The sequence below is a fragment of the Diceros bicornis genome, chromosome 4 (genome assembly GCF_020826845.1).
Source record: "Diceros bicornis minor isolate mBicDic1 chromosome 4, mDicBic1.mat.cur, whole genome shotgun sequence".
Taxonomy (NCBI): domain Eukaryota; kingdom Metazoa; phylum Chordata; class Mammalia; order Perissodactyla; family Rhinocerotidae; genus Diceros; species Diceros bicornis.
In genome coordinates this window covers 101,100,627-101,243,520 of record NC_080743.1, presented here as the reverse complement: position 1 = coordinate 101,243,520, position 142,894 = coordinate 101,100,627, and the positions used below count along the sequence as shown (strand labels likewise).

Below are 142,894 nucleotides of genomic sequence, written 5' to 3'. Positions count from 1 at the left end.
ATATAACTGCCTTGCTATGGTCTTGACATACAAAAATTCTCTTTCTACGTGCACTTGAGTAGATGGCGTAAAATGTACTGTCAGTATACAGAAAACGTAACGTATCTGATCGGGAGCAGCAAGTATGGTTTCATAAGGTGGGAAGAAAAAGGCAATTTAAAATAACTTTTTGAATAGTGGCCAGCTCACTTAATAAGGAAAGGAGACATTTTCGTGTGTTCTTGCCTAGTCTTGATAAGCACCACTAAGTTAACAGCTCTGTATCTTTTGGTATTTGCACTATGTAATGCTTTTAATACCTGTTGATTCTGTTGTGCTTTTTTGTGTATTAAATATTTTCATTTTGCCATTTTGTGGTGTCATTATTGGGGAAATACGTAATTTTCTTTGTATACAGCAAAATCTCATTTTCTATTTTTATATACTATCTTTGGTCTGATTTAGGGACAAAGAGAATAGCTTTTGCAATAGAAGTTATTGGACTTAAAATCAACAGCAACACTTGATGTTTTCCCCATTACCTATTAGAGTAATTGTTGTATTTAATTTTTAGGTTCCCAATCCTGAAAGAAAGCTCGAAATTTTACAGAGTATTTTTCAACATGAGCTAGTTAGGCAGTGAGTTGTGGAGTTTCCCCTACTAGAGCCCTTGAGAGTGAGAGAACGTATATGACCTGCATGTCTAGAGTGAGTTAAGGCAAGCCCTCTCTCTAGGCACAAGTCTGTGCTTAACTCTTCTGAGCCCATGACTGTATCAGCTTGCCCACCCTCATTGCTGTGAAAGAGATTTCATATGGCAAGATGACAGATGTGCCTCTTCATTGAGTTTATATAGCCGTGCCCGGTGCAGGGTTCTAGCGCCAGAGGTACTAAGGGTTTGTCACAAAGTACACGTTCTTCACCTATATGCCAAGCATCTGCTATGGTCTCTAGCAGTGATGCTTAAACTTTTGGGGATTATAGCTCTCCCTGAAAAGCTAGTGAAACTTACGAAACCTCTTCTTATGAAAAAGCACAACATTTTACATTCACTTTCAGGAGCTTCATTGAAGCCACTGGCCCATGGCCCTCAGGTTCTGTTCCTTGGAGGGATATCAAAGAAAAGTGAACCTGCTCACAAAGAGCTGCTAGCCCACATGCTTTTCAAGAGGTCCTTCCCTCATAGCTAAGTCCATTGAGGTGAGGGAAATGTCCGGTCAGTTGTCCTGAGCTTAGGGCCACCACATAGTTGGCGCAGATTGGTGCATACTGCACAGCTTTTGGGGGCACCCTTCATAGGCTGCCATATAAATGATATCCCCTAGACACATGTAGTGTCCACCTCTGTGTAGAGGCCCAGGGGGTGGGATGGGGATGATACTGGAAATCCCAGGGATAGCATTTTAAAAATGAAAACCAAAAAAAGCAAGAGGAGCGTTAGAGACAAGAATGAGGCCAGCTTCTGTGTCCACACAACCTTTTCCACATTTTGTGAGCTCTTGAAGGTACTTTTCAATGATGCCAACTGCATAACCTGTTTTGTTTTCTGGGTTTTTGCATCCTACTCATCTTGAATCCTGGTGCTGGAGATTGATCATCTGTGTTGAACGTGGTCTTGAGGCTAGAGGAAGGCAAGCTGCAACTATTAGCTGAGCTGAACTGTCGGTAGCAGAAGCCTCGCCAGTGCTTGTTGCTTGAATTTGCACAAATTCTGTCGCTAAAGGTATGAAAAGAATTAGTGCCATTAGAAATATTTCAGGTCAATACAGGTTGGGGAATACAGCGATACTCTTGCTATGTACATGAACTCATTTGATTAATGTTTTCCTTTTGCTTTCTTTCCTCTTCAAAATAAAGGATAGGAGTTAAATTCGTTCAATAAATACTTACCAATTGTTAATATGAGCCAGAGCCTGCTTAGTGCTGGGCATTCCATAGTGAACAAGGAAGCTCCCTCAAGTTGCCTATGGTCTAGCAATGGAGTTAGGGACATAAGACAGTCTCTACATGAGGAATCAGCAAATGAAAGATCTGAAGGGGAGAGAATGGCTTGTCTGGGGAGTAACTGGAGCCAGGGATGTGACTGGAGAAGTGACAAGAGATGGGGCTGAGCGCTGAAGGGGGCTGATGAGGGAGGTGTGATGGGCTAAGCTAATAATGACCTCATCCTGAAAGCAGTGGAGAGCCATTGAAGGCTTTTAGGCAGGAGTGTGACATGATCTCATTTGCATTTTTGAAAGACATTTTGGCTGCATTGTTGACAATAGAGTGGAGTGCTGGCTAGATCAGAAGCATGGAGAACAATTAGGCTGTGGCAGCAGTCTGGGCTGGAAATGATGGTACTCCTAAGGTAATGGCAGTGGGCCTGGAAAGAAGAATAATAGATAACATTTACTAACACTAGTAGATGCTGACTGGCATCTATTATCCCATGAGGTATTTAAGGCTTAGAGAAATTAAACAGCCTGTCCAAGGTAACTAAGAATTGCAGAGTCAGTCAGTGGTTAAAATGATCGTGTCTAAGACAAAAGTCCAAAAGACGTGCATGGATTTTAGAGAAACCAAGGTGAAGTGACAGACTTCATGAATGAATGAATGTGGGTGTGAGGGAAAAGGAGGAGTCAAGGATGGCTTGGGCACCATTCCTTGATGGATGGTGGTGCCATTCATTGAGATAAAGAATGTAGGTGAGGGCCGGCCCCGTGGCTTAGCGGTTAAGTGCGCGCACTCCGCTGCTGGCGGCCCGGGTTCGGATCCCGGGCGCGCACCGACACACCGCTTCTCTGGCCATGCTGAGGCCGCGTCCCACATACAGCAACTAGAAGGATGTGCAACTGTGACATACAACTATCTACTGGGGCTTTGGGGGAAAAAAAAAAGGAGGAGGATTGGCAATAGATGTTAGCTCAGAGCTGGTCTTCCTCAGCAAAAAGAGGAGGATTAGCATGGAAGTTAGCGCAGGGCTGGTCTTCCTCACAAAAAAAAAAAAAAAGAATGTAGGTGAAAGTATAGATTTTGGTGGTGGTGAGGGAGGGAAAAATGGTGAGTTTAGTTTTGGATGTGTTGAATTTATGCGTATGAGGAGATGCAAATGGAAATGGAGCTCAGGAGAGAACTGGGCTGTGAATATTAAGTACCCGTTATGTATCTTGTACTTTCTAGGTGCTGGAGATACAGTGTGAAGATGATGAACATGGCCCCCACTCTCATGGCTTAGTGAAACTAACTAGTTAAACGTATGATATTAGTGTAGTAAATGTGATGTTGGGAGAATACATGCTGCTATGAGAATTACAGAGAGGGCTTAATTCAGTCAAGAGTTTAGGGACAGCCTAAACTGTCGAGAAGAGAGCCTGAACTCGAAGGATAGGAGCTAGAAGAGGAGGGGCAGGTGCCACAGAGAAGAGGAGACATGCAGAGGCTTTAGGTGAGGAGACAGAGGCATCTGGGAAGACTGAGAGGGTCCGTGTAGCTGAAAGCATGGAAGAAGAGTTGAGTACAATAGAGGGGGTTGGGATGAGTTGGAAGAGAGGGGAGAAAGTCTGAAACGGGTTCTCTGCAGAACTGAAGAGAGAGCAGACTAGGGCAACTTTGGCAAGACGATTGCCTGAGACTACCCCATCTCTAGACCAGGGTTTCTCAACCTCAGCACTATTGACATTTTGGGTTGGGAAATTCTTTGTTGGGGGGAGGGGCATCCTGTGCATCGTAGGACACTTAACAGCATCCCTGGCCTCTACTCACTAGATATCAGTAGGACCCCCTCCCCAAACCTGTCCAATTATGACAAAATGTCTCCAGACATTGGCAAATGTCACTTAAGGAGAGAATCGCTCTGATTGAGAGGCGCTATGCCCAGCACTGAGTGCTCCAAGAGAAGAATTACACAACTTGGCTGGTTGTTGTTACTACAGTCATGTCCCCAGCCTGGGCTCTCAGACCTACCTGGTTCTGCTCTTTCCCTAATAGTTGAAGTGATGGTTCTAACCTAGAGGACAAGAAGAAGAAGAAAGTGAAGACAGGTCGTTTAACTTCTTTAACCCTCAAATACCTCACGGGGTAATGGAATGTTAAGTCAGCACCTACTAAGTGGTCAGTAAATGTTATCTATTGTTGTTTCGGGGAGGAGCTGGTAGGGAGCGGAGAGCCTCCAGGAAATGAAAAGAATCGTATAATAGGAGTGGACTAAGAGCAGAAAGGACAGGTCTCTATGTTCTGAGAGAGACTGATGTGCTTATAAAAGTCTTCGAAGATTGTGGTAGATTGTGTTGTCAAAACATCTGCCACTTTTCTCTTCCAGGCCTGGAGAGGGTTGGGCTTTCTGCCCCACTGGCAGCAGGCTTGTCAATGAAATGTGAATGGAAATGAAGTGTGCTATTTCTAAGCAGAGGTTTAAGGACCTTTGCTGGGATCATTCAGTGCTCCTTTCCCTCTGCATGAGGCTAGTGCACCCCAAAATGGGGCTGCTCCTTCAGTCTGGCTCCAAGATTGACGAGAGCAGGGAGCAGAGCTGCAGTTGTCCAGCACTGGACAGAGAACAGACATTGTATTGGAAGCCACTGAGATTTGGAGCTTTGGTACTACACCGCAGCTTAGTCTAAGCTGACTGGTACAGAGGTGGAGCAGTCCCAGGTGAGGGCAAGACCCAGGGATGGCATAGAGTGAATGGTTGAAGTGTCATGGAGGTAAAATTGATGTTGAGGTGGTCAAGGTCCGGTGAGGCCGCAGTGTAAGATGGGTCATTCATGTGATGTTAATATCCCCCAGGGTGACTGTAGGACTCAAGCTCTGTAATGAGTGAGTGAAAGTGGGAGGTCAGCAGATGACATGATATAGGAGTAAAGAGAAGTCTAGGTCTAAGTCTGAAAAGAGCAGAGACGTACGTGTGGAGGGATAATGGCCTGGGTGCAGTACAGGGGCAGCCCTATCTTCTGTACTGAGTGAGGGTACATGAGTTGCGGGAAAATGGCCACCAAGATTCTTTGAGGGAAAGCCAGGTATCTATTAAGGCACAGAAGTGGAGAAAAGAGAAGAGTTTGTGGATGCAGGCAGGGGGATGTTTATCATGAAACAGAATTATAGAGTAGTAAGTAGTTCATAACTTGTTTGGGGTCAAGAGGTGGCTGCTCTGGACCCTCTCTACAGAGAAAGGGTATAGACACGTGTAAAATTTTATATGCAAACGCAAGCAACTTTTAGACCCCTAAACCCATGTGTGGACCCAGGTTAAGAACCCTGTCCTGGAGCAGTAGCTCTCAAGCCTTAGCATTCACCTGGGGGACTTTGGGGGTGGATTGCTGGGCCTGCTTCTGGGGTCCATCCAGCAGGTCTGGGTGGGGCCCACACATCTGCATTTCCATCAGATTCCCAGGTGATGCTGGTGTTGCTGGTCTAGGAGCCACACTCAGAATCACTGCTGTCAGTAGTCTGAGACTACGAGGGACAGTTTCTGGAGGGAGAGGAGCAGTGGGGAATGGTTAGGGACAAGATCAGGAACGTAGCATGGAGCTGAGCATGGATTTTGTTTGTTCTACTGGACTCACAGATCTTTGTTAGGCAGATACTCAAATGTTTCTGCTACACACGTGTGCAGAAAACCTGTCAGGGACGGAGAAAAGAAGGGATTGAGGAGGGAGCACTCATTTCAGGTTTAGGGCAAGGAGTGCAAAAAAAAATATCTCTTAGGTTAATATGTCCTTAAAGACCCTTTTTTTCAACATCTGTCTTTTACAAAGAGGAGAAGGGGTATCAAGCATTGCTTGGCTGATTAACACATGTGGTCTGGGTAACCCAGTCTCACCTCCTCTCACTCTGGGGCTCTTTCCCCTTCATCACGGATCTTTTTTTTTTTTTTTTTTTTGGTGAGGAAGATCAGCCCTGAGCTAACATCCGATGCCAATCCTCCTCTTTTTGCCGAGGAAGATTGGCCCAGGGCTAACATCTGTGCTCATCTTCCTCTACTTTATATGGGACGCCACCACAGCATGGCTTGACAAGCTGTGCATCAGTGCGTGCCTGGGATCCGAACCTGTGAACCCCGGGCCGCCGAAGCGGAGTGCGCACACTTAACCGCTGTACCACTGGGCCAGCCCCTCGTCATTAATCTTTAAAAGAATGACTGGTGGGAAATAAGCCATGCATTTGAGTCAAGTTAAAGAGACTTGAAACTTCTGGTGCCCTAAATTGGGAAATCTTAACTTGAACTCCAGCAAAGTACACTGCTCAAAACTGGGTAAAGCTGCTACCTGAATATGGGGCACATTTTGGGGATAATTGCATCTGCTTTCTTCTTTTTTCCTTTCTGGGTGTGTGTGTGTGTGTGTGTGTGTGTGTTTAAAACCCTGTGACCATTAGTATTTCTGGAATCCTTGGCAATGAGTTTGGATTGCCAGCTAACTACTCTCTGGGTGACTTCAGGCAGTTCACTTAGTGTCTCTAAGCTTCGGCTCCTTGATCTGTAAAACAGAGTGTGAGACCGAGAGAAGTCAAGATGGCGGCGTAGGCAGACTCTGAACTCACCTCCTCGCGCGGACACAGCCAATTTACAACTACTCGTGGAAAAATTACCCCTGAGAGAGAAAAGAGAAGACCACAAATAGGAAAAATTATCTATTTCCATGACAAGAGGGTAATGGATACAAAGGCACAAAAAAGAGGTCAGATATGATATCAAAAACATAAAATGAGGGAGGAGGGGAGTTAAAGAGTAGAGCTTTCAGACAGATAACAACAACAAACAAACACATAGGGACAGAGATTGGATTGGTGGTTACCAGAGGGGAAGGGGGGAGGGAGGAGGGAGAAAGGGATAATTTGGCACATGTGTGTGGTGATGGGTTGTAATTAGTATTTTGGTGGTGAACATGATGTCATCTATGCAGAAATAGAAGTATAATGATGTACACCTGAAATTTATACAATGCTATAAACCAATGTTACTGCAATTAAAAAAAAAAAGTCAAATTCGAAAAACAAAAAACAGAGTGTGAGGGACAAAGGAGGTAAAGCACACGAGGTGCTTAGCACCTGGTATTTCCTCCGGCTCCTGCTTGCATCCGAGCTGGGGCTGCAGCTTCCTCACACAGGAGAGACCAGTCCGATTGCTGGCCTCTAACCACCAGTAACCTGTGTCTTCCACCAGAGGGCACCAGTAACCTGGAACATCTCAGAGGAAGGTCCCTTTGCCCTTAAAACAACATTGTTGAGTCTGCCGGAGGATACACCCCTAGCTTCAAGTCTTTGTTTAAATGTTCTTACTCCTGCTGCTTGGAGGAATCATTTGTAAGATCCTCTGAAATCCAGGAGGGAAATCTGGGGAAGATGATTAGAGTAAATGGTACTTTAACTCCACACAGCCACCGGGAGAATTAGGTTTCCGTTGCTGATTTTGTCCATTTCTACCATCCATTCTCCATCTCTTCAGACTATCTGTAACCTAGTTACAAATTATTCTCTCAACAATAACCTATTGCAGTTCCTTTCTTCCTGGTTTATTCAAATGAACTGAACTGCTGTTTTTCCCTTTGATATACAGCCTCCCCACTCCCGTCTTCCTTCTGGCAGGCAGGGGATGTGAGGAGGGGATCTATTTCTGCTCCTCTGCCTTATTGCTGAGCCTCCAAAGCTGTTCCCTGAATCCCTTTCTAGTTAGAGTCTGGTGATAGACAGGTACCAATCCCAAGGGGCCATATCCTGTGGCCTCAGAAAGAGCCACCTGAGGAACGTTTCCCCACCTGAGGAAACGTTGAGGGCACCAGCCACCACAGCTCCCTCCAAACATGACAGACTTCAGGGGAGCAATGATGTCCAGTGTCTGTCTGTCCTGTACATACTGTTTATTCTTTACTGTCTTCTTTGTTCTTTAATCTGATGGGGGAGGAAATACAGCCTCAGGTCAGCTTTCAATACTGTACCTGGGAATGCCAGCCCAGACAGGAAAACCCTGAAAGAAAATCAAAAGGGTAAGTCATACATCTTGTTAGGAACACAGAACCACAGAATATTTGGGATGGACAGGACTCCAGAAGCCTGTCAAGCTGTCATTGTTCGGGGAGGAGAAATGACACGGTCAAGGTCACATGGTTGGTTGACGGCAGACTAGCTGTTTTAGCAGGACTAGAATTCAGATCTTTGGCCAGACATACTAGTTCTTGTCACACCATTCCATTTTCTAAATAGCCATCATCACTAACTTTTATTGTGTGCACAGTATGTGTCAGCTATCTGTTTTGTTTGATCTCCTGTAATCGTCACAACAACCCTGTGGAAGAAATGTAGTGTTACATGAATGAAATATGGTATGCCCATTTTACAGAGGCATAGAGAAGTTAAATAAAAGCACAGACAAAATTAGCCAGTGTTCCATTTCAATCAGTGTTTCTCCATAGGTGTTAAGCGGGATTTTGAATGGGACAAGTTTTTTGTTTATTTGTTTTAAATGGGACTGTCCCTTGCATAGCAGGGTATTTAGCATCTCTGGTCCCCAAGCACTAATTGCCCCAGTTGTTATGATTACACCAAAATTTGATTACACCAAAAACTCCAGAAGTTAGGGTAGAGTTGGTCCTGCTGCTGGTTGGAACCACTGACTTAAATGTATGGGCCCAGGAAAAGGAGTATTAAACAAAATTGCTTTGCTGGTTTGGTTATTTTGATATTAATGAAGGTCACAAGGTGGAGAAAGGAGTAGGTAGGGCAAGAGGAAGGAAGTGCCCGGGGTGAACCCTGCTCTGGGACGAAGGAGGCCACGTGGTCAAGGAAGGGAATGAGCACTGACCAAGGAGAGTCTTCGTGTATGGTCACTGCTGAAACCTGGAGCGTGGGCAAGGTCTGGCCTCACAAACTCACGCCTTTGGAGACCAGTCGGGTTTCATAGACAAGGAGAACAGCTGGCTCAGGAGGACAACGGGGGGTGCTGGGGCGAGAGTCAGCCGGAGATCCAGGCCCACTCCAACCAGATGTGTTCAGGTGGCAACGTGCGTCATTGGTGCCAGCCTTTCTAATATTTCAAGAGAATCTACAAGGCCAGATTGTTATAGGAAATCTCTCTATTGTAAATGTTGAGTAAAAAAAAATAGTTTTAAATGTTAGGTAGACCGAGAAAAAAATGCCTGCAGGAGCATTAGGGTAGTCCGTGACCTGTGAGGCAGGGTGTCTCTGGGGGGCCATTCCCATCTAAGGTGCCACAGCATATGCCCACCGTGCTGGTTGATGGGAGGGATGCAGGTTTCGGCACAAACAGGAAGGAATTCAATCCCTGTCTGAGCTAGCAAAGCCGGGCAGGCAGGGCAGAGAAGCAGTGAGCATTCCCTGGGCGCTGGGCTCCTCAGAGGCCTGGGGACCATCTGGCAGGGGAGCCGAAGCCAGGATTCCCGTGTAACCTCCTGTCCCTCTGGATCTGAGATTCTGGAATTCTGGGGCTATGATTCCTTGAAGGCAGAGCTAGGAACACGAAAACTCTAGAGCCCGGCCCATGCCTATAGTGCTACCAGCTCAGGCCATTGGCAGTGGTTTCTTAGCTCAGTCCTATCATTCCCACTGATGTGCAGAACTGGGGAAAAGAACTCACTTGAGTCCCTGCTCCCTGGAGGCCCTTTGCCTTGGTTCACAGTACTAGCAGTTTACAAACTCAAGCTGCTTTTATTCTCTCTCAGCCAGAGGGTCCTGGACACCAACTGCAGAGCTAAACAACCAATTTTCCACCCCAGCTGTTCAGCTACACTATGAGTTTAAATGCACTTTTCTTTAAAAACCATTGGGAGCTATCTCCTTCCCCTGTGCTCTTTCTCTCTGGTTAATCCAGCAGAAAGTAGGTAGTCAGGATGGCAGTACTTAACATGTGGAACGCTGGAGCCCATAGATCCTTCATTGGCCTCAACCCGCCTTCCGCTTTGGGGCTGTGACGGGATGTGCAACTTGCTTAGAATGAAACCCCAGCCCCCGTGCGCATGCTCTCCCTGTTCTCTGGGGAGGTGCCTGTGGGGCCTCTTGCTCTCTGGTCAGGCAGCACTGTGCCTTTAAAAGCAGAGGGTTTGCTGAGGTTCCCACTTGTAGCTGTGGGACAGTAGGATGTGGGGGGCAGCAGGGCTTTGCCAACCAAGCTCCTAGTGTGGAGGGCTTGGAAAACCAGGCTGCAAATGTGAGTATCTAATGTGCTAGGAAATCTCCATTCCAATTCTCCAGATCTAGTCAGTCTTTGGCTTCTGAAGTCTGTAACCCCCTCCTTCCTGGCTCTGCGTACATCCCTACACCCAGGCCCTGGGGCAGGATCTCAAGAAGGGTGGTGGTCCCGAACCCTGCTGCCTGTCTTCTGGCCTGTGTGCTAGCATAGGCCAGGTTTTATTGAGCCTCAGAAACTTCACTGCTACAGACAAGGAGGATGGTGTAGGTGAAGGCTGTCGCCAAGCCATACAGCACGATTCGCACAGGGAATCTGAGGCCAGCACCAGAGAAGGTGGTTTGCCATCTCTACTCCAGCTCCACCTCCCTCTGGAGTCCCCAGGAGTCAGTCCATAAGTCCTCATCTTCTTCTCTATTCAGCCCTAGTATCTGGATGCCCTCCCTGTCCCAGTCGGCTTCCCATCCTCCACGAGGACAAGGGGAACTCTGACAGTCCTGGTTACCTAGAAGTATTGCTCAGGACTCGTCTTTTAGCTGACTTACAGCACAAGATTCCAGAGTTGTGGACAGGATCAGTGTTTCCAGACTTTTGGCTATCACAGATGAATAAAATGAAAAATAACAAAACACAACAGCAAAAACCATATATGTATATATATATTTTTAAGATGGGGACTTACATAGGGTTGCCAGCCTTTATTTCGTCAAATAAATACATTAAAAAAAAGAAAACTACTACCATGTATTACTACCATCCTTTCATAAAAGAGAGGACATTTTAATGCCACAAATGTGTGAAGGATATAATCTCCAATGAAAGACAGCCCTTTGAAATTATGTAGCTCTGTAGAGAAGCTTCCCTCATTCTTATTTACTAGTTTCATCCCAGACGTGACACCGCTGTTGCAGACGCCCTCGGGGTTGGCGCTGGAGGACTTGCCCTTTCCATTTTCTGTGCTCCTCTCTGTCTTTCCTGCTTTGTCACGAAAGGAGGATGATCAGAATGTTAGGAAAAGTTGTAAAAGACTTTGAAAGGTCAAAAAAGATTATTATTGGGTGCCCTGTCTTGTTTCTCTTTGAATTTTCTTTGCCTTTCTTGTCTTTGAGCTGTTTTACAACTCTGTAAATTGTAGAAAGCTGATAATAATGCAAATGATTTTGCCCATAGAAATGCAAATTGTGTCCAGTGGAGATGCAGCTGATTATTGCCCTGTGGATATTGGCCAGTTTCGCATCTATTAAGTTAATTGCTGCATTCCTGACAGCTTATGTACGTCTGCTCTCTGGATTCTCCTCTGAGCAGTTACAACATCTTACTGGTTCCCTCAGCAATCAAGGAGTTAAGTTAAATCAGTGACGTGTTAATTTTATATTTGTACAAGGGTCTTTATTTTACCTTTAAAAAATTATCCTTTTACAATAACTACCTCTGTGGGTTGTGGTGAAGGTAGAATGAGGTCATGGATCAGTGAGCACCTGGCTTGGGATCTGGCATCCATAGCTGGGACAATCCTTGTTTCCTCTTGGTTTCTGAGCCCCAGGGCTCCCCGGGCCACCGAAGCGGAGTGCGCGCACTTAACTGCTACGCCACCGGGCCGGCCCCATAAACAAAGTCTTTTGATTAAACTTTTCACATTACAGTAGTAGTGACTTTGACTCCCAAGGATTTTCACATTTCAAAGGAGGATGGACTGTAATGGTGGAGATCCAGAGCGATGCGGTACACAGGGGCTGTAGATGTTTGGGGCCATGTGCCTGTAAAATAAACTGTTCTGCTGGTATTCAGCTGCAGAGGACGGTTGGATTCCCCTCCCCTCACCCTCTCCCCAAAGCTGAAGCACCACCCTTACCCTTCCAAGAATAGCTTCAACCCTGCACCAGGGTCTTAAAATATATACTTATTAAATCCTCTCCTCAGATCTGAAGGGTGGATATGTCTATTCCTGTTATTGACAAGGAACTAAGAGGTTAAATGACCTGCCCAAAGTTATGTCAATGCAAATAATCCCTAATCAATCTATAAATCAAAATTGGGGTGAGTTTATTATGAGCCAGATCTGAGGACTATAGCCCAGGGCCTTCCTTCCCCAAGGAAGGAAGGGCACCAAAGAAGTGGGGTGTACAGAGTGGTTATATACTGTCTTGGAACAAAGAGCACACATCACATATGACAGGAATATCTCTTTTACTACTGTCATGAGATGCTTGGCTGGTATGGCAGGTCAGTGGTCAGCAGGTCAGTGGTCACAAGGTGAGCACAGCACGTCAGTAATTAATCCTTAGTTCCCAGGAAGAGATGCTTATCCTTAAAGAAATGCCAATGTGGGGGGAACCTACATCCCTATCTTTAAGGGCATCATTCTTGTCTTTGGGACATCGTAAATGTTTAAAGCAGATATACAATGCATGCTGGGTGGCCACATCAGGCCCTTTTGGAAAAACAAGGTCAGGCAGAATTAGTTTACACTAAATGTCTTCCTCATATGCTCCAATATATCCATTGCTTCTCATTTATTTATCAGTCATACAGCTAGGAAGTTGTTGTGCCAGGACTTACATCCAGGGTCTAAATCCAGAGCTATGGATCTGAGCCATGAACTACTCCTTCTAGTCAACATTCTTCTGCCCCTAAACCTATCACCACTGCTAAAATCCACTGCCAAGTGGTACACCTGGGCACAGACATTTCTCCCCGTTAAAGTGGAAATGACCTGGAAGGCACAATACACTTGCCAAGAAAATAATGTCAGGAACAAATTGATCTGAACCTGGGAACATGTTTTGATCCAAGGATTAGGGCACAGGCAGAGGGGAGCAGTGGAAGGTAAGAAGGAAGCTCCCTCCAGCAGCACCCCCCTGTGCTCCCTCCGGCAGGGTCCTCTCCTCTCAGTGGGACTGAAGGCTTGAATGGATCTGACAAGAGAGGGAAGAAGCTGGGGAGGGTCAGAGGAGTCAGTTGGTGGGAGAGCAGTGAGCACTTTGGCCTCTTTCCTTGGATGGTGAGGGGGAAGCTACAGGGCATAGGAAGAGGAGCATGCAGGCCTCAGGAACTGAGGAAGGCCAAACCAGGCAGACGGCTTCCTAAAGGTTAACCAGCCATAGCCACGCCCTCCTCTGCACTGTGCCAGGCCGAGGAGACTCGTGGCCCTGGCCAGGTGTGGCAGGGCAGATGGATGCTGGGATGGCCTGGGGATCAGGGACAATGAGCCGGAATGCAGGAGGCCCAGGCACATGGAAGTCAGGTAATGGGTGTCTCGGTGATGGATGGGAGTTCCCTGGCAAGTGTGACCTTTCCCTCCACGGACCCAGTGGCTCCAGTGCCCCTTGTCAACCACTGATTGCTGTGTGATTAATGCACAAGTCACTTCTTCCCACCTCCTGTCCCTGCTCCATGCCCCCCAGCTCCCGTGGTGGACCCCTCTGCACTTAGGTAATTTACCTGGGAATTATTATCCCTAGAATCTCTCAGTATGCTCGGTGTAGAGGTAGTGACCAGGGTCTGTGTGTGATTCCTCTGTGGAACTCTGACCAAGGACAGACAGACGAGTCACAGGACGAGGGAGAGACTGAAGTCTCTGCAGGGAGTGAAGCAGGGCCTGACTGAGCCCAGGCCCAGCCTGCAGGACCCGCCCCTTCCTTCCTGCACACTTATGGGCTCAGCAGAACAGTGAGTTCCCACATGGTGGTCCCTGACTGGGGCTGCCTGTGGCCCAACGCATTCCATGTGGGACAGGCAGCCTAACCCTGCTTCGTCCAGGAACTAGAGAACTGTACTTGCAGGAGGGGGAGGCCACTCTCCAGGCCCCACCACCAACACCCTACCAAATATAGGAAGCGGACGGTCCCAAATGAACATTCTCACTTCTTTTCAACAAATACTTTCTTTACCTGGGCCTGGGGTCCCAAAACAAAGGCTGCGTATAAAAAAGGTTGAATGCTGATTTGGCTGCATGGACTTTATGACTTACAAGAGCAGGAAAGACAAAATCACATGCTGTTAACAGTCATTCATTCAACAAACACTCATTGAGTACCAGACAGGAGAGAGGAATTCTTTGTGTTAATTCATTGGGAAGAGCATGACATCAATAATGCTTTATGCCGTTCATGCTTTCATGCTGTAGCAGAATTTATTTAATTATCTCCCACCCAACCCCCGACTTGCCTCCCTACCATGCTGTGTAGGGCAGATGAAGAAGTTTTTGCTCAATCTGAGGAAGCTTTGTAAGGTAAAGGGTGGAACAAATAGAGTACACAGCAGCTGCAAAGGCTGGAGGCGCAGAAGAGAAGGCGTGTGGTCAGTGAGGGTTGTAGCTTTGTAAGGTAAAGGGTAGAACAAATGTTCTATTTGCAAAATAAGGCCGGGATTCTGAGTTCTTGAGAGAGTCAAGTTGTGATGGTTGGAGGAATGTGAATTCCTCCAGTAGACCAAATGGGAGCTTTGAGAAGAAATTAGTCTTCTGGTGGCAAGGTGTATCTGACTTAAGACTTTTTAGGAGGTAGCCAGCTGCTGTGAGGATAGGAAGCATGCATTCAGAGGGCTAGAGATCCCCTCCTGCAAGGAGCGCTGAGGCCAGAGCTCAGCCCTGCCCTCTGCAGAGCCTGCAGGCGTCTCTCTCCTGGTTCCACAGAGGCTTCCCACGATGCCCAGGTGCGTACTCCCTCATTGCCCAGGTCTCCCCATTCTCTCCCTCCACGCTCCTCCCTGACTTAACCTCCCCCTCACTGATGGCCCAGTCCTCCCCACTCTCAGATGTGGCCTTGTAGGACAACGCACAGGGCATGATCCTGGGGAGCAGCACCAGGCATGGCCCATCTGGCAGGATGAGGGACTCACACCACTGCTTTGGAGCCCTTGCCGGCCGGCCCAGTGGGCTGTGGTCATGACAGTGACATCATGAGCTCTTCTCGTCAGATGTTTACAGATATTGGCTCATCACAACAGCCCTGTGAGTCAGGTACTGTTACCACCCAATTTGACAGATGAGTAAACTGAGGCACAGATAAGTAATGACTTGCCCAGGGTCACACAGCTAGCAAATGGTGGCACAGGGTCTTGAATCTGGGCAATTTGCCTCCAAAGTCCACACACTTAACAACTATCTATTCTGCCCTGCTAGATGAGCAGTCTCTTCTGTTAGACTCTTTGGATTGCAAGTGACAGAAACCCAGCCCAAGGATACTCTGGGCCGAGGACACAGAAGAGAAGGCGTGTGGTCAGTGAGGGTTGTAGGTTACTGGAAACAGAGGCGGAGGGAAGTCACAGGACGGATCTTCAGTTGGGTCAGGTGCACGGAGGCAGGGGGCTCACTGCAACGACGCTGAGCTAAGGACACCAATTGTCTTGTCACTGATACTGGGGGTGAGGACAGACATGAGGAAGCCAAGCGTGGCCTGGAACCCAGGGCTCTCCTTGGCCTGCATTCCTCATATGCCCTTCTAGTCACTGCTCTCCTCTCATTCCTCATTTATTTTCTGTGGTTTTCCAAATCTTCTGTTGCTTCTGGCTCCCCTGGAGAACTGAAGAGAGCGTTGAACTGTCTGATCTGTCCCCCTTTCCAAGAGGGGCTGTCTCTGCTGTAGATAAGTGTGCAACTTGACACCCATCCCCACGCAAGGCCAGGCCGGTTCCTTCAATTAAATGTTCAGTAGGCGGGGTTGCTAAGCCAGGCATTGGGAGGGGTGAGGCAGGAGGCAGCAGAGGTGGCAGCCTCCTTTCCTCAGGGGTGTGGCCCTTGATGTGTCTTTGTCCCCTTTGCATTCCCCGTCCCACCTGCCAGCCTGGAAGTCTGAGTTCTGAATGCACACAGTGAACTGACTTAGAAGATGGAGCCCCTCCCCTACATCTACCCACCACCTTGCTGGATGTGGATATGGAGGGGGACAGGGCAGCCTGGTGACCTGGCCAAGAGCCTATCGGAACTTGAGTGAGTGGCTTCGCCTCCTGCTCCTGGTGTGAACTTGAGCAAGCCATTGAACCTTCCTGGGCTTCTGCAATAGCCTTAATGTGACGGGCAAGGTGACTGCTGACTGCTCCTCCCAGCCTTGTGCACAGGGGGCAGCTAAAGGACAAATGGAACAGAGAGGAGACCCAGCAAGCAGAGGCCCACGTCGTCTGCCCCTGAGACGCCCAAGTCAGAGCGCACCCCTGCCCCCAGCAAAGGGTCCAGCTTCAAGAAGCTTCCAGATGTTTACCTCGAATCTGTTAGACTCCTGCGGCTGAGCAGGGGGTGCAGGGAGGAGAGGGGAGACTGGAGATGACACAGTGGCAGAGCAAGTGGGGGGGGGTGGCGGTGAAGACTGTGGGTCAACACACTTGCTAGATATGGGCAAGGCTGCTATGCATACAGCCTCTTCCTTCCCTCCCCTCCAGCTAGCTGCAGTGCTGGCGACCAGGAGTGGATGGACAGGAGACAGATCCGCCTAGAAGGCAGGAGGCAGAGTGGTGGGGGGCAGGGCAGAGAGCACTACTACCAGCTGGTATCCCTGGGGCCTTTGTGTAAGAAAACGGGGTCCTGGCTGGAGATTTGGCCTTACCCCACCCCTGCTGAGTGCCTGGGGACACCTGAGAGTCAGGGGAGAAGGGATTTTGGGGACCTCAGGGACAACTGCTTCATTCCACAAGTGAGCAGTGGAGACCAGGAAAGGGACGGGGGTCAAAGTCTCAGAGCTTGTCAGTTGTGGAGCTAAGAACCAGGTCTACTCCCCAAGGGTTTTAGACGTTTCTGATCATCTCCCAGAAGCATCGCCCTCAAACCTAACCAATACCGGAATTAGGGAGGGTGGCTCTAGGTATGACTTCTGATCACTGGCGCCTGCAACCCTTGTCTATTAGAGGTAACTGTACACGGTAGAGGCCAGAGTGGACCTGGTCTGGGCTCTGCTGCTCGCTCGCTGTGTGACCTTGGCCAAATCATCTCCCTTCTCTGGGCCTGGTTTCCTTGTCTGGTGTCATTACACCTGCCTTCTTGTGCTTTACAGGGTCAGAGGCTAAAATGGGACCATTCTTTCTTTTCAGACATCTACAATTTAATTACAGACAAATTCATGACCCAGCCCGATGGGAGAGATTCCTAAACATACCCATAAAATCTAGGTGGTCTGGGCTTCACTAACCCACAGCCTTTTTCTAGGATCCTGGGAAGGGCCTGAAGACCAGCTGGAGGCGCGGGGCCTGTGAGAGGTCTGAGTGATGCACCCTGAGCGCACCCACCTGGCAGAGAAGCACTACAGTTTTATGGCTCCTAGAGGGAAAAATATTAGCACACAAAATTGGGGTTCTCTGCCGCAGGTGCATAAACAAGCTAGTTACTGACGGCATCAGCTCTTGGGAAAAGAGATCAGCTTTATTTTGCGAGATCGATCTGCAGGGAGAACAGGGGGCATGTGCCCTCAGATCTGTCTCCCCGATTCAGGATTTGGGGTGAAATTTAGGAGGTTAGGGAGAACAGGTTGGGATGTGGAAATGCTGGCGGGACAGGTTTTGATTGGTGGGCTTCAAGCATTTATAGTAAGGTTTTAAACATTTATGACAGGGTTCTAAACATTTATGATGGGGTGGGGAAGGAATTTTAACACTGGCTCTTCCTGAATGAGGGACCCCTCGCTTCTGATAAGATTCTGACTTTCAGATTCCGATCGTGTCCCAGTCCTTGGGTTCCGTGGGAGGGAGGATCTTTGTTCGTTTCAGATCACGATTTCTTCTTTTGCACATGCCCTGGCTATGTGCAAATTTTGCAGATTTTCTGAAAGGCAATTCTTTTTTTTTTTTTTTTTTTGAGAAAGTTTGACCCTGTGCTAACATCTGTTGCCTATCTTCGTCTTTTTCTTTTTTCTACTCAAAGCCCTAGTACATTGTTGTGTATCATAGTTATAGAGTCGTAGCTCTTCTATGTGGGACGCTGCCTCAACATGGCTTGATGAGTGGTGCGTAGGTCCGTGCCCAGGACCTGAACCGGCAGACCCAGGGCCCCGAAGCAGGAACGCATGAACCTAACCGCTACACCACCGGGCCGGCCCCTAAAAGGCAATTCTTACTTCTCTGTTGATAAGAGATGGGGTCAGTTGAACTGGTCCTGGAGGGCCTGCGGTTACAAAAAGAATTCACATTTATGGAGAGGTTTTTTTGTTTGTTTGTTCTAGGTTCTCCAATGTGTTATTTAGGTGTTACCCTCTCACCAGTTACCACTGTTGTCCCCCTTTTATGCAAGAGGAAACTGAGGCTTGGATAAAGTAAATACAGCAAGTCACACAGCCGGTAAGTGGCAGAGCAGGACTCAGACAGGGTTTGGTGGGCTCCAGAGAGCCTTGCTGCACACAGCTTCACCACCCTGTGCCTCTCCTGGCCCCGAGGCCGGGGCTAGAGGGAAGCGCTGCAGAGGCCTCAGGGATCCCTGTGGACCTGGAATGGCTGCTGCCCTCAGGGAGCCAGGGCAGGCTGGGAACTCTCTTCCCAGAAGGAAGAGACTGAATGGGCCAGGGCTGGGGGGAGGGCTGGGGCCTGCCACAGGCTTTGCCAAGGCTCCTTAATGAGGCAGCGCTCAAACCACCCCCTCCTTCAGGAAGCCTTCCTGGTTGCACTTCCACAGCGTGTCGCCCAGGCCCCTCTTATGGCACATCTTTATGTTAATATGTTTATGTTATTGTAGTTTGTAGGAAGTAAAGTTATGCTAGGGCTTCTCACTCCTTCCCCTGCAAACTCCTTGAGGGCAGGGACTCCAGTATGGATTGCGTAAGTCACCTAGTAGAGGCCTTGCAAAGAATAGCAGGTGATCAGTGAATATTTGTGGAATGAACTATTAATAATGATCATTCCTAAGACTGGCAAAAGTGATTTCAGGGACATTATCTTATTCACCCATTCTGTCAAATCCGTCCACATTTACTGGGTCTACGATAATGTGCCTAGCCGGCACTAGGTTCCAGGGACACAAAGACACGTTAGACACCCTGTCTGTGCACAGGGAGCTCATGGTGGGGTGGGGGTTGACAAGGGTCAGAGACTAAAAAAAGCACAGAATGAAACAAAAACTGAAAACGCAGAAAATTGCAGTATTTGCAGCTAATAGGGGTCAGCACAGGTGCTAGCGGAGCCCAGAGGAGAAGCCCCCAGCCCAGTCTGTGTGTGCGCATATGTGTGTGTGTGTGTGTGTGTGTGTGTGTGTGTGTGTGTGTCAAGGAAGGCTTCCAGGGCAGAGGAAGCAGGTGCAGCTTTGTGGGCCAGGCAGGAGCGAGTGTGCCAGGGGAAGGGGGTTCACATCTGGGAGAGTGTGGGGTGGGGAGGGGGTGCTGGGAGCCCGTTTGGGGTGACTGCAGGACGCTCAGTAGTTCAGACAGCAGCTGCCTGGTGTGGGGAGGGGAGTTTTGAGGAAGGACGAGGCGGAAAGCAGGAAAAAGGACAATAACACCTTTGGTTTGAACGTCCCTGTCTGTTCTCTCAGATTAGCCCACAAACAGCAGCAGCGGCGGCAGCAGCAACGTTGCGCATTTGCTCTGCTCCAGGCTTCTTCTCAGGGCATCTGTGTGTGTTACCTTGTTGGCCTCTGTCCGCAGCCCGAGTAGTGGGCACGGTTACCAGCCCTGTAAGGGAAATGATACTGAGGCACTGAGAGAAATGACCTCTCCAGGAGGGAGGAGTGGGCTCTGTAGCTCTCCACTCTACAACTGAGGACATGGAGGCTGGGGGCATCACGTGGCGTGCGTCTGGTCCTGTGACGTTTGGTAGACTGGGGACTTGCACTCAGGCCTCTGGGCTCCCGGCCTGGTGCTTCGCCTGAGGTTTCTCCGCCCCTCAGGACAAGATGTCTGAACCAGAGCAAACACCAGGCTGTGAGTGGAAATCAGCTGCCCTGGTGTTTCTCCACTAGTGAGCTTCTGCCTCCACACTGAAGGGGCCGGACGGCCCACCAGGAGCAGGGGCCTGGGCCTGGGCCTGAGCCGGCACTTTACCCGGTCAGCCAGCTGTTTGGGGTGCAGAAGCCGTTCCCTTGCTCCTCGGTACACACTGCCCCACTCTGGGCGTCCGGTCTTGTTCCTTCATTCTGTTTGCAAAGTTGATCCAGCTATCCCAAATCCTGAGAGACTAGAGTTCCACTTCTGGGACTTCCATTCCCTCCACACCCTCTTGTCCCCGGCTTCTCGGTCACCAAGGAAGCAGGAGACTTTGTGCTGGTTTCCTTGGGCCAGGATGTGAACAGGATGCGACTCAGCCCTGCACCCCCCTGACTTCCTGCTCTCCTCCACGTCCCCTGGCTGTGGTCTGCAGCTCAAACAGTCCCCTCTGTACTTGCCTCTCGCTGTTTCGAACCTTCTCTAATGGACTTTCCTCTGGGGAGCAATGTGCTCCTTCCTGGCCGTAGCTGCAGCTGTTCCAGCCTGCATCAAAGTACTCTGCTCTCTAATCCCCAGTTTCTTAGCTGGTTTTTGCTTTTCCCTCCCTTCCTTCCTTCCCATGGGGAGCACCACGGTGACAGTGCCCCTGGCCCTGCCATCTTCCCTGACACTACAAAGAACTAACGCTGGCCTTCCAACAGGATGCCCGGTCTGTGGCCAACCTTGCCCCTGCACGTCCCTTTCTACTCTCTGGCTCTCTCAACCCTAAAATCTTCCTTGGTGATCCCGTTTGCCACCTTACGTGGTTCTGGAATGACCCCTGTCTGCCTGCTCCTCACACTCACCAATCCTCAGCCACTGAGACAGGGAGCAGAGTAGACAGGTAACTGGTTCTCAGGGTCATGGATCTGGTTTGAATCCCGGCCACTGCCGACAGCCATGTGACCCTGACTTTATTTCTTTGGGGTGTTGTGCAGAGATCATGAGGTCCAAATTGTAAGGCATCTAGTACTCACACAGCAAGCTTTCAACAAACGGTAGCTATTTAGCTATTCATAACGAAGTCTTTTCAAAGGGTTTCTATGATGGTGAATTTGGAATTGGTTGGAAACCGCATGAGGACAGGGCCTTGTCTATTGTTCACAACATCTGGTACATGGAAGGCCCTTGATGTAAAGACTTATTTTTGGATGAATGAATAAATCTATCCTGTCCTCAATTCTGATTTTAGGATTCATTTTTAGTACTAATTTTTCTTAATTATAAAAGTAATACATATTTCATGTAGAAAAATTGGGAAATATTTTTAAAAACTAGGGAAATAAAAACTAGCTGTAATCCTACCCTCTAGAGACAGCCATGGTTAATGTTTTGATATATTTCCCTGCAGCCTTTTTTCTGTGCTTATATATATTTCAAAATTTTTATATTCTTGTTTTTCAGTTAAAATAATGAGCATTTCCCTGTGTTATTAAATAATCTTCACAAACATAATTTAAAGTGCTACATATATTATTCTGTGATATGAACATATCATAATTTATGTAACCAATATGCAATGGTTGGATATTTAAGTTATTTCAACTTTTCACTGTTATAAATAAAGCTGAAATGAACATCCTTCTGCATAAATCTTTGTGTATATCTCTGAATTAAGATTTTCTACCAAGAATAAATTCTGCAAAGTCAGTTACCAGGTCTAGGAGTGATTGTTTTAAGGGCCCTGATATACATGTTGTTAAATGACTCTCAGAGAGGCTGCACAAATTCCTGGTCCTCCCACTCTCTGGGGATGAGGATTCTCCACCAGAATATTCGCATCCAATATAAAAGTCTTTGCTGATGGAGAAGTGAGACATGGAACCTGCTTTATGTGCTGACGCTCCTGCCTGAGACACGGGTGGTACAGGCAGCCCACGCCAGCGTGTCTCCACTGAGGCACTGTCGACATGCGGACTGGAAAATTCTCTGTTGAGGTGGCTGTCCCGGGAATTGTAGGATGTATAGCAGCACTCATGGGCTCTACCCACTAAATGCCAGTAGCACTCCCAGCCCCCTAGTGTCTCCAGATATTGCAGAATGTCCCCTGGGGAACAAAATCACCCCTGGTGGAGAACCACTGAGTTACGCTGTATTAACCCTGTTGGTTGCAAGTAACAGAAACCAACACTAAGCAAAAATGGGGACTTTGTTAGAAGTCCAAGGACAGTCATCTGTCTGCCCCTGGGATCGGGACCCCTCTGATGCTTCCCCTGGGGCTTCAGGGAGATGGGTCTGGTAAGGCAGGCAAACGCCGTTATCTTCAGGCTCTCCACAGAGCAGACAGTTTAGGACTTAACTGTCTCCAGGATGGACAGGAATGCACTCCTCCTCATCTCTCAGACTCACAGGGAACACTTTCAGGGGGAAAAAGTCCTCCCTTTTTTTAAGAAAAGTAATTGTCCCACGTTTTGACCCCAGGCAATGGCCATGTAGAGGACATCTTGTAGATGGGATAATGCAGTCAGTAAAACTGACACCACACAGAGCGCATGTGACGTGGGAAAGCACTTATGTGGGGCGTTGTAGAGCTGTGGCCCCTGCTCCGCCAGCCCCTTGGATCAAGAGGGACTGGCAGGGATTGCTCAGGAACTCTTAGCTGTGTGAAAACCTGCCGCCACCTGGGACCGAGGACCGTGGGGTGGGGGCCTCTTCTTAGGGAAGGCAGAGACGCTGCGGTGCCAGAGGGAGTGGGAGACTGGAGCAGGAGGCACAGCGAGGCACGAAGGGGTGGCAACTCGAAGCAGAGGAGAGGACAGAGGCAGCGCTGGGCCCAGGGGGGGGGCGGGGCGAGGGAGAAGGGGGAGGGGAATATGGGGAGGAATTGGCTGTCTTTGGTCCAGGACTATTCCGGGTGAGGCACAGCTTCGCCTCCCTCAGCTGGTAATGGACCCTAATGAGTTAGAGTCTGAAATATTCGTTCTCCCTCTTCTTGCTGAGGCAGCCGAGTACGGGACCTTGCCTCTCAAGTGTTCGTGGGAGCAGAATATAGAATTCCGTCTTCACCAAGATTACAGTGAGTAAAACCACACGCACATGGATGCGGACAGGGAGGGCGCATAGGAAGTGGACACGGGCTTGCTGGGGCGGTGGAAGGGCGTCTGCTTATTTTCAGATCTTTTCCCCATTTCTCTTTCCGTATCAAGATGTGTACTCCATCTGCACGTCTCCATCTCCATCTCCACCACATCCACACCCACTTCCACGCCCCTGTCGCTGTCCATTTCATCCCTCCACTTACACTCACACCTGTATTTATGGACTGGTTGACAAGCTCCCTTCCTGCCCCAGGTAAATGCTAGCTTCCAGGAGTTAATGAAGTCAGCAGTATTCACGCTGGGCCTCGTCTCTCCTCCCTCCTGCCCTCCCCTCTCTTCTCCCTTCCCTCACCTTCTCTTTCCCTCCCTACTGTCCTCCCCTCACCTCACAGCTCCTCTGTATCCCTTGTCCCTCAAGCTACTCCCCTCTCTCTGTCCCACTCTCCGTCTGCCAAACCCACTGCCACCTAAACTTTGGGCCCTGAAGTCTGACCAAGATTTCTTTCTCCGAGAGGCGGAGCCCTCACTGCCTGCCTTTTTGTGTGTGTGTGTGTGTGTGAGGCAGATCAGCCCTGAGCTAACATCCGTGTCAATCCTCCTCTTTTTGCTGAGGAAGACTGGCCCTGAGCTAACATCTATTGCCAATCCTCCTCCTTTTTTTTTTCCCCTTTTTCTCCCCAACGCCCCAGTAGATAGTTGTATGTTATAGTTGCACATCCTGCTAGTTGCTGTATGTGGGACGCCACCTCAGCATGGCCCAGCAAGCTGTGGGTCAGTGCACGCCCGGGATCCAAATCCGGGCCACTAGCAGCGGAGCGCACACACTTAACCGCTAAGCCATGGGGCCAGCCCTACTGCCTGCGTTTTGATGGGAATTGGGTAGAGGGCACAACTTCAGGTTTCAGAGGGTGGGTGGAGGGGGTGGCTGGGGCCCACAGGAGGGCATTCGTAACCCTCACAGAGACCCAGCCGACTGTGTTTCTGTCTCTTCGTGTTGTCCCAGGCAGTGTCTCCACTCTCCTGGCTTAAACCATCTTCTGCATGTGTGCCTCCCAGACCTACACTTCATCTCTGAACTTTAGATGTGAATGCCTGCTGGACACCCCGTCTGCACACGCTCCCCAAACCCGGTGTGTCTAAGGGAGGAATGATCTCATCACACTCCCAGGCCAGTTCCTCCTCCTGCTGACCCTCAGTGAGTCACCTCACCAGACCCCAGGGCCTGGGGCCAAACAAGGGAGTCACCCTCAACCCCCCTCTCTCCCTTACCCCCAGCTCATCGTTTGTCACATATGTAACTTATCTCCCTCCCCTTCCCCATGGTTGCTGCCCTGGTCGATCTTGTTTTTCTTTTTAGTAGACTTTATTTTTTAGAGCAGCTTAGGTTCATGGCAATATTGAGCAGAGGGTACAGAGTTCCCATATCCCCCTACCCCCACACATGCACAGCCTCTCCCATTATCAGCATCCCCACCAGAAGGTACATTTGCTACAACTGATGAAACTACATTCACACTTCATAATCACCCCAAATCCTTCATTTACATTAGAGTTCACTCTTGGTGGTGTACATTCTATGGGTTTAGATAAATGTTTAATGACATGTACCCATCACTGTAGTATCATACAGAGTAGTTTCACTGCCCTAAACAGCCTCTGTGCTCTGCCTATTCACCCCCTACCCCTAGCAACTACCGATCTTTTTATCGTCTTCACAGTTTTGCCTTTTACAGAATGTCATATAGTTGGAATCATACAGTATGTAGCCTTCTCAGATTGGCTTCTTTCACTTAGTAATATGCATTTAAGGTTCCTCCATGTCTTTTCATGGCTTGATAGCTCATTTCTTTATAGCACTGAATAATATTCCATTGTCTGGATGTACCACAGTTTATTTATCCATTCACCTACTGAAGGACATCTTGGTTGCTTCCAAGTTTTGGCAATTATGAATAAGATGCTGCAAACATCCGTGTGCAGGTTTTTGTGTGGACTGTAAGTTTCCAGCTCCTTTGGGCAAAGACCAAGGAGTGCGATTGCTGGATGGTATGGTCAGAGTACGTTTAGTTTTGTAAGAAACTGCCAAACTATCTTCCAAAGTGGCTGTACCATTTTGCATTCCCAGCAGCAATGTATGAGCGCTCCTGTTGCCCCACAGCCTCGCCAGCATTTGGTGTTGTCAGCTTTCTGGATTTTGGCCATTCTGATAGGTGTGGTATCTCTTGTTTTAATTTTCATTTCCCTGATGACATATGATGTGGAGCATCTTTCCATATGCTTATTCACCATCTGTATATCTTTTTTAGTGAGCTGTCTGTTAAGGTCCTTTGCCCATTTTTAAATCAAGTTGTTTGTTTTCTTATTGTTGAGTTTTAAGAGTTCTTTGTATATTTTGGATAACAGTCCTTTATCAGATATGTCTTTGGCAAATAGTTCCTTCCAGTCTGTGTGTTGTCTTCTCATCCTCTTGACAGTGTCTTTCACAGAGCAGAAGTTTTTGATTTTAATTAAGTCCAGCTTCTCAATTGTTTTTTTCATGGATCGTGCCTTTGGTGTTGCATCTACACCGGTGGTCTCCCGACTCCTGACTCCCTCAGGTCCTTTATGTCCTGCCCTTCCTGCCCTCACTTTGAGGATCCCTGTGAACTCCGTTAACACAGGCCTTTCACTGCCTAAGATGCTGTGCTCCTCCTCACCTCCGGCCTCCCCTGCTGTTCCCATCCCCCCTAAATGTTTGCCCAGCCAACTCCCACCTGTCCTCTGGAGCTCAACTCAACACTGCTTCCTCAGGGGCACCTTCCCTGGCATCTCAGTGCAGCTCAGGTGTCCCTCTCCCCCCATCATATCTCTCCCAGCCCTGTACTTCTACTTCCTTCCACTCGTCACAATTGTCACAACGGTGAGATGCTGCTCCCTGCTAAGATGTAAAGTCCAGGACAGTGGTGGAATTTCTTTGTTGGTCACTATTTACCTCCAGAGTCTAGCACTGTGCTTTGCACATAGTAATAATTTTTATTTTAATAGCAAATACATTGACAGTGCTATGTGCCAGAAACTCTCCAAAGTAGTGATTAATAAATGACCAGCAATAGGATATTGGAGTATATAAAGAAGCCATTTGGTGTAAAACTAATTTGGCCTGAACTTGTTTTTTCCAAAGGGGCCTGACATGGCCACTGAGCATGCATTATACATCTGCTTTAAGTATTTACTATGTCCCAAAGACAAGAACAATGCCCTTGAAGATAAGGATGTAACTTTCCCCCCATCAGCATTTCCTTCAGGATAAGCATCTCTCCCTAAACTAAGGATTGATTGCTGATCTGCTGCGCTCACCCTGTGACCACCCACCTGGAGACCACCAACCTGCTGTGTTCATTGTATTGCTGTGCCAGCAAAGCAATCTCATGACGATTGTAAAAGGGACATTCCAATCATATGTGATACACGCTCTTTGATGGTATATGACCACTCTGGAAACCCCGACTTCTTTGAAGTGCTCCCTTCCTTTGTGAAAGGACTCTCCTGGACTATATGGTGTTCAGGTATGGCTCATAATAAACTCACCCCAATTTTGATTTATAGATTGGTTATGGATTATTTGTGTCAACAGTAGGTATATATTTAACTCATCTGCTCTCTGCTGTTACAAATATGAGTATTTTTTTTTAATTATATCAATCTTTTTTTTTTTTTTGTGAGGAAGATCAGCCCTGAGCTAACATCCATGCTAATCCTTCTCTTTTTGCTGAGGAAGACTGGCTCTGAGCTAACATCTATTGCCAATCCTCCTCCTTTTTTTCCCCAAAGCCCCAGTAGATAGTTGTATGTCATAGTTGCACATCCTTCTAGTTGCCATATGTGGGACGTGGCCTCAGCATGGCCGGAGAAGTGGTGTGTCAGTGCGTGTCTGGGATCCGAACCTGGGCCGCCAGTAGCGGAGCACGCGCACTTAACCGCTGAGCCATGGGGCTGGCCCTGAGTGAGTATTTGATTATTTCCAGTTCACAGACAAGGTATCTGGGTGCAGTTTGCCCAGGATCACAGAGCTAGTAAGTGGAGGAACCGGGGTTCAAACCCAGAAAACTCGGCTCCAGAGTTGGTATTCCTTATCATACTGGATGGCCTCTCAAGTTCATTACATTGTGGGGATAAGAATGCCACCCCAAAATGTGTCTCTTTGCCTTGATTATTTTTAAGGATAAAAGACTCTGAAAGAAACTTTGACCTTCCCCTTAACTGCCTAAAAGAATTTAAGAAAGAAGGCCTGTTCCAGGAAGGAGATAATACCATAAGATAACACTGTCTACAAGTGGCCCAGCAAACACTTGTTTAACAAACATTTGCATTTTCATCTCCATGTAAATTGCCTTCCTACCCTTTGTCTTTGGCTGAAGATGGTATTTAAGGGGGCAGCATCTGCCATTCTGCGAGTTGCTCAGTTTTCCTGGGTTTCTCCCATGTATACATGTTATAAAGCTTTGTTTGATTTTCTCCTGTCTCTGCCATGTCTTTGTCTCATGTCGATTTAATTCGTAGCCTAGCCAGAAGGGCCCAGAAGGTAGAGGATTTGTCTTCCTCGCCTACAATTTGGAGACTTGGATGGGATAAAACTTCACTGGCTGGATGCTGCTCGCTCCTGGACCACGGCGGCTGAGAGATCCGGGACCCCTGACAAGAGCCAGCAGGAGGTAAGAGTTCTCACCACGTCAGTCTCCTGGATCTCTGCCTGCAGAGTCCAGTGGAAGCAAGAGTGGTGAGTTTTGTTTCCTTGTCTAAATTTAGATTAGCAGGAGAAAATATTGGTGAAGTCAGCTTCTTGGACTCAGCGACTCTAGGAATTTGGTTTGAGTACTCATTGGTTAAGATCCTTTTCCTCCCAGAGATAGTCACTATTTTTCTTTGTTGCTTGTCATAAAAAGGAAAAACCATAGGGCAAATAAGCCTGTTGTCTGGGAATATGCACACGAGGTTAAAGCTGTTGCTAACGGCATCTCGGAAGCCAAAAATATGGCAGATTTGGTGAGTATGGGTTGAGCAGGTAAGAGCCATTAGGGCACTCGCCACCTCAAGAAGTCTCCCATGGAAGGATAAGTTGGGTCACAGAATGGGGTAGATGACACAGGTCCCCCGCCAACTTCCATAAAATGTCTGTACAGCGATGAGGTACTCTGTAAAACCATGCACATTCCCCAAACCCCGTGGCACCACCCTCCTAGGTATTAATCTGGCTCCAAGAGACTCAAGGCTTAGCTAAAGCTGTTTTGTGCACATCAGATGAGGTTTTTCTTTTGTCTTATTCTATGTCTTGAGAGCTTGGCTTTGTGACCTTTCTTGTCTCCACCATCTGGAGGATGCACGTACTGGCATACATCTTGGCGATCAGTGGAACAGACTGGGGTTCCAGGATGCACTCTCTTTGTCTGGCTGTGTCAGCAATCAGGGGAGTTTGTCATAAGAGGTTCCAGTTACTTTCATAAGAGGCCTTTGTTGTCTCAACCTTCATTGCTTGTTGTTGCTTTCTTAGACTACTTTTGGGAGTGAAATTTCTGGATCTCTCATGGAGATGCCTCTTGCATCCATGGTTAAACTTATTGGTTTGAGTTGCTATTAAGATCCTACTCATCAATGTGGCCAGAAGATGGATCATTTAAATTGGAAAAACTTCTAAATTGGGGAAAATTTTTTTTTTGAGAGCTCTTATCATAATTGTTTTATTGGTACCTATGAAAAATTAAATTAAAGAAATACAAAAAAAAATAATAATGACTAGCTTAAGACCCTGACTCAAGTTACAATTAAATTGAGAAGATATAAAAGTATAAGTGTTGATAAGATTATAAAAGTTGGAATGTTCAAGGTAATTTTATATAAAGAGGTTATATCCACTTTGCCTGAATGTGTTTTAAAAATGGACATTATGTCTGGCTGGGAATGCTTCCCCTATCCAAAATTATAAAACCAAGACCCACTGATAACATCCTAATGAAAACTATGATTAGAGGTATAAGAGTTGATGGAATTCAGACGAAATTTTGTAGAAAAACTGATATATTTATGGGCTTTATGTGAAGTGATTGCATCTCTTTTTGCCTGATTGTGTTATAGATGGTATTGTGGGGATAGACATTATCTATCAGGCAGGGGGGAACATTTCCCCTGCCTGATTGTAAGACAGCATATAAATCTGCCCTTCAGACAATGGTAATTAAACATACTAAAGGGAAGTCAATAGGGTTGCCTTAGCCCACACAGTATGAGATTAAAGCTAGAGGCTAATATCAGGTGCTAATAAAAAAGATGATAAAAACTCCTCCTTCACCAAGGTAAACTGGTCTAGGGTTAAATTGTACACTTAGGAAAAAAAAGGGCCTGTGTTATTAAATAGTTTGTGCAGACTTTTTAAAGATGTGGTACATTGTCCTGAAGTTTTATTTTTTTAATTTTTTTTTATAATTTTATTTATTTATTTATTTCCCCCCCAAAGCCCCAGTAGATAGTTGTATGTCATAGTTGCACATCCTTCTAGTTGCTGTATATGGGACTTGGCCTCAGCATGGCTGGAGAAGTGGTGCGTCGGTGCGCACCCCGGGCCGAACCCAGGCCGCCAGCAGCAGAGCGCACGAACTTAACCGCTAAGCCACGGGGCCGGGCCCCTGAAGTTTTAAAACATAAAAATATTTTGATCCACCTCTTAAGTTAAAAATTTCCCTGATATAAAGAAACAATTGGAAAAATGTAGCTAGAAGGGTGAATCAACCTCTTTTGTCATTTATACTGTAATCCAGTTCTTCAGGGGATCTGGAAGCAATCATCTTTGTCTTGCAAATCTCTGCAAGGCCGGAGATGTGGCTCTAGAAAGCAATTCAAAGTTCACATGGCCTTTTGCCTATTCTAAAGCCTCCCCTGCTCCTCTCACAATGCTATGTAAATTTTCTGCTCCCATCTTCTCTAGGACCTGAAGAGAAATGCAAATATTTCCTTGAAATGCAAATATTTCTCATAAACTAGTGAGTTTTGAGTCACTAGTTTGAATTAGGTGCGAACTATGAGTTTTGCACCTAATTCATAACAAAAATTTAACGGAAGCTATAAGGTCTCTGTCTGTGTCTACCTGTGTGTTCATGTATATCTATATGTATATGTTGTAAATGTGAGATATTTTTTACCTCTGGATGGTATGGCCAAAATTAGAGCTCTATTTAATTGGCTTAAAGTAAGCGCTCACATAAATTATTATTATTATTATTATTATTTTTTATAATTTTTATTTATTTTTTTCCCCCAAAGCCCCAGTAGATAGTTGTATGTCATAACTGCACATCCCTCCAGTTGCTGCATGTGGGACACGGCCTCAGTGTGGCCGGAGAAGCGGTGCATCGGTGCACGCCCGGGATCCGAACCTGGGCCACCAGCAGCAGAGCGCACGCACTTAACCACTAAGCCATGGGGCCGGCCCACATAAATTATTTCTAAATGTAAAAGAAACTAACCCAAATGTCTTTCAAGTTAATGTGATATAAAATAATCTTTGGTGAATGCAAGCTTGTTTAAGTTTGTTGGTTTGATTAGAATAGTTGTGTCCTTGGGGCCGGCCCTGGGGCATAGTGGTTAAGTTCACACACTCTGCTTCGGCAGCCTGGGGTTTGCAGTTTTGGACTTTGGGGTGCGGACCTATGCACTGCTTATCAAGCGATGCTGTGGCAGGCATCCCACATATAAAAAAGTAGAAGAAGATGGGCACGGATGTTAGCCCAGGGCCCATATTCCTCAGCAAAAAAAAAAAAATTAGGCGTGTCCTCAGAATTATCAGCATTAGATGTGATGCAGACAAGCAGTCTGGGCTTACTAGTCAAATAAGTTCATATTATCCCTGTTACAAATTTGTCAGCAAAATAATAACTTAGAATGACATCCAATTTTGTCTAATGTCTCATGAAGCTTTTATGGGTAATCTAAACATAATTGTTGGGAGCAAATAATTTAGATGTAAGTGAGATAAGTGTTTATAGATAAACCTTTAGCTCTCTAATTATAGTTTATGGCATGAATATTTAAAATAACTTCCAAAATCTCTTTGATAACTGGAAACTTTGAAGTTTTGCTAGGTTAAATTAAATGATAAAAAAATTCATTGAATATCTAGATCATTTCTAAATAAGATAAAATATTACACATTAATTATTAAATATAATTTTCTCTACTTTTGGCTTCTTATTACAGAGAAACTAAAAAGTGTTTGGATCTATTAGAAAACATGTCTTGTATTTTATTAAAAGATTATACTATGAAGTAGCATGTTTCTAGAAATTATAAAAAGTATTTATAAATTTTCCAAGCCACAGAATGCTAATGTAAGACAGTTTATAATTGCTTACTTAGTTTTTACTTAAAAATTAAGGTTTCTGAGGGTTAAAAATTCTAATATGTGATTAAAGCTACTAAAAATTAATAAGGGAAACATCTTTGTATTCAAGGAAAGTAAAATGTATGTTTTCAGTAAAGAAGGTATAAACAATGAAAATATTTTTGTTTTGTTAAGAAAGATAAATTTGTCCTAAAGAACTAAGAGGAAAAAAAGAAGACATGGGACAAATTCTGAATGTAAAAAGAAAGCTATAGAAGGTTTGTGGAAGAGGAACCCTAGGGAAAAAGTTTTATGCATGGTCAAGTTGGCTAAGATTAAAGTAAATCTAATTAAGTAAATGAGTTTTAATATCAAAACTAAGTTGATGCAAGGTTAGAATTTGGGTTTTTTCCTCTCTTAGAAGGATAATTTTCTTGAACTTTTAGTCTGCTTTTGGTAAAGCCATTATGAAAGTTTTTTTTTTTTTTTTTGAGTAGTCTACCTGAAGGGTAGGGATTTTATGTTTTATCAAAATAAATTTCCTGTATTGTTTTTATCAGGTCTTGAATCACAGGTGCTAAGGTTTTTCTTACAGCTGTTAATCTTCTGCATTCACCTAAAAATCTTTAACTGTCACTATAGTTAAATGGATAACTAAGCATTTTTACATAGGGACTTATGATATTATGTGGGTAAATATTATTGACGTAATAAGTGTTTTAAAAATTATATAACATTCCTAAAATTCTGATCTGTCCTGGTTATCAGTCATAATTCTAGTTATTATCTTAAAGTGTTCTACATTACAGAAATACGAGTTTCTTTGTCAATTGTCATTTTTAAGTCTTTTGTCATTTACAAGCAGTTATTGTCTTACTCTGATGCTTTTGCAAATATGTTTCAACTTCAGAGAGATTCATTGAAAGAACTCTGACACTTACTCTAAAATAAAGGTTTCTGATAAACTTTCAGATCATAAAGTTGAACTGGGTAAGAAATTACAGAAGTCTAATGGAGAAACTGATGACTTCATGAAACTGCTAACAAAAGATCAAGATAACAAGTTGATTACACGGGGCTGAATGAACTGATGAGGATGATTTTAATTTTTATAACTTTTTGTTTAAAATATTGCTGATTTTTCAAAAATGTTTTGTTTTTTCAGATTTAGGGAAAACTTTTTCTCGTAAGCTAACTATGACTTATAGCAATTTGGTAAATTATACTTTTTTTTTTTTTTTTTTTTTTTGTGAGGCGATCAGCCCTGTGCTAACATCCGCCAAGCCTCCTCTTTTTTTGCTGAGGAAGACAGCCCTGGGCTAACATCTGTGCCCATCTTCCTCCACTTTATATGGGACGCCGCCACAGCATGGCTTGCCAAGCAGTGCGTCGGTGCGCACCCGAGATCCGAACCAGCGAACCCCGGGCCGCCGCAGCGGAGCGCGCGCACCCAACCGCTTGCGCCACCGGGCTGGCCCCTGGTAAATTATACTTTTGTAAGGAGAATTGAAACATTTATCTTTTTCTCTCTACTTGATCTCTCCAGAATTTGAAAACTCTTAGTGACTAAGTATTCTTATTTTCATGGCAATATAGTTATTTGCATAAGTTCAATAAAAATCTGTTCTCCTTATAACAGGACAAAATTGGAAACACTGGTTATAATTACTAAAGCTTTGACTGGAATGCTATATTTGAGAGAAACATGCATAGACTCAGACATGACCAGACAGCTTTTGAGGAACAAAAATTGGACTTTATGAAATAAAGTGACTTGGAAATATTGGCCTGGTTCCTTGTTTATAGGGTTCCCAGTAACCTTACCAGGTGAGTAAAGAAAGTCACTTCTCTGGCAGATGCCTGGAACCTCAAAATATTTTGGGGACCTCGAAAAGAGAGGCATTCGCCCAAATCTATAGATATTGCAGGTAGAGTCTGACTAGTCCTTGGCTTTCCTGGCCTCGAGAAGCCTTTAAACTTCAATCTGAGACTCCTTATAAAAAATTCCACAAAGCAGATTTAAAGGGGCCTATATCATCAATTGCTATTCTTGCTGTACTTATGTAAATAATTGGGCCACATTTATTGAAACTAGACTTATTTTACAAACCAGTTAGCCTTAATTTGGCTATCTTTGGTAAAAATGAGGGTGATTTTAGAAAGAAAAATTATATTTCAGTAGAAACTATAGTTTACATTTGTGGATATTAGATTCTAGTTCTGCTAATTATCTTTGAGGTTTTTGTTTTCTACCTGTAAACTGGACTGGATCCTGAATTCTATTTGTGTGTGTGTGTGTGTGAGGAAGGTCATCCCTGAGCTAATATCCGATGCCAATCCTCCTCTTTTTTGCTGAGGAAGACTGGCCCTGGGCTAACATCCATGCCCATCTTCCTCCACTTTATATGGGAGGCCACCACAGCATGGCTTGACAAGCAGTGCGTCAGTGCGTGCCCGGGATCTGAACCTGTGAACCCTGGGCCGCCACAGTGGAGGGCACACACTTAACCGCTACATCACCAGGCTGGCCCCTGGATCCTGAATTCTTCTACTCTCCTGAAATATCTGGCTACAAATCTCCAAACTAACATTTTCAATTTTTTCCATTGTTTTCATTTGAAATCATTGAGAACTGAAACTACTCTTTTTCCTGAAGCCCTGCAAACTGAAGCTGGACAACTTGATATAAATTTTGTAAAGATCACCACAATAGCATGCCTGTTGCTCTGTAAGCCACTCAAAAGATACCTGAACACCCAATGACATCATCAGAGACATTTCAAACTGCAAATGATGCTTCGACCCTGATATCTAGAAATCTTCTTGACTGGCTGTCCCCTGGACTCAAAAACTGGTTTATAATTTATTCCAACCATTAACCTTGTTTTTCTTTTTGTTTCCATAGAAATAATTTTTATTAAATACCTGATTGCTTGCTTCCACAATATAGGCCTAGCTTTGGGAGCCCACCTGCATCACTGTCTCCTGAAGTGAATTTAACTGGACTGACCTATTAAGACTAAGAAACATGTTCAGTGAGATAGAACAATCTAGCAACTCAGCTTTTGGACTATGAAACTTAAAATTTCAAAGGCAGGACTGTTAGGGATCAGAATTGGCCACCCCAAAGTGTGTCTTTCTGTCTTGAATATTTTTAAGAACAAAAGACTCTGAAAGAAACTTTGGTGTTCCCCTGAACTGCCTAAAAGAATTTAAGATAGAAGGCCTGTTCCAGGAAGGAGTTACTACCAGAAGATAACATTGTCTATAGACGGCCCAGCAAACCCTTGTTTAACAAACCTCTTTTTCCATCTCCAGGTAAATTGTCTTCCTGTCCTTTGAAGCCCCAAACCACTACCCCCAACATCATCCTTTGTCTTTAGCTGAAGATGGTATTTAAGGTGACAATCTCGGCCATTCTTCGAGTTGCTCAGTTTTCCTGGGTTTCTCCCATGTATACATGTTATAAAGCTTTGTTTGATTTTCTCCTGTTATTCTGTCTCATGTCAATTTAATTCACAGACCAGCCAGAAGGACCTAGAGGGTAGAGGAATTGTCTTCCTCCCCTACAACATCTTTGTTGAATGAGTGACTATGTCAGAGAGAAAGAGATGGAGACAATTGGGAAACAGTATGAGAGAGCAGGTGGTTAAAGATCAGAGTGAATGAAATAGGCATTTGCCTCAGAAGGCTCCTTAATGGTTGTTGACCGAATGATGGACAGAAGGACTCTAGGACAGAGATATCCTGCCCCAGCGCCTCCCTCCTTCTGGGATGAGCAGCAGGAGGCAGATAATTGGCAGGACAAAGCCTGCATCCACTGTGAGGGGCATGTTGGAAGGATGCCACGGGGCACATTAGTACTGAGCCGCCTGGGGTAGAGACAGCCTGAGCCACACATAATTACTGCTGAGAGGTCTAGGACATCAATCAGAAAGATTCAATCAGTCATCCCCAGCATTTCTGGCCCAGCCACAGCCCTTTCTAGGGGAAGACACTGGAGCATCCAGGGGGCTCCAAGGTCATTGCCCCCATTGCTGCATGTGACCCAGACCCTGGCCACATTGGAGGTCTCTGTTGTTGCGGACACTTGGGGAATCCCCCCACCTCCCCAGTCACCCTGTGTCAGGAAATTTTGCCGTCTAGTTGTCACATAAAGTAATTTTCCCAGGAGGTGAAAATAGAATTGCACAGCCTTGGGGAATGTTGTGCCCTCCCTGGGGAACACCTGGGTGTCACATCCTCAACTGGCAGGGCTGGTTCCCTGGGCTAACCTGTTCATTCTGTGAGTCAAGCCATTTTAGTTGCTCCTGCTCCTTAAAGGAGAAAAGAAGCACTTTTTGTGTGGGAAGCAAGAACTTGGTGGGCCTCTAGAACGAGGACATGGCTTTGACAGAGACAAGAGGACAGGACAGGGCTGAGCCACAGAGAAGCTGCCGTGAAGCCAGGCCCCCCTGAAAAGATGGCGTCCACCGCAGAGGCTGCCAAGCTCCTGGAAAGCCAGAACCAAGGAGGCAGCCAGGACCTTGAGGGAGAGGGTGGGCCTCCCTGAGCCAGTTTAGATTCCTGCTTCCTGGAGACACGAGGAAGGTGTGCCAGGCGAGTACAAGACGTGCAGAATTGCAGGGGAGGAATTTGGAAGCCAGATAGGAATGAGGCTTCCTTACACAGGAGGCTGGGGTAACTCCTGAGGCCCTGGGCAGGAGGGGAGCAGATGGCTGGCGCAGCCCTAGTATGCCCTGGGGCTTACCCCTTGAGAAGCGGTAAGGGGACAGGCCCCGGAGGGTGAGGTTCCCCAGACCCAGCATGTTGGAGGCCCGACCCCTGAGCTTCTGTGGTTACACTTACCCCCTGGAGGGCTGGGGCAAGCCCATGGAACTAGGGATTTGGGTGGCCTGGGCAGGGCCAACCATTCTAGCCTTTTCTGTGGTTCAGTCAGGACTTGGTGATATGTCACCTCATTGTGTTGGATATTTCTGAGGGACTGCTCTTCACTTCTTACAAAAGTCCATTTTTAAAACTTGCTCTTGTTATGTTAAGGGAAAGAAGCCATTTATACATTTAAGTCCATTTACATGAAGTACAAGAACTGAAGAAACCAGTCTTGGTGACAGAAATTAGAACAGTGGTGGCCTCTGGGGTGATGGGAATATTCTCTATCTTGATTTAGATGTTGGTTACACCGATACATGTGTTTGTCTAAGCTTAGTGAACTGTACACTTAAGATCTGTTCATCTACTGAATGTAAATTATATCTCAAATAAAGAAACACAATAACCTTGTCTGGCTGTTCTGAGGGGGTAGGCATTTATTTTCCCACTCTTCTTCACTGTAGATGGGGGCTGGCGGCCCCGGGGAGCAGAGAGTGTAGTGGGAAGCACACTGGCTTTGGATTCAGTCTGTGGTTCTAATTCTATTCTGCTGCTACTATTGTGACCTTGGACAAGCTGATCTCTGATTTCCTAATCTTTAAAATGGACTGGGGGATTGTTATGATAAGTAAACGAGCAACACAGCAAATTTCCTGGCGTATAGATGGTGTCCAAGCATCACCTCCTACAGGAAGCCTTCCCTGTCTTCTCCAGACAGAGTCAGGTGCTTTCTTCATCCCTACACATCAGCCTCGGTGCACATGTGGTTCAAATCTATGTCTCAGCAACAGTGCACATCTCTGACAGGCACAGACCTTTGTGGCTGGTTATTGAATAGTCAAACTGCAAATATGGAATCTGCAGATGCCACGAGTCTACCAGATGGTAATGTTTTTATCTTTCTGGTCCCCATCCCGGCTAGGTGCTCAGATCTTGAAGGCGGGGGCTGGGTCTGGCTGAGCTTTGGCTCTCCCCAGCTATAGCAAGTGCTCAGTAAACGTTCCACCAGTGAGTGAGTAACTAATCAGTAAATTAGTACAAGCATAAGCACTTGAATAAAGGCGTGAAGGAATGCTAATGTTAGTGAATGTGTGAGTAAATGGATGCGTCCATTAGGGCATAGGTGGAGGAATAGGTGAATGGTGAATCAATGAATGCGTAGAGGATTAAATGGGTGGAGGAATGCTGGATTCCTTCCTTCCTAAGTGTGGTGTGGTGGTGGCAGCCCAAACGGCTGAGTCCCAAGCCTTGGGAAGAGTCAGGGCTGGGCAGGCTAAGGGCAGCTCTGAGGAAGAGCTCGGCTGCTGGAGTCCTCCAAATACAACCATTCCAGAGACTTCTCTTGCCTTCCCTCAGCCACCACCCACCACCCCTCCGTGGACACAGTGGTGCTGAGGGAGTGTGAGGCAGGGTGTGTCTCCCAGAGGCAGGGAGCTGAGTCCAGGGCTGGCCTCTCCCCTGACACCCTCCACAGGCAGTGAGGGCCGCTCCGTCCCCTGACGCCCTGTCCGTGAGCAGATGTCTCTCCTGTCTTGTCAGCAACAGAGCGACTGTCAGGAGTTTGCATTACTTACCTGCCCTGTAACATTTACGGGGATTTAGCGTTTAATAATTGTCACTCCAATATATCTTTTCTTAATCCTTTCAGATCTGCTGCTGTAGCAACTTTAAATATTTATCAACACTGTTCACGTATTCACTGGCTGGGTTGCAATTGTCTTGTAATTAAAGATTTACAAGACCCTGCTCAAGATTTACGGAGGGTTGGTAGGGATGGAGGGGGGAGGAGAGCTCTGGGCCTGGAGCCTGTGCTTGGAATCCAAAGCTGGAGTCGGCCCTCCCGCAGGAGAGGAGGCCGCTCCCTCACCGGTTCCCGCAGCCCCTCCTTCCGGCTTTGCACTGCTGAGTTCCCGGTATGCAGACCTCGCACGGAGACACAGGCCAGTGTGGTCCTGCCTCCCTTTGGAGTCCCTGCTACAGGCCGGCCTTGGGCTAGGTGCTGGGGGACAGCAGGAGCAAGACAGAACAGGTCCCTTCTGACATGGAGCTGACATTCTAGTGTGGAGACAGACAATAAACGTATCAACACATTTTAAAAAATCATTTTGAATTTTGAAAAATGCTATAAAAGGAATAAATAGATAATGACTGAGGATGGGACACTAGTGTCAGCGTTCTTTATTGCAAGCAATAGAAACTGACTCAGCAAAAGGAAATTTCTGGAAGGATAAAGGGAGTTCATAGGATCAAAGGAAAGAATAAAAGAGAAAATAGGGAAGGCACAGGAACCAAGGATATTTTATGGCAGGCACCAGCAGACAGTCTCCTCAGGAGGTGGCCTTTCAGACAAATGTCTCCTGACAGTGTTCTGTTTTGGGGACACTCTACTCAGGAGTCATAATCCAGGAACAGAAGGTCCTCACTCTTTGGCCAGGAGAGACCAGGACACCTTGACTGACAGCTTCACCGGGATGGGATCCATTGGGGGAGGGGTAGCTATACAAAGCCAACTCTGAGTGATGATACCAGCAGAAGGGGTTATAGGTGCAGGTGTGAAACAGCAGGCCTACGTTGTATCACAGACGGCCTTTCTGGGGATATGAGCTGAAACCAAAATGATGAGAAGGAGCCAGACAAGAGCTGCGGCAAGAGGGATAGCAAGAGCAACAGCTCTGTGGTGGGGCTTGTCAAGGGTGAGGGTAGCTGGCTCTGTCTTCCCTCACAGATTAGGCTTGGGAATGGGCCCACCTCCAGTCCTGAGTCTCCCTGGGCCATGTTATGGGGCCAGAATTTTGTTTACTCCAGATAGAACAAAATGGAAGGCCAGGTCCAGAGGCATTCTCCTGGCTCCTGTAACGGGGAAACCAGCGAGACTGGGATTTTGGCCAAGTGGTGTTTCCAGACGCCTGTGGTAGACCAGGCATTGTACCAGGTTCGGTGGACTAAGGACGGATCAGGTATGCACACAGTCCTCAGCGTACCTCACTCTTATGGGGGAGATGCACACAGATCGTCACAGTGGGGCAGCCACAGAGGTAAGCATGGAGAGCTGATTTGAGCCCTCTCTTCTTTTCTAAGCTCTGCATTTTAGTGCTATGCATTCTCCCCTAAGTACTGTGTTAGCAGCACATCTGTGATTTGATATGTCATGTTTTTATCTTCATTGAATTCAAAATACTTCCTAATTTCCTATTTCTTTGGTCCATGGATTGTTTAGCAGTGTGTTTAGTTTCCAAATATTTAGGGATTTTCAAGTTATCTTTCTGCATTGATTTCTAATTTTTTTCCATTGTGGTCAGAGAACATACTTGGTACGACTTAAATCATTTTAAATGTATTGAGTTTTATTTATGGCCCAGAAGATGATCTCTCTTGATAAAAGCTTCATGTTTATGTGAAAAGAATGTGCACTCTGCTGTTGTTGGGTAGAGTGTTCTGTAAACATTGATTAGGTCAAGTCGGTTGACAGTGTTGTTCAAACTTTCTATATCTTTGCTAATTCGGACTACTTGTTCTATCAGTTATTGAGGGGGGTATGAAAATCTCTGACTATAGCTGTGGATTTGTCAATTTCTCCTTACAGTTCTATCAGTTTTTGCTTCATGTATTTTGAAGCTCATTATAAGGCATATAAATGTTTAGAATTGTTATGCAGTAAAGAACTATCCGGCCCCAAATGTCATTGAGAAAGTTGAGAAACCATCATCTAGAGCTAATTATTACCCACTACTGAGGCGAGACTCTTCTGTGCTTTCTTCAATGCCCCATGAACCAGGGGTTTGCAGTCTGGCCTGTAGGAACAGGTCCTATTCCCAGCCTGTGTGACTTTTGGGCACTAATCCTGTTAATCCTTCCAGATTATTCTCCCTGCAGCCTCACATAGATTCCTCATGTGTGTGTGCTGATCAGTACTCAGCTGATTACTTGAGGGGGATTCGCTTTAGATCTCCAGAGTTCTCCTCTGTGCAAGTCTTTCCTCTCCAGTTTTCTTTCCTGTGAATTCTGCCTGCCTGCACTCTCAGCATGGTCTCCTTAACTCAGGGAGTCACCCGGGTTACCTAGCTCCACCTGGGATCCCCCTCTCTACCTATGCCCTGGAAAGTCTCTTAAGGTAGTGAGCTGGGGCAATCATAGGGATGACCTTATTTATTGCCCATTTCAAGGGGATCTCTGCCCTTCATTGCCTGGCATACCATGTCTTATAAATAGTTGTTTCATATATTTTGTCTGGTTTTTGGTTGTTTTAGGTGGGAGGATAAATCCTGTCTCTGTTACTTTATCTTGGCTGGAAGCTGGTCCCTTTGGATTTTGGAGAGCAGTTTTGAGATGCTGCGTGGAACATGAGGCCAATCCAACAGGAGATCCCAGTGGAGGTCCTGAGGCTTTGGGAGCAAACACACACTCTCTTTGTCAGGTCACTATTCTTTTGAGAAATAGTTTTGGCTTGTTGCTGGTGCTCATAGACCCCTGACCACTAGATACTACATGAGTTTGCGACCAAAGCTGCTCATCATGACTGATCAAGTCATGAATTCAGGCATGCCCAGCAGCACTCCATAATCAAGTGCAAGTGATACCAGTGGGACTGGGCCGAGCAGATACCAATGGCTCATGTAAGTTGTAGGAGCAAGTCACTCAAGCTCCGAGTGTACCCACTCCTGCTGCTCTGCCCCCTCTTCCTCTGTCTACACCTATGGCTTCGTGGAGAGCTGACTGAGGGGGAGAACAACCAAGACTGCTCTGCAAAACTCTTCATGATACGTTGAACCCACCCACGGTAAACTACTCTAGCATTACAGGTCGTGCAGGAGTGCCCCTGAAGCAGAGGACAGACATCCTCCAGTGGGAGCACTTTGAGTCCTACAACATGTTGACTACTTGCTTGGAAGGAGAGATGGCTGAGGTAAGGCTCTCACTAATTCATGTCTTCACTAATTGTTAAGCAAGATGGTCAAGAACTTGGAAGGGGTAAGAGTCAAGAATTGGTGACAAGGAAGTTTAGGAAAAAGATATGTGGTCAGGCCTCTTGGAATGGGCACAGAATATGAGAATATTTGTGTCCCATGTGGATATTTACCAAGCTCCAATTGGTAATCAGGTAGACAAGATGGTCCACTTTGCCGATATTAGAATTTTCCCTCAGCAACGCCAGGGTTTGCTCAGTAGGCTTATGAACAGAGCGGCCATGGTGCCAAGTTGAGGGCTTGGCATAGGCTCAACCACATAGTCTCACCAAGACTAACCTGGTTACTGACATTATTAATTGCCCAACATTCCAAAAACAGAAACCGACCCTGAGCTCCTGACTTGATACCACAACCTGGGGGACCAGTCAGCTGCTTTAGGCCAGGACAGTTGTTTCAGATGCCGTCCATGGAGAGGTTATGATTTGTTCTCGTGGAACAGACACTTATTCCTAGTGGAATGAGGGTCCCTTCCGACTAGGATCACTTTTGTAATGATGGGGGTCTGCAGACCTTCATTTATTTGTTGGTTTGCCCAAGGGACAGATTTCTGGAATAGAACTACACTGTGGCAGACACATCTTGCTGCCATAGATGGATCATCAGGGGGGTCCAGAGACAGCCTGTGAGGTGGTACAGTGGCTCCAGGAACGAGTGAATAGCCAAGTCTCGAAACGTCTATGCTTTGCTCAGGGCTCGGTGATTGTCATGTTGATGAGGGCAGGGCCGTGTGGCAGTGTGTGTGTGCACGCGTGTGTGCTGCATGTGTCTTTCTGATCAGCAGGAGTGGGCTTCAAGACAAGTAATGATTAAAGAGGTCTCAGAGGGAAGGGAAGAGTGTGAGGTAGGCTCTGATCTCTATTTATTCAGGGTCTAGCATAGTTCCTGTCACAGAGGAGTTTCATTTGTTGAATGAGAAAAAAGAAAAGAAAAAAATGAATGAATTAATCTGCATATCCTTTGAGTTGGAAGGAATTTCTGAGATTATCTAGTCCCACCCCCAGCCATTCGGAGACTGTCTTTGTTGGCATCCCCCGACCGGTGGCTGCCCAGCTTCTGCTTGTTATTATTTATAATCATAGTTCCAGCTAAAATTTGTCAAGTGCTTACCATTGTGAGGTGCTCGACTTTATAGGCATTAACCTCACATAGGTAGTTATTGCACTTATGTACTAATGAAGAAACAGTTTCAAGTAACTTCCTCAAAGTCACATAGTTAGCAAACGACAATCAGGCACTGAAGCCAGAGCTGACAGAGCTGCCCCACAGTTCAGTTTGGTAAACACCATGCTGCCCTGTTTGAACCTGTACTGTGACGGAGCTCTCGCCACCTCACAAGATAACTCATATGCTATCGTTCGCCAGCTTTGGCTGTTAGAACCTTTTCTGATGTCGCGTGGAAACCTTACCTCCCTGTAAGTCACGTGCACTGTTCTGGTGTCCACTGCAGCTCCTGAGAGCCCCCTCCTCCTGATTCTACACGCCCACCCTCCAGCTGTCTGAGGATGGCTCTCACAGGCTGCAAGTGTGGGAAGGTCTCCCCAGACTCCCTCCTGGTGCCCTTGCTGAAGGGCCCAGTTAATCACTGCTCTTAGCACGGGGGGGGGCTCTGGGTAAACGAGTCAAGGTCTGATCAGTGCAGAGAGTTTCCGGACCATTGCCTCCTGTCTAGACACTATACTGTTATTAATGCCATTTCACCTCACATTAGCTTTTTTGGCAAGAGAAATTCTTCCACTGCTCTGGCCTTCTTGGCTGAATTACTGTGGAACTTCACTCAAAGCAGGAAATAATATGAGAGGGCAAGAACAGCCAGCTCCCCTGGGTCTGGCCTGAGTCACCTGTGATTCTGGTCTCTGTGACTAAGAACTGGGCAGATGGGGGAGGGGTTGCACATAAGCTGGAGTGCCACTCCTGGCTTGTGGGGTGATGTTGCGGCGGGTGTGTGTGCACACGTGTGCACGTGAATGTGTATGTGTGTGTGGTGTGGCAGAGTGATCTGCTAGAACAGCTCTTGAGCACTGTCTCAGCCTCGTCTATCTGGGCCTTTCCGTTCTCACTTTGGATGTGACTGAACCTCATTTCACTGGAACAGCCGTCTTCTAGGCTGAGCTGAGCGCTGCACATGAGATGGCCTCCAGACCTCTCACCCCTCCAGCCCCCAGTGCAAAGAGATAACTAAGGGGGCTGCACTTGTGTGGAAACCCGGGAGTCCAAAGGCCCAGTTCTGGCAACCAGTGTGTGCCAGGGCTGCGAGGACTTGCAAGTGCAGCCCCCTGGAGCTGGCAGGGTCCCCGGGCCTCTGCGAGTCAGGTGGTTGCTCTCCATGAATGTGCTCCTTCATGTGGCCCCACGCTGATAGCCTCGGACTTCCTCCTGGTTCAGACGTACTGTGGTTCCTGATGGCAGGAGAGGAGGAGGGTAGGAGGTCTTGGATGCTCTATCTGACCCTCCCAAGTTGCGAAGTGGGTAAGGGCTGGGGAGCCAAATGTGCCCAGGGGATTGGGAAGGGCCATGTGGCGCTCTGCTCCCCAGCGGCCGCCGCGTGGCTGCGGAGGAAGAACAGGTGTCTAGGGCTTCCACCCCGCATTGCCCTGGCGAGCTGTGTGAGGAAGGACACCATTTCACCACCTGCCATGTGAGGGGACGGCACCGGACAGCAGAGAGGGTGTGCTGTGGCCTCAGACACACTCTGGTTTGAATCCAGGACCTGACACTGGGTAAGTCACCTAAACTTTCCAGACTTTTGTCTATAAAATGAGGTAAAACTCTCCGCCTCCTGGGACTGTCAGGAGAACTGAAGAGAACGTGTACAAAGCACTTGCCTCACAGGGTCATTTGATAAAGAACAGGAGCCATCACTGTGAGGGGAGCCTGCCTGCCCCTCGCACGCAGCATCTCGGGGACGGCCTGGGAGGGGAAGCACTGGCAGATGCGGAGGTCCTTTGGGGCTCTGCATGCTGTTGTTAGTTAGAGGGATAATGAGGTAGTGTTGAGCAGAATCCCCTACACTTTGCGCTCCCAGATGCGCAGCTTGGGGGCCCTGGGAGAGCCCTGGCTCTTTGGGATGGATCCCTTTCCGCACCCCTCTCCCCGAATCGTGGCTCTTCCCTTCTGCGCGGCCCCACTCAGGGGCTTGCTGTTTGTTAGCTGCGGGAAAAAGATTCAGGATGCTGTAGGGGAGATTCTTGTCTTGCTAAGTCTCTACACTCCGCAAAAAATGGCCAATTAGAGCCCAGCTCCCAGAGATGCATCACTGTCACACCTGGCTCCTTGGGCCCATAGTCCAGGCTGGCTCCCCAGGCTAGGGGTCATAGATCACAGCCGTCTCCAGTAATGAAGGGGAGGGCCAAAGGGGCAGGACGTGATCACGGGCGGAAGCTGGGAAGCCAGAGATAGCTGGAAGAAACCATAAACTCTTCATTACTCGGGGCAGGGGACAGCCAGGAAAATTCAAAGATGCCAATAATTCAGAGCTTTGGAACAGCTTCTGAAAGAATTCCAGGGTTTGTGTTTCGTTTGCATGGTCCTCACCACCTTTTTTCCTACCCTCAATTCCCCATCACTTTGGGGAGGCACTGAATGCCAGAAGACAAGAAAGAAGCCAAAAGGTCTGGCTAATTTTTAACTTGACGTTAGTGGTTGCCTGTTAGAGCACTTCATGGTTATGTGGGTGGGAGGAAGGTGGAAGTGAACCAGCCCCCACACCCCCCATGTCTCATCAGTGTCATGATTCGGGCCTTCATGCATTCACTTACACACTCATTCACACATCAGAAAACTCGTAATGGACACTTACACTGAGCCGGGCTGTGTTTAGGTGCTGGTGATACAAAGTGAACAAAACTCCTCTCAGCTCACAGACCTAGTGTCTGAGGAACACAGGCGAGTCACCAGGGAACACACCCGGTGGGACAGTCTCGTGATGATCCCCATGGTAATCCTGAGGAAGAGGCCCTAACTCAGAATCGGGGAGGCCACAGAAGGCTCCCTAGAGGAAGCCACATCTAGGCTGAGACCCACAGGAAGACTACAGCAGGTTAGATGAAGAGAGGAAGGAGGGTGTTGTGAGGGAGAATGTTCCAAACTGAGAGAACATTGTGTACAAAGGCCCAACAGACAGTGAGGGTGGTATGTTCTGGCAATTGAAACACACTTATGTGGCTGGATCTCAGAGTAGGAGGGAGCAACACAGCTGATGTACCCTGAGGTGCGAGGCAGCAGGGCCAGGCTGCGAGGGCTGTGATTCTGTGTCGTGGAGTTTAGTCTAGGGCAGTGTGGGGCCCTGAAGCATTTTATGCAGGGACGTGATGGGACCTGCTCTGAATTTTAGAATGAGCCCTTCGGCTGCCCATTCCCCACCACAAAGGGAGCAGCAGGAAGGCCAGGCTGGAAGCTGTCATGGTGGTTCCGGGAGAGTTGGCATGGCCTGTTCTCCCCAGCCAGCCTCTCCCCCGTCGTCCCCGCCCCGTGCTATGCCTGCTTGGCCCACGAGCCAGCGCAGGGGGTGATGGCCACTGTTCTCCTTGCCCCGAGTCTGTCTCATTGCTGAGTGCTCTGCAGTGGGAGCTGTTATCTGAGGACCCTTGCTCTTGGGTGTTTCTTTTACTCATGGCTTTGGAAGTCCTTGTTTTCTTTGTTCCTCCCAGGCCTGCTAGAGGGCAGGGCTTCTCAGGGGCTGAGTACTGGCCATGAGATGCCACCAGAAAGGGACAGAGGGAGAGGCGCTGAGGAGAAGGCCGGGAAGGGCAGCCCGCAGTCATCTGAGCTGCACTGAGTCCTGGGTTCTCATTTCAAGTCTAGAGGTGCTGGGGAGCCCCTCGTTCTCAATGACTCCTTAAAAGCAAAGCAGGGTGGAGACACTGGTATGTAAAATGGTGCAGCCACCGTGGAAAACAGTATGGAAGTTCCTCAGAAAAATTAAAAATAGAATTACAATATGATCCAGTAAGTCCACTTCTGGGTATTTATAGAAAAGAACTGACAGCAGAGTCTTGAAGAGACCCATGTTCACACACCCATTTTCATAGCAGCATTACTGACAGTAGCCAAGAGGTGGAAGCAACGCAAGCATCCGTCGACAGATGAGTGGATAAGCAAAATGTGGTCTTATTATTCAGCCTTAAAAAGGAAGGAAATTCTGACACTTGCTACACATGGATGAACCTTGAGGACATTATGCTAAGTGAAATGAGCCAGTCACAAAAAGACTGGATGATTCTACTTTTTTGAGGTATCTAGACAGTCACATTCATAGAAACAGAAAGTAGAATGGTGGTTGCCAGGGGTTGGGGGAGAGGGAAATGGGGAGTTGTTTAATGGGCATTGAGTTTCAGTTCTGCAAGATGAAAAAATTCTGGAGATTGGTTGCACAACAATGTGAATCTTAACACTACTGAACTGCACGCTTAAAAATGGTTAAGATGGTACATTTTCTGTTATGTGTTTTTAACCATAATTAAAAATAAAAATTAAAAAGTCAGATGATTTAGATTAAAACAAAGCAAAGCTGGGGCCAGGGTGGGGGTGGGTATTGGTAGCGCCCCCTGTCTGAGGCAGTAGGAAGTGAGAGAAGGTCAACACAGACTCCACTCCCTGCCCCTGCGCTGCCCCAGGTGAGGACATTTGCTCCCCCGGCCGCCCCTTGCCCTCACCAGGGACTGGTGAGGACAAGAGACAGCTGGCGGGCAGAAGGAGGAGGAGAGCTGAGCATTTAGCTGGTACCCAAATGGCCAAAGATCACAGCTGCCATGTCCCCTCACTGCACCTCCTCCACACACACCTCTCTCCCCTCTGAGCACGTACTTACAACTTACTTTCCCCTTGATATTCATCTCAGCCTGTTTCTTCCCTGTACACATAGCGGGGAGGCTGAGAGGTGTGAAATAGGATATTGCTTTTGGTCTGACACTCATCCAGGGGTGTCTCTGCCTTCCTATTTCTCCTACGTGCTCTGTCTCTCCAGGAAACTGAGGCTGAGGGCCAGCTGGAGGCAGGGATGGTTGGGATGGTGGGTGGGAAGCCTCTTCTGCCCACATGGGGAAAAGTCAGCATGGAGGGGAAGGCTGCCCCTGATTTCCCTTTTGCTCAACTGTGAAGTCGCCCTTCCTCATGCCCCCTCTGGTAAAGCAGCCAGACCCACTGGGGGCCTAGGCATGGGCCAGCTAGTAGCACACCCAGATGGGCTGGACTGAGTCTCCCAGGCGCTCAAATGGTTTCTCAGACGTGCCCTGCTCCACCACCTCAGGGGTTCCTCCCACCCTGGGCCTTCCTCTGCTGTTTGGCAGGGTCCATTCATGTCCATGTTCCTGGGAGGTTGACCATAAACGCTGCAGTTGAATTCCTCAGTGTGCTGAGTAGGTTAGGTGCCCACAGTTCCTAAGCTTTGGGGCCACTCTTGACTAGGATGTGGTGGGTCAGAGAGGAGTCAGGAAAGAAGACAGGTGGTAATGATGGTGTGTGTATGTCCTTCTTAAAAACAAGCTCCTTCTGGGCAAAGCCTCCACTAACCTTTCTAGTCTTCCTCTTCTGAACTCTTAATCTGCGTCCCCCTTGTTCTAATTCTTGATCATCACTCTCCTGTATTATGGGCATAATATAGAAATTCTTTTATTGGGTAGAACTTGACTCCTTAACCAAATGGTAGACTCCTAGAGGGAAACACTCTTCACTTCTTGTTTGACTTCTGCAGCAGATCTTTTTTTTTGGTGAGGAAGACTGGCCCTGAGCTAAGACTGTTGCCAATCTTCCTCTTTTTGCTTGAGGAAGATTGTCCCTGAGCTAACATCTGTGCCAGTCTTCCTCCATTTTGTATATGGGATGCCATGACAGCATGGCTTGATGAACGGTGTGTAGGTCTGTGCCTGGGACCCAAACCTGTGAACCCCGGGCTGCAGAAGCGGAGTGTGCGAACTTAACCACTACTCCACTGGGCTGGCCCTGCAGCAGGGTCTTTTAAAGAGGCTCTTTGCTTTGCAAAAATATTGTAGTGCTTCATCCATGTCCCCTGGGCCTCTCTTAATTCTTGATGTCCAGTCGTGTACTTTTTCAGTGATTGCGTGTCACGACCCTTGTGCATTTTCTCTTCTCCAGTTGTTCATTGGTCTCCCCTGGAGCCTTATTTTTCCAGTGGCTTTGTGGTGATTTAAAGTGATTTAAACACCTCTCTAACATTGATATCCTCAGCCTCATGCAAATCTGCATTTTGGGGGGCAAAACATGCAATTTCATTTTGTAGTGGGTACGGATTACGTTTGTTTTGTGTGGTGGTGCCCCCTACCATCAGCAGAGACTGACGAAGACTTTGGACCTGTGGGTTGGGTCAGGCTGAGGCTGCGGTTAACAGGAAAGAACGCTGAATGGGGCTGAAGGTGAGTGTGGTGGGTTCATTAGTGAGTGTGTTTGTGCTATGTTGACTCGTGTGTCCCGGCACAGCCTGGGAGAGCTGGGGAGTTAACAGCCAGATAACAAGGACTCTGTGCTACCCTCCCAACGCGTGGGCGGCCATCACGACTTTGCAGGTTGTCCCTCCTCCTCCAGGGAAGGAGTCTCTACACAGTTGCCGTCCTGTCGTGCGGGAGGGAAGCCCGGAGGAGCTGGTGAGTGGGAGTCATGGGGCCGTGGTTTCAGTTCAGTCTGAGGAAGAGGTCTTTAACGAGCAGAACTGTTCAACTGGATGGGCTGCCTTGTGAGGTAATGAGCTCTCTGTCACCTTCTTAAAGCTGGGGCGAGAGGATGGGGTGGTTGTAGAGAGAACTTCTACGGTGGGTGGGAGATGGGGCTGGAGGACTTCCAAATCCGAGTCTGTTACTCTATGTCTGTTGTGCTGAGTGACAAACTCCTGAGGACAGGACGAGGTTTTACTCAACCCTGCGTGCCCCCAGCACCTCATACGTACAGTGATAGCAGCCTGGTTGGTGACGCGTAAGTGCACGAGGGTCTGATGGGGAGGACGAGCCGCAGAGTGAATGAACCTGCTCTCGTCTTCCACATGTCCTCAGCACCTGGCCACTCCAGAGGCCAAAGCCAAAGTTAAGCTGCCCCACAGGCCTTCCCCCGGGGGAACCAGAGTGGGAGACGGGGCCCTGGGGAAAGACGAGGAGAGTGAGCTCTGAAGGGCAACTGGGGAGCTTATAAAGGGTGTTTCAAAGGTACTAAACTCTTACTACAGTGGCTCTCAGCCTTGACTGTACATTTAAGTCACCCAGGGAACTTTTAAAAAAGTAGTAATGTCTGCGTCTCAGCCCTAGAGACTCGGAGTTAATTGGTCTGCGGTGCTGGGCATCTGGAGTTCGTAAATCTCCCCAGGTGATTCTAGTGCACAGCCACAGCTGAAAACCACGACCTCACTAAGTGCCACATGCTTTACATGTTCTCATGGAATCCTCACAACAACTCCTGAGTTAGGGCACTCTTTCTCGGAGCGTGTCGCCAAGCAGCAGCACCACCTGGGGACTTGTGTTAGAAACGCAGACTTTCAAGCCTCAACTCAGACTCACAGATGGGACCTCTGGATAGAGCCCAGCAATCTGTGTTTTGACCACCCTCCAGGTGATGGTGCGTGCTGCGGGCTGAGAACCACAGAGTTGGGTACTAGCAACCCTCGTTCACAGACGGACAGGTGTCTGTCTCAGGGACAGTGAGGACCACAGCAGGGATTTGAATCAGGTGTGTGCTTCTTGCAGCCCTGAACGCCCTCTCTTTTTACTTACGGTCGCTGTGGTCAAGGCTGAGACGCACCACACTGCTGGCGGGGAGGTGACTGGGGGCTCTCGTTGGGCCTGGGTGGATTCTTTCTCCTTCTCTTCACTTGGTGCCGATATGTAGTTCCATCTGGAGCCCAGCTGCTCTTGCCCTGGGGAGGCAAAGGGCAGAACCCCCCAGGATCTGCTCTAAAACAGTTTTATTAGGTGCTTAAAACAGCTTCTGGCAGATGGCCTGTAGGACGGGGACTGGAGCAGAGCTGCAAACATTTATGAAGCGTGTGTTTGTGCAAGCACCTGTCGGTGCACGTGCGCACACAGCTCATGGGTGTGCGTGGGGGTGGTGTCAGAGAAGCTGAGGAATTGGGAAGGGGCATAAAGAAGAAACAGAACAGGATGGATGATTCTAATCTACCCCAGATTCAAGAGGAGAAGGGCTTGAGACTGGGTTTCCCAGGGCACGTGGGGGACTTCTGGCCCCCCAGCCCATGGTGGTCAGACAGATGTTGTTGACTGGCTGAGTGAGCTTGAATGTGGGCCTCAGGGTTGGGGGACCCATGGAGCTGACATGGGGGTGTGCAGTGGACTTCTAGGAAGCTTGTAGGTTTTGATGAGCTGGAAGCTTGAAGCTTTGATTGAAGGTTAGGGGCAGACGTAGGAGCCCTTGCTTTGCAAATGAAAACACCGGGAATTCGCTTCATTTTCCTCATTGTAAAGGAAATGTCTATGTATGTAAATCTGAATCCCATTTAGGTGCAGAGATGATGGATGCTCATCACTCTCATCCTCCCCGACAGACCCTCAGGTTCTCGTGGGTGGCTCTGTTCCCTTGGCAACTCCCAACTGTAGTCTCGAGTTCTGCAGCTGCAAGTGTGATTCTTGGACCCTCTAATGTGGTAATTCTTGATCTTCCTGGGTTTTGGACCCATTTCAGAATCTTATTAAATCCAAAGTGCCCTCTCTTCAGAAAATTTCACATATGCATATCAGCAGAAAAATTTGCCAGCAATTCACGGAGATCCATGGACTCCCCGAGTCCATCTCTGAACCAATGGTTCTCGTGGAGGGCCCTGAGGAGAATGGCCGTCCATCTTCCAGTGAGTCTCTGTCCAGCCCTGCCCCGAGCCAAGAGACTGTGGTGCTAGTTCCCCTCTACCCCTCACGGTAAAATGATGGAGATAGTGACATTGAGGCCATTAGGAGGCACGGGCCTGCACCAGACGACCTTTGAGGCTGGTTCAGCTGCGGGAGCTGGGGCTTCACCAAGCAGGGGCCTCTGGGGCCACGCACCCACCACAGCTCACACTGCTCAGCCGTGGCTTCTCTGCCTTGGCCAGCTCCACTGCCCGGTCCTGGGATCCATGTGTGGCCACCTGCTCCTGCGCACCACACGCCTAGCTCCTACAACCCTCGTCAGTAGGATGACACCATCTCCTCCTCATCCTCGGTGGTTAGTGCCCAGTTACTTCCGGCCAGCATCACACAGCCATGAGAGGAGTGCTCTGCTGACTTCCGTTTTCTGTGTAGAAGGGAGTGGGGGGGAGTTGACAGAGCAAGGGAATTAGAAGACCTGGGTTCACATCCCAGCTCTACACTTATTGGTTCATGTGACCTTGGGTAAGTTACTGAAATCTTCCCAGCCTCAATCTCCTTACCTGTGAAATGACAGTAATGATCATGGCTGTGCTGCCTAACTCATGGAGTCATTACTCAGAGCAAATGAGAAAGAAGATGTGGATGAGCTTAATAACGAGCCACAACACACAGCACGTGATTCTCAGCGCGCAGTGGAGCTGGGCTCCTCCCCTCCTCACAGGCTGACAGGCAGCCGTCTCTGATCCCTGAGGGCCGCAGCAAGGGTGGAGGAACAGCTCCTCAGCACTCCCTCGACCTACTCGTGTCCTCTTGTTGCCACGGGAGCCGCCACTTCCCACAGCGGCTCTCAGGGCTCTAAGACATCCACAAGCAAGACAGCCAGGTCCTTTCTGCGCAGTGGCGCTGCAGGTGGGGGTGGGGACTATGGCGATTGGAAATTTCTACAAACAAGGCAGAGAGGACCTCTGGGTTCCTTGGCTGGGGACTGTAGAAAAGGGAACCTGGAGGGGCACAAAGATTCGGGGTGTGTGGTGGAGGCGGAGGGCGGGTACTGATTCATGACTGCAGCAGGGCAACGGAAGGTCACAAGATGCAGAAGCAGCTTTGGGATGAAGATGAAAGGAGAATGGCCCAGGAGGGCATTGTGCGGTATGAGAACAACACAGGCCACTTGGCCAGAAGGAGGCCACGGGGACTGTGTCTTCTCCTCGATGCTATAAAATGGACACAAAGGCCAGATGAAGCAGTGACAGGGACGCCTCCCTAGACACTTGCTTGGTGCATCACTCAGCTCACCGGGGAGCCTCTCATGAGCCCCTGACTTGCCCAGCTGACATCTGAGCTCAGAAGCAAAGGAAGACCATAGGCAAAGGCTGCTCTGGACAAAATTCTGACCAAGAGAGAAGAACTGATTGGTGAGGGCAGAGACCAGAATCTCCAGAAGAAGCCTCTGTGGAATTTTAGAGTTCATAGTATCTGGGAAGGAAAGGATGAGGCGGAAAACCAGACACACCCAGACTTCCAAAGAGCATGTTTCAAAAATTCAGAGAAAAGAATCATAAGCTGTGATTCCCAAGACAGTATAGTTCAAGAGGTTTTAAAACTGAAGTCCTGACAATAAAGTCACAAATTATCCTGAGTGTTAAAAAAAAAAAAAAGGTCAGCATCTAAAAATAAAAGTGGCTGTGCAGGGAGCTCTCTAATGCACACAGATTCTAGTTCTCGTGTTCTCGAAAAACTACTGACATACTTTTAAAGTATATGAATTTGAATATAGTAGAGCAGGCTGGTTAAGACAGAGCCCTTGGAATCAGACGGTGTGTGAATCCTAACTCTGCCACCTACTAGCTGTGTGACCTTGGAGAAGTCATTTAGCCTGTCTGAGCTCTGATATCTAAATCTGTAAAATGGGGATAATAGTAGCTGTGAATGAAAGGAAGTGGTGCCTGTGAAACCCCTCCAGAGCGGCTAGCACGCGCTTAATGCCCAGTGTTAACTAACCTCATTACCATTCCATACAAACACAGGAAGCTGCTCCTAACCAAAGGGCAACTGCTCGAGGACAGCGCCAATGGGAAGGTTCAAGACAGGCTCATCCGACACTTGTGAAACCTGTGAGGAACACACCAGGGATCTCTTGGTAAAATCATCGAGAAGGAAGGTAGAAACGTTCTCAACGGCCGACAGAGGACGGGCAGGACAGGCACTCCGCCGTCACTGCCGCGCTCCCTCGGAATGCCGTGCATGGACGACAAGCACAGCTCAGATGGACTTGAAGGCCAGTCCAGTCATCTCTCACCACCGATTGAGTTGCAGTCTCTGTCAGGAGGCAGGGCACTGACTGGCCTTGCTGACGTGATGGTGGAGCCTTGATCTCCGGGAGCTACTTCCAGGAATCACCGGGAAAGGCAGAGGGGTCAGGAGCCTACCAAAGAGTAGATGTGGCACTGTTTTTCACAAATGGGGGAAAGACAGACATAAAATACAGAGATGCACCCAGTGTCCATCCCCAGCAAAGCTCTAGAAGCAGTGATTCAACTCAGATGATCACTGTAGTGGCCTCCTAACCCGCCTCTCCGCCTCTGCCCCCAGTCGCCCACAGCCCCTGCTTGGTTCTCAGTCCAGTAACGAGAGGGAGCCCTTAAGTCAAATCATGCCATGTCTGCTCAGGACCTTCCAGTGGCTCCCCTCTTACTGGATGGAAAAGCCCCAGCCCTTCCCATGGCCTACAAGGCCCCACAGGACCTGGGTTACTTCTCTGCCCTCAGCTCTCATGGCCCTCTCCCCGCCCCCTCCTGCTCTGCCACACTGCCTCCTTGCTCTCGGCCTTTGCCCTTGCTCTTCTCTCTGCCTAGACCACTCTTCCCCAGACAACTGCTTGGTTTCCTCCTCCAAGTCTTCGCTGAAATGTTGGCTTCTCAACGGGGCCTTTCCAGAGCTCCCTACATGAGCCCCACACTCCCACTCACTCTCTTCCCTGACTGGTTTTTCTCTCCAGAGTACTCACTCCCATCCACAAACCACATATTCTCACTTATTGGTCTTGTTCAGCAACTTTCTCCCCTCACTAAAATGCAAGATCCATGGGCTCAGAGATGTTTATCTGCATCCCCAGTTCCTAGAACTGTGCCAACCACATAGTCATGTTCATTAAATATTTGTTGATTGGGAGGGAAGGAGGAGAAAGGGAAGAAGGAAGATGGTTTGGGATACTTATTGAGGGGTCTCTGCGCTAGCGTGCCCTGACCATCCTAGTTTGCCTAGGACTGAGAAAGTGCCTTCAGCGCAAGACCAGGACAGTGCCAGTTGGTCACCCTGCACTGGATCAGACAGCCCCATGCACTTCTGTGGCACGAGGACTAGACTGATGGCTCCCAGGACTGCCACAGACGCATTCACTCCTTGTTTCGGCACAGCCTCCCAGAGTCCAGGACAATGCAGAAATGTGGGCTGCAAGATTGTACACTGAAGTAGTTTGTGGTTGGCTGAGTGGCCACACCAGACATGTTGACGCTGGACCTGTGTCTGGCTGGTGGGAAGGCTGCGTGGTGAGCCACAGCGTGCGTCCTGGCCCTGGTCTGCTCCACAGTTGGTCTGAGCCGTGGATGAGGACAGAGAAGGCAGCATAGAATCCTGCAGAGGCACACACTAGGGAGGGAAAGCTAATACGCTCAGCATTGGGCTGGGTTTTGAAATCATCTCAATAGATGGAAATGATAGGCCTCATCTAACAACTTAAAATTTAAACAAAAATAAATATTGCTTTCTATTTAGGGTTAAAAAAAAGCAATCTTATATGTACAGAAGAAACCAGGCTTAATAGCTGTTTTGTTTGCTTTAAACCCAGCATGTTTAGTTTCCCACACGCTCAGTCCAGTGTGAAAGCTAAGACTCAAATGCCACTTAGGCGGTGTTAATAGACGTCCAGGGCTGGTCCCACTGTCCTCCCGCCCGGTGGGAGCACACCTGAGCCCCAAGCCCAGCCCCCAGCCCTGGGGGAGAGGCTGCTTGCTTTCATTTGCTCAGTTTCTATCTATTCTGGGACACAGCAACCCACCAAGTGCCTCCCCACCCCACAACTGGCTACATCTCTGAAGCATCATCTCTCTCCCATCCTCTCCCCAGCTCGCTAACTTCTCCCGGGTGGCCAACATGTTCAGGATTCTGTTGAGAGAGGTTAAATCACCCTCTTCCCCCCAGAAGAAGGGATTCATTTCCAAGGACTCCAGCAGCTGTCGGTTCCGTGGCACCTGGAGGAGCGGGTCAGTGAGGCACTGACCGGGGCCAGATGGGACCCCTGGCCCCTGGGGCTCATGGCTTACGTCACTCGCCCCGGGCCTCCTGCCTGTAACTGAGGAGTCTGAGGGAAAGCAGGGTAGCAAAAAGCTCTTCCTTTCCACCTTCCAGCCTCAGGCACGTTACAAGTATTCTGAGCTAGCTAAGGCCCTGGGCCCTCGAGCTGTGCTGGTGCTCAGTCTTTGGGCGCTGGGCTCCTAGGGAAGGTCTGGGGTGGCAGTAGAGGTGGGGATGGGAGGGTTGCAGGGCTCCGCAGCCTTGACAGGGCTCTGGGTGCTTATCTAAGGGAACGGCACCTTGAATCTCTGGCATGTTGGCTGTCAAGAAAGACAACTGCCGATTGTCTAGAGGGAAGGAGAGGCAATGACTTCTGACTTCAGTTTTCCCTGATCAGCACAGGCCCTGCCTTACCTCTTCTCCACAGAGATCTGGATCACGGAGGACAGATCCAACCCTCACCGATGGCAAACAGGGCTAAGTCCCACAGGCTAGCTCCAGCCACCTGGTGGGCTGCCCAGAATGTGGCTGTGATGATCCCAAAGCTCACAGGAAAGAACACTGTGAGGCATCAGGAGTGTCACCACAGGTGCAGGAAGGTAGAGAGTGTCACATCTCTGCTTTCCCAGCTTCTACCCTGAAGCACACACACTCACCCACACGAAAGAGCACGTGTGAATGGAGCCTGCTGACCTCAGGGTGATGGACAGCCCACAGGGTGGGGAGAGCGGAGGGGCCATCCTCTAGCCCCTTTCCCAACTCTGTCCCAGGGCCATAACCTATATCGCTCTGTAAAAAAATCCAGGGCCTGGAGCGGAAGGAGGGAAACATTCTAGGCACTGCAAGCGGAGCTCTGTGGTTCTCCAAGTGTGGTCCCCAGACCAGCACCATCACCATTACCTGAAAACTTGTCAGAAATGGAAACTCTCAGATCCCACCCAGATCTAGACCAGAAGCTCTGGGGGTGGGCCCAGTCAGCTGTGTTTAGCGAGCCCTCAGGTGATTCTGATGTAGGCTGACACGGTGAGATCCCTGGCCAACAGGAAGAAAGCTTCTAACCTGGCTGTTTGCTGAAGGCCTTCAGGGAGCCCTGCTCTCTCATGCGCTCACTGAGAGGAGCGTTACCCCTGCCTTGGGGTGAGTGTTCTCCTTCTAGGTTCCATGGGGCTGATGGTCTCGCTTCCACCTGTGTATACATTTGCAGTCTCGATGGCGGCTTAGAGCCGGCTTCCAACAAGTCTGCCAGATGTGTCTGTAGCACAGGGCTCCTCAGGTTCACGTGCTGCTCATTTCAGTCTCAGGAGACCCACGGCTTTCCCAGCCTATCTCAGAAACGAGAGGCGGCCCAGAGGGCTCTGCCCCGGAGCCACTCCCTTGACTGGACACAAAAGCCAGCTCCCCTTGGTTCTACTGTCTTTCCAACGATGTTCCTCTTCACATCTGGTCCTAGGAAGTCAATCCATGTCCTTAAAAAAAATACCAGGCTCACTGCAAATTATAGTGAAATGGATCAGAAAGATAAATGCACCAATTTTCTTGTCCCACAGCTCTCCCCTCCCCAAATCCTGTCGCCCCACAGCCCCTCCTGCCCAGGGAGCCAAAGTTCTTGCTGTCTCAATGATTTGCAATTCTCTGCATGACTCTGCCTCTTGCGTTTAATTAGAAATAGGCTGGGAAGTGTTTCCTATGCACTGGCATGTTAATTGCTTATCAGAGAAAGAAAAGGGTGATGATGTTTGGTGATGGAAATTTCCACCCTCTCCATCTCTGGTTTTCTCCATTTTCCTCTCCCACCCCTCTCCTTGCCTCCTGTGCTTCCTCCCTCTCTTGTCAGCCTCTCCTGCTCACAGTTACAGGGACTCTCCAGGGAGCAGGCCCAGAGGCACCCGGCAGGCCAGAGTTCAAACCTAAAGGGAAGAACTGTGTCCTCCTCCCTGACTTCCCTCTCCTCGGCCTCTCCCACCCAGTGGCTCCCTCTGTCGCCTCTGGGCTTTGAAGAGATTCCAGAGCTGAGAGCTCTTCAGTTATAGTCAGTACTCAAAGGACTATTTCATTTTGTTTCCTTTCCCCTCTTACTATTGTTGTTCTTATTTATTTTTATTTTTTACAAAATAGGAGAAAAGAGTGAATTGGGTTGGGGGGAGTGACACGTTTTTCCACAAAGGTACAAAACTGCCTATAGAAAGCCAACCTCGGAGTGCCCACTGGGCTGCCGACGCAAGGCCTTCCCGGTCATCCCTCTCCCCTGCTGTCCTTCAGATCCAGCGAGGGGTCACTCTGGGAGCAGTCCCACAAGGTGGGTGGGGAGGCCTCCTTCAGCCCTTGCCCAGAAGGGGGAAGAACAAGCAACTGAGACTGTACAAAGAAAGAGGAGAGGAGGGGCGCATCCTGGGGGCCAAGGGCCTGGGGACACAGGCAGGGGACAGCCAGGTGGAGCCCAGGAGCCCCTGGGCACGTAGACAGCTGGGGTGGGGGAAGTCTCGAGCCAGAGTCCTTCCAGTCCCTTGGAGATGCTCCTCAGAATGGCAGCAGTGGAGCCCCCAGAAGGTATGGGAAACTTTGAGGAGGCTGCTAGAGTACCCCTTGAGGCCACAAAGCCCCATCTGTCTTGGTCCAGCTGCCAGGCCTCAAGCACGTGGGTCCATGTCACTCTCCTGGCAGGGCGTCTGGCCCAGATTGCTTCCCTTTTGGTAAAAAGTAGTCCTAGTTATTTCTCTCCTGCTAAGAACAGGCTGAGCTTCAGGAATTTTGCAACAATGGTGATGACAGTGTCTTCCCTTCTGAGGACAGCTTCCTCCCCGGCTTCCAGGGCAGGACAAGGGGTGCAGACACCACCCGGACTGAGGGAGCACTCCAGCCCCAGAGAGCCCAGGCTGGAAGGAGAGGCCACCCCCCAACCCCCTGGCTGGGCTGGCTAGTGCCAAGGTGGGCTGCTAGCCCAGCTGCCAGCAGGAGGACAGCGATAGCCAGGATGGCTACGAGCCCAGGTCGGTCCCCTAAGGCTCTGTGGCAAGGAGTGGCCTCTTTAGTCCTGGTCCATACACATGCCAACTGGGTGTGGGCATCAGCAAAGGCCACTTGCAAGCAGGCCCAGTACTCGGTGGCCTGATGGAGGCGGGTGATGTTGTAGCTATGCGTGCCCCGCGGCAAGCGAGCCAGAGCAGCAGCCCCTTGGCCCCAGAGGGAGGAGGTGCTGGACCAGGTGAGGTTGGTGGAGACTGTGTTAGGTGGGGGCACCCAAGATAGTAGAATGTGAAATGGGTAGGTCTCCTGTACTCGGAGCTCCAGCCCCCATCCTTTGTCCCTGCCTGGCTGCAGGGGAGCCCGGCCAACAACTACACTGACCGTCTTAGTGTCAGCCCCCACCAGGTTCTGGGCCACACAGGTGTACAGCCCTGCTTCTTCCAGGGTCACCCTCCGCAGCTCCAGGGTCCCTTCCGGGTACACCCGGTACTTCCTGCCTGCACGGGCAGCCGTCAGTTGAACCCCCGCTGGAGTGACCCAGTAGATCTCGGGTTCCGGTTCAGCCAGCGCCCGGCAGTGCAGCACCAGGCTCTCTCCACTGGCCACCTGGAGGCTGGAGGGGAAGCTGTTGGGGGAGATGAGGGGCAGGCAGTGGTCTGTCATCTCCCGGAAGGGCACCTCGCGGACTGGGCGGCGCTGGAGATCTGGCGGCTCGGCACACACGGTGGACTGCGGCTCGATGAAGCGGACACGGGTGCCCGTGGCATTGGCCCAGCGGATGACACAGTCACAGCGGATGGGGTTGCCATGGAGACCCACCTCCTGCAGGCTGGGCAAGGACTCCACTGTCTGCTGGTGCAAGGCACTGAGAGCGTTGTTGTTGAGCATGAGGGTCTCCATCTGTGGCAGGTGGTGGAAGGCGCGGGGGTGGATGAAGGACAGCCGGGGGTTGTTGGTGATATCCAGCTTGGTCAGCTCAGGAAGGTTGACCAGGGCCAACTTGTCAATGGAAACCAGCTCCTGCATGTTGTTCAGCCCCAGCTCCTTGAGGTGCAGCATGTTGGCAAAGTCCCCGGGCCCTACCCGCTGGAGCGGGTTCTTGTTCAGGTCTAGGAACTTGAGCCCGGGCACCTGCTCCAGCGCCCGCCTGGGCACCCGGGCCAGCTGGTTGTCGTAGAACGAGAGGCTCTCCAGGCTCTGCAGCCCCTCCAGGGCATAGTCGGAGATCTCCTGCAGGTTCATGCCTGCCAGCACCAGGCTGCGCAGGTTGGCCAGGGGCCGGAAGTTCATGTCCACGATGGCATCCACCTTGTTGCCGCCAATCATGAGGATCTCCAGGTTGGGCAGCATCTCGAACCAGCGGCTGTCCACAGCCCTCAGCAGGTTGGAGTTGAGGTGCAGCCGCAGCAGGTTGCTGAGGCCGGCGAAGGCCCTGGGGGCAATGCGGTAGAGCTGGTTGTGGTTGAGATAGAGTTCCTGCAGGCTGGCCAGCCCTGCAAAGCTGTGGTCCTCCAGCCGAGTCAGCTGGTTCTCCTCCAGGTGCAGGCTCAGCAGCTGGGGCAGGGCACGGAAATCACAGTCCCGGGCGTCAGAAAAGCTGTTCTGGGACAGGTCCAGCTCTGTGAGGTTGGCCAGGTAGGCGAGCTCACTCTGGTCCACGTGGACAATGCTGTTGCTCTGCAGCAGTAGGGTCTGCGTGCCCGCGGGCAGTGCCGGGGGCACAGCCGTCAGAAACAGGTCATTGCAGTCCACGGTGGTGGCCTCACGGTAGGAAGAGCGGGGTGTATACCAGGGCCGGATCTGGCAGGCACACTGAGGGGGGCAGGGCACACGCCAGGGCACCACAGGCACAGCGGCGGTGGCACCAGTCACCCAAGCCAGCAAGAGGGGGGCCACGAGGAGCCTCATGGTGGAGCCGCAGGGCAGAGGACCATCCACAAGAGTCTGGAGTCCTGCTCTTAGCGGTTTGTAGGCTGAAGGTCAGCAGCCCGGCTGGGGTCTGGGGAACCCCCCTCCCAGGGCAGTCATTCTATGCGGGGATGGCTGGGCTTCTCTTCTTGCCCTCCTGGGTGCAGCTCTCCATCCTCATCCACTGGGCCTGCTCACTCATCGCCACGCCCCATCGGGGCAGCCCTGGAAGAAGAGGCAGAGTTAGGGAGGCGGCAGAGAAGCCCAGTCGACTCCCTCCTCCCATGTCTCCCTGTTTGACTCAAGAGGCCAAAGGAGCTGAGAGCGGTGGACGGGGCCAGGCTCCCGGGTTCCGTCCTAGTCCTTAGGCTTTACTGTCCTTTTCCACAAGCTGCTGGAGAGTGAGTGACTGAGTCTTCAGGGAAGGAGCAAGAGGCTGGGCCTTGGAAGTTTCCAGGATAACTTGGGAAAGGGGTGTGTGTGTGGTGGGGGGAGAGGGGATGGCTGCAATTACTGTCATCTCCAGAGTCTTTCTGCGCCCAGAGAGATGTGGAGTCGACGCTCAAAGCTTTCTTACATCTCGCCTCCCCACTGCGTGGCTCCCTCGGTAAACGGAAAATAAAACGATGGTTTTCAGACATCCCTCTGAGCAGGGTGGGGAGAGGGTAGTGGAAACAAGTGTAGCTTCTAAACTCCAGGTTGGGCTCGCAGGGCTTGGAAGCTGAAAGGCAGTGGACCCTGACCCCACACCCAGACGGGCTGGGGAAGGGGTTGTCCTGCCTGGGGTCTGCTTAGGCTCTCCTGGGGTAGAGGCCGGCTTTGGTTTTTTTGTCAACTTCCCTACCTGGAAGCAAGGGTTTTCCTTTTCCCAACAGCCTGGCCGAGCTGCCCAGAAGGAGGTGCTGAGGTTAAGAAGCCTGGGTCTGAGCTCGTCAGCCCTGCAGGTAAGACCTCATGTGACCTGGCCCTGGCCACTTCTCCTGGCTTCTCTTGCTGCCACCCACTTACCCAGTGTGCACAGCCCTTTCAGGTTGAAGTTACCCTGATATGCTCCCTTTCTCGTGTCTCCTTCTCCTTGTCTCCCAGACAGCTCCTACTTGTTCTTCACGACTCAACTTACAGTCAGTCACCTCCTACAGAAAGCTTCTCCCCAAACTCCCCACCCCCGGCTGGCTAAGAGGCCTGCTTCATGCTCTTACAGCACTCCACGCTTCCTGGGTCACAGCCCTGACCACACCAGGTGGAAATGTCTCCCCAGCTAGCGACCTGTCTTGCTCATCCTTGTGCTTGTAGCACAGAGCAGGAGCCCAATGAGTGTTTATTGTACGAATCAATCTCTGGGGCCCTAGGGCCCCTTCTCCCAGTAGGTCGGGCCTCCACGCCTACCACAATCTAGAATCCATCCCGGGTATGGGTAACCAATCCAGGTTCTCTCTCAAACCCCACGGCCAGGCCGCATCGCCCTGGAGGCAAGTCCAGCCATGGCCTAGAACCAAGATGAGGGAGAAGAGGGGGACTTCCTGGGCCTGGTGAGACTCCTGGGTGGAGGTCTGACTCAGGCAGTTTTCCAGCTGCAGGCATCAGGGAAGTGCACACTCATTGAACACGTGCGATCTGCTAGGACTCTTCAAAGACTCTGAATGTCTTATTTTATTTAACTCTTATAAGGAGTCTGCAAGATAAGCATTAATACCCCCAATTTGCAGATGAAGAAACTGAGGTTCAGAAGACGTTAAAGAATTTGGCTCAAGACACAAAGCTGGTAAGCGGCAGGAGACAGGAAGGCACCCCCGTCCAGAGGCTGTGTTATTTAGACCACGCTTCTCTGCCCCAGGTCTGGCCCGAGCTACCCTGGGCACCCTGGGGCTCACTGGCTGCTGCCGCAGCAGGCTGGGTGCCCATTCTTGGAGCTGCAGGAGGCTGTGTCTCCTACCACCTTCCAGGCAGGTGCCCTCAGCTGGCCACGGGGGCTCTTCGCCCCCCTCATCCCTCTTCCAGGATGCTGGGGCTGGGAAGGGGAGCAGTGGGAGGCGTGGTGCCCTCCCTGAGCAGGAGAGCGGTGTGCCTGTTTACATGTGACTACTTCCCACCTTCCTCTGGAGCTATTTCTGAAGGTGGGAAAAACACCTGTGACTTAAAATGCAGAGGTTTTGCATAGGGGTTTGTGTGCATTGACACGTAAAACTCAGGGCAAACAAACACACGTGTGCACACGCACGCGCACATGTGCAAGGGGAGCCCGGGAACCAGCCTTCCAAGCCAGTGCCTGGCGGTCAGGAAGGGGAGGGGACTCGGTGGTGTACTGTGTGGGTGGAGAGGCTGCAGGGACAGGCTGAGTCCCTGGATGGCCGTCACAGAACTGGATCTAAGGCCAGTAGTCCTGCCACTTAGATACCAGAGGCCCCTGCCTCCTTGCCTAGACCTGGCACGAGACAGCAGAACCTGCCAGCAGAGCGATCTTACTGTTACTTACCACTTCCGACCAGAGCACCCTGGGAAAAGTTACTGACTCCTCTGAGAGTCTGCTCCTTATGTATCAAATGAGGTTGTCATCAGGGTTACAGAGCTGAGTGCGGCGTACACACAAGAGCTCAGTAAACGCTAGTTCCCTTCAGCTCCACTCACACCCAGGGGTGGGGGGCTCTCCAGCTATAGGACTTCTTAGGAGGACTAGAAGTTGGATTCTAGGGCTCAGCAGGCCCCTATTAAGCTGGCCCACTGTGGGCTGGTGTGGCCCCCAGGTGGGGTGGGAGGTGTGAGCAGAAATAGAGAACACGTCGTACCTTTAAGGAGTGCCACTCTGGCAGGACCAACAATGCAAAATGATCAGGAGAGCCCAAGACCGTTGTTAAGCAGAGAGGAGGCTGGAGTGGGTGGAGAGGGGTCTTCAGCCAGGCCCCAAGCATCTCCCCGGCCTTCAGACCCTACCTGAGCCCCAGGTGTCTCCTCCTCCAACACTTTGTTCTAACACCTTTGTGACGGAGAATCCATTTAAAACTTAATCAGAGACCTCCCCAGACTGGCCTTTCCCTCCCCACCAGGCAGCACCCTCCTCCTTGCTCCCTGGGGCTGGGTGGGTGGGTGGGTGGGTGAGGCAGCAGCCAGGAGCCCATTCAGAGCGAGGCAGAGGCTTGATGAGTCACGTTCTTGCTCTGACTCCAAGGCTTGGCAAAGGCCTAGACAAGTCCTCCCCATTGCTGCGGAGCATGCAGCCCCTTCCAGGACGGACTCCACGCTGCCCACTCCCCTGCCATCACCTTTGAAGGTTGTCTTGCACGTGGCCCACTCATGTGGGCTGGTTAGCAATTTCTGCCAGGAGCGGCAGAGAAAGCTAATTGTCTTTTATCTATGATCTCCCGGGGTGAGCGGGAGTTCAGACCGTCACGTGAACATTTTCCCCAACTGGATTTCAAGCTCCTTGCGGCAGGGGCCGTGTGTCTTACATGCTTTTGTGCCCCGCACCAAGTGTAGGACTGAGCATGCAGAGGGTACCCTAGTGGATACAGTGAAACCTGTAGTCCCCCCATCAACCCTGTGTGTAGGCAGAGAACAGATTATTTAGTCTCATTTTGCAGGGGAAGCAACTGGGGCTCCGAGAGGTGAAGTGACTTTGAGGTGGCACAGCTTCCAGATGGCGGGTCCGGATTCAGACCCAGGTCCTTGACTCGGTGGAGTCACGTCTGGCAGGCCAATGCCTGCCTTCCAGGAACAGAGCCCACAGCTGACTCAGAGTGCCTGCCCCAGGTGCAAACCCCTTCAGAGATGACCCGGGTCCTCAGCTCCTCCTCCCCGTGGCTACCTGATGAGCCTCTCAGACCGCATTCCTTGATTGCCAGCTAGACTGACCCCTTTGGGGACAGCATGGGAAGACACTGTTCCTGTGTCAGTGTGGCTGGGCCTGGAACCACAGGGACCAGCAGAGCCAGCAGGCTGCCCACAGACCTCAGCCTGCCTTCTGACTGGGGACTGCTGGCCAGCCATGGCCTTCAGTGACAGGAGACAGAGAGCCCTGGGGCTGATACTGGCTCAATACAGGGTTGACATAACGGAAGCCATATTGTAGAGGGGAAACCATATTGTGACTTGGAATGACCTCCAACTAACTCTGGACTTTATGGCCCCTCCCAGCTGCAATAAGTTGATAACTTTGTTCTTTTGAGTTCCTTAGGAACTCAAAAGACTCTCCTGGGGCAGAGAGTCTATGCTGACAGCCATCATCATGACAACTGAAAGATCAGGGTAGAGGGCGTTGCTCCGGTCTCTGATGCATATCCAGTGAAAGAAAAGACTATCAGGAACTAAGATCAGATGGATGTCCCCATCCTGAGACCAGATGCCTCCCCCACTGGGAGACCAGCCCTCTATATAACTGGCCTGTAGTCTTTGTTCTGTAAGATGGTTCTTTTGGACATGAGTTGGCCATCTTCCCCCTTGCTAGCAAGCGGTAACAAACTGCCCTTTCTCTGCCACCATCTTGCCTCTTGACGATTGGCTTGTCTCGTGGCGAGCAGATTGTGCCATTTGTGCGGCAACAGGACCACATCAAGGAAGCAGGGTTGCCCACTCCAGGGGTAAAATTTCCCTTGGAAGGGCTGGCTCTGCAAGCCCAATCAGACCCACCTCCTCCAGGCAGCTGCTCAGGATTGAGCAGAAAGTGTGGAACTGATCCCTTACCCTCCATATTAAATTAAGACCCTTGGCAAAGCTCTAAGTGAAGAGTTTTGGAGAAGCTGTTGTCAGGGCCTGGGCTGCTCCTGCTCCCTTCCCTTCTTCTCCCTTGCCTCCCTCGGGCCCCGCCTCAAGCAAGTCCGGTCACTCCAGCCAGTATTGAGATCACTGGTCCTCCAGGCGGCTGGTGGATGAAGTCTCTCCCTCCACACCCCCACTCCTGCGCCCTCCCTGGCGGCCTCCGCCCAGCCCCTGGGAGCCGAGGGTCCAGAGGGAGGAGCAGGCGGCCGGTGATGGATGATCGATTGCCTGGTCTTCACTGCTTCAGTGCCAGGTCCCCCTGAGCTGCAGAGCTGGATGCACATCATAATTGAGTGTGGCGCTTATAAACTCCGGCCTGCTCACCAGCAGGTAACCGCTGGGTGGGAGAGATGCAGAGAGGGGCGAGGCCAGCCTTCCCTCTGTACACCTGGCCCTCAGCTCCTCCTGGGAGGTGAGTATGGCCCCTCACTCCCACCTCTCATTTAATCACAGACAACCAGGACCTCGGAGCTGGAGGGGACCTCAGCATTTATCTAGTCTTCCAGAGTCTGAATCCATAAATAACTTACGTAAAGGAGGAGTGGTGGAGGGGAAGAAGCCTGGGCTTTGCAATCAGAGTTGGAGCCTGGCTCTGCTTCTGCTGTGGACCTTGGGCAAGGTGGTAACCTGCACCTCAAACGCCTGAGCTGGGAACCAGGGACAACACACTGCCCGCAGAACTGCTGTGAGCGGCACAGGGTGAGAGGTACCTGAAGTGCCTCTCATTCCTCTCCTCCTCTCTCACCTTTTCTAACAAACATTTTTTTGTATTATTGAGGTATGACATATGTAGAGGAGAATGCATAAGTGGCACCAACCCCAAGTGTACAGCTCAACGAATTTCTACATTTGTAGACACCAGTACAACTACCACCCAGAACCAGATGTGAATACCTCCAGCAGTCGAGAAGTGTCCTTCCCAGTCAACAACCAGCCACCACTGGGGAATAGACACTGTCCTGACTTCTCTCACATCAATCAGCTTCATCTTTTAAACCCAGACTTCCCTTTCCTTCTCCATCACAATTTGGGATGAGCATCTTTTGAAACAGCTGACTTGGGCATCAGGGAACTCCAGAACTGCAGACTTGAAATTCGCTTAATTCCCCCTCTTGCTTCCAAGTGGGCTACAGCTTCTCAGGGTCTGACGCTTAATCAGTGATGTCCAGGAAGTGGGACCGATCCCTCTTTCTTGTTCTACAGTTCCCATATCTAGACATTGCTGTACGCCATAGGGCCCCAGTCTGGCCGGAATCCTTCTGGCCTGGGCCTGAAGGCCACGCTTCTAGGTCTTCTCACTACAGAGTCTGGGCCACCAGGCAAGAGGACAAACGGAGGAGTGGCCAGGAAGAAGGGGCCCAGACTCACTTCTGTCTGCCCCTGGACCTCTCAGCCTGGCCATCTCAGAGGCTCCTCACACCCGACTTGTCCCAAGTCCAGCGTCTTCTCCCACCAAATCTGCTCTTGCCTCTTCGGTCCCACCTCCACCAGTCAGCACCGCCGTCCACCAGTCTCCAAGACTGGCAGTCTCCCCGTCTCCCAGCTCCCACACACCCGCCATAGTGCATGCGCTTACTTGCCCTTTCCATCTCCTGTCTTGACCCTACAACAGCCTCTTTTGGTCTCTCCTTCTCACCCTGGAGTTAGCCTCTTATTCCCAGACACCCCGTGCTCCCACCAAACCAGACATGCTATTTCCTTCTACACCTTGGGCCTCTCACTCTGCCTGCAAAGCCCTTCCCCAACTTCAACCATCAACCTCCTCTTCAGCCATAAAAACACATCCCAAATGCCACCTCCTCTGGGGCGCTCTCCCTGACTCCCTCCAGGGAAGGTTACCCCCACGGCAGTCCCTGAGACTCTCTGAACAGAGCTGTACCCTAGCACCTTCCTTGCTGCCATGCTGCAAGTCTGTCTTCACAACCTGGCTGGGAGCTCCTCAGGAAAGGAGGGTTTGTTACAGATTTTTGTATCCCCAGAGCCTAGTGCAGTGCAGACTTTCCCTGTAGGAGTGGGGAGTGTTCTATTGCTGTGAACTGTGAATCGCAACCCATTAGTGGGTCATGACAACAATTTCAAGTGGGTCCCAATCTGCATTTTTTAAAAATGAAATAAAACAGAGAATATCAGAGTGCATTGTGTAGCTAGACTAGGCATTATTTTGAGAAGCATTTCCCCTCTATGTGATAGACACACACACAGGTGCAGGGACATGACGCAAAATCATGCATTCTTTGCTTTGGGTCCCAAACATAAAAGCTTGACAACCATTATTTTCCGAGCATCTCTCTTGATGAGTCCCTTTAACTCTAGTTGATGCCACTGGAAGGATGACATAAAGCAAAGCCCCAGAGGAAATATGTGACATTCCCAAGCGCCTTCTATGTGCCAGGATTTCTGTTTGCTGGCAACCTTATATACCTACTCCCACCCTTCCAACAACCCTGTGAGGGAGGTATTCTTTGGATGAGAAACCTCAAATTCAGTGAAGCTAAGGGATCAGACTGAAGTCTCACAGCTAGAATGCGGAAGAGCCAGTGTCTGACCCCTGGTGTACGTCTCATTCTCCAGAAAATCATTCTATTTCCATGATTCTGGTGCTAGATACTGACTTCCAAGAATGGACGATGGTGGGGGGCGGGCATCTCCTGGGAAGGATGAGGTATCTCACGTCCACCCTCGCCATCCCGTGCTGGAGTTAGAGGAGTCAGTATTCCAGTAAAAACCCCTTCCTGGGCCTGGGAAGGAAGGAACTTGTCCCCGGGCAGAAATATCTACATTCCCAGGTCTCCTGGCTGGCCTGGGCAGGGTGTTAGAGCTCTGCAGCCTGGAGGGGAGCCTGCTTGTTATGTCTTAAGTAGGAGTGGAGGGCGCCAGCAGGTAGCACACAGTCATGTCTGTCTGGTTGCACTGCACCCAAGAAGGCTGCAGTGAGTGGAGCCAGCGTGCCAGGGCACAGAGAGCAGCCAGGCTGCTGCTGACCACCTGCCCATCCTCAGGAAACCTCCTCTGACCCCTCCGCCCCTCTCCTGGGCTCCCACAGTGCCCCAGCATCCCCCCATCATACACTGGCTGTTTACCTGTCTGTCTCTCCCACAAGACTGTGAACCCCTCAGGGGAAGGAACTGTGTTCCAAGTGCCAGTTCCTCCAACAGTCTGGCACACAGTAGGAGCTCAGAAAACATCTGTGGAAGGAGGGAAAAAAGGCAAGACGGGCAGGGCGGGGAGAGGAAGGGGGCTGGCTGTGTCAGAGCTCCAGAAGACCAGGTGGATCAGAGTCTGGGCTCAGGCCCCTTCCACCTCCCTCCTGGCCAGCCGGAAGGAGACATGCATCACACAGGGCCCGGCTTCCTTAGGCACGCACCCTGGCTCTGGCCACTGCACGGCCACTTTATAGCCTTTCCCTCGTGGAGAAGACACTTCTTTCCGGCTCAGGCCTCTGCCTCTGGACGCGACAGGATCCCACGATGATCCTCACCCTTCTGAAGCACTCTCAGGCTCCCCCTCCAGAAACCTTGTGGACCCCACCCACCTCACTCAGGGCTTTCGAGTCAGCTCTGCACCCGAATCCTGGTGCTGGCTATGTGACCTTGAGTGTCCTCTTCATCAGGTTCTTCCCCTGTAACACGGCAGAAGGCCTACCTCATGGGGCGAAAGGGAAACGACGATGTCTGTGAAGTGCCTGGTGCTCAGTCGAGTCCCCTTCCCTGTTTATCCACCTCAGTGTGTCTGAGGCACAGACCCCAGCTTCTAGACCACCTTTGTACCAGGCCAGCACCAGACCGGCCCGCCGAGGGTCACGTGGCCTCTAAGGCAGGCACCCTCTCTCGGGAGCCCTCCCACCGCAGGCTGACACTCCTTCCCGATGGGGCTGCCCTCTCCCAGGTCAACCATAAGGCTTTCCCAGGGCCTCCAACTGGGGTCCTATTTCTAGTCTTCAGGACAGCTCTAGGACTCAGTTCGCTTACGGATCACTGATGTCTAACACAGCTCTCACCCATAACCAACCCAGCTCCTCCCGGCTCAGGCAAGCAGCTCCTGTTTCCCCAGGTACCCCTGGGAACGTTGAGAGGGCCCCTCCAAGCAGAGTTCTAAACGTCCTAGCTCGAAGGCAGCCCGCACATCCCATGTTGACCACAAGCCAGAGGGGCAGCCAAGCCCAGCCACTGACCTATGAGCCTCTCCCGCCTCCCTCCCTCTAATTCCCCCTGCCCTTCCTAGAAGGCAGACCCTGCAGCATTCTTGAAAGGCTCCCTCCTGCAGCCAGGGCCCCAGGACATCCCTTCAGACACAGTGGATCCCTGGGGGCTAGGTGTAGGGGAAAGGAGGGGAGAGACTCCAGAGAGATGCAAACAATGCTGTTTCCTGCCCCCGTGCCTTTGCACATGCAGGGGCCTTGCCCAGAAGTCCCTTTCAATAAAGTTGTTTAAAAAATTTCACAAGGAAGTGTTCCCTAGATCAGGAGGTCAGTAGATGCACAGATGTGGGAGGCATTCTACACACACGAGGACACCAGGAAGCGGATTCCAAGAACTGAGGGGTCCCTGCGTGGACGACGTGGTGAAGGGCTGCAGCAGTGAGCGGGAGACAGAGGGGTCTGGACACGATACTGCAGGCAGAGGCCGGTCAAAGGGGACACCGAAGGCCGTGACCACTATAGGCATTAATAGTAATAATCTATTAGGACTGGATGCACCTTCAATTTAAATTCTTCATATCCACGATCCTCTATGATCCTCACAACAGCCTTACAAGGTCATAGGTGCCGTTACCCCCATTTTAATGGAAGGGATATTAAGGGAATTGCCCAAGGTCACACAGCAAACAAGTAACGGAGCCAGGGCTAGAAGATAAGTGTGCTTCCAAGTCCAGCCCTTATTTTCCAAGCGGGACGGCAGTGCTGATAACAGTAGCCCTTGACGGAGGGCTGGTTATGAGCGGGGCCTTGGGCTAGGGGCCTGAGTGGGTGCACTGAACGTTCGTAACTACACTATGAGATGGGGATTACTAGCCCTATTTCACAGATGTGAGAGGGTAGATACCTTGCCCAAGAACATCCAGCTGGTGAAGCCAGGACTTAAGGTTCTGGCTGGTGCCAAAGCCTGTGCTCCAAACCCCGACCCCACATCACCCTCCTCCAGCCCCCACTGCCCGGCTCTCCTCGCGCCCAGGATGGAAGGGGGAGATTCCCAACGGACTTCTCCTTATTCAAACTCCCTTGAGCCTGGGCCAACCCAAGAGCAAGAAACTGGCCCCTGGCCTATGCTGTGCAGCCCTCCTTCAAGAGAAGGCCCTTTCTAATCTGGCAGGGGCTCCCTCTCCTCCACACCATCGACGCCTTCCAAGCCAAGCGTACCTACTGGGGGACCCGCAGCTCCCAGGGCCCCAGAGCCCGGTGGATGGAAACGCTCCCATCCGTGATCAATAACAGGCATAATTCAGTGACTGCGGCAAGTACAAAGGAGTGTAGGTTAAATCAATATTTAGAAGCTTCAAAATTAAACTAATTAAGAGCAAGCCTTAATGATTTTTACTGTCTAAGAATAAAAGACAAAAAACCCACCTATATTTCATGACTCTACGTTAGTAGCTTGTAATAATCTGGGAAGAGCGGGAGATGAAAAGTGCTCCCAGCCGGCCCCACTTTGTGCACTGCAGGAGAGGGGGCCACCTCATCCTTGGAGGGAGGAGACGCGGAGGAGAAAATGGATGGGATGGAGCCCAGGATGCAAACAGCATCTTGTGGAAGGCCACGCGCTTGGGTCAGGGACCGTTATGGGTTGAACTGTATCCCTTCAAAAGATACAGTGAAGTCCTAACTCCCAGTACCTCTGAATGGGCCCTTAATTTGGAAATACGGTCCTGGCAGATTAATCAAGTAAAGATGAGGTCACACTGGATCAGGGTGGGGTCTTATAACCTTATAACATTAAAACATCATTACACTAAACATTATCACATTAAATTTAATTACAATACTATAATCTTATAATGACTGGTGTCCTTATAAGAATAGGGACATTCAGACACAGAGACAAAGAGAATTCCACGTGATGACGGAGACAGTGACTGAAGCACTGTAGCTGCAAGCCGAGGAGCGCCAGCCGCTGACGGCCAGCACCGGAAGCTCACAAGAGGCGAGGAAGGCTTCTCCCCTGCAGGTTTCAGGGGGAGCACAGCCCTGCCGACACCTTGATTTCAGACTTCCAGCCTCCAGAACTGGAGACAGTAAGTTCCTGTTTTAAGCCACCCAGTTTGTTACGGCATCCCTAGGAGACGAATACTAGGACCCTGGATCCTAGTTCCCACCCTGCCACTTACTACCTGTGCAAGCTTGGCTAGATGCTGAACCTCTGTGAGCCTCAGTTTTCTCCTCTGTCTTTTGTACAGAGCTGTGGTACACATCAAATGAAAGGACGTGTGAACCAGGCACCACGAGCTGTAAGTGCTACGCAGACATCACCCAGGCTCCTCGCTGGTGGAAAGAATCTGGGAAGGGGCTCAGGGCTGTCCCTCAGGTGGGCAGGAGGTCCCCCACCTGCCCGCAGGTCTGGTCCAACCAGGTCCTGTGTGATGCCTCTTGGTGTCAGAGGAGACAGTATATACACGAGGGTATTTTACTGTCGTTCTCAACAGGGATTTTACATGTTGCCCACTTGTCCCTAGTTTTCTCATCTGTAAAACGAAAGGGTTGGATAACACTATTTTAAAGGTATTTTTCGGCATCATTCTCTGGGCTTATTTATATATTAGAGAAAAAAAAAAGTACAAAGTCTTAGCAGCCCAACCTCATTCTCATCCTTAGACCTCTCTCCGCAGCCCGGTGCCCAGGACAATTCAGATGCTGGCGAAGTCCCGTGAGAAGGGGTCAGGAGTGCTCGGCCTTCGCTCCTCTTTGCCCCTACTGCCTGCGTTAAGGGAGGGAGGAACCAGAGCACTTGTCCTCTGTCCTCCCTCGAGCTTACCAGGCATGAAAGGAACAGGAAACCACGTAGGCAGCAAATAAAATCTCTATTGATTCTGAGATGGCTGGCATCCCAGGTCCAGCTGGCTCCCACAACTGTCCATCTTAAATAAACGTTCCTAATGATCCACTCGTACTTAATCCTGGAGCTGTGTCTCGTTACAGTGCAATGGAACAGGGCACCCGAGCACGGAGCTGCTGCCGCTCTGTCAGGGCCTCACCCAGCGCTCCAAGGGGAGAAGGTTCTCAGGTGGTCTCTCAGAATTCTGGAAGGAGCTACACTTTGCAGCAGTGGGGTTCTCAAATGGGGGGACCAACCTTCCTGCCACGTGACAACCAACGCTCTTCCTGATGGGAATCAGTGTGGCGAACAAGCATCTGTTTGCACACACAGGGAAGGGTGACATCAGCAGCATCACCACCATCCCACCCTCGCAATGCCATCACTGAGATTTACACCACGCTATCATGTCATCGCCCACCATCTCTATCAGTATCACTGGCCCCAGCGTTGCCACTATCCTCAGCTGTGATCACCAGGACGCCCAGGCTCACTGCCATCACCACACATCACTTTGAACACCCTCCACTAGCATCAGCAGCTTCTCCATCCACCTCCACAATCTGGGTCATCATAAGTACCCTGATCATCATATGAAACCTTGTATGGCTTCATCACTGTGACATGTACAGAATCTGAAACAGATGTGGTTTCTGCCATTGGTAAATGTACATTAGAGGATGAGACCCCTATAATGCTCACATGAGAACAAGTAGATTCACATGTACACAGAGGTCCACTCTAAAAGAAGCATAAATATGGACGTATGATGCACACATGGAGAACACTGGAGGAACGGGAGGGGCTGGAAAGTAAGCAGGGGACAGGCCTGGGTGTGGCCAGGAGAGCTCCACATTCTGCTTAGGGGAAATAAAAATGACAATCCTTTGCCTCCTGATATCTGTGTTTTCCAACTCTGGCTGCACCATAGAATCATATGGGAATCTTTTAAAATATACCGATGCCTACGTTCCACTCCAGACCGATTCAATCTATCTGGGGGGGGTGGGGCTAGGATGCAGGTGTGGTATTAAAAAAGAAAAACTCTCCAGGATTTCTTTGTATGTAAATTTTACATCAATAGGAAAAAAACAACTGTAAACAAAAATTTAACTTCACAGTTGTTGATACTGGAGTATTTAGGGAGAAGTGTACCAATGTCTGCAATTTACTTTGAAATGCACCAAAAACAAGATGGATTGACGAAAAGATGTAGAGAGATGTGATAAAGCAAGTCTAGTAAAAGGTTAATGGTAGAATCTAGGTGGTGGGTATATGGTTGCTCACTGTAACATTCCTTCAACTTTTGCTCTATGTTTGAAATTTTTCATAATAAAGTATTGGGGGGAAAAGTTCCCAACTGGTTTTAAGGTGAATCCAGGACTGAGAACCACTGCACCTGAAGGGAAACTCCACAAGCAGGTGAGTTTCCTTTCCTCCACCCTCCGTGTGTGCAAGAACATACCCCTTTCTCATCAAACCAAGCAGCCTCTAGTCCACTGCTTCCCAAGCCTTCGCAAGCGGTGGTGCACGCAGACGAGTGGATTCGTATGGTTCACCTGGGGAAAGGGAGGCAGCTGCTCGCAGCAGGCGAGCACAGTGGGGAGACGCCCGCTGCCCTGATTGCCTAGGGCCATACTTGGACCACCGCAGCCATACTGGCCGGCCAGTTCTGCTCTGCTCAAATGCCCCCGAGCGCCCCCTTTCTAAGGTCCGGGCTCAGTATTCTTAGCAAGGATGAAATCCTTTCCCAGGAAAACCAGATCGGAGTCTGACTTGGCAGTACGTGCACGCACACACACGTGTGTGTGGGTGTGTGTGCGTGCATGTGTGGCAGGGAGGACATGCGGGCGGGACCCGACCCCATGCCTCATCTGCATGCTCCTCCACACCCGCTGGCCCTGTTGGGGGAATGCCATGGCAACACCGTGCTCCTTAAACACAAGAGTCTGTGCTGCCATCACAGACCACCATTAGGCAATTTAATTAAGGAGCTGGCAGCAGACAAACTTTGTGAGTTAAAGGCATTTTTATTAAATCCCATTGTATTATGCAGCTCAGTTCCCCCAGGAGCTGTGGAACTGGGGGAGGACAGAGGAGAATTTGCTGGAGTTTTCTTTTCTCTTCTTTGCTTTTCCTAGCCTCCCTTCTGCTTCATGAAAGCATTCACTGAGCACAGAGGGACCGCAACTGTGATTGTCTGCTCCCCCAACCCAGGCGTCAGGCCTTGGCAAGGTCTGCAGGCAGCAGCCTGGGGAATACAATCTCCAGCACTGATGCCATGTATCACGGTTCACAGAGCACGTCCACGCACATCTTCTCAGGGCCGCGCCTCCCGCCCAGCTTCAGTGTTCACAACAGCACGTTCCATGTTGCTGGCCTCCAGCTCAGAGCTTCCCATGCATCATCTCACTGAAGCCTCCCACACCCCTGGAGAAAGAACTCAACATTCCCATTTTGTAGATAAGGAAACTGAGGCTTACAGATGTTAAGTAGCTTGCCCAAGACCCTGTAAGTAGTATGCAGCAGAGAAACAAGCCCAGACAGGCCAAGTGCAGCGCCTGGTTCAGAACTACTCCTGCTGCCTCCTAGGGCTGGTGATCTTCTCCTATTTCATCCTGCAGAATGGGTTCCACTCAAGTCACCCGGCCAGAAAAACAATTCCAGGGTGAAGGTGGGGTGGGAGTGGGGCTACCCAGGACCCTGAACTCCTAACCTACCAGGCCTAAAACGTGTGAATGTGCCTCATGGAAGGTCGCACCTCGGCCCCGAGAACCGCCAACAAGCTCAGGGGCCCCAGCCTCTCTTCCTGGCCGACCCAGAGTGTCTGGCTGGGACTTGAAGCCAAGTCCACCTCCTCTGACGACCAGAGGTCAGGAAACCAGACAAAAGACCACAGGACGCTGTGGCTGTATGTGGGGAAGAACTTCCCAGGTAAGAGAAGTTGAAATAAAACAGGCATGACTTACCAAGAAACCACAGGACACCGCATCTGCTCTAACTGGAGAGGGCTTTGGGCCTGTCTATTGGAACCTCCCAGGGTCCTGCCCCTGGGCTGGGCCAGGGTCTCCACTCTGAGACTACCCCCATGGCGGGGACTTTGGGAGTCTCTCCTGTGTGAGCAAGCATAGGGAGTCCAGCAGCCCCTGGGCAGCTCTGCAGAGGCTTCCTGTCCTCTGGGGCTTGGTCGGCTCCTGGGTCACCCAGGTGGTCAGCCAGGCCTGACGAGAGAGCCCAGAGCTGTGCCAGCAAGGGGCGGAATGCCTCTCACTCTGTAAACATTCGCTGAGCCCTGCCCTGTGCATGGCATCTCGGAGATGAGGAAGAGAAGTGGCCTGCCCTCCTGACTCTCTTGGGCTCAGTTTCCCCAGTTCTAAAATGGAGGCAATGACGTGTGCGTTGTATAGCTAAAACAGATGCAAAAAACCCAATAACGGCTTATTCTCTGGCAGGCTCTTGCCACTCATTCTCTTTTACTCCTCATAACAACTCGATTATATTATCCCCATTGTGCAGATGAGGAAACTCAGGCCAAAAGAAGGTAAGCCTCTTGCCCAAGCTCATCCAGCTAGTAAGGGGCGAGAACCAGTGCTCTGTTAACAATCCCATTATATTTATATATATGTGTCTGTGTACATATATGTATAAATGTACATATATATTACGTATATGCATATGTATCTATACATGCACATATATGTATATATACTATTACATAATTGTATATATTAATAACAGCTTTGAGATATAATTCATAGACTATAAATTCACAATCACATTATATTTGAAAAGTAAATTTAATAGCTGGATTTGCCACCAAGCTTAAGGATGTGTTGTTATCTGATGGAAGAAACAGGTCTGGTGAATGCGGGGCTTCTCCTCTTGGGAGGGGCAGTCAGGGGCTGCAGCCAATGGAGCCAGCGGGGCCCAGCCATGCAGCTCCTGGTGGTGAGACCTGTGTCCCCCTCCCCGCACCTCGTTCTTCATCAGTCACCATCCTCTCCCTGCCCCCACCGGCCCCTGAGGCTTCTGGCTGGCTCCGGGGTCTCCGCCACCCGTCCCCACTCCCTCCCCGCACCTGCCAGAGACTGAGCCACGGCTGTGGGCGCCCTCCAGGTGACCCCTTTGAGAAGTCCCCAGAGGGGTGGCCATGAGTGTGGGCAGGCCAGGAAGGACACAGCTGGCTGCAGGGGAGGGCCGAAGTCCCTGTGGTCTCCCAGGGAAACAGCAGCCTTTGAAGGACTGGCAGGAAGAGAGCTGGTCTGGGTGGAAATCCAGGGTCTAATCCCAGCTCTATCACTTACCAACTACAAGACAGTCTCACTGAGCCCGAGTTTCTTCTCATCCGTGAAATGGGAATAAGAATATCTGTCTTGAATTTTAATAGGTATCCTTCACTGAACACTTACTATCTGCTGGGCCTTTCACAAAGCTCTTTTTCTTATTTAATCCACACAACAACTCTACGAGCATAGTAGTGTTATATTTACTGAAGGGGAAACGGAGACTCAGAGAAGTTAAGCAACTTGCCCAAGGTCACACAGCTAGCACATGTAGAAGCCACAATTCAAGTCCAGTGCTGTGTGATGCCGAAGATCTCACTCTTAACCACCACACCACCTGCCAGGCTGTGAGGGAGCCTGTGGAATGAGTGTGTGTGTAAACAGAAAGCTCCAGAACAACTAAAGATGGGGTTTAAAACCCCCCAAACTTCACATGGCTCTGCTTGGCCAGTTTTCCTCCAGTGAGAAACGAAGAAGTGCACCCCTGTTCATCACAGTATTATTCACAACAGCCAAGACATGGAAGCAGCCTCAGTGCCCATCGATGGAGGAATGGATGAAGAAGATGTGGTATATATACACAATGGAAAAGAATGCAGCCATAAAGAAGAATGAAATCTTACCATTTGCAACAACATGGATGGACCCTGAGGGCATCATGCTAAGTGAAGTAAGTCAGACAGAGAAAAACAAACACCATATGACCTCACTTATACGTAGAATCTAAAAAAAAAAACCTCAAAAAACAAAAACTGAACTCACAGATACAGAGAACAGATAGGTGGTTGCCAGAGGCACAGGGTTGGGGGAGGCAAAGGGGGTCAAAAGGTACCAACTTCCAGTTATAAAATAAATAAGTCCTGGGGATGTAATGTGCAGCATGGTGACTGTAGTTAATAATACTGTACTGCATATTTGAAAGTTGCTAAGAGAGTAGATCTTAAAAGTTCTCATCACAAGAGAAAAAAAAACAACAAGTGCTCTAGGGGCTACAGGCCCTCTTCTGCTGGAGCAGTCTGGGCTGCACATGTGTGTGAGTGTGCGTGTGCAAGCATATGTGTGAGTGTATCTGTGCACGAGCGTGCCTGTGGGGGTGGGGGCAGCAGGCAGAGGCCGGTGCTTGGCTGGCTTGGAGGGCAGTGGATCTGGAGGCTGCATTTCGCCAGTGCTTGCTCTCCTGGGCACAAGGTCTGGGCGGTGCTAGCTCATTTTCACAGCCATTTTCCCAGGGAATTAACAGGGGGAACATTCTCCTATGTAATAATGATAAAAATAATAATTAACATGGCCATAGCTTCTATTTCTCCAGCGCCTCTCTCCCCAGACCTAATAACGCTGGGAAAACAGCAAATCTGCTGGCTTCATAGCTACGCCCCAGGGCCTGGGAAGCCTCAGGTATTGCCAGATTTTCTGTCTCCTCCTCCAGCTGCGAGGCAAGTGCAGGTACACACAGGACTGACCTGTCCCAGGCGCTGCCCTTTGAGAGCCACTGGCAGGGCTGGGAAACGACCGCAGGCACTGTGCCTCCCACCTCCCCACTCCACCACCCCTCAAGTGCTGGGATTACCCTGTGCCCAGGAGAAGCAGAGTAGGTAAGAGAGGGAGGAGGCATCAGCTGTCTTCACCCAACCTCCAGAAGCCCCCCCCAAACCTCTGGGCTCCCCCATATAGCTGGCATTGCCTCAGGCAGGACTGCCCCCTGCTCCTACAGCCAGCGGGGCACATCCTACAGGTCTGGTCCCTGCAGACGATGACTGATGGCCTTCTCTGGTCCTAGCCAGGAGTCACTACGCACCGAATGCCAGGTTTAACCAAGTGATTAGGCAGCTCTATGAAGAGCGCTTCCTGCCAGGGACAGCAGCGACCAGGGGTGGCCAAGTGGGGGAGGCAGGAGGACCTCAGGGCCCTGCGGCAACGAGTTCCTCTCCTCCAAAGAATTCTTCAGTGAATTCAGTGCAAGGGGGAGGTCCCAGGCTCCGAGAGCCAGCATCCAGAGCAGCTTGGAACCTGGCGATTTTCCCACACGGAGCCCACCCACCCACGCCCTGACGGGTGGGAGGGACCTTGAGCCATTTAAATGGACACAGAAGTCAAAGCTCTCATTGGCCAGTGCCTTCAACCTCCCCCGCCACAGTCCTGAAAAGCAATGACTGGACCTGAGTTACATTTCCCTCTCTTCCTCCCGGAGCTGTAGGACGGGAAGGGGTCAGAGGGAGCCATGGTTAGGAGCTGTGTTTACCACAAACGTATTCCCTCAGCATCTCCAGAGAGAAAGCCTACTTAATCTCTTGAGTCCACAGATGGACTGAAGTCTGGAAATACCAGCAGTTGTGCAAACACGTTTGTGTGTGTGTGTGTGTTTGTGTGTGTGTACGTGCACGGTATGGTTTTTTGAAGCGAAGTTCCACAGCTCGTGTCAGATAGTCAGTGGGGTCTACGACCCACAAGATGTTAAACAGCCTCGAGCTATTCCTTGGTCCATTTTGAAGAGGACGGGCGGGTCCCTTTCCATCAAGGTGATTTCACCTCTCAGAACCAGCGGTGGATTCTGAGGCCTGGATTCCACCTGCTTGGAGAGGGGCTAGGGCAGTCTGCGGATACAGATGAAGTAGAACTGTCACCGTCTCCTGCCAGGCAGAGCTGCAGCCGCCTCTAATCCAGAAGCAGTGATGAAGTGCTTTCCCCATCACCTCATTTCCCCATTGTGACAGCTCCATATCTGCTGCTCCCTGTCACTCCAATGACAGCCTTCTAATGATGAAGGCAGCATCAATGTCATATAAATTCCTCCAGAACCCCAGGGGCTAGAAGGAGATCCCGTTCAGGAAGCTGGGAACCAAGTGCCCTGCACAGCAAAGCAGAAAGAACAAAGCCTTCAGAACACGCAAGACCTCAGTTCACATCTTGCTCGTGCCTCTTACTAGCTGTGTGACCTTGAACAAATTAGTCAACCTCTCTGAATGTCAGTTTCTACACCCGTAGGATGGGAATAATACCTCACAGGGTTATCTTGAGGATTAAGTGAGGTAACACTGACAGAGACTCTGGCACAGTGCCAGCACACAGCAGGAGCCCAGCACGCACAGGGGACACACACACCTCCACCTGCCTGCGGCACCACTGCGAGGTCACAGAAAAGGGGCCCCGGGTACGGCTGCGTGGGAAGACGGAATGGCAGTCACAGCCATTTCCCAACGTTGACCAGAATCTCCCAGCCCTCCATGGCTTCCCTGGGCCCCTTCTCCTCCAGGAAGTATCCCTCACAGGACTCTCTCCTGATGTCCCACAGCTGCCACCAGGGCTTTCCGTCTGCATCGTGCAGCCTCCACGCCACCTCTCCTTGTGATGAGAGGTCCTGGGCTCTCCTCCATCAAAGGGCAGGCGCTTGGCAGCTATAGCAGCCCTACCCCCCAATCCCACCCCTGCCCACCTCCCCAGGCGCCCCCGTCTCTCCCCTAGACTGCACAGGAACTGGCTGTTCTCTTCTGTGCTTTCAGGTCTTTGAACTTGTTCTGGAATGTCCTTCCATTCTCTGCTCGAGGAGCTCTTAATTATCCTCCGAATGCCAGCTCAATTGTCATCTCCTTTGTGAGACCTGCCCTCCCCTGCTCTTGCTCCCGCAGCAACTACCCTACCTTAGAGGAGCCGTGGGGCAGCTGTCTACCTCCCTAGACTGAGCCTTCCCAGAGCAGGGGCTGGGCCTGCCCCCTGCTCCATCCTGGCTTCCCCGTCGCCCTGCACAGGGTCGGGCTCAATAAATGTGGGCTGGGGAAGAGACAAATGGTGTGGTGACCCCTGGCTGGCGGCAGGACCCCCTTGACAGATCAAGGTGGCAGTCCCCTCAAGGGTGGCTAGCTGGGGTCCTGCAGGAGGAAGCCCAGCCCTGCGTCTAGACTAGAGGGTGGGTGGGAGACAGCGAGGCGGCTGATGCGCTCATCCCGTCTGGATTCTGCGCTGGTCTACTCCAGTCCCCTCAGAACCTTCTCTACCCTGCGCCTGCACAAGGCGACGGAGACGATGGGGAGGGGACAAGGAAGGGAGTTAACTGCCATGAGCGCTGGCAGTGTTAGGTCTAGCTCTGCAAGATGGGCATCCTGACTCAGTTCACAGACGAGGACACTGGGGCTCCGAGGTGACAGCCTTGCCCTGAGCCACGCAGACGCTGCACAGAGGCAGGTGGTCCAGCTCCAGAGCGAGTTCTTTCCTCGACAAGATCCTAACAGAGCACCTGAGGAAACAGGGATGAGGAAAGGCTCACACTGTGTCTGTCTGTCTGTGTGTGTGTGCGTGTGCGCGTGCGCGCGCATGTGTATGGCTGCATATATTTCTCCTTCACTGGTGACGAAGACAAAGAATATAGATGGAGGATGGTTTGACTCAGTTGCCAAAGTGGCACTGGACAGCTGTTCCTCCAACATGTCTGGATGTGGGTCTGACGATCTCACACGGGGTTTAGGTTACAATCAACCCTCTGAGCAGGATGAGGAATGGCTATTCTAGCACAGCGATTTCTTCCTCTAACTCAGAACAACCTACCATGTTTCTATCCCACTGTGTTTGGTTACTTACTCTACTTGGCCAAAGCCTCAATCCCAAAAGGGAGGGAAGGAGGTGCGGAGAGGAGAGGAGGGAGCCCTCCACGGTGAGAAAAGATGGGGACTCTCGACAGAGGGAAATGTGGGAAGGGGCCTTGGACTGAACCAGACCATCTCATCACAGACTTGAGTGCCTTTATTTTTGATCAGAAATATTGACCTGAAAAATCTGTAACTTATTTCTATGCTTTTTGGGGTGTTTCTTTTTTGGCATGTATGTTATTGTTTTTCTTTAGTTGTTAATGTTCCTTTCTAAAAAATCTACTCTTGTTTCCATTGAAATTGAGAGAAAATAGGGATGGCAGGCCCCTGGGTTAGTGTGCAGCGTGGAGCAACACAGCCCCTCAGAGATGGCAGCTATCATCCTTGAAGAGTCTGGAGAGCTGGGACGGGGAGAGGTGGAGGGAGGAGTGAGAGGGAGGGAAGATCAGCAGTTACATCCAGGAAGGAGCAGTGGCTGTGAGGAAGGCTGGGGTCCCTGCTGCACGGGAGCTGTTTCAGGACCCAGCTGAGATCACAGGCAACCCCAAACACCTCGGTTCAGAGCTAGGGCAACAGCAGCTTCCTGGAGAGCCATGAGGGCAGCTGGCTCCACTCCTGCTGGGGCCAGAGAGGAGGTGCTGAGAGCACGGCCTGCAGCAACCGGAAGGTTCTGACTCCAGGTAGGCAAGGAGCAAGCAGGCAAAAAGAGGCTGGAAAGTTAGGGCAGAAGGCCTGAGAGCCTGGGGGCCAGGGCTAATCGTTTCTTTCCTTCAAGAGAGATTTCATGCCACTCTGAATAAATAAAATAGTACACAATGGCAAAAGATGCATTCCACAGTGTATTAGATACCACGGCACTGTTACCGGTCTGTCAGCCGCCATCGGGGTGACTGATGACTTATCAAAAGCCACTCTGACATTTCCAAATGAGATGTTTTGATAGAAGTGCCATTCACCAGGGCCGGAAAAGCCAGACAGAACCTGAATGTAAACAAGGAACATCTGTCACCTTTGTCTCACCTATCTAAAGGGTTCTTGTCTGACAACAAGGCCTTCTCCAGGAGAGGGCTGAGGAGGGAGCGAGGTGTACTGGAAGACTGGCAGGGGACGCCCGAAGGAAGAGAAGGGCTGCTCCCCGAGGACATAGGGAAGTCAGGCGGCAGAAGCCAGGTGGGAGGGCTCTGGTTTATACGCAGTCACTGTGTGACTCAGCAGAATGGAGCCTGCGCCGTCCACTACGTGGCCTTTGAGCATCGGGAATGTGGCTGGTGCAGACCGAGATGTGCTGTACATGTAAACGCACACCAGCTTGTGAAGATTTAATACGGAAAAAGAACACAAAATATCTCATTAATAAACTTGTTATGCTGACTACATTTTGAAATATTTTGTATATATTGGGTTAAATAAAACGTTATTAATTCCAACTGTTTCTTTCTACTTTTTTAACATGGCTACTCAAATATTAACATCACATGCGTGGTCTGCATTATATTTCTGTGGAATAGCGCTAGCACAGACTGGATCAGAAAGACAGGCTCAAATCCCGCCTCCACCCCTCGCTTGAGGCCTCTTCACCTCTCCACGTCTCAATGTCCTCCTCTCATCAAATGTGAAACTAGAGCGTGTTCTCGTGAGGGTGCGGTGAGGATTAAAGGTGGAAACGCCTGCAGGATACCAGCGACCTGGACCATCAATAACCGCCAGCACCCGGCGCCTGGCACTGGTCGGAACGCTCTCCTAGCCTCACCACTCATCAGCCCCATGCTTGGCTTCTGTACTGGCCCTCTGTGAGGACCTGGGAACTATGACCCTTTTGTAGACCTGTTTTCTCAGCTGTAAATGAAGAGGTTGGGGCAGATAATTCCTGAAAGCTCTATGACCCTTAACCTGAATTACCTAAGCTTTGTGGGCCTCAGTTTCCTCACCTGAATCATGGTGAGGGGCAAGTATCGGTATTGGCCCGAAGGGAGGGGCTACAACATTGGTGCTCCTGCCCTCCTCGGGTGCCATGATGTGCTTGTGCCTCGTTGCAGATACCAGTGCCCTCCGGGCTGGGGCTGTGCTGGAGCCCCAACCATCAGGCTCTGAAGCCTGGGGCTGTGCCCAGCCAAGCGAGCCCAGGTGAGGAACTCAAGGTGCTCTGATCACAAAGCGTGTCTGAAGAAGGTGGGGGAGGCCTTAAAACCTTTAGCCAGGAGCATCACAGCAGCGCCTAATCCCTGGGGATGTAAATACCCTTGCTACAGAGCTGTCCCTGCTCCCAGCTGCTGCCCCCAGCCAGCCCCTCTCCTCTCCAGAGGCTCCCACCTCCCTAGGCCAGTGCCGGGTGGGCATGGAGGTCAGGATTACTAGGGAGGGCCAGGGCAGAAGAGGATGCTGACAGCAACCTGAAGACCTAGGGTCAGCCAGTCCTCCAGGCCTCTGACCAAGTCCTGGGGGGGGGGTAGGAGGGGGCGGGCGCGGTGGCCCGATGGTTTCTCCTCTGACCCTGAACTCCAAGGCCTGAAAGAGCAGGAGATAGGAGCTCTTGGTAGATCCAAATCAAGCAACATTTCACACACGGCGGCCCCCAGAATTAGGTTCCTAACAACCAGCCAGAGTGCTTGTTAATCCTGCAGATTCCTGGAAACCACTTCGGGCTTCTGGAATCGGATTCTCTGGAGGTGAGCCCCAGGGAACTGCATGCTCACACACTCTGGAGGTGGTCTCTGATAACCGCTGATGGAGGTCCAGGTGAGGAGGCTCTAGTGACCTCTGCAATCCCAGGCCAACACCCCCACCTCTCCACCAAGCAGCTTTCATGTCTGTCAACCGCATCAGCAAGTGGGCATGAGATGTTTGAACAGCAGGGGAAGGACTGGGGAGGGATGCTGAGGGGGAGAGAAAGCTGAGGAGTGACCCCACACCTCTTCTTACTTCCAAGTGGCCACCTGGGGGACGTGGGTCACACTGCAGCAGCAGGTAAGAATGTCCTGTGATGAGGAGCAAGCCACACTGGAGTGGCTGGTTTCTCTCCCTTAGTGACGAGACAGGCATACCACGATGAGCTCTAAGCTCTTCTGACGGAGACAGGTACTGAGGCTGTGGACTCAACCTCCCAACAGCCTTCCCTCAGGTTAGGCCAAGGAGGGGATGGGAGGAGACGTGGCAGCCGGGGGGAGGCGCAGGGGTGGGGGCAGCATAGGGAGAGGAGGCAGGTGGCCCAGCTAAAGCCACCAAAGGCAAGACAGCAGTGGGCAAACAATACAGGGCTGGAATCGGTTGGGTCAGGGGACAGACAATGGGGAAAACGCAAAGAGAATACTGGGGGGGAGCACCAGTTGCGCCTTCCCTCAGGAGGCAGTGAAAGGGAGCCTGGGCAGGACACAGATGGAGCTGCGGCCTCTGAGAAGGCTGCCTCGCTGCTGGCGACACCTCAACTGCGGGATCGCACAGCTGGAAGCCTGAGAGGTGACCAACCCAGTGTCCCAGGGAGCTGAGGCTCTGAGAGGGGACATCTCTTCCTCTCCTGCTTCCCAGCTCCAGGCTCCCTGCCCTCCTCACGTGCCAGGGGCTAGTGCCTCCTCTGAACTGAAGGATGGCACCTGGGACGCGGAGTGACGGCCAGGGCACACCAGGACTCCCTCCCGTGCGGCAGGGCAGGTCCTAGTCAAGGGTGACAGGGGCACCCAGCACTGATTTACAAACACCCTCACCGGCACGGCCTTGTCACCACGCAGTGGGTCACCACCTTCCCCACTTCACAGACAAGGCACGGGAGGCATAGAGATGTCAGCGGCACGGTGGTGGCAGGCCCCGACCCAGGCTGCCCCGGACCACACGGGGCCGCCGGCAGCCATGCTGCCTCCACTAGTGCATGCAGCCGGGATGCGGCTCTGTTGGCCACAACTCAGAGGTGCGGGCAGCAGAGCCCAAGGCCCCAGCTTCAGGACAGAGGAGCCAGGTGAGGGATTTGTGGAAGGCCACAGACAGAGTCAAGGACAAAGCCAGGACAAGAACTCAGGATCCTGATTCCTAAACCACCTCCTCAAGCAGCAGCGACTCAAAGACTTGCACGAACTTAGGGTCACCTCACAGCCAGGGGCAGAGGCCCGGGCTAGGGTTGATTCCCTCACCTGCCACTCTCCTCAGGATTTAGGGTCACTTCTCACTTCTCACGACCCCTTGGGGGTTGCAGACCAGGGCTGAACAGCCCCCCACTTGGACACCACCAGGCCGTGAGGCCCTTGAGGGCAGGGACGGTCTTGTCTCCGTGTCCCAGCACCTAGCCTGGTTCCCAGCACACAGTGAAGAACGAACAGAAGATGCGTGAGTGAATGAATCAAACCGACCTACCCAGAAATGAGGCTAAGTGGGGGAGGGGTGTGGTAGAAGAACGTGGAGGGGACTCGGGACTCGGCCTCCTCCCTCCTTCCCGCATCTGTTGAGTATGCCAGGCATTGTGCTGGGTGCAGCCACGGGTAAGAGCAGAAAGAAGCATCCAAGGAGAGCAGAGGATTAAGCAAGCAATAAGAAGGACAACGGGCTGTGTGTCCTGCTGAGTCCAGACCCCCGTGTGACCTCGAGCAAGTGCCCTTCCCTCTCCAGGCCTTAGTTTGTTTGTAGGAGTGGGGGTAGACTACACGGTGCAAGGCCACTTCCCACACCCACCCCATGACTGGCAGATGGTGGACGCTGGAGCCCCCTCCGTGAACCACAGCCTCACACACAGAGCAGTGACGTGGGTGAGGACGGGCAAGGCCAGGCAGAGGCGCCCTGGCTGGTCCCCAGAGCATGCGCAGCCAGCGGTACCTGGCTGTGACAGAGGAGCGAGCCAGAAGTCCATTCCATCCAATCAAACATTGATCGCCTGGCAGCCCTGTAAACAGGCAGCTCCCCTGTGGGCTTGAGGCACTCTCTTCTTCCCTCCCTCCTGCTGGCACCTGCCCAGCCTAGCCTGGCGCCAGCCCCAAAATGTCCCTTAGCCTCTGGTGCAAGGTGGGCAGCCGAGGGTTAAACGCCTGCTGGCAGGTGAGGGTCCAGGGCCTTGAGGCAGTGGGAGGGGGAGGGAGCTGGAATCACTTAGCCCTCATTAGTCCAAATTAAAATCAGAAGTGAGATGACAATTACAATTTGCAGTGGGCTAATTGTTTTCTCTCAGAAGCTGATCGTTTTGCAGATTGGGGAAATTAATTGTTTGAAGTCTCAGGTGGATTGCCTTTGAAGCCAGCTGAGGCAAGGCCGTGCCTGCCTCCTGCACTGGTCCTCCACCTCTCCACAACCCCTCAGGGCAGCCGCCTAGCCTCAGGCTTCTGTCCTCTGGGATCCTCAGGCAGGGTGAGACTGAGGGTCTGGGGGTCCTGGGTAGGAGGAGGGGACGACACTGGCAGACACTGGCAGAGCGGCAGGGCTGGGGAGCAGCTGGTCCGTCAGAAGGCACAGCTGTTCAGAAGCCAGCAACGCTCGGGGCTTCCAGCCCAGCTGCCAGGAGGGGGCGCTTCAGCTGGAGGTGTCTCCCAGCCTGACTACCTGCCATCTGCCCAGCTGAGGAGTGGGCTCTGGGAAGCCTCTCTGGACTTGCCAGAAGTCCCCATTTCCACCGAGCGTCCAGCAGTCATTGCAACATTCATTCATTCATTCAACAAACACCAATGGCCTACTATGTGCAAGCACTGTTTAAGGAGGGCTAGGGACACTGCAGTGAACAACACAGACACCATCCCTTCTCTCGTGGAGCTCATGTCGGGGGAGTGGCCAATAAATGGAGAAGAAGCATGTAAGTAATCAACACATCAGACAGTGCCAGGGCTCTGAAGGAACATGGTAAGAAGAATGGCCCTTCAAAGATGTTCACACCCTAATCCCTGGAACCTGCTGAATCTGTTCCCTTACATGGCAAAAGTGCAGATGTAATTAAGGTTGTGGACCTTAGAATGAGAGAGAATGTCCCGGGTTATCTGGGAGGGACAAATCTAACCACACGGGTCCTTAAGATCAGAGACCTTTGTCCAGCTGGAAGCAGAAGAGGGATTCCAAGCATGCCTGGACTCAATGTCCGGTTGCTGGTTCTGAGATGTAGGGGGCTATGCACAAGGACTGAAGACAGGCCTCAAGGAACTGACAGCCAGCAAGGAGACAGGAACCTCAGTCCTACAACCACAAGGAACTGGGTTCCACCAGCCACCTGAATGAGCTCGGAAGCAGATTCTCCCCAGAGCCTCCAGATAAGAGTCCAGCCTGGCTGACACTTGGATTTTGGCTTTTGAAACCTGGAGCAGAGAAATCAGCCAAGCCAATTCAGATGGACTTCTGACCTACACAACTGTGAGACAACAAACGTGTGTTAAGTTGCTAAATCTGTGGTAATTTGTTACAGCAGCAACAGAAAACTAATTCATGCACTAAACAGGGTGACGGATAGAGAGTGACTTGGCGCTATTTTACCTGGGGCCCGGGAAAGGCCTCTTTGAGGAAGGGACATGTGGACTGAGACATGGATGATGAGAAGGCAGAGTAGAGTGCCCCATTTGTTCCCATTTCCCAGCTTTAGCACTAAAGTGCTGAGTCCCAAAAATCCCCTCAGTCCCGGGCAAGCCAAATGGTTGGTCACTGCAAGGGAACAGCTGGGGCAAAGGCTCTGAGGTGGGGCCATCAGGTGAGTCGCCAGGAAAAGCATCCTGAGGGAAGTGCTGTCAGATACAGGAGCAGGTGACAGAGGTGCTGGGGAATCTCGCTCAGAAAATTCTTCAGAATGGTAACTGTGCAGTTCTAGCTAAGGTTGGGCCTGCCCCGAGGTGGGGTAGGTGAGAACTCTCAGGGCTCCTTCCAGAACCCTCTCCTTCCAGCTGCGGGGCTTAAGAATTACCACTGCCTTCCCTGCCCGTCCCTGGACTACTTGCTTTCTCCCCACTCTGCCTCCCTTCCCCAGCTGGCCTTGGCCAGTGCCCAGATGTCTCCACGATGCCAGGGTATCAGGTACCTGCTGCTGCTTTCCCAGCGGGATGCTGGCGCACCACCAGCAGCACACAGCGGGGGAGTTATTCAAGGCGTCTTTAATTAGTGAGACAATAGGAGGCTGGGAAGGAAAGCCGACAGAGGTTGTGGACAGCTCCACACCCTGTCAAAGCAGTGCCTATGAGCCTGAAGAATGCCTGAGCGAGAGGAGGACCAGGAAAAAGCAGAGATGGCAGCGGGCCCCTCGCACCGCTGTCCCCCTCCCCATGGCTGCCCCACCTTTACATGAACCCACTCGCTTCCCACCTCAGCTGCTCACCTCCAAACACTGGAGGCAGGCAAGCCGCAGCTGTTTAGGCCCTAAGCAAGGAGCCAGAGTTGTGTAGGGAAGAGCAAAAGAGGACGTGAGTTAACATCTTGGCTCTTTGTCTCGTTAGCTGTGTGAGTTCTGGCAAGTTAATTGCTCTGGGTCTCAGTTTTCTCTTCTGTACAATTAGAGTAATAATACCTACTTTGTAAGGTGGTTGTTATAAAGATCAGAGACATCAAAAAGTGCCCCACACGGAGTAGGTGCTGGATAAACGGTAGCTATTTCGATTACGAGCAGTGAACCTCCCATCCCGAACCACAGCCCGCTTAATCCAACATTGCTCAAATCAGCGTGTGCCCAAGAATCACCTGGAGCGCTTGCTGACACAAATACCCATGCCACTCCTCTGGTCCTGATTCTGTGACTGAACCAGCTCCCAAGCAGGTGATTCTGATGTAGGCAGCTGGGTCCACACTTGCTGTCCCAGGCTGGCGTCTGCCTCCTGGGAACACAAGAGCCAGCCCAAGGCTTTCTGCACCTGTATCCATTTCAGAAGCCGCCTCCACAGGCGGGAAGAGTGGCTGGGAGGGGGAGCCTTCCCCCCACCCTCTAGCCTCACCTGGGGGCTGTGTCTTGGGCAGCCTCCACACCTGCGCAAGGTGAGCTGGTCCTCAGCCTCCTGGGATGTTGTAGGTACTCAGCAGGCCAGAGCTGGAAGGCATCTGCGCATCCACCTCATCTGCTCCCTTGTTTTTCAGCGGAAGACACTGCGGCCCAGAGCAGGGAAGTGACTTGTGCAAGGGGGCACACTGGAACTCTGGGCTTCTGAGCTTGACCTGCAAGATGACAGTGCTGGGCTACATGACCGCCAGTCCCTCTCAACTCTGAAGCTCTGTGTTTGGGGGAGTATTCACTCCAGGAGTTGGCTCCACTGGCCCAGGCTGGGGAACCCTGAAGGAAGCCCAGGGCTAACTGCCTCCTCGATTTCGAATCAACCTCTCTGATGTCTAGGCCAGGAGGCCTGTAAAACCTTTATCACATCCCCACACCAGGTCTCAGTCACCTTGTGGCTACATCTGGTGGGAGTCCCCTCCTCTTCTCTGCGCCTCCTCTCTGTCTCTATACTTTCATTCAAGCACTGATTCTGTGCCTGCTCCGTGCCAGGCACTGGGGGTATACAAGACGAACAGGATCCAGCCCTGTCCCGGGGAAGCTCTCAGCCTAGCAGGGCAGACAGACTGACACTCACAGATCTGACGGGGCCCTGGGGCTGTGAGGTGCGTCAGACAGGGGCACGGGCAATGCCCAGCAGCCCTGAGGGTGCCACGCCTTTCTGTTTCCTCTGTACCTCTCCTGCCTCTGGCTCTCTGTACCTGCTGACAAATACACAGTAATCGAGGCACAATGCAGCACCATTACTGAAAAATGAGAAAACACAGAAAACACACAGAGAAGCTTTAAACACTCTCCTTTTCCGCCTCCAATGCTAACAACCATATTACCATTTTAGTGCAGGTCCTTCCAGGCTTTTTCCTACGGGAGTAAATATTCCTACTGTCTCTCTCCCAGGTTCATGTCATTGTGGGAGATCAAGATTTGGCCAGCCTGAAATCTATCTCTTTACTTTGGTTGTTTTCTCTAGGGACATTTGACCTCCCCCACTAACTGCCTAAAGAATTGGACATGGTGGCTCCTTCCTGGAACAGATCTATCATGATGGCTGTAAAGATAATGTAGGATAGAGGTTACAATAGAAAAGGCACCAACAAGCCCCTCTTATCAGAAGTTCTGTCTCTCTGGCCACATTCTCTGGATGACCCTGCAAAGAGTTGCCAGACAATCATTTACATTTATAAGGGAAATCTCCATTTGTAAAGGTATCTCCCTCTCTGTTTGGAGAAGAGAGGGGGATGAGCTCATCTCTAGTGACTTGTCAATGTGGAAGGTGAGGCCTTGAGCTACATAATAAACCTTACTCTTGTTTACTGTGCTTTAGTGGTAATCTCCTGTAACTGACTCCCCCCACCGCCAAAATCCTCTTTGTCATTGGCTGAAAAAGATATTTAAGACGAGAATTTCTGCTATTGTGTTGAGAAACGCAGTGTCCCTGCTTTCTCCCATGTATACATGTTATTAAACTTAATATTATTTTCTCCTGCTAACCTGTCTTGTTGATTATTTGGCCAGCCAGAAGAACCTTAAGGGAAAGGGCAGAGGGAGATTCTCCCTCTTCCCCCGACATCATCTTTCTTGTTTTGGTGGAGCACACTTGCAAGTTACTTTTGGAAAAGAGGTAAGTTTCTTGAAAATTTGCATGTCTGAAAATGGTTTTATTCAATCTCCATAATTAACTGATAAATTGACTGGAAATAATTTCAGATGGAAAATCACTTTCCCTCACGTTTGAAGGCATTTTTCCATTATCTACTTGCTTCCAGGGTTCTGTTGAGAAGTCTGCTACTATCCTGAAGCCTGTCTGTTTCTTTCTAGATACTTGTAGAATCTTCACTTCATCCCTGATGTTTTGAAATTTCAAACTGTGTCTTTGTGAGGGTCTGTTTTCATTAACTGTGCTGGGCACCTAGCGGATGCTTGCAATCTGGAAAGTAATCATTTTCATTTAAGGAAATAGAATATGTTTTCAATTTCTAAGAGCTCATTCTTGTTCTCTGCATTTTTCTTAAAAAACAAATCACCCAAATGTCCACTAACTGATAAATGGATAATTAAAATATGAAACATCCCTACAATGTGATATTATTCAGCCATAAAACGGAATTAAGCACTAACACATGCTCCAACATGGATGACCCTTGAAAACACTATGCTGAGTCAAAGAAGCCACATGCAAAGGCCACATGTCGTATAACTCCACTTATGAAATGTCTAGAATAGGCAGATCTAGTGAGACAGAAAGTAGATTAGTGGCTGCCAGGGGCTGGGGGGCAGAAAGAATGGGGAGTGACTGTTTATGGGTATGAGGTTTCTTTTTGGGATGATGAAAATGTTCCAGAATTAGATAATGGTGATGGTTGTACAACCTTGTGAATATACTAAAAACCACCAAATTGTACACTTTAAAAGGGTGAATTTTATGGTATGCGAATCATATCTCAATTTTTTTAAAAGGCCCCTTGTTCTTGCTCTGTGGGCATAATCCTCTCATCTCCCTGAAGGTATCAACTGTGGTGGAAGTAGTGGTGGGTTTTGTTTCCTTTTGCTCCCTGCATACTATTTGCTTTCTTCAAATTGTTTTCTATCTTGGCTTATGCTTTTTTATATTGGATGCTGCCCTTAAAAATCTAGTCATCCTCGGCCGATGGTTCATGTCTACAAGTGAGGCAGTGAGAAGCTGACCTGAAGCTCAAGGTGCAGGGCCAGAGCTTTTTGACTGGTGGGTCTCACTGGGGGAAGTTTCCGTGGAGTTCCCCCAACGTCACCATTTGCCCAGCAACCAGCATTCCGAGAGCCAACAGGAGGAAAAGGGCCAGGGGCTTCCCCATTTGGCTTGCAAACTTTCAGCAAATGCCCATTTTTCAATATATTGCCTCATCTCCACCCATACTTGTGTGAACGTCCACCAGCCACAGCTTCTTGGATTCAGTCCCTCTGGTGAATGATGTTCTCTCCTCGATGCTGCTGGGGTGATGCAGGGATAGCTCTCTGGTGGATGGGGGAGGAGGCGCTCTGGGGTCTCATTCTCCTGCTCCGGGACCTACTCCACACCCTCTCTTGAGAGTCACTCATTTCTGAGCCCTCTGTGGTTCTGTGGCAGGAATCTTCCCATTTCTCATTGGCTCCTCCATTGGGGTCTCTAGGTTCTTCTTTTTCTAACAAGCCAAGTCAGTCAGCTTCTCAACTTCCAAAATTGTACTGACATCACTGATTCACTTTGGTGTCCTCTCCCTTGCCCTGTGGGCTTGTACCTTTTTCATTCCTTTCCTCCTGTTTTAGTGTGGTGGCAGAGAAAAACAGGGAGGTGTTAGTCTACCATGTGTAATCGAAGTCCCTCTTTGCTACCTGTTGTTTGAAAAGCAGCAGACACTTGGCATTCTTAGGTTTATCATAAAGTTGTTTCTACTGTAACAACCAACCCTGGGCTGACATGAAATAGTGTCCACTGCTGAGCTGCAAGTGCTCTCAGAGAGACTCAGGGAAACCTCCTGGCCAGCTCCGAGTTAGGTGACTTTGCTCACTAGCCATTCTCATTACGTTTCTCAGTCATACTTGACTGCATTTTATGGGGAAAATTACATGGTAGTCTCCAATCCATGGATTCACGAAGGGCTATGATGTATCCTTGGAGAATATCAAGGGTCTGGTGTACCTCTGTCGCTATGGAAACTAGTTCCCTGGTGACAGGCTTAGCAACATTCACAATGGTGCGAAGCACATGGATTCTGGCTCTGGTAATGGGCAGACAGCATCCCTGGAGAGAGGGCCACACTCACCCTAATGACCAGCCATATCCTTCAGGACGTCTCCTGGGTCTCCTCTCTCCCTGAGCACCTAGCATGGGGCCTAGCTTGGAGCGCTTCAGCTCAGAGGACGAGGAGGGAGAGGGTGAGCCTGTGTGGCCCACCAAGATCTGGAATCATTCAAGGGCTCCTGGGACTGCTTCCAAATCCAGCCTCCCAGGACTTCTGCTTCATGGTCACCCAAGCGAAGGAGAGTTGGCTCAGAGCTTTCAGTGATCAACAGTTCATAATCAACTTTCAGTGTGTGTGTGGTGGGGGAGGAGATGGACAGTTCAGAAGTCACTTGTGTTTGGCTTTGAAATGCACTAGGATTTTTCCCCTGGCATATTTACTTTGCAAATGAATTAGTACATGTTAAGTGCTTAGAACAGCCTGGCTCATGGTAAGTGCTTTATAAGTGTTTGCTATTATTATTATTACAAAAACTGTATTTAGCTTAGGTCCACAGGGAAACAAATTTGCATTCCCCACCTTTCTGCAACTCTCCACTCAGAAATGCATGAGATAGAGATCCAGGGGTTGAGAACTCCCGGGTCTTGGACTCCTCTTTACACAACAGGGAATAAACCACCATCCAAATATTTTGCGGATTGGTTCACTCCATTCACTGGATTGGTGAGCCCAGGCCCTGCCAGCCCCTCTCCTTCACACTTTACCAAGAACCAATTAGCCGATGTCTGTAAAGCCATTTGCGAGCGCTCCCCTCTTCCAGGCTGTGCTCATGGCTGCCCCTCCCAGGTCCAGGCGGTGAGAGGCAGGCCCCACTCCTCCTCCTCCCAGCTTTGTACCTACTGCTCCAGTACATCCCTGGTCTTGAAATGGCCTTGGCTTGCCCACGGGGCCCCTGCTCCTCCTTTCCGGCTGTGTATGCTCATCTCCAGCTCCTCTGCCCACTCCCACTTCTCCCTTCCAGCTGCTGCTTCTCTCTTTTACAGACATGTCTCCATCTCTCCCTGCCTTTTCTGTCATTGTCACCATCATCTCACTTTCTCTCTTTTCTTCCCCTGGGATGGGAGACCCTTCAGGGCAGGTCCTGTCCGTCTTTGTAGCCTGAACACCGAGTACAGGGCCTGGCACATAGTAGATGCTCGAAACAGATATATTTTTTCTTTTTGGAATGATGAAATCCTCTTCTTTCCGTACTGCCTTATTTCTGTACCTGCTTTGTGTCCTTTGCCCCTCCCCTCCTCTGCCCCCCACCCCCCACCCACACACTCTCACTAGCTTCCCCCTCAAAGCCTCTTGGGCTGCTCCTCTGCCTGGCTGGGTGCGGAGGAGACGGTGTTTCCCACCGCCGGGAAAGCCTCTTTGCAGGGAGAGGCCTCACTAAGTTGCACAGCTCAGCCTGTCAGGACTGATACCTACTGATGAGGAGTAGGCTTGTTCTGTGCAATTTCCATCTCATTTGTCTTTTCATTTGTAGCTTAAATTGGCCAATTTCATCTGGAATGTGCCTGGACTCTGGCAATCCACACACAACAAATGAGTGTCCCAGTAGCTGTGACAGAGAGACTGGCAGGGAACGGGCCCAGGTCCTCCACGGCAGCACGGTGATGGGTCCCAAGTCTCTAGACACTAAGGCTTGAAGGATGGTGACCAAACGTGTCTTCCACAAGGCCTGACCAGGGGAGCGCACGGAGGAAACTGCAGGGAGAGGGGTTTAAGCTTAGGCCCTGGAAAAATCTGTTTCCTTTCCTTCCTTTTTCATTTGTTCCTACTATCTACCTACCTGTCTTGAGGGAGAGGGTCAAGTGCAAGGAACGGAAGATAAGTCGTTTGGGCTTTTAAGAGTAGGCAACATTAACACAATGTTGAGTGAAAGAAGCCCAATACTCCAATCACATGAAATCCAAAAACAGGCAAAACTAATCGATGTTGCTAGAATTCTGAATAGTGGTTACCTCTTCAGGTGTTACTGGGTATAAGGTATATGAGGGAGCCCTCGGGGGGGCTGGAGGTGTTTTCCATCTCAACTTGGGCTGTGGTAACACGGGGGGTACTGTACACTCCATGTACAAATTCATCAAGTTGCACACTCATGATTCATGTCTTCACTGTATGAGTTCTACCTCAAAAATGAGGAAAAAAGTCACATCAATGGTTTTCAAACTTGACTGTGCATAAGAATCACATGGGAGCTTATTTAAATGCAGATTTCTGGCCACCCTGGAATCTATTTAGTTGGTCTGGAGTGCTGTCTGGGAATCTGCACTGTTAGCATCCCCCTCCTCCCCAAGGGTGATTTTGAGACAGGTGGTCCACAGACCAGGCAAGACCACTTAGGGACTTGGAGATCTGCCCAGTCAAATGGCCTAAGTGCCATCCTGCTGGGAGCCTGGAGGGACAGCTGGGTGGTTAAGGGCTTCCAGGACCCTTGACAGGGAGGGTTAGAGGTTGGCCATGCTGCAGCATAGAGGAAGCACTATCAGACAGCAGCGGGGGGCAATGAGTGGGCAGCTCTCTGGGCTAAGCAGGCTCAGGACAGGGAGCGGGGTCCCTCCTCAGGGAAAAGAATTTCTCTGAGCAAGGAGCCCTCTCCAGCACTCCTGTCCCCTGGGCACCCTGCCCCAGGATGGCTGGGCAAACATGATGGAGCAGCCTGCTGCTCAGGAAGGGCCGCAGCTCGGGAAAGAGGAGGCAGAGTGCCATGGAATGGCCTAACGACTCCTCAGGGCCTGCAGGCTGGCTTTGATCAGTCGTGCATTCCTCAGCAAGCACCTGCCATAGACGGGAAGAAGGAACCCAAGACTGAAGACACGTGGCTGGAGAGGAGACCCTGGGGAGGGTGAAGACGATGCAGCATTTCCAAAGATACGTGCCAGGACAGGCTGAACGTCTGAAAACGTGTAAATTATGTCTTCTGAGCCATCCTTGACTTGAAGGCCTGGGAGGGCTGAGATCTAGGGAGGGGGAGGGAGCAACATTTCGGGAGCCTTTCCCATGTGCCAGACCCTTTACAAACACCACGTCATCTGACCCTCACAATAATTCTCTGACATGGCTTACTTATGTCCACTTTACAGATGATGAAACCAAGACTAAGAGATGGTCACCAACTTGTCCAAGGCCACAAGCGCACAAACAGTTGGAATTTGAACAAATGTCCAGATGACTCAAGCCCCATGAACTTTCTGTATTCCCTGCCACCTCTCCCTGATTGGACATTAAAGAATTTGCAAAATGCTTTCTCACACATTATCTCATTTGATTTCCACAAACACCTTGTGTTAGTTGTAAGTCCCATTTAATGCACAAAAAACTGACCTTCAGGTAAAGAACAACCTGCCCAAGTTCAACCAGCTGGTAAGCAGCTGGGAACAGGGCCTTAAATTCAGATGGCTCTAAATTTGCCACAATCCCTTGTCTGGACACTAAGAAACAGTTCAGCTCTGTCATAAGTCTGGGGATGCCACTACTTAGAGCACAGCTTGGTTTCATGATGACTGGAAACTGGTTTTACTAAATCCCCTTAGAGACTGAGATGGAAAAATGGTCTCAGCAGGCAAACGGAGACCCAGAAAGCTTTGGTGAGCAGCTCAAGATTATACAGGACACTGAGGCCAGAGCTGAGACTAGAACCCAGGTCTTCTCAAATGGATCATTTCCGGAGGCCTTGTGGGCGATCCCTTCAATCTCATGTTCTTTGCTGCAGTGGCCCTCTCCTCCCTCCTTCATTTGGACCATGAACTGATGCCAAAGGTGCAAAGGAAGCATCAACCAGTGCTGGGGGAGGGGAGGGAGGGCAGAGCAGCAGCCCCTGGAAGCCTTCATAGTTCCTTTGGCAAAGAGCATCCAGAGGCATCAGCTCATGGACCTGGGGCAGGTCAGCAAGGTTCAGGTCGAGACAGGATATGTCATGCTGGATCACTGCTCTGACACAACCCATTTTCCCAGGCATTCTCCCTTGTTCACCTGGCCATTAGGAGGTCAACACACAACATGTGAGGAATACGTTGATTAGGAAGCTGTGTTCTGGGATGACCTGCCAGTATCTGGACTGCTCTGATGTACGAAGGCTTCAAATAGTGGCAGCCATCGCGGACCCTCCATTCTGCTTGTGTGTGCACTTGGAGAACACAGTCGTGCCTCATGACGATGTTTCAGTCAACGATAGACCACATATACGACAGAGGCCTCATGAGATTAGTACCATGTAGCCTAGGTGTGTAGTAGGCTACACCATCTAGGTTTGTGTAAGGACACTCTGTGATGTTCGCACAACGACGAAGAAGCCTAACGACGCATTTCTCAGCATGTGTCCCCTTCCTTAAGCGACGCATGACGGGATTCACTTGGTGGCTTCTCTCCAGCAAACATTCTTTGCCCATCCTGGTTTCTCCTCACTGTCTGCTCTACTCTGGGAAATGCAGCCAGTGTTCTCTAGGTCAGACCTAATTAGAACAGCACATCGGTGGCACTCCAGACATCACTGCACACTCCAGGCACAAGTGGGAATGCTGTTTGGACTAACCTGCTAGCTATGTGTTGTTTGTGTTTCCTTGGATTATCCATTCTCGGCTCCCCATCTCCCATCACCTCCCTAATGGAGAGGCAGGGCGAGTCTGCCTCAGGCTGGTATTCATCTTTCCAGTCTGACCCTCTTGCAGGCTATTAAGCTGCTGATGCAAGACCGAGGAGGGGAGAAAAATGAAAACAGTGCAGAGAGCAGTGGAGGGCAAATGGGACTCTCTTAGAACTGGATCCACTGATAAGTCAGGCCAAGAAGAAATGGCCTCAAGCTTTGAAAAGTGGAGAGCTCCCTAGACAGCAGGGCCAGGCGAAGAGACCTCCTTGCTGGGTTGTTCACAGAAAGAGGCCAGGCTGGGAGGGTCTCTGCAGAGGGCTGGGCTGCCTAGGAGCCCAGGCCCCAGGAAACGAGGCAAAGGTTACTGAGGTCATTGCTACCTCTGCCTCAACTTAAAAATTAGCAATTCTCCCCATTCCACACCTGTTCCTCTCCTCCCAAAGCACTGCAGGAAGAAAATACAGAAGGAAGCCGACAGACCAGCCCTATTAGAGATTCATGATTCCAGCTTCCCCTGGCCCTCCCTGCTGCAATCCTTTTATTCCTCTCTCGCTGATGCCCTGGCACACTCTGCAGAGCCTTTTTCTAGATCTGCTTCTCACTGTGCTCCCATCTGCACCCTGATCTCTCGACAGATGACCCTGCTGACCTCATGGGACCGATGGGATGGGCAAGTGCGACCTCCTTTGCCCTCCATCACTGTGCTCCCTCCCCACACCTCTGCCCAGCTGCCCATTCTCTTTGCCTTCCCTCTGACTTAAGGACAGAGGTTTCCTCCTTTTACAATCAACCTCATCCCTTCGCATCTCCTCAGGAAACTCAGTCCTTTACTTACCCTGTCTCCACTTTTAAAAACAGTAAAAATGCCCCCTTTGTTTGTTACTCCCTCTAAACACAGACCTTCTTGCTTACACGTCTGTGAGTTGCTTTTCAATCTCAAAGCTCTTCTCCATCCAGCAGCATTTTCTTAACGTTCAGCCTCCAGGAGCTTGACGGAATCATCCAGCATGGCTGAAAACCCTTTCTTCCCGGAAGGCTCTCCCCGTCATGAGTTCCTGTGCTCACCCTCCCTCTGGGACCAGCCTCTGCTGCAGGCTCATCCCCACTCTTCCTGGGCGGCCTCTCCTTATGCCCTCATGCAGTCTCTTGTCACACATGCAGCTCTATCCCAGTGACCATCTCCTGCTGTCATCTTTTCTCCCCATTCAGTTCCCTTCAATGTCAAACTCCTACTTGAGTCCTTAGAACACTGGTCCTCCATCAGAGCGTCACACCCTCTCCCCCAATACTGGCCCCGTCCTATGAGCTCATTCTCCCAACAGTCCACTTGTCTCTGTAACTATGGCTTCATCTCTTTAAGGAGATGATTCTTCAACTCTTCCTTTGACGTGCCCCTGACAAGAGTGATCACGCATTCCTGGAGGCATAATACCAATCACCTGCCAAAGGTCAAAAGTGCTTTGAAGTCTTATTTTAAACCTTTTTGTGAGCTTCATACTAGGTCTGTATTGGCTCTCCTCGAGTATTTCCTTCCTGAGTCTCTGAGGCCATGTGGTACCACCACTGGGAAGCATGTTCCCAGGCCTAGCCTTCAACATCCAGCGTGAGTCTTACCTCCTCCACGAGGCCTTCTCCAATTAGCGTGGTCTCTCTTTTCCACCAACTACCACTGACTTGAAGGCCTGCACAATTTAGTTTGGCATTTAATTATTCTTAATTGCTCAAGGGTGGGTCAACACCATTAGCAGTTCCTTGAGGGCAGGGCCCACTGTCTCACCCTTTTATCTGACCCTCTGACCAGTGGTCCTTCGTAAGGCCTTGACTGGACTACAACCACAGGTTCCCTTTGAGGCCACAGGACATATTTCCAAACACCTTCTATGAAAGTCCCACCCTCGAGACCCCACTTAACTCCGTGTCCCTAGAGTCTGGGGTTGGCTCTCTTGTACCTCACCTCTCCAAACAGAGGGATGGCAGAGGTGCTTAAGCAAGCGCATCTCCTGGGCGCTGTGCCCAGGATCGAGACTAGTCCAACTTGTGGTTTCTTTCCAATCAATCACATTTGGCTCTCCACACCCGGGGTTGAGGACTTCCAACAGCTCCACAAATCCTCCTTAATTAAACCTCCTGAGGCTCCTGCTGAGTGGCAACAACTCTGCTTCTCTTCCACAGGCAAAAACACCTGGGCAGACTTTGCAGCTTAGGGTGGGCACTTTCAGTACCCAACCCATTGTTTCTGCAGACTGCACCCGCACAGCCTGACCCGGGAGCAGCTGGCGGGGCGGCGGTGACCAGCAGCGGGAGCTGGAAGAGTTTTTCTGCATTGTGCTAAAATGAGCTACCTGCACATCAGAGGCCAACACCATGCAAAGAGACATGTTAATTTGGAACTAATAGCTTTCGGCATTTTAGGCAATAAAATACCAGCCCTGTATGTGATCATATTTACTGCGCAAATTTTCCTTTTCTGATATTCCAGGTAAAACTGAAAGTGCAGTGATGTGAGACACTGAGAGGGACATATTCCTCTCCTGAATGTCCAGGCACAGGGATAAGTTAGACATCGCTGCTACCTACGTACACAGCGATGCTCCTTCATCCACATTGTCACTGGCAACCTTTATTGAGCACCAACTCAGTAAAACACCATGCTGGGTGCTAAGAGAAGAGCATGAAGTGCACCCACTCAATTGAGCTCGGTGCAATAAATATCTACAAGGTGCCTGTCACCAAACATTTCTTAAGTGCCACTTACTAGTTGTGTGACCTTGGGCAAGTTAGTTTTCTCACGTGTAAAATGGGGTAGTGGGTTAATGGTTACACAAACTCTGGCACATCCCTATCACAGAACTCTACTCAGCAACAACAAAGAACAAACTACTGATACTGAACCTCAAGGAAATTATGCAGATGAAAACAAGCCAATAGCAATAGACTATATGATCCCATTTATATAACATTTGTGAAATAACACAATCATACAGATGGAGGACAGATGAGTGGCTGCCAGGGGTTAGGGATGGGGGTGTGTGGCTATAAAGGTTAGCACAAGGGAGCCTTGTGATGGTACAGTTAAGGCTCTTGATCGTGGTGGTGGTACACACACACACACACACACACACACACACACACACGAATGCATGCATAACGGGAATCTGGATAAGCTCTATGAACTACATCAATGTCAGTTTCCTGGTTTTGATATTGCACTATAGTTATGTAAGATGTTAATATTGGGAGAGGCTGGATGAAGGGTACTCAAGACTTACATTTCTTTGTACTTCCAGTGAATCTATACTTATTTTAAAATTAAAAAGTTAAAAAAATAGGGTATAGAACCTACAGCAAAAGGTTATTTTTAGGGTTCAATGAGTTAATATAAAGCACTTAACACAGCGTCTAGCACGTAGTGAGCCTTCACTGTACGTTGTTGTTGTCACTACATGCCAGGCACTGGCAGCACCAACAGGAATAAGTCAGTCTGTCCTCAACGAGCTTCCTACCCAGCAGAGGAGGAAGAGAGCAGAGAGATTTTTCACAGAATATGCCACGTGTGCTCAGCACATGGGAGGAGTTCTCCGGGTTTGGGGGAAGGTTTCCTGGAAAAGACATCACTAGAGCTGAGTACTGAAGCCGGGGTAAAGCCAGCCAGGTGAGAAGATGAAGGACCCTGGGCAGAAGGAACAGCCGAGCAAAGCTCAGAGGTGTGGGGCAGCACGCATGGTGAGGAAGCAGGGGCAATGGTTTTCCTTGGGCATTTGGGAGGCAGAGTGCAGCAGGGGAAGAGGCCGGCACAGTAGGCAGAACCCAAGCCAGGGAGGCTGCGTATGTCTCAGGGGCCCCGACATCAGCCTTCAGAGGCGGCGTGAGGAGCCACTGTCCCCCATCAGCCTCAACCACCCTCGCTCTTTACCCTGTGGGTTCCCTGGGCCTCGTGCTCCTGGGACCCCAGAGAGCCCCCTCAGTCACCCTGTCCTGGCTCTGAATGAGGCACTGTGAGCATCCGAGAAAATCGAGAGGCCCTGTGCAGGCTCTGCAAAGCCAACCTGGATTGGCCTTTACGTAGCAAGGAAATCTGCTGCTAACCACACTCCATGTGACCTTCCAGACCCTGTGCGGGTCTGTGTTTTTGGTACCACTCTTCCTTCCACTACTGTGGACAATCCAGAACTCGAAGCAGGCTCGCTTCTTCAGGCACGTTTATGCAGCAGTACAGAGAGCCTGAATGTGAGGCCACAGCACCAGGCTCCAGTCCACCTCCTCAATGACCAGCCCGTGACAGCGGACAGGCCACTAAACCTTTCTGCACTGTTGCTTCCTCCATTGTGAACAAGTAATCACAACCCACACCCAGTTTCCGCATGGGGGACTCAAAGGACTTAGCAAAAATCCAACACCGTAATGTATGTGAAAGAGTTCTACAGGTTGTAAAGAACGGTTCAGCTGTGGAAGATTATTCCTATTGTTCTGAGAGAACTATCGGGGAAGAAGAGCCTCCACCTGTGGTTGGAAAATCAGAGTAAATCTCCTTTGACTCTGGGCACAGTCTTTAGCTGGGGAAGGACAGTGAAGGGAAAGGGAGGGGACAGGAACAGGAGCTGTACAGCATGGCGCTGGCACGGCAGCGCTCATCTGGTCTACCAACGCCACACTCGGGGGTGGCTTTACCCTCTGGCTTTTTCCATGAGATGGTTTTTGTATTTCAAGACCTTTCATTAATGAATTCACTCCCCCAGTATTTTTGAACACCTAATCCGTGCCAGGCACCAGTGCTACAATGGTGAACTAAACAGATAGGGTCTCCACCCTCCTGGGTCACAGTCTAGTGGCAGAGACAGACATATATCTAATAAGCACCCAATTATATAATTAGATATCATGAGGCATGTGATGAAGGAAGCAACTGGGCATTAGGAGAGTGTTTAACAGGGCCTGATAAAATTCTGGAGGTACCCTGGGGAACCTTTTCTAAGGAAGGGCCATTTGAGCTGAGATCTGAAAGATAACTTGAATTTAGGGAGAAGTATGGGATGGGAAGGGTGATTAAGGGCCAGGGAACAGCATGTGTGAAGGCCATGAGGCAAAGAAAGCCTTAGCAATTAAAGAATTGAAAGAAGCTAGCGTGCAGAGTGCAGGGCACGAGTAGGGGGTGGCACTGGGAATCACTGAAGAGTTTTGAAAGTATGGCAGATTGTGACCAAATCAGACTGTGTCCCTAAAAGGCCATTCCAGCAGCTATTCGGAGACTGGACTGGAGGAGCAAGGGCAGATGTAGGCATACCAATTAGGTGATACCGGTGGTCCAGGCGAGAGGTGAGGGCAGTGGAGGCTGTGAAGATAGGGAGGAGTGGATGGATGTAGGTGCTGTTTCAGAGATTAGACAGCATCTGGTGATGGACTGGATATAATGGGGAAAAGGGAAGAGGTGACAATGACTCCCAGTTTATGGCTCCCAGCCTACAGAACCAGTCTGAGGTGGTACCATTCACAGAAACAGGCAATGCTGGAAGGGGATCCAGCAGGGGGTGAAGGCAGTGGAAGATTCAAGAGGAGAATCATGACTCTGTCTTTAGATTTGCCAAGTCCAAGGTTTCTTAAGACATCCAACTTAGTCAAGCAGGCAGGTGGCTATAAAGATATGGAGCTCAGATGACAAGATGCCGGCTGCAGACGTACACTGGGGTGTTCCCTGCGTGTGGCTGATAACAGAGGCCTTTCACGAGATGGCCTCGGGACAAGTATCCAGTTGGAAGAGACTATCTTGAACCAGACCCTAAGGAACGCGAATGTTTAGGCAGGGAACGGAAGGATGAGTCAGCAAAGAGGACGTAGGAGTAACCAGAAAAGCCAGGAATATGGGGTCAGAGAAGCCAAGGGAAAAGAAAGCGTCAGAAAGGACTGAAAAATGCTCCTGAGCGCTGAAAACTGTTCCCTGCATTGAGCGACATGGAGAGCTGTTTCCGCAGAGTGATACGGGAGGAAGCCAGACTGAAGGGGGCTGAGGAAGAAGTGGGAGGTGCAGAAATGGAGAGAGCCAGTGTAGCCAACTCTGTCAAGAAATCTGGTAAGGAGAAGAGATGGCAGGAAGTGGAGTTGGGCTTGAGGAAGGTTTTTGTTGTTTCTGAAGATGGGAGAAACTCGAGCATGGTGGAAGGCTGTTTCTGAGGAGACCAGAGGACAGGATCTAGAACACAGGTGGTGGAGGAACTGGGCTGCAATAGAAATGTCCTCTCCTCTGCTGAGACAGGAGGGAAGGAGGAGAGCACTGTGCAGAGGCAGGTGTGTTGGAGGGTTTCGTGGGACAAGTTGAGGCAGTTCTGCCTGATGAGAAGTTCTGCTTCTCTGTGAAGTCGGAGGTGAGGTCCTCAGCTGAGAGTGAGGGTGTGGGGGGAGGTTTGGGGAGGAAGGTGTGAAATAGTCACTGTGGAGAGTCAGGGGAGAGACGGCCAGAGGAATGTGGTAGGAACACCAGGCACTTTTGAAGAATAAGTTGGGTTGGTGATGGTGAATTTTTAGAGGTACCAATCTGCCTTACTTTGGGTCTTTTTCTAGCAGGTTGAGTTGTCTGGATGCAGGCAGGCAGAAGCAGATAGAGTGATTAATCCAGAACTGGGACTTTGCCAGACTCTGGCAATAAAAAGACAGAGGGTCAAGAGAGTTTAGGATATTGGCAGGGGAGTTCTTAAAATGATGGAACATGGAATCTATCTGGACTCTGAGAAGGGAATGCAGAGGAAGGTAATGGATGGATGGCAAGAAAGTACAGGTACCAGTGGACCAAAGGTCCCAAAATGAGGTTCAATAAGGGCTGTGTGGGAGTCAGTGGACAAGCTGGGAGACCAGGAGGTGGTGACCAGAAAGCAGGTGCTCTATTAGGTGATTTTCAGGTGATGGCGAGACCTAGGGTGTGACCTTGGGAGTCAGCAGCTGAGGCGGGGAAACCACGGAGGATGAGCTGCCCATCTAGTCACTGATCTCACCCAGGACCATGGACGGACTCGGAAAGGGGAGGATGTCTATGGGCAGATGCCAAAGGCTTCACTGAACCAGGAGGGTGGCTGGTGATGATGAGGGGGAGGGGGAGATGCAGCCTGATGTCACGAGATTTGGGAAGTCATGGTCTCTTAGAGAAATTACATTCCCTTGTACCTGAAGTATGTTCTCCAGAGTGAAAGGTCAGGAAAGCAAGTGGAAGGAGTCTTGAGAACAGATCATAGGTGTAGCACAGGGTTAGAAGTTAGGAGATTTATATCTAGTCCTGATGACACGAACATGCTGTGTGACCTTGGGCAAGTCCTTTCCCCTCCCTGGGCCTCAGATTTCTCATCAATAAAAGTAGGGTTGGGGGAATTGGCTAAGCTAGAGCTTCCCAGCCCATGTTAGGGAGCCACAAATGGGTTACAGGTGTGCTGAGACCTTGATCCCTTAGCCCTTGGGTCAGTCAAAGTCCCTGGGCCATTGTCATTGTGTATATGCGCTTAATGTGAATGAGAAGGTGGAGAAGCATGGGCCAGACACTCCCCAGGGCCCCAGCTGTCTCTGACGTTCTGTTTGCGCATCTCTGGCGCTCCGTCTTGGAGGAGGCTGCGGGGAGGCTGGTAGAAGAACAGACAGGCTCCTGCTGCAGGCAGAAGTCCATCTGCTGGCAGAGATGGAGGCCAAGTCTCCCAGCTCCCCCTTGCTCCCCTCGCCTCCCTCCCAGCACCCGCTGAGGGAGCTGTGATCTGCTCAGGTGCCCAGGTGAGGGCAGGTGCACCTGCTCCTCGTGTCTGGTGGGCGGGTGGTCACTGGTGGCCCCTCGAGCCTCAGCGGCAGCTTGTGAAAGTGGAGGAGCAACCACCCACTGGCTCCCTCACCCCTTTCCAGTTCCAAAAGCCAACTCACCGCTTCTGAGGAGGAGGGCAGCATGTCTCAGGACACACGACCCACGGAGAGCCTTCGCCACGCACAGCTGTCTCTTGGGGCTGCCACTTCTCAGAAATCTGCGGAAAATCCACTTACACGGTGGACCTCGGGCCACCCTCCCTCTGCTACTAGCCCTCCTTGGCCTCTCCTGTCAGATGCCACACGCTTAGAGAATGTATAGGCAACCTGATTTCACCCTAATCATAAAACAGACCTAGCCCCTGGCCCTACCACCCTGGACCTGTGTATACTGTACACAGTAGATACTCAATGAACACTTACTGAATATATGAAGACTATTCTCAAATATTTAGAAAAGAAAATCCTACCAAGCCCATCAGAACCTCTTAAGTTATTGATCACATTGCACCTATTTGAGCACATAAAAGACAACTTTTAAAATTCTTTCATATTTATTGGTGCCTACTACATGCCAAGCATTTCATGAGTGTGAGCTGGTTTCATTTTCATGACCCTGTGAGATGGGTGTGTCAACCCCATTTTACAGATAAGCGAACTGAGGCTCAGAGAGAGGCTAAGAGACATGTCCAAGGTCACAAAGCTGGTAAGCAATGGCCACAGGATTCTAACCCAGATGGATCCAACTTTAAAGAGGGTGCTCACCAGGTTGCCTCTTAGGACTGGACAAACAGAGAACGGAATTGAGCGAGACAGAAGGAAGGGGAAGCAGAGAAGTGTGCGGGAAGATTGAAGCAACCCAGACAGTCTGGGGCTTCCCACTGCCTTGCCCTGGGGAGGCAGTTTTAAGCTTGGGTAAGCTTTGCCGAAGAGAAGTGGAGAGGGCCAGGCCCTCACGCCACCCTCCCTGGACTGCTTGGCTGGCTCACCCACTACCTGTGCAATCTGGCGTTTCATTCATGCTGCCCGGCTCGGATCTCTGAGCAAGAGGCCAAGATGATGCAAGGATCTGTCCTGTGGATATACTACCCTGCTCCCCTCCCCCAAGAGGCAGTGCGACTACTGGGCCCAGGAGGTACCCCTTGTCCTCAGGGCCCAGGGAGCAGGCAGGGGAGTGGCAGAAAACACGAGTAATCTGACCTGCCGTGGATGAACACGCCCGTCAACACCCCCATGCCTGCCCGCCTCTGCCTGACAGGTGAGCAGCTGTGTTCCACATCTGTCTGTCCATCTGTCTCCCTCTCAATGGCCTGGAGAGAGCTGATGCTCCTCAGGGAGGGGGCCCCTGGACCTGAAGCAGCTCCCTTACTCTGGATATTAATCAGCAGGGAATAGGAAGGGTGGGGCAGGAAGAAAAGTGTGCCTCTATCTTCACCCAAACCTCAAACCCCCTCCCCACTGCCAAGTCCCTCTCCCTACCTCCCCTCCCCTCACTAGCTCCCCTAGCTCTGCCTGCCAAGCTCTGCAAATTACCACACATGCCAATAAGTCATTAGAAACCAGAACAGCAAATGTGGGGTTACCATGGAGACTGACACCAGGAGCTGGCAGCCCTGGGGGCTGGCCTGTGGCTCAGGTGTGCTGTGGGGAAAGCCGAGAAGGCCAAAATAGGCCTGGCAGAGGGGAGATAACATGCTATTGGGGTGCGGATTCCAGGCAGGGCACCGGGCTCTGCCGCCTCCTCTCCCTCCCCTCCCCAAGAGCCCACATCCTGCCCACCTGCAGCTTGTTAGGTGTGATAAATGCTGCACAGGCTGCAGGCGGGCAGGTGCGCCTGGGCCAGGGGGCCAAGCCCCCTCCCTTCATAGAGTTGTGTCTCTGCCCAGAGGAGGTGGCTGTGATAAGCCCACCTGGGGACCAGCCCCAGGGACAAGGAAGCTGACAGCCCTCAGCAACCTGAGCTGATAGCCTGTATTTGGAGAAACTGAGCCCAGTGAGGGACCAAGGGCAGGGCCACACTCAAGCAACACTCTCCCATCTTCCTGAGCGTGGAACCCACTTTGCTTCTGCCTAGGTCTTTGTAGGTAAAAACACACATATATATTTGTTGAAAATGGATGAGTGGTTGAGAGAAGGTATGTAAGCACCCGAGATTTCTGACAAGACAGGAGCAGGCCCTGGATTAGAGTCCCAGCTCCTCCACTAACCCAGTGTGACCTCCGACAAAGCCACCTCTCTCTGGCCTTGGTTTCATCATCTGGAAAAGAATCAGATTGTGTTTTAGACACAGTGTATTTCAAACTGGGCTCTTCAGAGCCTCTGAGTTATGAAGTGATTCCTCCGGGGTCATGGGTCAGGAGGAGGCTGACTCAGCAGAGTGCTGAACCACCAGCTCTGCTCCAACTACAACAGTCTTGTATAAATTTCCTGTTGCTGCTTTAACATATTACCACAAATGTAGTGGCTTAAAACAACATGAACTTATTATCTTACAGTTCAGAAGTTCAAAAGTCCAAAATGGGTCTCACTGGGCTAAAATCAAGGTGTTAGCAGATCTGTGTTCCTTTGAGGAGGCTCTAGCGACAATCTGCTTCCTCGCTTTTTCCAGCTTCTAGAGGCTGCCCGCATTCCTTGGCCCACGGCCCCCTCCACCTTCAAAGCCACCACTGGCCAGTCAAGTCTCACACTGCATTGCTCTGACACTGACTTCTGCCTCCCTCTTCCATCTTTAAAGGGCCCTGTGATTATTTTGGGCCCACCAGGATAATCCAGGATAATCTCTTTATTTTAAAATCAGCTAGATTAGCAACCTTAATTCCACCTGCAACTTGAATTCCCTTTGCCAGTAACATAACACATTCACAGGTTCCGGGGATTAGTAGGCAGACATCTTTGGGAGGCCGTTGTTCTGCCTACCACAGATATATAGCTTTGTTTTGAAAAATGGATAAATTTCTATAAATGTTTGAAAGCCACACGACTAGAGAACTCTCAGTTGCCATCTGTTTTAAAGTGCTATGACCTGGACTCCTCCTCTTCTCCCTGGGGGATCCTTACAAGGAAATTCAGAGGAACTCTGGGGCCTGCCCATCAAGTGTGAATGTTGGCAGGCTTAGGCTGTCCTGGTGGGGTGCGCAGAGATGGATCTCTATGTCCACCAGAAAAGGGGTCTAGGGAGGAAAGAATGAGGGCTGTTTTGGGGAACCCACCTGTCTCAGCTCGCTCCTCTCCATTCCATATGTGCACATATATTCAGACTACCCTGCAGGCATCTGTTCTTACTTCCAGGTATGGTCAGATAGAGCTGTGTGTGCATATCCATGCATGCATGTGAATGGATCTCTCCCATCACACTGGATGGTCCCCGAGGCGGCGACCTTGTTTTCCTTTGCTCCTCGTTACCCATACCCCTCCCTTGGCACTGTACCTGGTGCAGAGGGTATACGGATCTAATAAAATTGAGATAGCATCCTCTCTTCCCACACCTTGACCTCAACACTGTCCTCTTCCTAGATCCATCCAGAGCCATCCTCAGATTATTTCTAACAAACCCAGAAACAATACCCAAGTTCAGACAGCACAGGTCTTAGAATCTTCCTGCCAGCACCTTTCCAGGCCCACAGTGATCAACTCCAGCATCTGCAGGTAAGACAGCCTCCGCCTTGCCCCTGGGGGAGATGGTGGCCTCTCATTCCCCTCTCATACAGCATGACCTCTGGTCTCACCTCTGCAAAATACCCTCTGCCAATTGCCTGGAACCCAGTGGGGCTGCTGCATAACAAAACCCTTAGGAGAAAGGTGCCCTGGGTACTAATCACAGCCCCAGTGTTTTAAGATTTTATGCAAATTATTCACCCTTTCTTGGTCTTATTTTTCCTCAGTATAAAACAGCCGCTCATTCCCATTCCTACTTCTATCATATGTCCCAGGGGATCCTGGAAAAGAAATGTGATGCAGCAGGGGAAAGCTATTGTTTGAAGGAGCGGCCCTGGGGAAATTGAGGAGAAAAGGAACTAACGTTTATTGAGCTTCTACTTTGCAGCATGCACTTTACAAAGATTAGCTGGATTAAATGCGGTGGTTGAGAACTAGGGCTCTGGAGTGAGCAAGATCTGGGGCTGAATTCCAGTTCTGCCACTTGCTGGCTGGTGTGGCCTCGGGCAAGTTACTTAACGTTTCCCAGCTTCAGTTTTACTGACTGCAAAATGGGGGAAAAGAATATCTACTCCACAGCGTTAAGAGGATGAAAGGAGATAAATGCAGCACAGCTTTCAGCAGACCAGGAGCACTCACCAAAGTTAGCTCTTATTATTAACAACCCTAGGAAGTGGGTGTTATTAACCCAGACTGAGAGATGGGGAAACTGAGGCTCAGAGAGGTGAAGTAAGATGCCCAAGGGCACGTGGTTATGGAAGGGGCTCTCCCCTAGCTCTAACGGATTCCAGTTCCTCTGGATCGTGAGCCGCAAGGACAGAAGCCCCAGGATCAGGCCTGCGAGTTGGAGGTGGCTGTGCCAGGGAGCCTTCTGCAAGAGGAGTCTGAGCTGCAGAACACTGTGCCCACGTGACTTGTGGGCGGGGGGGGGGGGGAGGGAGAGGCCACTACCAACGGATCCCGCTCCTCTCCAGGGCAATCTCTCTCCACGCGTTAGAAGTGAGCCCAACCCCCCAGACAGGCAGCCTCTCTCCAGGGAAAGGACAGACTCACCCTCCCACAGTGGAAGAAGTTTACTCATCTTGGCATGACTTTATTTCCGGTTTGCTATATATGAAACTAAGTGGAATGTTCTAGGAGTAACCTACCAAACAGGAGCCTGGGCAGTGAGAGGAAGGAAGAAGAGAAGCCTGCTGCAGACTAGGTAGGACAATGGAGCTCAAGGGAATTGCAGAGAACCAGGCCCCAGACATCAGCGGGCAAGGCTGGCCGGTGGATGGCTCCAGATTAGGGGCGCGGATCTGAGAAACCACTTGAGAGCCGGAAAGGAGACCTTCTCAAAACAAGAGGGCTTCAAAGGACGGAGATCAGCCGGCCCCGCGAGGAGAGAGCAAGAACGCCGGAAAATGGGTTTTCATCCTCTGAAGGGCTGCTCTCCTGTCCCCTGAGAGACTAGGGGGACACCAGAAACCTGGATGGGGGAGGGACTGCCCCAGAGACACAGCACTGCCCTTGGGAGCGTATACCCTGCTCCTTACTACCACCCACACGCCCTCCCTCCCCCACCCCCACAAGCTGCAAGTTCCCTCCCGAGAATCCTCCCTCTGCAGACCCAAACCCCACCCGTTTTCCAGGCCCAAATCAGCCGCACCTCCCGACGAAGCGTTCCCTATATACTCCCACACAGAGCTCACAGTTCTGATAACATTTACAGTCTAAATCACACAGTTTAGCACTTGGTTTTAAATACTGTCTGGTATTATTCCCTCATTATTTCTTGTGAGTATAAGTTCTACCTCCCCAGCCAATCTGTAGGTTTCCTTACCAGCAAGTACTGTGCCTTATGTTTCTTTACGTTCTCCCCCACCCACACCCCACACTGCCTAGGACGGTGCACAAAAGAGTACTGGGTAGGAGCACCCAGTCTGCCTAACCTGCGGTCTGCCCTGTCGTCACATCTCCCAGAAGTCATCCTTGCATTGGTTCCCACTTGTGGCCAGGGGGACTGACTCTTAGGGTCCAGCATCTCTGAGGCCACCAGCCCGTGTGGCCCTGGAGGCACTTAGCTGAGACAGAAGGAAACGTTGGCTCTCGAGGAGCTGTGACCTGCGGGAGCAGGAGGAAGAGGGGAGACCCTCTCTGAAGGTCCCCAAGGGGACAGGCAGCCCCTGGCTGGGACAGGACTTGGGGAGCTTCTAACTGTAGGGAGGGAGCAGAAAAGGCCGGATGCCCCCAACGCAGCCTCTGGGCCCGAGGGGCAATGGACTCCGCGGGTGGTTAAGGAGCAGGGGTCCTCAGGTCAGAGAAGGTGAAATCCTCCCTCAGTTGTTTTCTGGCTCTGTGTCCTTGAGCCAGTTATTGGACCTGTCTGAGTCTCGGTTTCCTCGAGTCTGGATTAGAGATAAGAAGAGTACCCACCCAACAGGGGCATTTTTGAGGATTTAATGGGACAATGTAGGAAAAGCACGTGGCACGGAGCCTGGCACACAGTAAGTGCTCAATAAATGCTGCTGCCATTGCAATGTGAGAAGACATCACAATGCGAGCTGTGGAGGCCCCAGGACCTCTGCCTGCCCTTCATCTGGGAACTCACTTGAGTCCATCAAATGCTGAGCAGCAGGAAGGTGTGGATGGAAGAAATGCACAGAAAGAAACTGAATTCCAAAGCCAATCTACTTCAACTCATCTCCTAAAAGGCATTCCCTCAGGCCAAGGTGTCTCCTGGGTCCCAGACGTGCGAGAAGCCCGAGGACAAGCCCGAGGACAGGGCCGAGGCCGCTCTGGGTTGGGCGCAGAGACTGCTTGATGACGGGTTAGACCACTTAGGAGGCCACGCTGGGAGGCCACTCCCAGCAGGGACACACTAGGCCCTGCCCAAAGGCCACCTGGTTCAGGCTGGAGAGTGTGGGGATGCTCTGGGCGGCCGGTTGGCCCCTCTGCAAGCCCAGCTCCGAGCACTGGAAACAAAGAGGCCGAGGTAGGACCTGTCCCCGCGTTCCTGATAGCCACAGAGGCAGCACATGCACAACACGGTGCCTTTCATACACCATCTGTGCCCCAGATGCCCTCGGCACCACGGCCCCCAGGCCCACCACCTCTACCTGGTTGACTCCTTTTCAAGCCTTGCCCCAAATGTCATGTCCTTTGAGAACCACTTTCTAATCTGCAGACACAGAGAGTCACTTCTTTATCTGCCTCCCTGTATTATAGCACTTGTTTCATTATTATAAGACTGACTCCCGTTTAATAATAACGACAATAATAATAATGTTTACATTGCACTTACTACGCCAGGCACTGTGCTAAGCTCGTCACATGTATTAACTCACGGAATTGTCATAACAACTCTGTGAAGTCGGTACTATTATTACCCCGCTACACATGAGGAAACCAAGGCACAGAGAGGTGAGGTGACCTGCCCAGTGTTACCCAGCTAGAAGTGGTGGAGCCTGGGTTTGAACCCCAACTGTGAGGCTCCAGAATCTATACTTTTACTATGAACTCCTGGAAGGCAGGGGCAACATCTGATTTGTCTCTGCCCCTAGCACCTAGCACAGGCTGAGCACACAGTAGGTTCTTAGAAAAGATGGACTGATCAAGTAAGCAAATGCTTGCACAAGGCTAACTTGGTGAGTATTCCAGCCTCTGAGCTGCAGCACAGAGACGCAGGCCCCCAGGGAAGTAGAAGATAAAGGCATCCTTCTTATTCACCCTCTGTTAGCAATCCCACCACACTGCTGGCTGTCCTGTCGGGTTGTGTCGTTTCTTGCATGTCTCCGGCCTTGTTTTCTGTTCCTCAGTTTCTCTTCTGCCCTTGTCCTCCTCTGTTCCTAGGTCACTCTCCCCCTTGCCTGCCCCATCCAGCCTCCGCCCACTGTTCTTGTCCTTCCCTGTATTCTTGTAGGCTCCAACGCCTCCCAGCCCCATTCTTTGCCTTGGAGCTTTTCCAGCGTCCAGGCTGGCCCAGGGAGGCTGAGAACACCAATGACACCGACTCATTAGACTGGCCAGAGACCAAGCTCCGACACCCTGACCCTGAATGAAAACAGCAATTTCCCATCAACTCTACCTGCATGCAGTGGGGGGGAGGGCTGCGGGGGGATGGCTGCCTGCCTACAGCTTGTCCAGATCTGTGTAGGATCAGGAGAATCCGCTGCCTTCCCCGCTTCCTCTCCCAGGCTCCCAACCCCTCTAGGAAGCCTTCCCTGATCACTTGAGAAAGCTTATTCACGCAACCATTCAGCAAATCGCCATATATTCTAATATTCTAACGGAAGAGATAAAGCATGCTCCTGAAAAATTCACTTAAAAAGTAATTTTCAGATAACTGTACAAGTTATCAGATGTCATAGACATCACAGGGGCCACATGAACCACAGAGATTCAAAAATGGAGACCCACATGACCTGGGGCAAGTGGCTGATGCTCTCTGCCCCACAACTTCCGCAGCTGTAAAGCAGGGACTGGTAATCCAGAACTTAGAAGGTTGTCGGCACGACTGAATGAGGTAATTTTTGTAAAGCTCCGAACACACACTGGTGCTTAGTAGGTGCTCAATAATAAACTTGTTTCTTTCCTCCTTCTCTGTCTAACAGACTGGCCTTCTACTCAGCCCTCCCAGATAAACGGTGAGTGAGATACGACCTGGTCCATCCTTTCAAGTCAGAAAGGTCCTAAGGACAGAATAACCCTGGGTCTGTAGTTTTGTGGGACCTGGTATACTGTAAGGAGACGGGCCTGTCATGTTGGAGGTCACTAGTGTGATGATGACAATTCACTAGCACTGTTCACACTCCTCCCCCCCACCCCCACACAGCGGGTCTTTGAAAGAGCCTGGTGGGCAGCGAACTACTCAGCTGGGAAGTCCACATACAAGCTCAGCTCTGCCCTGAGACATGGAGGTTTGTTTAATTGCTGTACCTTCAGCTCCTAAAACAATGCTAGGCACACGTAGGTGCTCATAAATTGCTGAATGAATTTTTTTAAAAAAGCAATAGATTTTCTTTTTACTTTCAAATTTGGAAGCAGGGGTTGGAGTAGGAGGGGCAAATGGCAAGGTACAGGACACATGAGTACAGAGAAATGCAGCTGCCAGGCCCGCCAGCCCCTCTCCTCCTCTGCAAAGAGGATGCAGCAAAGCCAACAGTGCGCGTGTTCCCGCCGTCAGCATGTTCGAGCCGTGTGCACATGCTTGGCTTGTGGTTTAGGCTGAAGTTTACAGAAGAAAAGGGGGCAAAGGTGGAGACAGAGACCTGGAGCGGGGGGAGGGAGAAGTCTCAGCAAGAAGGAGGAGGGTGAAGGAAGAGGGAGAGCAGTGTGACGGGAGAGGGAGACGAAGAGATGCTTGAGGAGGAAAGAGAGTGAAGGAGAAAGAAGGGAGGAGGAGGAGGGAGGGAGGCACAGGGAGAAAGAATGGGGGTGGGGAGGAACTGTGGAGAGGACAGAGGACAGCTGCTCTCAGCCTCGGTGGAAGAACGGCTCTGAGCCGACCTCTGAGTTCCCACTGCCAAGCCGCGTCTCCCTCAGGTTAGGCTGTGCCAGGGGCGGGTGTGGATCTGGAGGTGCTCCTAGACACCAGGCGTCTGCCAGACCCCAGGCAGGTCTCAATCCCTGAAGCACTGAGGCCTTTAGTTCCATCCTTTCCAAATAACCAGGTCCCATCCCAGGTCCAGAGGGACTCCTAGGCAGGAGGGCAGAGACTTGGTGTGAGGCAGCCCACGGAAGGGAAGAGGGCCTCGAAGGCTCAGACCCCCTTGCTGCGCCTTTCTCTTTCCACCTTCTCCCCATAAGGCCACCTGGCCAGCCAGGAAAGTGGGTCAGGCCGCCCACATGTGACTTTTTTCTGGTAACAACAGGGCCCACAGGCAAGGGGGCCTCAGAGCCCTGTACATAGCCCTGCCCACCCCATGCCCAGAGCTCTTTGTTGTAGGAACATTTAAGGAGCAGTGGGCAGTGGGAAGGGATCCTGGCCTTCTCATTCAGGAAGAGGACACTGGGCCAGAGCCCATCGCAGGCTGGCGGGGAAGGGGGAGCCTGCCGTCAGCCTGGGTGCATGGAAAGACCCAGATCTCCCCTATGATGGTGAGCGAGCTGGCAGGGAGCCACCTCTACTCCCTGACCTGGGGAGGCTGTTCTCTCTACCACTCTAATTCCGGAGGTCTTCAAGCAGGGGGCCTATCCCACGCACCTCTGGCAACTGAGCACTGTGCCCAGCCCACCCCTCCCGACCCTGCCAGTCGCCCAATTAGAAGCTGCGTTGGCTCCAACAGATGGGGGCTGCGGCAGCCTGAGAAACAGAGCACAAAGCCCAGCTGACATTTTCCTTCCAGCTGCTTTGGTGGGGGAGGGATCCCAGGAACAGACAGGGGCACAGCAACCCCCTAGGGCCCACCCCCAGGTCCAGGTCTCCTGCACCTCTTTAGCTTCTCAGCTCGGCCCTCAGTGGAGCTCAGTTCCCCCTCACCCGGCGCCCCCTCGCTGGCTGGGCAGCCAGAGCCTGCGCCGCCCTTGCCTGCAGGACAGACGGACCACCTGTGGCTGACCAGCCTTCTCGTCTCTGGGTGCTGCGGTGGGCCCAGAGCCGTCTTCTGTTCCGCTTCCCACTCCCAGAACCCCCAGGCGGAGCCCAATGCCGGCCCATCTCCCACCCCCAAATGTCCCATCCCAGGCTGCGGACAGACCCCTGCCAGCCCGGGAGGAGCCTGGCTCCTGGTTCCAGATACTTCGGGCAGGCACCAAGGCCACCTTGTCCCCGCACGGACCCGAGCTCCAAGGAAGGGGAAGTCCCCGAGGCTCTGGCGCGCTCCCACCCGCGAGCCCGCCCCCGTCACGCCCTCCCTAACCTCTCTGCCGCCTCTCGGCTCCCGGCATCTCAGGGCCGCGCTCCACCCGGCAACAGTTTGGGGCGGGTCGGGCTCTCCGGGTGGATTAAGGACCAGACGCCCCCTCCGCCGCCGCCTCGGGTCCAGCCGCGCAGTCGGCCCGCTTCTCTACATTCCCCAGCCTCCTTCCCGCTCCCCTCCGGCCGCCTCCCTCCGCGCGTCCCCAGCTCCCCTGCAGGCATCTCGGCGGAAGCCCGCGGCCGCCCCTCCCCCAGCCCCCGCCGGCCCCCGCCGGCCCCCGCAGCCCCGCCAACGGCCCCGGCGCCCCCAGCGCGCGCCCGCCTGGGTCAGCCCCGGGGCCGCACACTCACCCCGCGGCCGCTGTCCGCTGCGCGCCGCTCGCCTTCAGCCCAGGCTGGGCTGGGCTGCGCTGGGCTGGGGGAGGCCGGTCCGCGCGCGCCGCCCGCGCAGGGTCGTGGCGCGCCCTCCCCGCCGCGGAGTTGTCCTGGGGCAGAGCCGGCGAAGGCGAGCGCAGAATAACAGTCTCCCCGCGCCCTCCGCGCGTCGTGGCCGGACGCTGGCGGGCGAGAGCCGGGCGCTCCCTCTGCGCTCCGCGCGTTCGCAAGTGCACCGAGCAGGCCCTCGCGGCGCCCCCGCCGCGCGCCCCTCCTCACTCGCAGCTCCGCCGCTCTCCCAGCCTCCCCAGCCCGCTCCGGTTGCCTCCTCCCCGTCTGCATGCCCCGCCACCCCCTCCGGTCCCGCTGCCGTTTTAACTCCTGAGTGGCCAGGGGCCCCCCTCTCCCTAACACACGTGAACACTCCGCAGGCAGAAGTTGGGTGGGGCCAGATGCTAAAGCTTGAGTATCCGGGCCGGTGGTGTTCTTGCGCCTTTAGAAGCAAGGCTTGGCTGAAAGGAGAAGGGGGCACAGCGCCTGGGTCTGAGAGAAAGGGATGGTCTTCTGATGTTGCCTCTTACCCTGTGGCAAAGGCCAGGAGGATAGAGGGGAAATTCAGCAGCCTTTAGAGGACAGGTACAGCGCACAGGCACGGCATGCACCCAAGGCCACATTTTTGCTTTGCGTGGTGCTCCCCTCCGAAGTGAACAGTGGACTAAGGAATGCAGCGTTCTGTCCTGCGCTCAGCTCCTAAGAGGCATTGAGCTCAGCCCTGGATGAAGGAAGACAGATGCCGCTGCTGGCTGGTGGGTTAGAATTTGTCCATGAGCACAGGCACCTCTCATCGTAAAGAATGGAGTGGACTACCCACCCTGAGTTCTTAAGCCCTTCCAGCATTGCCCCCTGAGCTGGGCAGTTCTGGCATCCTGGAAGATCCCATCTTGGCCCTTAGCAAAGGATGTTAATCTACATAGGTGTAGGTAGCAGCTGGCAAGCCCACGCAAGGGCTTGGCTTTGGGGATGTCCATCCTGTAGGCTGGGCGTTATGAACTGGGAAAGGAGAGCAGGAGCTGATCCATGCTGAAGGTGAGTGCCGGGCCGCTGCCTGGTGACTTCCAAAGGCTGGGTCACTGCTACTAGTCTGGGCTTGGGAGAGTGGGTCTCCTGCTGGAGTGAGGGCTGAAGGCCCATGCCTTAGTGGGGCCTTCAGCCTGGACCACTCAGAATGGACAACAAGCTCAGCTCCGTGACAGGCCACACCCGGCTGATGGTCCTGACCAGAGCTTGCAGAACCAACAATAGGGGAGGGATGAGGGTGAGCCCAAGGTATGGTGAGTCCTGCCAGCAGTGGCATCTGTCTGTCTTCCTTCATCCAAGGCTGAGCTCAATGCCTCCTGTGAGTGGAGCGCAGGACAGAGCACAGACAGAGCTTTCTGGCTCTATCTTTTCCGAGGGCACAACCAGTGGTAACTCCATGCCTGGAGGCTTTTGTAAAGTGGGCTTGAAGGTCTGCGTGTTCTGTGACGCAGAGGGGTTCTTGCCTTCGTATAGTCAATAAGCCAGTAGGCAGTTCCCACTGCACCACCTAACCCCGGCAAGCCCCACCCTCCACCCCCGCTTGTGGGCCATAATGGCCTGGGGAGCTTAGAGGAACAAGGTGGAACTGTTTGAAACAAATTTTAAGATTTCAAGGCACTGGAAGTGCCATAGACATACAGAAAGAAAGGCCATTATGGGCTAGGGTTATTCGTGGAAGGTTTTACGGAGGAGTTGAGCTTCAAGCTGAGCCTAGATGGCGCGATAGGATTTGAACTGACAGAGGAAACAGGGACTTGCAAACGCAGGAAAGTAGAGACCAGCAGAGTAGAATGGGGGGCGGGGCAGGGTTGGAGGGTTGCAGGGTGGTTTACAGAGAGCTGCAACTGGATGCCAGGCCTTTTCATGTCTCTCTCACTTTATCCTCTGAATGGACTTGGACCCCATTTAACAGACAGGAGAATGGAGGCTCAGAAAGTTTGGGATCTCTAGGCAGATTTCAACCCTCTTCTCTGAGCCCGCAGTGCCCTTGCTATAGCACCGTACCGGGCGTGCGGAGTGGGAGCAGCTGATGAAGAGCCTGGATCGCCAGGCTGAGCAGTTTAGCCGCGGCCCAGTGCACGCGTGATTTGGGATGAAAGAGGCAGGAAGGTGGGAGGCGAGTGAGGTGGGAGGCCGCCATAGGCAGGAGGGGAAGGGGAGCAGTGAGAATGGAGAGTAAATGCAGTGGACCTTTGTAAGGAAGACTTGGCCGAATTTGAGACTGAGTGAAAGGGGTCAAAACTTGACTCCAAGCTCTTGAGCATGAGTATTTGGGTCCCTTGTGAATTCAGTGGAGCCACCTCACCATCCTGAGGGCCTATGTCACTGTACACAGCCTGTCATGAAAAGAAGGAAATGTTACCAGTCCTTTACCAGCCCAGCGACCTGGTGACCCAGACTCCCAGCACGTATGCATGCTGCCTAGCGTGTCTTAGCTCCCAACCAGACTGAAGTCTTCTGGAGGGTGAGGTTGTCCTACACAGCATCAAGTCAAATGCTCAATAACTGATTATTGAAGAATAAATGGGGAACAGCAAGTAACATTTGCCAAGGGTCTGGTTCCTGAATGGTGGACCCATAAGACACAGGCTGGGTAAAGGATAAGGGAATTGCATTGCCTACGGGGAGAGAATGGGGCAACTTTCTCTTGAGCTGACTCCAAATTTCTTATAACCCAATGGGACTGAGGAAAGAGCATAGGTTTTAGAGCCAGAGGTTGAACCTCTGCTTATCACTTACTCTGTGTTGCTTTAGGGAAAGTATTTAACTTCTCTGAGCTCCAATTCTTTCCTATGTAAAAATACTAATTCAAGTAAGAGCAAGTCATACTGTTGAACACCTACTACGTGTAAGGCATGATGATGAGCACATTTATGCCTCAGCTCATTGAAGATTCCACCAACCCTAGGACTCTGGAGATAGGAGAAAGAAGAGATTCAACAATTACATAACTAGTACACGGTAGAGCTGAGATGTGAACCCAGGAGTATCTGATGGTGGGGCCCAAGCACTGAACAACTGCCCTGCAACACTCCTTTCAGACAAGGGTAATGGTAAGGGCATTAATCCGTCCTCACAGGATCGTTGTGCGAGGTGACAGGTTACACTTGTCCGGTGATGAGGTGGTGTCTGACACACAGCAAGTCTCAGTAAATGGTACTCCCTCTCTCTCAACCCGGCTCCCATGGCTGCCATCCTGAGCCAGATCCTTTCCCAGGAAAAGATGGAGACTCAATTCAGTCCTTTGGAAGCTCTTACGTAATTACCCAGAGGATTTAACGGCCTTGTTAGTGACCTTGTGCCCTCTAAGTTTAATCTCTAGGCTTAGCCATGCATGACTTCCTGCCAGGGAGCATGGGACTCTGTGACACCAGAGTGTTTTGGGAGAAGGATGCTGGGATTACATGCTGCTCCAGATGATCCTCAGCTCATCTCTATTTGGCTCTTTAATGTGGGGATCAGACACTGAGCTGGTAGGCGTGCTGTTTGTGTGGCGGGGGGCAGTAAGGAGAGGAGGGCTCCTCCTGGAGCCTGGCAGATAAGCCAAGTCAGAGAAGGGAGGCTGGAGATGTGGAGCCTCCTCCTCAGTGGGCCCTCCTCTGCTGGATGCAGCCTCTGCCCGGCCCCCATCTCAGCAGGCCCTAGATTGGGCCTTTGGAGTCACTGAGGACTGTTGTCCCACCAGTGACCCAACTAGGTAGAGAGTGTGGCCCTAGAGCAGTGGTCCTCAGGTTGAAGCATCACCTAGAGTATGTGTACAAAAGCAGACTCACCCGCTTTACACTGGAGTCAGATTCCGTAGTTCTTGGAATCTGCATTTTGACAAACTCTCCAGGTGATTCTGATTCAGGTGACCAGATTAACCTTGCTTTAAGACACGCTGGCCTGGTATGCCCAGTGCTCTCTGACCTCTCCCTGCCTGGGCTCAGTGAGTGCAGAGCCCTGTTCTCTGGTTGTTGGGGACAACGGTGAAAGGAGAATACGGGGTCCTTGCCAGAGGCAGGTTCACGATGAAGCTGATGACGCTTAAGCTTTAGGGTTGCTCACATGGGGGATGAGGGGAGGGTTGGCTATGAGAGCTGGAAGTTGTGGAATGTTCCAAGTGGGTAGAGGAGGCCAGTTTGCAAACAGGAAACATTTTTATGTGAGCATTTCTGGTAAACCGAATGAAGAGATGTCAGAAGAAAGGGATCTGAATTTCCAAGGCTTACATAAATTGTTATGATCTTCCTGGCTCTAAAGAAATATCACCACTGGACTTAATTTTGTATGTGTTCTTTGTCTTAAGAGGGCCTCACAAAACCTGGATCCTCCCCTGGCCCCTGCCCTCGGGGAGCTCCCAGGATCCACAAACACCCTTGGAGCACAGAGAACTAGAAGGGCAGGAGGGCACTGCAGATGGCAGAGCTGTGTGCAGCTGCAGGGAGTCCTCAGATTCGTCTTGGGTTATATTCCTGGAAAAGGCGCTGCAGGTAAAAATGATGTAGGTTGAATCTGTTTTTGCCCAGAAACAATGTGATAATGGAAATTACATTCCTCACCAAGGTCCTGGTGCCCAACTTTTTATAGGAAAAAGTATAAACACCATAAGCACCATATTTAATCAACTGTAAATGATACACCTGTACTCTGTATTTGTTAAATTGAATTTGAGTATATAAAACAGCTAAACTGGGCAATATGGTAACCAAATCCCATTCTGTTTAATTGAATGTATTCAAAAGATTCCTGGGAGAAATTGTATTTTGGGGAGGAGGAGGGAGCCATGGAGAGGACTGGAGAGACTCCCCTTCCCTCCATAGGGAACCCGTATAGGCAAGAAGGAGGCTCTCAGAGGTCCGAAGTTGGGGAACAAGCGTTTTGTGCCCCATGGCACATCTGAAAACAGACCAACCAGGCAGCATCCTTTGCGGGTCCCCCTGGCCCACTCTGAAGTGCTTGTCTCTAAGTTAAGGGCTGTCTACACATACACCAGAAATGGGGGACATGAGAGGGCTTGCAGTACTTGAAGTTGGATGAGGCTGATCTGGAATGGCTTTCTGGAGGAGGAAGTTTTTGAGAAGATAATTGAAGGCAGGAGAGAAGAATGGTTAGGGTTCCTGAGAGGTCAGTCCCCGGGACCCTCAAGGACTTTCTCATTTGACTTTTGACCCACCTCACTGTAACCCACAGGCTGCCAAGAAGACTGTCCCTAAGTGTTCATCAAACACCTCCCATCTACTTCAATGTTTTCAAACTGCAGGTGGAGACCCTTTAGTGGGACACAATAAGAACTTTAAAAAAATGAAATAAAATGGGATAGAACATATTCCACTAACACTTGTGTTCCAGTTTCTTGTAAGCACAAGTGTGTACTGAGTCACAGTGTTCAATGTATTTCTCACCAGGCATCTCTATGGCACCTTGCCTATTTCTTCCCAGAGCCTGCAAATAAGATACACACAGAGTATCTCACATGATAAGAATAAAGTATTGACCCAAATCCAGCCTTTTTACTTGGAGTTAGTTCTGTTGATTGTCTTCTTTTCCAATCAGACTCTATTCATTTCTGAACATTTCATTTCAGAAATGGTTCACAGGGCAAAGGAACTAGAACTCCACGTATCCTGATCCTGCCTTTCTCTTTGCACTGTTTCTGACCTCTATATTTTCCTCCTTATTTTCTCTCAGAGAAGGAATCTTTATGATCTCACTTCCAATATTTGAATGAATTCTAACACAGATCTTAGAGCTCCCAGGGCTCTCCAGAGATCGTTCCTGAGGTGTGTCCTGGTAGCCACCACCTGGGTCTATTTTTGCTTTCTAAACTCGTGCTTCTAAAAGTGTGTGTGCACAAGAACCACCTGGGGAACTGATTAAAATGCAGTTTCCTGGATCCCACCCAGTGGGTCTGAAGTAGGGCTCCTGAACCGCATTTTTGACCAGCTCCCTAAGTGATTCTGAGGACCACACTTTGAGGAACACTATTTGTAAACTATGGAGGAAGTTCAGCTCCTCCCAGGAAGCTTTTCCCCATTCACTCCTGATTCTGGTCACTCCACTCTGTTTCCCTTCTGCAGGAATAGTCTTGGTTTATGCCACTTTATGTTTATTTGCAATCATTTGCGCTTTGTCTGAAAAGGTACTTTGTCTGGGTATCCCGCCTTCCTACTTAATTATAAACTCCTCCAAGGAACTGTATCATTCATTACTATTTCCCCAGAGTGCCCAGCACAGGACCTTGCTCATGGCAGACTTCCTGTAGGCTCTCTGTGCATAGGACAGAATCTCCCATATATCCCAGTCCCTGGGTTGGGGGTCCCCACCCTGGAGTGCTCAGGGCAGGGGTAAGTGTCTGAGTTGTCCCCCAGATCCAGCAGTATTATCGATTGGGTGGTTCCGACTCTGTCTGACTTTGTCCTTTCCATCTCACCTCCATAGGTTTAGGGAGAAGTCAATGGCTAAAAACTAATGAGTCCAGATGACCCCCCGGGATTGTAGCTTCGTCAAGGGCTATTATATTCTTCCCGTCCAGAAACACATCGAACAGCAAAGGTAGAGAGCTGAGCAGCAAGACTAGAACCAGAATGAGGCAGGCTAGCTGCCTAGGGCACAAATTTAAGAAAGCACTCTCCCTCAGGGGCTGACCCTGCACTTGCAGGACCCCGAGAGTGGGCACCTCCTTAAATGTCGGCTCCAGACGCTTCCCTGCCTCACCCTAGTGCCAGCCCTGCTGTGCAGCCTAAAGCAAGCATCCTGGGCCCTAAATCCTGACACTTAGGCCTTAAAATGGACAGCGGGAGAGCGTGCTGAGGAAGGCCTGGGCTGGGCACAGTCCTGATCCCAGAGTAAACGGTTCTTCAGGCAGAGGTCAGCTTGGTCCATTCTGCTGTCCTGAGGAGCTGTCCTGCGTGATAAGCAAGGTGAGCAGAACCAACAGGGAGCCCCTGCTTCTGTGCGGGGAGCCTTCAGCGTGCCGTCTCCCGAGTCCTCCTAAGGTTCACGGCAGCTAGTCTCCCAGCTGGGGAGAGGCCACAACCAGACTCAGCCCACATCCTCCAGTCAAAGTTCACTCGGGTTCTCTTGTTTTTTCCTTTTTTTCTCCCCTCCGCAGCTCCCTGCCTCTCATAGAAAAGAGATCCCACCATTCCCGAGAGCCACTTGTCAACGGGATTAAAATCTTCACTCTCAGAAAGCTCGTCCTCATGTTTTATCCTTATGGCTCCTGCTGCCCCTTCTTCCTGTTCTAACCTCAGGGGAGATGAAGAACAGCCCGTCGCTGGTCACCAGCCTCTGTGTGTAGGCACCCGGGGGCCTTTCGGTTCCTCAAGTCTTTTCTGTCTTTTTTTCTTCAGGCACTATAAACCCATCTCCTTTGCTGGGGGTCTTCTTTTCTTTTCTGAAGAAGAAAAATGATAAGGAGAGGAAGGAGAAAAGTAGGAGGGAGAAGAAAAGGAGCTCAGCTCCACCTGAGCGGGGGGAGACCGAGCGGCCTGAGGGCAGGACATGAGGGGTGACCCCCAAATGCTGGCCTCCTGGCAGGCCAGGACCCCGGGCAGAGAGTCCGGAAGCTGGGCTACTGCTGTGTACTTCTGCAGGAATGCTAATGGTCCACATCCCTTCACAGACCCCAGACACCTGCCTCTGCCTGGTGGGTCCCACCCTGGAAGGGAAGATGGTGAGTGGCCTCTGGAGGAGGCTCTTCTGACTGGCTCCCCTGGATGCCTCCGCCCTGGACTAGTGGCATCGTCAGACTCCAGATGGGGCAACAGAAAGCGGAGGACCTGGGCCAGGCCCCCCAGCCCCTCTCCTTCCCTGCACCCCCGCAATGTCAGAGATGCTCTCCCCACAAATCGAGTAGGGTGGCTGGAGTGGATGACTAATGCATGTCATTTTCATGATGCTCTCTCTGCACAGGAAAGTACATTCAGATCCAGGTTTTAATTGTGTGTGATTTTGGCTGAGATGGCGTTAATTTATTTCCTTTGCTACTTCAGCGGTTCTTCCTCTTTCATTACGGTGAAATTATCTGGAATGTATCTTTTTTTCTTAAGGACAAAGAGAAGAAGCTGATCTTGCTCCTTTTCCACTGATTGAGGTTTAGAACATTCTAGGGGCTGCCAGATGCTGTTTAGTGGGTGCTTCAGGGTGGAGACTCTATGGTCTCCCACTACGAGCCTCCCTGTCCTCCTGCTGCCAGATTTGCCAAAGGGAATGTCTGAGGCGGCAGGACCCCTCCACACAGGCAGAACTTTGACAAGTTCGCCAACAGAGGGGACCTTTCAGCCAGGGCTGCTCTGGTCGGTTTCCGGAGCGAGAGGTGCTTCCCTCCTTGTACAACCTTCAGAGAACAGGGGAACAACTTGACATCACAAAGGGCTTCTTGCAAGAAGGGGACAAGGTTAGCCAAGGAAAGATGGAGCAGGAGACATCTAAGGCCCCCTGAGTGGTGCTCTGAAGCTCATGCTTTCTGACTTTGGCTGGGCGAGGGTCAATCATTTAAGAAAGTGAGTAGGGCCAGGGTGAATGTGATACAATGTAAATACAGTGTTGTAAATTTTCTTTCTTTTCACTGGAGCTCTCTTTGTGATAAGTATAGAAATAGCACACGCTTTCAGAGATTCTGCTGCATCTTGCCCCAGAACTTTGCCCTCTTTGAGAACTGCTGTTTTTCTATGTGTCTGCACCAGCTAAGACCATTTTATCAGGCCTGACTTACTGTAGTTTGTATTATAAAATAAAATAATTTTTATTTTCCAAATATAGAATTATAGTATCATTTTGGATACGCTTTTTAATCTCTATGTGAATCCCAAATTGGAGATTAAGCTCCCCCATCTCTCCCCATCGGAGAGTCATGGAATCACTGCCCTAATATCTAGCACAAGAAAGCAGAAAAGCGTTGGCCGTGCTGGGCTGGGACTCTTCAAGGACCGTTTTGTCTCTTGTCCAAGTCGCTCTCCCCATCCCAGGAAATCAGGGTCTTCTTTGGTCATTCGGCCCATAGTAGGAAATTCAGTAAGTATATGTCGTGTGCATCTTACACTATTAAATTACTGTCAAATGCCTGGCACAGTGCTGGCACCTGGTGTGTGACGCGGTACTCAATAAGTGTTAGCCATCGTTCTTAAGGTCCCCGAACCCTGCCTCCTCCATGTGTCCTGTAGTCTGCCCTCTGTTAGGAAGCTCTAGCAGTAGAGATGCTAATTTTCTTAAGGTACCCTAGAACAGCTCTCAACATCCTCTTGCTCTGCAGAACTTATGTTTCACCTCCAAATGGTGACCACCTGTCCAGACACCGGCTTCTTCTGGTCAGGTCAGAAGCCTAGCAGAGTGCTGCACACATAGGAGGGCCTCACCAAATGTTTGTTGAGGGAGTGAGTGAAAGACCCGGTGCGCTCCACTTGGCAGCTTCTCCAGTCAGGTGAGGCAGAGCCTGGGGGAGGCTCCTTAGTGAACAGTGAAGCCTCTCTGATTGTGCTCTTTATGCACAGGGCTCTGATTTACCAGCACATGATTAGAGCTTAAAAATCATTCTGGGCAGCCCATCTTTCTAGCGTGGTTAGGGGTTTATTGGAGGCCAGTATCACTCTGTTGTTTATATTTTGGTTCTGATTCTCCCTAGATTGCGTTGAATAGCTCCGGAGTTCAGAGAGCTCTTCCTTCTGGTTGCCTTTGGTCGTTTCCCGGCTGTGTCAGCTGAAGGCTCAGCCTCTGCAGGGCGATAAGTATCAGTTTTTTTCCCAGCAGGCCCCGGCCTAGCCATAGTGGATGCCTCTGCCACGCGATGGAGACCCCTGCGGTTCCCAGATGTGCCTATCTGTCCATTTGCCCCCAACTGCTGTTTCTCAAAAACTAAACATATACTTACCATATGATCCAGCAATCACCTTCCTAGGTGTTTCCTGAAGAAATGAAAACTTATGTCCATATAAAATCTTGTACATGAGTGTTCAAAGCAATTTTATTCGTAAGAGCCCCAAATTGGAAACAGCCTAAATGTCATTCAACGGGTGAATGGTTAGACAAACTGTGGTACATCCATGCCGCAGAATACGACTCAGAAACAAAAAGGGAATGAACTATTGATACACACAACACTTTGGATGGATCTCAAGGGCATTATGTTGAGTGAAAAAAGTCAATTTCAGAAGGTCACATACTGCATGATTCCATTTATATGGCGTTCTCAAAATGACACAATTATACAGATGGAGAACAGATTAGTGGTTGCCAGGGGTTGGGGAGGAGGGGCATTAAGGAGGAGAAGAGGGGCATGTGTGACTGTAAAGGGATCTCTGTGAATGGAGGAGTTCTGTGTCTTGATTATAGTGGTGGTTACACGAATCTACGTGTGTGATAAAATTGCATGAAACTACACACACGCACATACACACACGTAAAACCGGTGAAATCTGAATAAGGGCTGTGGATTGTACCCATGTCCATTTCTTGGTTTAAAAAAAAAAGGAAGCTTCAGCTTTTGTTACCACCATCTGTCAGCCCCGGCCCGGCTTTGAGCTCTCGTGTGATGTCCAGGGTGGGTGCAGACGGGCTGGATTCTCCTGGCATTCTCAAATATTAGGAGTATAGCTAAAATACTTTAGTTCTTCTAACCTACAGTGAATCCATTTTCAGGGAATCGTTATAATCTCATTTGGGAGCTCTCTATATTTCCAGCCTGTGCCTCCTCTTGGGGTATTGTCTTTTAAGTGGATTATCTACCCTTTGAGGCAGGACTATGAACTATTGTGTTTATTTGATTATTCTAAGCCTAAACAGCTTCACCTTCAAGTTTAAGGAGGATCCCGAATTCAGTTACCATTGGACTTGAGTTCTGCTGCAGCTTTATTTGGGGCCCGTCTGCATCCTCTGAGCCAGTGGTGTGCTCTGGTGATCCGAGGCTCCACACTGCAGTTGGCACAGGACACGTAGTGCTGCCACCTTAGGGGGGTCTGGGGTAGGGGGCCTAGAAGGGCCATTCTAAGACTTGATTCATTTAACCACCCTCACCTCCTCCCCACGTGAATAGCCCCAGGAGGTCTGCTCTCTCTCTCTGCCCTAAATCTCTGGAAGGGAAAGACAGAGGCCTGTCCTGCTCTAAATACACTCCATCTCCCCACTGCCCATCGAGGCCTACCTCCATCTTTTGCATCCTGATCTTGTAGGGCTCCCAGGAAGGTAGACAATCAGCTGGGGGAGTGTCTCGCCCTTTTCCCCATCTCCTTACAAATAGACTAGACTTATCTGGACAAAGCCCCTCATTTTGTGGGTGGAGACCCTGAGACCTTGCAGTGGTTAATGGCAGAGCTGGTCTATAGCCCACCGTGGTACTTTGTGCTGCCTCTCTTGGAGAACGAGTTCCATAAGTTTATTTCTGGTTGACAGGTCTGGTTTGTTAGTTGGTGGTGTTAGGTGACAACAGGGAGGACCTGAGCTGTCCTGGCAATAACTTTGAGTCAGCCCTGCAGCTCCCTGCCCCCACCCCCCACTTCACCAGGGGCCAGTTCTTCAAAAGGAGCTGGAGGGGTGGGGAAAGCTCAGGAAAAGGGAGGAGATGCCTCTGGCTCTTCTGGGGGCTCCTTTGCTTTTTGGCACTCTGGCTTTTTGGAGCACCAGGTTTACACTCTGAAGGATCAACCTCCTCCGGAGGAGGAAGGAACCTCCTCTCTTCCAGGGGCAGGAAGGCCAACCTCTGAGGATATGGGCAGTTGGAGTGACACTGGGAGTGCTGTGGCCAGACTGGAAACATCCATCAATGGGTTAAACAAACCCCCTCCCCCACATGCACATGCACACGCATGCACAAGCACACATAGGCATGTGCACACATACACCCACACATTCACCGTACTAGAGGGTCAATGGTCAAGGACACAAAGGTTGAGAACTGGTTTGAATCTTGACTCTGCCACTTCCTGACTATGTGACTTTGGGCAAGTCTTGTAAATACTCTTAGCTTCCATTTCTTCATCTCTAAATAAGGGTAATGAATAGCATCCATCTCATAGGAATGCTACGAGTATTAGAAGAGAATATATGTAAAGTACCCAGTCTAGTCCCTGGAACTTAGTGAGGGCTCAATAAATGTAAGTTATTTTGACAATGCTGATCATGATGATGGTGAGTATGAATGTTTTTAAATCATTCTATATTCACGTCCCTCATGTTTCAGCTTAGACACCACCTCCTCTAGAAAACCCTGCCTGGCCCCACAAGGATGGAGGGCCCCTCCTCTGGGTCTCCCAGCACCCAAACTCATCTACCTTAATATTTTCACATTGTGCTGTTGGTCTTGCCATCTAGACTGACTTATTTGAGAACAGCACCCACACTCGTTCATCTCTCTCCAGGGTTTAGCACAATGCCTGACAAATTGTAGGTGCTCAAGAAATATTTGTTGAATGAATGGATGAGCAAAGAGAAGAATGAGTGAATGAGAAGATGCTATGTGAGTGTGGGACTCAGTATCTCCTCTCCAAACTGAGAATAATCCCACCTCCGGGCCTTTGCTCATCCCACTTCTACCTTCTGGAATGTCTATCCCCACTTACCCATTTTTCTTGAACATTCCCATCCTTCAAGTCCCATCTGAAGTCCCTGCCTCCTCTGTGAAGTCTTCCCTGACTACTGCTGTGGTCCCTCCCGGGTTGGAACTCACATGGGAGTTACTTGTCATTACTTGTGATGTGGACCATCAGCTACCTTTTATATTTATGTCCTTTCTCCCCAAACTGTAAGTTCCTGGAGGGCAAGGATTACACCTTATCCTGCTCTGTATCTCAGAGTGCTTTGTAAACCTCAAGGACAAATACACGTTTATAGGCTGAGAGTCAGAGGACTTGCAGACGAGTCAGAGGGGACGGGAGAGGCACTGGCAGGCCTGCAGGTGGGACTCCCGGCATCTCCCACCTGTGAGCTGGGTCACTTGGGCAAGTCACTGGTTTTCTCGGAGTCTCATTCTCTTCAACTGTACTAGAAAGTGAAAGCGCCTCCCCCAGAGGGCTGCTGTGAGGGCGTCCCTGGGGCGTCCCTGACGCACAGTCACGTCAGCGCCGTCCTTATTCTTCCTTCAGCTCCCTGCCTCCCCCGTGTGCCGCCACCTACCCCGCTCTCTCTGCTGCCTGCATCTTACATCGTCTCTCCTGCTCTTCATGAGAACCCTGTAAGCAAGGCCTTGGTCCCTGGTTTAAACGTGAAGAAACCAAGATTCAGACATGCTGGGTAACTTTTCAAAGGTCACACAACTAGAAAATGGCAGGACCAGGAGTCCAGCCCAGGTTGGCCCGACGTCACATCCATACATGTTACAACATAGTTCTGGAAAGACGGCAGAGGGAAGCCCTTGCTCTGCCACCAACTAGCTCTGCAACGCTGAGAGCGTCACTAGTTTCCTCACTGGGAGGTGGGTGTCTTTGACATCACTCCTGACTGAGGTGAGCCCCCCTGGGGCAGGGACTGGGTACCAGTCACAGTCCCTTTCCCAGTGTCTCTCACTTTCCTTTTACAGAGAAGGCCCACACAGGGTGTTGAATGAATGGGAAACTAACCAGGGCTGTGGTGGGAGGGCAGGAAGGGTGCAGGAGCGATGCTGCTTAAGAGTGAAGGGCTGTGATGCAGGGAGACAGGGGCGGTGTGGAGCGGGCAGTGCAGTTGCCATTAGCAGAGGGAGGCCTGGCCTGGGAGCGAGGGATGTCTGGGTTAAAGAACGTGGGCAGAGAGTGGCTTGGGCTGGCAGTTCCAAGCAGAGGGATCTCTGGATAGGGCTAGGTGAGCTCGTGGTTTGGGTGGCTGTGGAGAGAGGGTGGCCTTGACTCGGCCGTGGCTGGACCTGGTTGTCTGTGCTGAGCTATAGCAAACAGGACTGGGCAACGGAGTCACCATGACCGGCTCAGCTACCCGTAGCTTGAAGCAGCTTCTCCTCCTCCCCAGCCAGGAAACAGTCTTCAGCACTCAGCTCCATGGCCGGCGCCTGGACGCCCTGGGAGAAGCGATCCCTCTCCTCTGTGCTCCTCTGTGTGTCAAGGAGAGGCCAGCCTTGACATTTCTCACTGCCCGGGAGAACGCTGGGCTTCTCCACACCTGACCAAGCATGTGCTGTGGTCAAGGCCCACCGCAGAAGAGTGGCTCTCAGACATGGCCAGCTTCCCCAGCCCTCCACCCTGAGGCCCAGCAGGAGAGTCCCGAGTGGCTACCAGCTCTTCCCTGGGGGTCCCCCACACTTACTACGCAGCATCCTTATGCCTGCCTGCTACCTCTTTCGTGTCCTCTTACCCCTCTCCCCTCCCAGAATCACGTCTGGATCACCTGGCCACTCTAGGCCCAGCCCAGAAGTGATGAGAAGGGGGCACCACAGCAGTCTAAGGTATCATTTTGTAGAAGACACCGTTCTCCATGAGGGACCAGCCCTGCACAGTCAGGTGCTGATCTGGAGGCCACCAATTATGGACCACGAGGGCTACAGGTGGGCAGAGGGATGGCTGGGCTGTCCCCCTGGGCAGCATGGAGCCCCGGGGTAACGACATTATTACTGCCTTCCTTCTGCCAAACATCATCCTTGGCCCTTCTCTGCTCGGCACCAGGGGAAGCTGGCAAGGTACCCGCATAAGAACTGGAGAGCAGGTTCTAGGTGTTCTCAGCCGGGAGGCAGCGAGGTTTGGGCATATTCTCATTTCTCTGGAGGGCTGGGGAGCCGTCTGCTGAGGTGTTCCACTGCGGTGAGCCAGCTTTGGTTTCCCCACCAGCCTCCTTCAATGTGTCTCCCACCCTCAAGGGCCCTGAGGGAGTCACTTTGGAGGGTCTGTCACACAGGATGTCAGCTCCCTGGCTCTTCTGACAGAGGCCCTGACATGGCAGACAGGTTGGGACACCCAAGCAGAGGGGAGACATCGTTCCTCTGGCTACTTTATTTCTTCGGTTTGCGGCTGTTTGACAACGGCAGTACAAGCAGCTTATAAATTAGGTGCCCAGCTGTGAACTGCAGAAACAGCCGTGGCGCAGCGAGCAGGAGAGCCCTGCTGCCCGTCTCCCCGCGTGCTCCCCAGGCAGGGCAGGAGCCCATCCTCCCCAGCACCCCCAGGCCTGGGGTGGGCGGGCGTGGAGGGGGGGATGGCATCTTTCACCCTGACGCTTTCCCTGAGCTCGGAAGGGCAGGGAGCTGCCGTGGGCTCCTCAAACAGGGCTGTTTGTACCTTTTCAGTGCCGTCCAAATTACAAGCAGGAGACTGGAGCCCTGGGAATGTAAACCAAGGGATACAAGGTAGGATTGTTTTTGAAAGCTTGATTTAAATCAACCTCCAGAAGATCTCAGATGAGGCCAGTGGGGAGGAGGAGCTGCAGGAGGGAGGCAGGCTCTCAGGAGGTCACTGTGACCTGAGACACAGGTCTTTTATGCCTCCTCCTTGCAGTGGCCTCTCTCCTTGTCATTCTAATGGAGAAGGAGCCAGAAGATCCAAGGCCGGGGTCTCAGTGCTGCACTGAGGTACTGCTGGGACTGGCCTGGTCTCCTGGCAGCCGCCCGCTGCTTCTCTGGCCACAGTAGGTGGCTGGCCCAGCCTCCTTGGAGGCGCCTCCTCTCCACCCCTTGGCGGGGACAATATCTGATCTCCTGCAGCCTCATCTTCCTGCTCCAGACCCAGTGGAAGCTCAGGACATGAGCCCGAGCCTGCAGGGTCCAAGAATCCGCCGGCCATGCTCCGTGCACGTGGGGGCCTTGGACTGTGTACACCGACTAGAGATCACCCTGGGAGTCAGCTCCTGAGCACAGACTCAGCACCTCTAGTTCTGTTTCTCTGCCCATTCTGCCTGCCCCTGCCATGGCTGTGTAAAGCTCCTGCAGCTGGGTGGTGACTCTGCCTTTGTTGATGTGTTTTCTTTGCCTATGTCAACTCCTTGTGTGTGTGTGTCCTGCCCACGAGGGGAGCTTGGAGAGCAGGGATGGGCTGCTCCTCTACTAGATCTGGATTCTGCTCTGGGAGCAGGCCTGGCAACAAAGACACCAATAGGCAGGGAGACGACACCGGGGCGCCCAGGGAGAGGGTGTCCAGGTGAGGCGTGCGCACGTGTATGTGTGTATGCAGGTGCGGTCACAAGTCTTGTGGGGGCTGCTTTTTCAGGCATTTTGCTTTTTACTTATCCCCTTCTCCTGCAGGGCAGTGCCCACACATCCCACGCTGGCCCAGGCCCAAGGGATCTCAGAGGGGCAAGTTCCTGGGCTGTACTAAACCAATGTTAGACCTGATGTGTTTTAGACGAGTGAGCTACAAAGCAGTGTGCCATCTCTTTTTGAAAAAGCAGACATTTCTGATCCACTGGAAACATCTGGGAAGTACTTTGTCAAATCTAATGAGCTGTGTGACCTTAGGCAAATCACTTAACCTCTCTGAGTTCAGAGCTTTTATCTTGGAAGTTAGGAAAGTGATCCCTGTGAAACTGGTACAAGGATCAAATGAGATAATAGATGAGAAAGAGCTCTGAAAAGTCCAAGTGCTCTAGAACGTCCAGAATTCCATGACAACCGCCACAATCATTATGATCGGAAGGTGCAGATGTGGTGAATAGCGGGAGGAAGCTGCGTGCTCCACACGGCCTTCTGAGTCTATGCTCTCCCCACCCGTGCTGGCTAGCCTGCTCCTCTCTCTTTTTTCTCTGTGCAGTGTGTGTGTTTCCGTCATTTTACACACACACACCCACACACACACACACAGCCCCAGATGCTCTTGATCGATGGCTGATCACCTCTGCCACCTGGGCCCCAGAGTTCAGGCTCTCGGGGTGACAGCCCTACTTCCGCCTACCCTTAGCCCACACTTGGGATCTAGGAGATTTTAAAATGACTCTGGATATAAATGTGGATCCATCTGGGGAGTCTCCTGGGCCAACAGTTCCTTTGAGGGGGCCAGGGCGACATCCTGGGACACCATTTGGCTAGCCTATGCCTAGTGTAGCTGTCCCTGGGGTGGGGGCCTCCTCCGTGGGTAGTTGCCCACAAAATAAGGGTCTGTAAGCTGCAGGACATGTGTTTGTGGGCCATTAGGAACAGCTCCCATCTCACCGGGTGGGTTTACAACTTAAGAAGTATTTCTATTTTAGCAGAATGGGAATCAAAGGATCTTCCTCATTGCTGGACTTTAGTTTTAATTCTGGAGAAAGTCTTCCCAACCAACTGTCCACACCAGATGTTCAGGCTGACCAGTGTGCTCCTTCCCAGCTCCAGGTCTAGGGCCACCCAGCACACAGGCCTGGCGTGGGTGTTCCTGCACCTCGGGGAACTCCCCAGAGCAGGGACCCAGGCCTCCGCCTGCTGCCCGGTTCGTTGGTACACGACTCTGTCCTCGAGGGCTTTCAGTGGGCTTTGGCTAAACCACAAATGCAGAACACCTAGGATTTCTGTCCCCAAATGAACCACACTCGGGGGAGTTCCGGTTTCCCCACGGGTCTGCAATCACAGAGACCTGAAGCGTAGCGGCACACAAGAGGGGGCTGGGTGCGGCCCCTCTCTCCTCCCCTGAGTTTTGGCCTCAGGCTGCCAGGAGGGTTGGGTGCGGGGTGCGGGGGTGACCTGTACCCTGTGGTAATGCCTCTTAGGATCTCTGCTCTGGTTCTACTGTGCAGGAAGGAAAAGGCCCAGCACTGAAGCCTTCCTCCCTGCTGTCCCCAGCGCGGTATTTTTCCACCCACTCCTCTGGCTTCAGTATGGATTTAAATAGAGAGAAGGCGGGTAGGGGACAGGAGAGCGGCCGAGGGAACAAGAGGCAGAGGAAGGCAGAGAGGGGAGAGGAAGAGGAGCAAGCAGTATGGCGGGGAGAGGGGTAGGGAGGAGAGGCTAGTAGGAAAGAAGGAGCTGGAAGAGAAGATGAGCAGAGGACATGGGAGCATGAAAATAAAAAAGGAGGGAGCCGAGGAGAGGGAGGAGAGGAAATCAGCTTCCTGGTGGCTGGCGGAGATTCCTCCCAGGCCGGCCCTCCCCCAGCCAGCTGAGGGATCTGCCTTCCTGGGGTCCATCTGGAGACTGGAGTACCCCTTCCCAGGGAGAAGGGAGCAGGGCCGTGCCTCGCCAGATCCCTGGTCCTGGCCACAAGCCCTGGGCTTTGTGGGCTATGTGTGGGCCCACCTGGTGGAGACGCCTCCCCTACTCCCCACGGTGGGGCCCCACCATTCCCGCTGCACAAACTGCTCCATTAGGCCCCCTTATGTGGGTGAAGGCACTGTGCATGTGGGGCTTTCCTCTGTCTGCTCCAAGGGGTGAGGGGACTCTGAAAGGTGCCCCCACTCCCACCCCGGCAGGTGGTGCTGGGCCCCCCGCAGTGTGCGGCCATGACAGGTGCAGGCTCTTTGGGGTTGATCCCCACGCCCGGGCTCTGCTGCCCCTGTCCCTTCCATCCTGGGGCTTTGGCTGAGCAGAAGACTCACACGATGGTGTTTACGGTGCTGTTGGATTCGTCTGTGTTGCCATGACAACAGTGAGGGCTGCCCCTGTTCTCTCTCCCACCCCACACTCTGCTCCTTTCACAGGCTAAAACCTCTCTCTGTCTCTCTCTCAATTCCCCCTCCCCCACTGTTATTTCTAATTTCCACAGGACTTAAATCCCCTTCCCCATCTCTCACTCTGGAAGGAATAAAACTACTCCTATTTCTCCTCAGTCCTTCTAAGACGGTAGGTTCCCAAGAGCTGGTCCCAAGCCCCGAGTGTGGGGGAGTGTCCTCTGCTGTGACCGGGAGCAGACAGGTCAAGGACCCTGGGATTTGTGGAATGGTAGGGCCTCAGGTCTCCAGCATCCTTTGAAAAATTGTCTTCTCCTTCCGCAGAGTGGCCCCCAATGCACCCCATCTCTGTCCCCAGGCCTCTGAAGGGACCCCTCAGCCTCCTCTGCCCCAAAGACCGATTGCTCTCTTTCTCCCAATTCCCCGTCAATAGTCCCCTCCCCCTGTAGGCCTCCCTGTTTAACTCCCCCTGACCTCAGCACCAGGATCCCTCCCAGCATTTAAGCACACTCGGGAGTATCCATCTGTGCTTGCTTCTGTTGCACATGCCCCACAGCAGCGTTCTGGGCTGGATTGATGTGTCCTCGGCAGCCTGGGGCAGTATTTTTGTCTGCCCAGCACAACTTGCCACCCCCACCCCCTTACCAGAACTCCTTCCTCTGGCAAACCCATTCTGTGTAGGGTGGCCAGTACGCTTGTTCGCCCTGCACCACCTGCCCAAGGGATGGGCACGTGGGGGTGCCACACAGTACCTTCTCTGAGGTCTGATATCAGGACGCAGGACTCTTCCTCTGGGCTGTGAACTCTAGGACAATTCTGCCGTGGGCTTCCAGGGGCCACCTTTCCCACGCCATGAACAGGAACCAATAAACAGCAGGAAGCAGTGTCATGACTGACGTATTACCCATCATTCTGGGAACTCCCTGAGGACCAGCGGTGTCATCCCTGCCAGACTGGAGCTCCCGGGGTGGGAGCTGGTTTCCCCCACCACATTGGAGCTCCCAGGGTGGGGGCTGGGTCCCCCCATCACATTGGAGCTCCCGGGGAGGGGGCTGGGTTCCCCCATGAGATTGGGAGCTCCCCAGGGTAGGAGTGCTTCTAAAGCAGATAAGGTGCTAAAGCCTGGGTAGTTTAATTGGTAAGATACCAGGCATTGAAGGCTCATCACCAGTGTTTAATTCCTTACTTGGATATCTTTATAAAAATTGCACCTGATATAGGCCCCACCGGGCAGTGTCTGTCTTGTTCGTCCTGCAGGTGCTGGTCTAAGGAGAGAGGCGAGGCAGTCTTTGCCCTGGGGGATGCACAGTCTGGCAGGAGAACGTGTCTGTGCTGGGCAGAAGTTCATGTAGTGTCCAGCAGGCTTGGGAGGAGAGGGCAACACCGCCAGAGTGCAGGTCTGGAAAACCTTCAGAGGAAAGGTCCCCAAGCCAAATCTCAGAGGAGGCCCAGATGTTTGTCGTCCGGGTGTAGGTGAGCATAAGCAAGGCCATCTTGTTACACCAAGTGGCCCCAGCCCCTCCTCCGTGTGACTACTCGCTGCTCTGCACATACTCCAAAAAATTCACATGCTCTCCTGATTTATGGCCTCGCTTACGTATGTACTCCCCAATAGCCTGATAAATTAAAAGTTTGTTCTGTGAGTTTCTCTCCAGGAACAGGCTGACCACAGGTGGGAAACACACCCACAAGGTATCCATCACAGCTGAGAGAAGAATGGAACAATGTGAGGTCTGGAGCCCGTCATGCCTGGAGACCAACATCCCTGGACCCCCTCCTCACTGTCCATTTTCCTTATAGAACTGCCTCAAGATTCTGTAATCTTTGAAGATGGGTCTTTGAGACATTAGTCACCGGTCTTCCGATTTGCCAGCTAAGCTAATTAAATTTCATTTCTCGATCTCTAACTCATTGTAATTAACTGGCTCTGATGGTGGCGAGCAGAGTGAGTCCATTGCTTGGTATCAGGGGCAGGGTGGAGAACGGCACTCCAGACAGAGGGAGCAGCCTCAGCAGAGGCAGGAGGTGGCAGCCAGCCTGGAGCTGTGGGTGAGGGGAGGTGTGGCCGAGGTGAGCCCGGGTTGCCCCTAGTGCCCAAGGGCGTCTTGCCTTCACTCCTTTCCTGGGCCCTCCCTTGCAGCAGGCCTTCGTGGAAACATCTTCAGCTGCTTGGAGTCCACAGCCTTTCAGGGCCGGGTGAAGACACTGAGCCACACACCGCGCTTTAAATGGCCTCCTTCCACAGCCCGCGCCCTTGGATCACCAGTAGTCAGAACTCTCGGTTGCAAGTACCAGTAAGCACCTCTCTCTGTTAGAAGCGTAAATAAAATATGACATTTATTGAAAGATAACCAGTGTGATGTGCTTCGTCTGCTTAGGGTATAAATCAGGTCACGGATCTTTTTAATACTTAAGTTAATCCTTGGAGTGTCCATCTGCCCGGTTTAGCAGGAAGCCCAATGTCTCTTTCTTGATACCCCTCCTCCTGCCCAACTCTTGCTGGTGTAACTGTTAGAAAAGTCCTCGGGCTTGTGAGGTGGGAAGGGCCAGGGGGTAATACCTGGCCGCCCTGACCAGTCGGTGCTGCCGGCACTGCCTCGTGAACCGATGCTCCGATGGGCTCGCACACTGTCCAGTGGGCTTCTCTGTGGCTGCCTGGATGCCCTTGCTGACCCGTTCCGGCACAGGATGTTCCACTCTTGGGCCCTGACACACTGCAAGCGAGTGTGTACTCACGTGTTCAGCCACTGTCCCCAAAGGTCACTAGCTAAGTAGCTGGGTCTGGAGAGTTTCTAGCCACAGCCACACTCTGTGCCAGGATCAGCCACTCTGCCACAGGACGATCTAGGCTCCAGTATTGAGGTCAGATGATCAGTCTGGACCAGTGCTTCCCAAATTTTACTGTGTTAGAATTACCTGCTGCACTCGTCCAGGCACAGAGTTGGGGCCACACCCTCAGAGGTTTTGATTGAGCAGGTCTTGGGTGGGGCCTCACAATCTGCATTTCTAACAAGCTCTCCCACGATGCTGATGCTGCCAGTCCAGGGACCACCCTACAGAGCCCTGCCTAGATTCTCTTTTCCTCAGGATGAAGTCTCCCTGGGGGCTCTTGGCATCCATTCTCACTAGTGATGTCCAAGGTCATCACCATCTCAGTCCATCAGGACTTTCTGAATTTGGGTAAATAAGAGATCAGCGTCTTGATCCTTTTCCTTTCAAGACGCTTCTTGGGCCCAATGCAAATTTGTCTACTCCTTCCCCAGCTGCCTCTGGATCCCCTAAAGCAATACAGCAGTCTCCCCTGAACCAAGGTTTTGCTTTCCGCAGTTTCAGTTACCTTTGGTTAACCTCAGTCTGAAAACATTAAATGGAAAATTCCAGAAATAAACAATTCATAAGTTGTAAATTGAGTGTTGTTCTGAAATGAAGTCTCACGCTGGCCCACTCCTTCCCACCCTGAACGTGAATCATCCCTTTGACCAGCGGATCCAGCTGAATTCACTACCCGCCCGTTAGTCACCTAGTAGCTGTCTCGGTTATCAGATCGACTGTCTCGGTGTTGCAGTGTTTGTGTTCAAGAAACCCTTATTTTACTTAATAATGGGCCCAAAGTGCAAGAGTATTGATGCTGGCAATTCAGATATGCCCAAGAGAAGCCATAAAGCACTTCCTTAAAGTGAAAAGGTGAAAGTTCTCGACTTAATAGGAAAGAAAAAAATTGTATGCTGAGGTTGTAAGATCTGTGGTAAGAATGGACATTCTACTCATGAAATTGTGAAGAAGGAAAAAGCAATTTGTGCTAGTTTTGTTGTTGCACCTCAAATATGTATGTATAGGAAAAAACATAGTATATATAGGATTCAGCACTATTCGTGGGGGGGATAGTACGTCTATCCACTAGGGGTCTTGGAAAGTATCCCCTGCAGATAAGGGGGGCCGACTGTAGTCCTCAAAGTGGGGTTCCTGGAAACAGCAGCATCAGCATCACTTGGGAACTTGTTAGAAATTGAAATTCTCAGGCCTCACCCCAGACCTACTGTGCCGTGCTCTTTCATGTGATGGTCAGGCAGGTTTGGCCACAAGAAGAGACACAGGAGAGGCTCAGGAAAACAAAGTTTATTATACTCACAGCTTCTAGAAACAGGAGGCACACCACGTAGGGCCATGTGGGGAAGCACCAGCATCATCAGAAGGAGCAGGAGGCAGGGGAGATCCTAGGCCACGGCCTTTATTGGGGTTTCCTCGGGAAAGGCAAGGTGGGGCAGGGTAAATAGTTTAGGACTGGCTAGTTTGAATAATTCCAGTGGGCTCTACGCAATAGAGTGGTCCCTAGTCGCCTGGTACTTGGCCTTAGGATGATTAAAGCAGAGGAATATTGCCTCCCAGGGTGTATGGGCTGGAGGAGGTTGGCTCCGATTGGTTGGTTTGCATATCAAAGGCTCACTCCCAGCTGGGCGCTTTGCTATCTCTAAGAATTGGTTAGCCCTGGGAGGGGCCGTCTCTCTCCCCAGTCAGAAAGGTTTTTAAGATGTCAAAACATCATAAGATACAGAAAGTAAAAAATATAAACAATACATCTACTGAAACCCTGGAGGTGGGGCTCAGGACTCCGTTTCCACATCTCTGCAGGGGATCCTGATGCACACCCAAGGGTGAGAGCACTGCTCTGTGCCTGGAGATACTAGAAGGGCACCACTGTTGAGCCTAAAGAGGTCTGTTAAATGGTTCCCCACGAGAGCACCTTCCCTGGCTTTCCCTCTGAGAGCAGCCCTCTTCCTCAACTTTCCCAGGGTGCCTTGCCGTTAGCCCAGCAGCTGCCAACCACATGCCGCCGAGGGATGGCGGGCCCCGGCTGCCCAGGCTGCCAGGTGCTGTTGCGTTGTTTCCAGCCAGCCCTGCCACTCCCTGGCTGTGTGTCTTTGGGCTTGTCACTAACTTCCTTGTGTCTCCCCAGAAGAATGTGGGGACCAAAGCTGATGATCTCGAACGCTTCTTCCAGCCCTGCATCTCCCCTGTCCACTTCCCAGGTCCTCACCTGTGAACCAGAGATAACGCCCATCCCTGGATTGTAGGGACATGGAGTGCCGCGATGTGTGTGGAAGCACCCAGCATGCGGAAGAGGCTTGATAAACGCTAGTTGAATTGTGAATTGTTCTTTGTCCTCCTGGTTTTGCCAAAACCTTCCTTTTACTTTTGTGTGTGTGTGTGTGAGGAAGATAAGCCCTGACCTAACATCCATGCCAATCTTCCTGTTTTTGCTGAGGAAGACCGGCCCTGAGCTAACATCTATTGCCAATCCTCCTCCTTTTTTTTTTTTTTCCCCTTTTTCTCCCCAGGGCCCCAGTAGATAGTTGTATGTCATATTTGCACATCCTGCTGGTTGCTGCATGAGGGACGCTGCCTCAGCATGGCCCAAAAAGCGGTGCGTGGGTGCGCGCCCGGGATCCGAACCCTGGTGGAGGAGTCCCCCGTATATTTCCTCAAGAATCAGGTGCTGGAGGGAAGAATTGGTGGGGGGGGGGGGCGCGGTTTGCCCCAGGTGTCCGAGAGCTGGAGGGCCTCGGAGGCGGTAACGGAGCCTGCCTGCTCCGGTCCTCTGCTCGGCTGCCTCCTGCTAAGCCCAGATCCCCTTCCTCTTTCAGGCCTCAGCTAGCCCCTCTGAGGAGCAGCTCCGAATATCCGAGCCCGGAGGAGACCCCGAGTTTCTTCCCCGCCTGTCACCCACCCCGCCCCATCTCCCCCCACCCCACCCCGCTCTGCCAGGGTGCCTCTGCCAATGGCTGGTTATTTATAGCCCCAGCAGCTGCTGACAGACAGCTGGGAGCTGGGAGGCGCCGACAGGGATGAGTGAGGCAGAGATGACGCGGCAGTGGGCGGCGCTGTCACTCTTAGCGGGACTGCCGGGCAGAGCCTCCTCCCCTTCACCCGAGGAGGTGAGACTTGCACAAGGCTGACAGAGGCATCTGGGAAGGGCCCCCTCAAAGAGAAGGGAGCGAGGGCTATGATCCTTGGGAGGGGGAGGCAACTGGGGTTGCAGGGAAGAGCTTGACCCAGGTGACCTTTTTCAGAGGAGAGGGGACAGCTCTGGCTTCATTACCTGGGCACTTGCCCATGGCATCTGCTGCTCACAAGCCGTATGACCTTGGGCAAGACACTTCCTCCCTCTGGGTTTTGGGTTCCTCTAAGTAAAGTAAAATGGTTGGACACAAAGCTCTCTAAGTTCTCTTCCAGATGTTTTAGTACAGAGGTCGCAAACACAGATCCTGAGTCTGAATCTCAGCTTTGCCACTTGCTAGCTCTATGACCTTGGACAATTTACTTAACCTCTCTGTGCCTCCAGTTCCCTCTCTGTAAAATGAGGGCTCTTGAAGGGATGAAATGAGTGAATTAATACCTGTGATGGGATTAGAGCAGTGCCTGGTGCATGGTCATCCAGTCTAAACAGAACCTCAAGTCTGTGAGTCTTTGGATGTGTTTCTTTGTTCTAAGAAGGTAACTGTATGGGAAAATATTAAGAGAAAATGGGAGGGCCCTTTTTATATATATTTCAGGGGAAAGGACGAGGTTTTATGGGTTCGTATACCTGGTGTCATTGAATGGGGAACCTGCAAATTGGGAAATGCTTGGGCTAAGGGTACATTTGTTCTGAGCCTGAGTCCTGTCTTCTGATTCTTCTTCCATCTGTAATCTTTGGGGGCGGCTGTTTGCTCAAAATAGCAAAGAGTCAAAGGTTATTGTGCTCTTTTTCCAACTCTGTCATTGCAGAGCTCTGCTCAAACATCCCTTTATTGGAGTCTTTCCCTGGCCACCTTTGCCAAGTTGTGCCATCCAGTCACTCTCTGTCCCCTTCATCCCGGCTTTTCTCCTCAGTGCTCACTGCCACCTGGGCTAAGGTATCCACCTGCTATGTGTTGTCTGTCTCCCTCCATTAGGTTGGAAGCTCATGTCTAATTGATTAACTGCTATATTTCCTGCACCTAGAGTATTCCCTGGCACATACTAGGCACTCAGTTTGTTTGTTGAGTGAGTGAAGGAATGAACAAATGGAACCTGAAACAGACTCTCCCTGCCTCCTACTCTGCCTACTTTGGGGAAGCCACTAAGGGTCACCAGGAGATGGCAGCTGAGGAAGGGATCCGGGACCATCCCAGGGGCAGTGAGTTGGCCTCCTCTTAGGGAGCCGGGAAGCACACACTCCAGCCAAGGCTGCCAGTGAAACGGGCCAGAGTTTCCCAAGAGCCTCTGCTCAGGGCCCAGACACTTTCAATGAGACAAAATAACAAATGTAACGGGTTGGGGTTTGGTGCTGCTTCCCCCCGACACCTCCCACCCTGCACTGAATCAGCGCAGCCCCTCCGGCTGCAGACGGGCCTGATTTCCTGCAGTCTCCGCTCCTGTTCCCAGAGCCAACTTCCTCCGCCCCACACTGAGGCTCCCAGCGCTCATCTGGAAGCTTCTGATTTGCATTTCCAAAGAAATAAAATCAATTCCACTAAACGCTGTTTATTTTGCTTTCTGTTTGCCCTGACGTGGGCCTGTTGTGGCTCCTGGGATCCGGAGTGGGTAATCAAGGCGATTTCCGTGGTTGGGGGAACTGGGGACCTCAGGGGCCTTCATAATAAAAAAATAGGCACTGCAACTCCAGTTTGGGGGAGGATGTAGTGGAGGAAAGATAAAATGCAACAGAACCTGCCTGACACAGTCATAGCCACATTTGCATAACAGAGACAGTGAGCTCACTCAGAAGGAGTGGCAATTAGATTCCCCTGTGATTAGGGACACTTTCCAAATGTGAGGAGAGGAGACGGAAGTCCAACTTTGAAGTGGCAAACAATGTACAGAAGGGGAGGTACTGAGGATGGCTAGTGGGTGCAGGACAGCTGGGATCAATAGACTCTAGGCCTGCCCCTGCCCCGCCCACAAAGGTTTCCAACCCAGATCTTCCGCTTGTCTGGACCCGAGGTGGGGGCTGGAGGGGCTGCTGATGGCCTGCAAATCTGCTCTCTGAAAACTTTCCCAGGCCAGGAGAATGGTGAGAACACAGGCCTGGCTGAAGCCGCCTGGGTGTTCAGGTAGCAAGGAGCCATGTGACTGGAGCCGGGGAGCAGTGGAGCGTGGGAGGAGAGGAGATGGGAACTCACGCAGGCCTTGGGCATCACCCATGGTCTTGGATCTTACTCTGAGAGAGAGAGAGGACACTGGAGGGTTTTGAAAAGAGCAGCGACATGACAAGACTTTTCATAAGGACAATTCCAGCTACTGTTGGGCAGACTGTACGGGGCGAGGCGAGAAGCAGGGACCCAGTTCAGGAGGACGTGCAGCCATCAGAGGGCCTGGGTGGTAGGAAGTGCTTGGAGCCAACAGAATTGGTTGCTGGGTTGGATGTAGAGTGAAAAAGAAAGAAAGGATTCAAAGATGATGCCTAAGGTTCTAGCCTGAGCAATTGGAGCTACCATTTCCTGAGATGGGAGGTGGTACAGTTCTGTTTTGGAGTTGCTGGATTTGAGATGCCCGTTAAATACCCAGGTGGAGACGTGGAGAAGGCAGTTGGAAATTGGAGTCTGGAGCTCAGGGGAGAGATCTGGGCTGGAGATGTCAATTTGCATACAGTTGGAGGTAAAGTCACAAGAATGGCTGAGACCCGGGGAGTGAGTGCTGATAGACAGGAAGGGAGGGCTGGGACTCA

At 51.0% G+C, this 142,894-nt stretch overlaps 1 protein-coding gene across 1 annotated transcript; it reads right to left on the bottom strand.

Annotated features, from left to right (window-relative positions):
• Positions 1–57,918: 57,918 nt before the first annotated feature.
• On the bottom strand, positions 57,919–115,973 carry LRRN2 (leucine rich repeat neuronal 2). The gene is made up of 2 exons (XM_058540254.1): positions 115,645–115,973; positions 57,919–60,376 (listed from the first exon to the last, which is right to left on the bottom strand). Exon 2 carries the CDS (start codon positions 60,149–60,151, stop codon positions 58,019–58,021), a length of 2,133 nt encoding a protein of 710 aa, XP_058396237.1. The 5' UTR covers positions 60,152–60,376; positions 115,645–115,973; the 3' UTR covers positions 57,919–58,018.
• Positions 115,974–142,894: the final 26,921 nt, after the last annotated feature.

What these genes read in the sequence shown, in the direction of transcription:
- LRRN2 (XM_058540254.1), bottom strand. Translation starts at nt 60,151, where the DNA reads ATGAGGCTCCTCGTGGCCCCCCTCTTGCTGGCTTGGGTGACTGGTGCC.